This window comes from Giraffa tippelskirchi, chromosome 11, assembly GCF_054371585.1.
Source record: "Giraffa tippelskirchi isolate mGirTip1 chromosome 11, T2T-mGirTip1v1.2.pri, whole genome shotgun sequence".
Taxonomy (NCBI): Eukaryota; Metazoa; Chordata; class Mammalia; order Artiodactyla; family Giraffidae; genus Giraffa; species Giraffa tippelskirchi.
In genome coordinates, this window is record NC_137285.1 from 118,551,550 (window position 1) to 118,654,272 (window position 102,723).

Sequence of the window (102,723 nt, forward strand, 5' to 3'; positions counted from 1 at the left end):
CCCCCCAGACTGCTCAGTCAGGGACCCAGCTCTGATCTACCTCCATGCCGCTGCTGCTGCTGCTAAGTCGCTTCAGTCGTGTCCGACTCTGCGACCCCATAGTCGGCAGCCCACCAGGCTCCGCCGTCCCTGGGATTCTCCAGGCAAGAACACTGGAGTGGATTGCCATTTCCTTCTCTAGTGCATGAAAGGGAAAAGTGAAAGTGAAGTCGCTCAGTCGTGTCCGACTCTTAGCCACCCCATGGACTGTAGCCTACCAGGCTCCTCCGTCCATGGGATTTTCCAGGCAAGAGTACTGGAGTGGGGTGCCATTGCCTTCTCCGATCTACCTCCATGGTAAGACTCCAAATCCCGAGCTCCCTGCCATGGGAGCACAATCCTGAAACTTCTCTTCACCTTCAGGGGGACAGACAGCATTTGCTGTCTCTTCCTTACAGCCTGGGTCTTGGCATTCTGCTCCTCTGGGTGAGAGAGAAAATCCCGTTTCTCTGTAACTCAACTCACGCAGGCTGGCGGTTTTCATTCATTCAGTCGGCAAACTTTAATCCGCTTTGTCTCAGCCCTGTGCTGCAAGTACCAGACACGAAGATGAATCATGGATCGGACACAGTCCATGCCCTTGAGGATGAGGGCGAAAGCCAAGAAAACAAACAGATCACATTGAGGTGAGGACAGATGCCACGGGGAGACCCGGGACAGGCCGGTTCCCTCCAGCAGACACAGGACTGTTTATGATGACTCCAGAGAGTCAGACAGACAAGTCAACACCACACAGACAGATACGTGTGCTGACAAGAAGAAGAGATGGACACACATGTAGGTGGGTGTGTAGGCAGAGATAGGTAGGGACAGCCAGGAAGCTGGCAGGTACTCAGACCAGAAGACAGCCACACAACCAGTGACTGAGTGAGGCTATGGCTATAGCCACAGTGCCAAGCACATGGCCTGGAACTGAAAAGGTATCACTGAGCAGCATTAAGGAGAGTGGCTCCTTGGATCCAAAGCCGGAACAGAGAAGGCTGTATGGATAGGCTTCTCCAACCATCAGGCCACTCACTTCCCCTTCCCCAGGGACTGTTTTTATCCTGGCCACAGACCAGAGCCCAGATGAAGTCAGCCCACAGCTTCAAGCTCTGCCTACTCCTGGACAAGGGACTTGTTGCCTGGATGGAGCGGGGGCTGCACTGTGACTTCACGTCACCTGCTTCTGCCCTGGAGTGACGTGGAAGGACACCTGGGCTCTTGGGGGCACTTGGAGGAGGTTGTGTCTCTAAGATATGATTTTGTGGCCAGTAACCCTGTCCACAGGAAGGTTTCACTACGGCCAAGGATCTTGGGGTAAGAGTTCTCTACTTTGGGGCTCCCACCTTCTGTGAAGGAGCTGCATCCATGTATATGAGAGAGAAGAGAGGCTGCAGCGGGTAATTTTGAGTGAGTCTGGTGAGACCAGCAGCTGTCATCTATATGTGACCTTGTGAGACTGTGAATGGATCTGAGTGCATGAACTGGAAGCTGAAGTCTGTAGTGAGGGATTTTTCTTGCTCAACATGGGCAAGTAAATTATTTCCCTGGACTGCAGCAGAGTCCCCAATGTCAGACCCTCCCTGGGCCCTGAGGTCTAGGATGGCTGTGCCCACCCCCAAGAACCCAACTCCTAACTTCAGAGTTTGCCACAGATAAAGTTGTAATGCAAGTTAATTGCATGGTTATCGAGAGATAACGGAGCCACTCGAATGCAGTTTCTGGGCAATTACAGTTGTTTCCAACAGAGTTACCATATTGCAGCCATGAAATAACGTGTCATTTTGCAGTAATTATGTAATTAACTTGTCTCACACTCTAGGTTGCACAACAATTAATTCATTCACAATGAGATTGTCTCAAAAGTCAGGCAGCTAAGGCTTTGAAAGCCCCCAAGAGCAGAGCCAGCCTTCTAAGATGACCCCAGTCCCACTCTGCCTGATGCAGACCTTGCCAAGGTGCTTCCTCAGCCTAACATGGTGTGGAAAGTTCATGGCTCCACTTACTTCTGTCTCACTGTCCTCATCCAGCAAATGGAGATGATCTGTTTCCTGGGACAGCCACAAGGATGAGATCTACACTGTGAAGTGCTGTGCTTACATGAGCTGGGGTCACCATCCTGAACATCATGAAGTCCTGAGTAGGAGACCCTTTGCCCAGGAAGACCCATAGCAGTTCATAGTTGCCCCCACGAAGAGGCCAAACAAAGCCTTGCCTCTGCAGGTGTCAAACCAATAGATGGGAAGGGGAGCGAGTCAGAGAGGGGTCCAGTCTCTCTGTAGCAGGGCAACCAAGCTAGGGCTGGAATGGCTATTGGGAGCCAGGGATTATGTGCCTGGAGAGGATTTGCAACCCTCCAGGGGAGATGCAGGAAGACCTTGATTTTCTCCACCTCCCTGGTCACTATGTAGGAGAAACTTGGTTAAGTATAGAGCATAAATGGTCCTGACCTGGTTCTCCTTGAGGCTGCCTCCCACCATAGAGGAATGGATTAGAGAAGCCAGGTTGCACTGAACATGAACCAATAGAGGCTATAGTAGCTCAACCCTCAGCCTGGGGCTTGTGGGTGGTGGGGATGAGGAAGGCCTTGCACTGTAGCGATGCTTATCCCCTCTATCCCCAACCAGCCCATGGGACCCCATCTCCCCTCCTGCTTTCCTTAGTGGCTTGGCATCAAAAATACTCTAACAAGAGGCCTGGGGCCCATGGAACATGGCACGTGCGTATGTCCCCACTGCTTGGTCTGAAGCTGGACCAGAGAGTCTGTTTTTGGAAAGAAGTTTGGTTCTAGCCTTGACACTACTACAGGGCCCATCCTGAAATCTCACATGGCCCAGAAACCGTGCCCCACACCATGAGACACATAGGAGCCACGGGTGGAATCCACATGAAATCTCTGCCTGGGAAGTCTAATCTCTGCACAGAGACAGCTGCTCTTTCCCTTAAAACTGTCAGAGATAGTGAAGGGCAGGCTAAATCTGGCACTGAGTGATCCCCAGCATCACCCACCTGGGGATGCTGCCACCAGGTGGGGGTAGGTTCAAGAAAGATGCTTTGTGCTGAGATTGTGTATCACTCTTGGTGAAAACTCCAGTGAGAAAATTCTGTCAGTCTGCAAACCATTATTTCGCTATATGTTGTTGGTGGTTGTTTAGTTACTCAGTCGTGTCCGACTCTGCGACCCCATGGACTGCAGCATGCCAGTCTTCCCTGTCCTTCACTATCTCCTGGAATTTGCTCAAACTCAAGCCATCTCATCCTCTGTTGCCCCCTTCTTCTCCTGCCCTCAGTCTTTCCCAGCATCAGGATCTTTTCCAGTGAGTCGGCTCTTCGCATCAGGTGGCCAAAGTTCGCTATATATTACCTCCCATTCTATAACTGCCTAAAAAATGAAGAGAAGAGATGACGTGAAGGTGAGTTGGTGCAGGAAGACACTTGATCCAGGCTGGTTTATCATGAGAAAATGATCAAATGAACCAAACACACACCCACACACAGAACGAAAATCCAGCAAAAAGTGCCGGTTAATCAGTACCTAGTGAGCAAACCTCGTCTCTGCTCCTGGCCCCTGGGGCAGACTCTCAGGCTACTTTATCCCAGCAAGACTGGGAACCTCCTACTCCCAGATGCAAGGTTTGAGGGGTGTCCAGATTTCTTCAGACTCTTGGTACCTCCAGAGTAGATTGTTCTTGAGCTCCCTTCTATTGGGGCCATTTTTTGTCCCCCACTAAGAGCCCCTCCAGCCAGTGGGTCTACCCCCAGTCTACCAACACCTCTCTGTTCCTGCTACCATGTTGAGCCCCTGAGGACCCAGTAGCCTCCAACACTCACCAAGTCTCCCCTTGGGACTGGATCCAACGCTCACATAATAAGTTTCACAGCAAACTTCTTTCCACCCTGTGCTTTCTCCCTTTCACTGCCTATACCCCTCTTGTTGGATCAGGGGGCCTCCGGTGGTGTGGCTCCTTCTACCTGCGTTACACCCTCACGGCCCTCTCTAGGGTCTCAGGGCTGCACCTAAGGAAAGGGAACGCCATTGCTGCTCCGGCATCCATCAGGGGTGCGGGGCAGAGGTGAGAGGTACTTTACTCTGAAACTGCTGTAGCAGGAAGAAGGAGAGGCTGGACCAGGCCTCAGGTAGGAGGGAACCCTGTAGCTCAGAGAGAGAAGTTAGGTTTAAGAACGTATTTTCAGTGTTGGGGGCAGGGGAAACTTGGATGCAAATATTTTGGACTCTACAAAATGTTTTTTATTCTGGGGCCACATCCTTCTCCTTTCTGAGAACTGATAGAAGCCCTCTGTGCTGCTGGGCTCCTCAAAATACCAATCGCTCCTGCTCTCCAGATGCCCAGGCTGCACAGCTACCCAAGGCTTCCAGTGGATGCTGCTCAGGCACCAATTCTCTGGACTCACATGCTGAGGGCCCAAGACAAGCAGCCCAGTCCCAAGTCCATCCCACCGGTACTGGGCTTTACAGAGACTATACCTTTGGCAGAGAAAGGCTGAGTCCCTAGGGCTGCCTGTAGCTCCCAGTTCGGGGGTCTGCGTACCCACATTCCCCTGCCTTCTCTGCAGGCACAACCAGATCCCAGAGAGAAGCTAAGGCGGGGGCTTCTCCCTCTGCTTGACTTAGACCTGTACCTCCTGGATCTGCTTTGTGAGCGGAATGGAGATTCCTATAGTTGTGGCACATCCATGGTCTGAGATGCTAAGGGACTAAGGCAGTTCCCAGGCCACACCTTTGTTCCACCTGGTCTCCTGCTGCACCTGGGGACATGGGAGCTCGCCCCATAGAGGGTCCTTCCCCCAAAGGACCCAGGCTCCCCTTCTTCCTCCTCCCTCCCCATCTGCCAACACAGATCAGGGATCACTTCCCCAAGATAGAGGGACAGGAAGAGCTGAAGTAGGGAATGAGAGAGAGAGCAGGAAGGGAGGAAAGTTGCAAATGAGGAAAGGGAGGAGGAAGGGGACGTGGGGGAAAGAAACAGATGAAAAGAGATGAGACAGCAGGAGAGAGAATGGGCAAGAGTCTGGGAGGAACCTGCTAACTGCAGGGAAGACTTGGGGTAGGGGCCGCCATGGTGGCAGAGGGCAGTGTGGCATAGTGGTGGCATGTGGCCTGGGAGCCAGTTATGTGGGTTCAGATGCTCCTCCTCTTGGCAGCTTACTGCCTTGGGCAACTTACTTAGCTTACAGATGAGGCATTCCTCATCTTTATAAGGGGCGTGTTGATGGTACCTACTTCTCAGAGCTGCCTTGAGCATTAGCTGAGTCATCACATGGACAACACTTACAACTGCAGCAGGCTCATGGTAAATACCAGAACATGCAGTTCCACCGTTGGAACATTCACTGCATTCAGCCATGTCTAGGTCTGGTTCTGAGGCCTGGAGCCCTCCCGTAGGAGGCTTGGGCTCCCCATGGCAGCCTCTAGCCACACCCCACTGGTTGTTCCTGGGCATCAGTGTGCACTCCCTGGAAAGGGCACTGCACTCTGGGGCTCAGTGGGCTTTCCAAAGCAAAAACATGCCAAACCCAGTTGAGCCATTCTAGAGCTCTATTGTTGTTTGTTGTTGTTTAGTTGTGTCCAACTCTTCGAGGACCCCATGGACTATAGCCCGCCAGCCTCCTCTGTCCATGGGATTTCCCAGGTAAGAATACTGGAGTGGGTTGCCATTTCTTTCTCCAAGGGATCTTCCTGACTCAGGGATTGAACCCACATTTTCTGCATTGCAGGCAGATCCTCTACCACAGAACCACCAGGGAAGCCATAACTCTATTAGGGAGGTGCTATTTTTGTTACCCCCATTGCTATAGGTGCCACTATTATCATTATCCCCATTTTACAGCTGAAGAAACAGGCTCAGAGAGCTGTTCTAGTAAGCAATAGAACCTAGATCTGAATTCAGACCTGGCCTAACCAGATTCCATGCAGGTAATTTCCATATGAGGTGAATAGCTAGAGGCAGCCCCATGCAGTGAAAGGATCTGAGAGTACACAGTAGGTTTTACCTATGACAGAGCCCCTGGACTTCCACCTCCCCAGACTACCCCTGTGTCTCACAACCCATCCTCCAAACGATAACTTATTTCTTGGGTAAGGATGGCCCTTCTGTCCCTTACTGCACATCCTAACTGAGCCTGTCACTGGGCCTGGCCTGTGCTGGGTGCTGGGTTGGAATGGAGCAATTCCAGGTGATGGAGTTAGAGGCAGTGCAAGGTGGAGCAATGGTGAGACTCTAGCAGCTCATCCAACTCCTGGGGCTGGAGGTTTCTCAGTCACCAATCCCAAGGCTGGAGGTTTCTCATTCACCCAATCCCTGGGCTGGAGGTTTCTCAGTGAGACAGTCCTCAATGCATCATCATTCATTCAGTTAGGGAGCCAGCCCATCAGTCAGTCAACAGTCATGAATCAAGTGTCTGCCACATGCCAGGCATGGTTCTGGGTGCAAAGGGATGGAAATGCCAATGGAGAAGGAAGATAGGGTCCTTCTCTGTGTGTCATTTACACCCTAGTGGGGGAGACAAATGATAAACAAATAGATCAATAACAAGCTAAATATAGGGTCAAGTGGCTTGAGGGAGGCTTACTTCAGACAGAGTGGGAAGGAATAGCCTTTTCTTGCCCATTCTTATAGACCATCTTAATCAAAGAGCTCACTTTGGGGAAATTGAGGCCCAGAGAGAAAGCAATGTCTGTAGGCACACTGTAGCCAGACTGGTTTGGAAGCCTGACCTCCTGGGCCTCAGCCTGACTCAGGGATCTGTCTCCTGCATCCTGAGACCTGTATTCCAGGCAAGAATCTTCCTTGGGACACAATGCATGAAGGAGAGAGAGCATCTCTCAGCCCTGACGCCTGCTCGCTGCTTCTCTCCTTTTGTTTTCTAGGTTAATGAGAAATAGTATTCCTTAAAATACCAAGAAACTGGGCTTGGGTTCTTGGCTGCCCTCACCAGTCTCCCTGCACTGTAATACCACTAACTTGGGACACACTGGCTGGATCCACGGCTTCTGGGGATTCTAGTCTGATTGTTCTAAACACTTGGAATTACTGCCCTCCACAGAGGATGCATCAAGAAAGTAGGTTTCTGTGCAGACTCTGCATGACCAGTTTTCCAGGGAAGAAGAGGTGCTTTAAAAGCAGAAATTGGCAGTGCCCAGAGAGCCACAGGACAATGGGGCCTGCATGACCAGTCCTCCTTTACCTCTTCTCCAGACCCTCACCACCCTCAGCTCTGCTGGTCTGTTCTGAGGGTGGAGGTGATCCAGCTTGAGGCTCAGTCTTAGGGCTCCTACTGGACTGACCTGGCCCAGAGAAGGGCCAATGCAGGTGGGTTTCTCTTGACTGTGTGTCACAGAGCTGAGGTTGGGGGCTCCTGCTGCTGCCAACAGTGCACCCCATCAGGCACCCCCTGGAGGAAGGGTGGTTTTTTCTGACCCCTGAGATGCCCCTCCTGCTTCATCCTGGCCTTTAATCCAGGGCTATAGATTTCCAGAATCCCCCTGACAGTAGAGCCCCTTGCTTCTAGATGAGGGACACCAGGCCCCCACCCAGCCCTATTGGCTCACAGTGAAGAAGTGAGGGGAACTTTCATAAAGTAGGGTTGGTGTAGGCACTGGTTCTGTGGGGCTCAGGAAACCCTGGACCCCCTTCTCCGGGGGTGGGGGGGCTGGATGCCCCTCATTCTCAGACCCAGCTGGCCTGGCCTGTCCTTCACCCCCTCTCCTGCACCTGTCTTCTTACTCAGAGCCTATCTGGAAGCTAATCCCTGTGTTCATTAAGTGACCCCTCCTCCTGCCCCTCTGCTTTCATTAGAAACAAGAGAGCTAATTACCAACTGCTCTGAGGCCCCACCACAGGCCATTTTAGAGCTGATGCAGCCCTTAAAATGTGATTTAAAAATCTCATTTCCCTGTAATGAAATGGGCTACCCTTCCCTCCCTGGTAAGGCTAATCACTACTGCTTCCCATCTGAAGAGGGACCTTGCTCCTTGTCCTCTCACCTAGCCTCAGGCTGTGGCTTTTTACAGATGCCTTTCCAGGCTCCTAAGCAGGGAGGCAGTGGGAGCACCATCAGAGGATCCTCTCACTCCAGGCAAATGTCCAAGTGAGTTCAGGAAAGCTGAGCTGGGAGGAGACTGGGCAGGACAAGAGCAAACTGGTAAGGTTGGATGGAGAGAAGGTATTGAGGAGGGATAAAGGGAGAAGCAGGGCTGAATGGTGGTGATCATCTCCTCTGGAGCTTCGAAATTTTCCTGCTTAATCCCAAGGCTTGAACATGCCCTGTAGAAGGGAGAATGGGGTTAGGGCTACAGCGCTCCCTGGAGCTCTCCATGGTTCTGAACTTTTTGAGCATGAGCTCTCTGGTTCTGTCAGCTACCCAGAGTGGAAAAGATGGTGGAAAGCACCTCCAAGTATCAAGATGTAGCTTTTATCTGGAAGATAGGTGCTCGCTGTCTCCAGAAGCAGCTTGAGTCTAAGAAGGGAGACCCCTGTTCAGGCCCCTCTAACTCTGGGAAATGATGGCCAACACTGCCCTTCATAGTGACCCATCTTCTTCTCTGCCTCCTGCCTGGAACCTGCAGGTGTAAAAACCAAACTAAGAAGGGCAATCCTCTTTTTTTGGGAGGGCCACAGTTTGTGGGATTAGTTCCCCAACCAGGGACCTTACCTGCCACCCCACCCCCCCAAAGTGCAGAGTCCACCAGGAAATTCCAAAAGAACAATCTTAATTTTGTCATATTTGTAAGTTTGTTTCATCTCAAAAATGCACTTTTATTTTGCACTTTAGATATTATGTTATTTTAAATAACATAGGGAGATGCCCTAACATTGTTTCTTTAATTTAGGGCCTCTAACTTGGGCTCCCAACTCCATCTGGCTCTGCTTTCCTGCATTCACTGGGGGATTTTCTACATAATCCTAGAGATCCCTCCCCTCCCACAATCTGGGACCCCTTGATTCCCCTCTCAAAGGACATGTGGTGATAGGCTATCACTGAATGCTCTCTTACCAGCCCCAACAGCAATAGATGTCCACCAACGTTCAGCCCATAACCTGTTAAAGTGGGAATATAAGAGGGGGAAAAAAGTAGTATGCTCTGTCCTGTTGGGGACCTCCAGGCCTTCATAGTGCAAGCCCTGGGCCCTCTGTTGATTAAGACCAAAGGGTGCCCTTTATTGGGGAGGACTTTGAGGTATGAGAGACTAGAGGGTTCAACAGGTGGCAGAGTTTAGCACAATGGGGTGATATTTTTAAATACTGCCTCTCCCAAGAGATAATAATACTGACTGCAAGCAGAGAGGCTCACTCTCTTGGCTAAAAATTGGGCATGACATGGCCTAGGTCAGAGTTCTGTATCTGATCACTAGGCACCTCCTATCAAACTACTACATTTGGTGCTTTTGAGGGGCAATTCTTCAAACACCTAAGTGTGTGTGATGTAGGCAGAAAAAAATGAGGTTGTTTTAATTTCTCCATCCATCCCTCCCCAGTTCCATTCCCCCTTCCATCCACTTCTCTATCTAGCCAATGTATGTTGAGCATCTAATATAGGGTAAGACAAGGGAGATACAAAAGAAATGAAGCAAAGTACCTGCCTTCAAAAACTCACAGAAAGGAGGGGAGGCAGGAGCCAGCCAGTGAAAAAGTCATAACTCAGAGTGTCAGTGTCATGATAGAGCTTCAGAAAGAAGAAAGAGAAGGTGACTGACTGAGCCTGGGAGACAAGAGAATTCCTGAGGGAATGACGCTTCAACCATCAAACAAGGGAAGATGATCATGGCAGGCAGTGGGTAAAAGCCCAGAAGTGGGAGAGAATGCGCTTGGGTGGAGGGTGGCCCAGAGCTAGGTATGCCTGCCACACAGAACACAGAGGCCTGAGGGAGAGCAGCCAGGCTACTGGCAGGAGCCCTCACACCAGGCTGAGGAGATGGACCTTTATCCTTGAGGCGACAGGGAAATGTCAGGCCTTTGTAAATGGAATAAGGACATGATCGGATCTGCACTCTTTGAAAGATCATTCTGGAGTGACATAAAGGGTGAATCAGAAGGAGCAGACCCCAGGGCTGGGAACACCTGTGGTTTAAATTGCCCAGGTGAGAAATGAGTTTTGCATGACTTGCTCCTCACGGGCCCCTGCTGGGATTTTTTATGTTTATACCCATTCAAAATACATATACTTGAACTCCCCTGGGGATGCAGAGGTGAGATGCTCTACTTGCCGTACCTGGAAGGCCTTTTCCCTTTTCAGAAAACCCAGCCTCCCAGATCTCCTCCCAAGGACTTTTACCCATGTTCTGCTCCCAGGGCATCTGCAAGCACAGAGAATAAAATGGACAAAGGAACAGTGTTCACATTGCATAAACAATTTTTTGTGAGTTGAGATGGACTGAGGCCAGCTCCTCAGTATCACCCCCTCCATTACCAGGGAAGACATGTGGGGCTCATAGAGAAAGGAATTGAGAATAGTGCCAATATCCCAAATGACTCAAGTGGGAGCATTTTCTGTGAATGGAGGAGCCTGGGAAAGCAGGATCAGAAATGAGTCAAACACTTCCTTAGCACAGTAATTCCAGGTCATAATTATTGGAGAGAAATAAAAATGAGGTTATTAGGAGGGACACGCATTCCTCTGGTGAAAATCAGCTATGTTGCAGTGGCAAATTTCTCTTAGGTAAATCCAGGGAGAAGCCATGTATGTCTGGTTGAGATACTGAAGCAGAACCAGAGCAGCAACATCCTTTTCTCTCTCACAGGAACCAGGGAGCATCTCCCTGGGAAATCCTCTCTGGTGGACATTTGGTTCAACCTCCATTCCACAGATGATCAGTCTAAATCAAAAGGGGCCACCTGACACCAATCATTGGTCCACTCTGAGTAGGTATCAAAGTTGTCCCAAGGAAGATCTGTTTGCCACTGGAAGCATCATATGACCACAAAGGAAACCAGCCTTAGAATGAAGCTGACACCCAGGAAGGTAGAATGAAGGAATGGAAACACCTATGTTCTTGATGACTTCATTAAGTCTACTGGGAGTACATATTGGCTTGGCCAAAAAGTTCATTCAGGTTATTCTGAGCACTGGTATGGCAAACTCAAATGAACTTTTTGACCAACCCAATACTTGGGGTCCCACCCTACTTCTGGTGTCTTTATTCTTTTTGGTTCCTTGTCAGAACAATGAATCTGAACCTTGGAGGACATGTGGTATTGGGGAGAAGAGAGATCCTTGCTAAGAACCTTATTGCTAGCGAGGCTGCATTAACACAGTAGTGTCTATAATGTGGAAGGTGATGAGCTCCCTCTTCTCTCTCCTGGCCAGACCACCTCTGGGCTTTGGACAGCAGCAAGGAGGCCCAGGATGGCAGGAAAAAGGGAGACCTTGCCAGACGAGGAGCATCTGCAGCATTAACTGCTGCCAAGACCTACCTTGGGGCCACAGTGTTCCTGTTTGGGGAGTAGAATGGTCAAAAGTAGGATCTGGAAAAGTGGGGTTTGGTGTCTGATGCTCTTACTTTCATGAGTGACCTTGCCTAGGTAGAATCTTATGTCTGTGCCTCAGAATCCCACTTCCCTCACAGGAATATTAGGAAGACTAAATAAAGTGGTGCATAATAGGTGCCTAGTACTATGTGTGGCAGGCTTCCCAGGGGGCACGGTGGTAAAGAATTGGCCTGCCAATGCAGGAGACACAAGAGACATGGGTTCAATCCCTGGAGAATGAAAGGGCAACCCACTCCAGTATTCTTGCCTGGGAAATCCCATAGGCAGAGGATCCTGGTGGGCTATAGTCCATAGGGTCACAAACGGTTGGACGCAACTGAGTGACTGAGCACACATACATGCGCGCGCGCACACACACACACACACACACACATGGCACATAGTAGTTCCTCAATTAACATTAGATACTATTATTATTATTGTGTTATTAGTTAAATTGTTGTCAAGGGAAGGGGAGACTCTGGGTGGGAGAGATGTTGCAGGGAGGTGCATGCAGACTTCATATAAGAGGACCCTTATTATTAAAGTTTCCCTCCCCTGAAGGTCTTCAAACAGAAGCTGAATGACTCTCCCTCCTCAACTCTAAGGGCCACCTCCAGTTCTTAGTCAGACTTCTGGGTCCCTTCTACAACTTGTGCACCTGGTGGGGATGCCCATGACATCTGTCAGGCTGACCACGGGGACTCTATTCCAGCCCAGAGGAAGGGAAATGGGCAGATGGCATGATCCCAGCCACTGTCTTCAGAGGGGGATGCAAGACCGTCTTCCTGACTCATCTCTTTGCTCAAAAAGCCCTCAGAATTCCTCTTTCTGAACAGAAGCAGCAGGATTAGGGATAGGAACAAGGGCAGGAAGAGGTGGCTTAATAAAAAATCCCAATAAAACTCTGCAGCCCCTGGTGGCCAGGGCCAGGTCCTGGGCACAAGCCTTCCTTAGACCCACCCACCGGGGGCCCCTGACTAATATTCCTGGAGCCTCTGTCTGCCACCAGCTTCATTAATGATGCTGAAGGGGGCTGGGAGGTCCAACGGGCTCCCTGATGCTGCCTGAAAATATTGCTGAGCCTTCCACATGAGCCCCACCCCAGTGCACGTACCCATCTCAGTTGCATACCCTCTGCTGAGGAATGGGTTTGATTTAATCAGCCATTTGCCTGTGGGACCACCCAGGTCAACTTATTATGGGCAGGTGTCAGCTCCAGGGAGTCAGACAGCCCTTGCGTGGAATTCAGAGCAGACTTATTGAAGAACAGCAGAGAGATGCTGGGATGGGGTTCTGTCCCCCTAGAGCAACCAGACCCAGGGAGGTTCGGGTGAGGGAGGGCTGGGCTATGGCAGGTGAGGGCAGGAAACCAGTCAGAGCCCACAAGTGGTGCTGCTCCGCTGGTTAGAGCAGGCCTCCCTCCACTGGGAGTTCTGGGCGGGACAGGCTTGGACCTTGTTCCCTCTCCCTACCCACTAATAGAAAGCACAATGCTTTAAGGAGTTTGGGCTGCAAAAAGCAAAGTCTGGCCAGTTTGAAGACAGCCAGACAAAGGCCTGGTGCGGGACCGCCCGGAGTGCCTCAGCCCTCAGCTGCCTACAAAAGGGAGGAGAGGAGTGCAGAGGCTGCAGTTCAGCTTAAAAAACAAACCTGTGAAACAGAACCCGCTCCCCCCATTTCCCCCTCGCTCCAGCATTAGCAGGAGGGGCTGAAAACATTTGTTCAGAGAGAGAGGAGGGGGCGAAAAACCCTAAGTGCTTCTGCTTCCTTTTTTTTGCCAAATCATGCAGAAGATGCTGGCAGCTGCAAAGATTCAATTATGCACAATGCGAAAAATCATTTACAAAAATAATGGCACTTGAAAAAAAATGGCCTCTCCAGAAATGGCGTGGAACAATAAATCCGTTAATTAGCTAATTAATATTCAATTGGGGTCAGTGGGCTTAATAGAACCTTTCTTGGAGACCCAAGAAATTCTAAACTGCCGTGAGGCGCCTGCCCACTGCCATTATCTCGGACGAGCAGGCCCTTATCGGGCCGCCAGCTGTCCCCGAACAATGCGGGCCCTTATCAGCTGGGGCAGCAGCCCTGGCCGCTCGCTCCGGCTCCCTCCGCCCAGAGGAGCACGCAGCCTCTTGGTAATTGATATATGGCGCAGCTTTGTCTGAAACTGTTTGCTCTGCTGGTATTTAAGGCAGCGCGGGCCCCCTGATTGATTGCCATTGGCCAAGTTTCTGCCGTAGATGACAACCCATCAATGAGGGACCAGCCAATGGCAGTGGCTGACATTTTTGATGCCCCGGCCATCTGGGCCAGGCCAGTGGCTTGACACGTGGCAACATAGCCTACTTGGGTCTGGCTTGAGTTTCCTCAAATGGGAGCCTGAGCCCATTGACAGGTCTTTGCATGGCTGGCCAGCGTCCCCCACCATGTTTTGCTGGGAGGTTGAATCAGGTCTTTGTAACTGTAAGCATGGTCCCTGGACCTGCAGCATCCATCACCCCGGAGCTTGTTAGAAATACAAATTCTTGCTGCCACCTCAGGTCTTGAATCTGAATATCAGAAGAGAAGGCTTGGGAATCTAGGCTTTGATCAAGTTCTCTAGATGTCTCTGATGTTTGTTAAAGTTTGAGAAGCAGTTGACAAGACCAGAGTTCCCACTCCTGGCTGTCTTAGAATTACCTGAGGTGGCAGATAGTTAAATATACAGATTCCCACTGAAGCGTGTGTCCTGAGCAACCTAAGGTACTCTGGGAACACAAGGACTGGCCAGCAAAAAGGCACAGAAACAGGCTGCCATGGTCAAGGCCCTCCAGGGGTAGGGGCGCTGGTTGGAAAGGACTTGTCCAGCATGGAACAAGGCTGCAACAGTGTAGACAAGCTCTGGCTACACAGGGTTTGGGCTCTAGGAACCCACTTGGGAGCCATTAGGTATTCAGAATGCATTCTCTATAGGAATGATGTCCTCATGGGAGAATGTGTCCCCAGACACTTTGAGACCCGTAGTGAGGCTGTCTCAGCACATCTCCTTAGCAGAAGGGGCCATGGGATGGGGAAAAGAAGAGAAGGAAGTAGAGCTAGAGAAGAAAAGGATGGAAAAGAAACTTGTCAGTTCTCTTCTCTGGGCTCACAATATAGAGTTGGGCTTTAGCTGCTCTCCAAGTGGGCAGGTTCCTCCAAGTGCCATCCTGCCCCATCTTCTCTCTTCACCCTACGGGGACATTCTCTATCATCGTACCCTCTCCAATCTGCCTTCGTATGCAGGGCTCAGAGTCCCAGCCTTCTGAGGCCTGCCCTCTCCCCAGCCCAGACACACATGTCCAGAGTCCCAAGTACTCAGGGAGGAACATGGTCATGTCTCTACATATGAAAATGTCTGAGTCATGAGGATAGAAGGGCTTTGGAGGACCTGGACTTGGAGCCCTCCTAGGATGAGGAGGTTGGGAAAATCCCCTGCTCTTATCGCATCCCACCTTCTCTCCAGGGCTGAGTGAGAACTAGCCATGAATTAGCAATAGAAACCAGGAGGCCACAGGGAGGGCCAATCACCAGGCATAACCCAGCTCTGGTTCAATGCCCTGATCCCATGCAGTACAGAAGGGATCTGAGGGTCGAGGAGCTTGGTGGTAGGAATTCACAGCCAGGGCCAGGTGCAAGGAGGACTGAGCATCAGCAGGCAACAGGGCCCCAGCCACAGGGGCTGTGGGCAGGGCTGGTGGGGCAAAGCTGCTCTAAGCAATGAGCAGGGGACCTGGTGGAGCCTCAAGCCTCATGACGTGTTAGGATAAACAGCTCAGCCCGGGGCTGGAGGCTGAGGCCCAGTGAGACCAGAGGGACACCACCTGGGCCTCACTGAGGCCACAGGTGTGGTCAAGTGGCTGATGAAAGGAAGGGAAGCATCGAGCAGCCAATCTGAGCAGTGCCTTCATCTTTCATGCGGCTCAGCAGCAAGGGCTCAACATGTTGTTCCTCCCTGGTCATTTCCAGGGGCCTTTCGACCCCGGGGCCTTCTGGGCCTTGACCTCTGTGTGAGAGGACTAACAGGCATTTCTAGAGCTGCCCCAGGCCTTGGGGGAAGCTCAGACATGTGCTCCGTCTGTGTGGAGGTTACCGGCATGCCCCACTGGAAGGAGCACAGCTGAGATTTGGGTTCCTGACTAAACAATCCTCATCAGTGCCTTCTCTGGGGCTCCTGGTGCATCGAAAGGCAATTGAAGAATCGCAAAGGTAAATACCCATCATCTGTCACTCTGCTAGGTTAAATGACTGCCATTTTGATATTTGTACAAACCCTAATAAGGAAAGTAACTTTCTGTTAAGTAAGCAAACCACTGACTTGAGAACCCATGGATTAACCCAGGCCCTAACCTACTAAGTCAATAGTTGGCTTCTAAAACTGCCCAGTACAACAAAAACAGTGCCTTCCTTCTCCTACACAGGTGCACACACATGACTTTTGCCTTCTCAGTGACTCTTAATCTCTCACTGAGGAAGTTTGCTCCTCTGGGCAGCTTAACTTTGGCCCATCTCATCAGATCTTCAGACTGGAGGCCAAAGGTGGGCTGGGCTCTACACTCCCTTTGGGGAGTGAACACATGATTCCAGGTCAGGGGTGCTGCCTTGCATGAGCTGGTGCAAGAGCAAGACACCTCAATCTTCCTTTCCCAGATCAAATCTGCCCTGGTTTCAAGAGGTCACTGAATGCTGGCCCCCTTTGGAGAGGCCTCCATAGCCAGCTGTTGGTGGGAAAGAATGAGAGACAGTGAGAGACTCAGAGACAGAGGAGAGGGGCAGAGGGAGCTGGTTGGTTTGTGTGAGAGTTGGGGGGAGCACTCATCATTGGTTAAATTATCTGGACTCTCCTTTGGCTGCCCCAGAGACTTGCTGTGTCTATGATGACAGTTGCCAAGGTACAGGTCATAGCAGGCTGGGACCCTGCAGGTTTTCCAAATCTCTATTCTGATCTTGAGTCACTGGCTTCCTTCAAGCCCAAAGTGAGCTCTTTCTTGAGCAGGAAAAGGGCTGAAAAGTGAAAGTGAAAGTCGCTCAGTTGTGTCCAACTCTTTGCCACCCCATGAACTATACAGTCCATGGAATTCTCCAGGCCAGAATACTAGAGTGGGTAGCCTTTCTCTTCTGCAGGGAATCTTCCCAACCAAAGGATCGAACCCAGTTCTCCCACATTACAGGCACATTCTTTACCAGCTGAGCCACCAGGGAAGCCCAAGAATACTGGAGTGGGTAGCCTATCGTTTCTCAACCCAATCTTCCCAACCCAAGAATCAAACCAGGGTCTTCTGCACTGCAGGTGGATTCTTTACCAGCTGGGCTACCAGGGAAGCCCAGGAAAAGGGCTGAACTTACTCCCAATCCCCTTTGCCACTTGTCCTTGAAACACTATACTATTGGGAACCTCAGACCAGCGTTGACCCCAATTTACAGATGAGGAAACTGAGGCTGCCCCAGTACACACTACACACATGGGGTCAGGGCTGGGTTGGGCTGGCACTCTAGGAACTCTCTTTCACCTTTATCCATCTACCTACTGCCCCTCACGGGTCTCCATGGCGGGGGAGTCCAGGCCCCACCAGCAGCTGACAGGAAGTCCCACTCCCCTGAAAACCAGCCAGGGGAGCAGGAGCTCTGAGTGCCCCTGCAGAGTTTGGAGCTCCCTCAACTTCACGACTAATTGCAGAGAGGCGGTGGGCGGGCTCTTGGCAAGCGATTAGCTGTCCCACTGCATGAATAATTTGCATAGAAAATGCTTTATTTTGGCAATCTATTAAAGGGCCCACAGTGCTGTGGCTTATCTCCGTCTCACAGCAAGGAGAAGGCTTGGCTATCTCGTTAAGTTCTGTTGATGCATAACAATTTGAAATGGGCACAAGCTAGTATGACATTTAAAGATGCCTTCACTTAATTATATTACACAAACATGGGGTTGTTTATCCTTGGGAATAAAGTCTTTTTGAAGTCAAAGTTGGCATGTGCATAAAGGAAGGCATTTTAACTGATTTTTTTCAAGAGGGGGCCTCCTCACTTCAAACTTGGGGGGCTGCATTTCCCTAGGGCCTCGTAACACAGAGGGCTCTGTGGCTGAGATGCAGGCTTTGAGATTGGTTCACTCATTCTTCTTCTTCTCTGGGGGTGGCCTACAGTTTGGCACTTAATACAGAATTGTGGAAAGAGAAGCTTATTAGAGCAAGGAGAAGAGATGTGCTGTGTGACCTTGGGCAAGCCCCTCCCCTTCTCTGAGCCTCCAATGTCGCACGTGCAACATGTTGGGGTGGGACTTTCCAGCCCCAGGCAATGACTGGCAAACCGCAGTGCATTTTTGCTTTCTCTCGGCCTCTGCTTGTTGACTCTGTAAATAAAAATACAGCCTCTTTGGTAAAAGTCAAATGAGATTCAGGGTCCACGTCATATTCTAAGGACTAGAAATATGCTGGAGGAGGGAGATGAGGAAAAATAGGAAGGGGCTTGCTGCTGCAGCAGGTGTCGGTATGTTTTTGTTCTGCCAAGCCCGAAAGCCCCAGGAGACTCCAGAGCTAACAGACTTGCCTCACTTCCCTGACAACTAGGAATTGGGCCCTGGCTGCAGGAAATGCAGGGAGAGCCCTAGGACATTGAGAAAATCCCTGAAGTCCTGAGAAGCCTACCTTGCAGAGCTGGGGCTCTGCATCAGAGCAGAGACATGGGAGGAGCCCTGGACATGGGGTTAGGCAGGCTGGTTTCTGGCACTTGTAGGGTCTTTGATGTTCCCAGTGACTGTGCTGCTTTCTCTTGAGTAGGTCACTCAAGAGAAAAAGATGCAGAGAAAGGAGGCCTTTGTCCATGGCCCCGGCTTCCAGGCTCTGTGTTCCTCCTGGATTCAAGCTTTCTGGAAAGCAGACTCTCATCCCACTGTCCACCCGCTTTCTTGCCCCTCCAGGACTGAGGATGGCATTCTTCGCTCACAATGACTTTACTCCTGCTTCTGCTTCTTCTTGGCTTGAAAAAAATACATACTTGTGATTAATGGACATGTTATCTGTGATTAAATGTAGAGACAATTCCCATTCCATTATGATTTCCTGGAAATACAACTCTTAAAATAATTGAGGATATTAATTAGCATTAGCAGTTAACTTTATATTTAACTGTGCACCACTTTGAATAAGACCTAAAGGAATGTCAACTCTGAGGCACAATTAGGTAGCTCCCTGGCTAGTCTTTAGCTGTGGCAGTCGCTGCCTGCTCTAAGGTGATTATCCCCAGTCTTGCATAAAACAAACACACCGAGTGTGTAAACCTTGAGTCAAAACCTTCATAGTGGTGTAGAAAGAGCTTCATCTCCAAGTATCAGCATAGACAAACAGCTGAGGTAAAGGAACTCACTGTTACGCTTGTACCTTCTGGAAAATAAGAAGCAAAGGTACTACTTACTAGCAGTTGTTCTGTACCAAGTCCTGTGCGAAGTGTTTTGTTAGGTTAAAACTGTATGACATTAGTGTTTTTGTGGTTCAAAAGAGCCAGCTGGTGGCAATTTCATACTGTTCAACCTTAGATCTCATTTGATCCTTACTGTGGTTATCACTCTTTACATATTACACGTTAGGTAAACGAGGCACAGAGAAATGAAATAATTTACCCAGATTACGGAGCAAGTCAGTGGGGCCAGGTGCCATCTCTGGATGACCAAGAGCTCTGACTCTGCAGGCATCCAACTCTGATACTTCACCTTTTACCAACATGTTCCCACAAGTAGTTCACATTTCAATTAACAAAAGTGGTCAGAATGAACCTGATGCATATTGTGTGCTCAATACTGCGTATTAAATAAATGGATGAATAAATCCAGGCCTGACTGCAGGGGTGCCTGAGGCTCCAGAATCAGGATGGTGTGCGGGAAAGGGGCTGCTTGGGTCCTGCCGAGCCACTGAGCGCTAGACTGTGATTCCTCACACTCTCTGCTCCCAGTCTGACCCCCAAGACTAGGTTCACTGTGGGAGTTAAATACAGATCAGACATGGCTGGAGGGGTGAAGCTTCCTATCATGGCAGAGCACTAGAACTTAGGTCTTTCTGGAGGAGAGAGTGAGAAGAACCATCATTCCCTGAGACGTGTGCTTCGGCTGAGAGAGGTACCACCTCCCTGGATTTGGATTTGCCCTCCAGATCACCTGCAAAAGACAGTGAAGTGTCCAGAAGACATAGTTGTATGCAACTGAATGGCTTCGAATAACAAGAAATAGACGCACTTAGCATACTATCTAGTTTTTGTTTCCGTGTTAAGTAGTGTTTCAAAAGGGAGTGATTGATTAGCAGATACTGGTGTTGTGCATTGCCCTCCCTTTGGGTCGTCAGCAACATTGTACACAGTGATGATAACAGCAGTCCAGACGAGGCAGCTGGTGAAGAGGGAGGCTTCAGATTCCAGGCTGTTTGCTTGAGGCCCAGATAGATGGCTGCATGGGTGCCAAAGCAGGAACAGCTAATCCCTGGAGGACAGCAGGATGCAGAACCTTGCCTTCTTTGGGCCCCAGACCTCCAGATCTAGGTCACTGTGCCTGTGTATGTGCTAAGTTTCTTCAGTTATGTCCAATTCTTTGCAATACTATGGACTGTAGCCTGCCAGGATCCCTGGGATTTCCCAGGCAAGAATACTGGAGTGGGTTGCCATGCCCTCCTCCAGGGGAATCTTTCTGACCCAGGGATCGAATCTGTGTCTCTTATGTCTCCTGCTTTGGAAGGCGGGTTCTTCACCACTGAGCCACCAGGGAAGCCTCCTAGGTCACTGCTAAGGATATTTTGAAGAAAGAAATTTAGTCTGACTCAATAACTTACTCAGCATCCATGAACTGAAACAAGGGCAGTGGGAAAACAGAGGTCAATGGGGTTAAGTGTGTTGATAAGACAGTGGTAAAAGTGATGGATCACTGGAAAGATCAAGAGATAATAAAACAAGGATATGACTGAAAGACTTCTAGGAAAAGGACTTGAAGAGCTGCCAGGCACAATAAGGACCAAGACAGCAGAAGTAGGGGCAAGGACATGTGAATACCCCAAAATATGAGGTTGTGGTCAGAGACAAATACTAGAGAACAAGGCTGCAATAAGTAAAGCAGTTGGGGTAACAGCAAGGTTAAGAGTGTGCCTATAGAGAAGGAGTGTGTAGGTGAGGGATGGCATGATGGCAGATGAAGGAAGGAGGTGGAGACACCAAGAGGCCAGGGTATTGAGTGGGTCCCCATAGATATTAGAGTTTCTCACCCGACCCCCATGATGGCTAAGCATGTGTTCTCAGGGGCATCAGTTTCAGGGAGCCATTGACAACTATGAGAATTTCATATATATGAACAATAAGAGCAAAGTTGCAGCACTTAGTGAAAAAAAATCTCCTTACTTTTCTTTCCCACCATTGACACCCAGTTAAGCCTATATCTAAAAACACTGGATCTGAATACAAGGTTTAGGAGCAGTTGTATGTGTTTCTGAGCATGGGAGCTCCCTTGGGCTATGCTTAGGTCCCCTTTAGTCACCATTTCTCTGCCTGCAGTGGAACCTCATGGTCAGAGTTGGAATGTGTGGTAGGTTGTAAACATGACTGCACATTCTTCCTCTATTTGCCATTTTGAAATGTGATTTGCAGCACCTCCCACCAAGAGTCTTTTTCCCTAACCCTTGGATCTGAGGTGGTTTTATGACTCGTTGGCCAAAAGAATATGGCAAAAGAGATGTTGTATGAATTCTGAGCCTAGACCAAACCTTGCATGCTTCCACTTGATTTCTTTGAAACTTGAGCAGCCATGTGGACAAGTACCTTACTAACTGATGACAGACATGTAGCCCAGTTGCCACTGTTCCCTCAAATGACAGCCTTCCAATGTCCAGAAGCAGAACTATCAACCATGTGAGTGATGCCGTCCTGGGTTATCCAGCCCATAGCTAAGCCTCTAGCTGAGGGCACATGAAGAAGTTTAGCCTAGATCAATGAAACAAGGTGCAAATCATCACAAACACCCAGCCAACCCAGGAACTCACGAGCAATGACAAGTGGCTGCCATTCTAAATCACTCCTTTGGAGGAGTGTCTGAGTCAGCCTGAGTTGCTATAACAAAAGACCAGAGAATGGATGGCTCAAACTGCAAGTTCATATTTCTCACAGTTCTGGAAGCTGAGTTGTCCAAGATCAAAGTTCTGGCTGACTTGGTTCCTGATGAGATTCTCTTTCTTGTTTGTAGGTGGGTGCCTTTTTGTCGTAACTTCCCACATGAGAGAGAGATCATCTCTTTGTGATTCTTATTATTATGGTACCAATCTCATCATGAGGGCTCCATTCTCATGACCTAATTATCTCTCAAAGGTCTCACCTCCAAATGTTACTACATTGGGCACACTGGGCTTCAACATGTGAATTTGGAAGAGAAACCTTCAGTCCATAGCATGAAGAGTTGGTTTGCTATGCAGCAAAAGCTAGCTGATACAGGGTGGTATGGAGAATAGATAAGAGATGCATTGTCCTAAGTGATAAAAAGATTATGTGCTAATCACAGTATCTGATGGAGCCACTTTTCTTCAGCTGGAGGCTTCTTTCCTCTGGGCTGGTGCAGCCCCATACAAAGCTGTATGGTTTGCTCAAGAGTGCGGATGGAACGTCAGCCCCCGTCTGCCCCTTCAGCCAGGCACTCTTGGGCAGGGCCCCCCTCACCCAGCCATAAGCAGCCTCTTTGCATGCCATCCCAGTGTCTGATATCACCCCCTCTAGGCAGCAAGTATTGTGCTGTGTAATCTCCTGACACAGCCAACTGGACAAGACTGACCAGGAGATGCTTTTGGCCATCTGGATTATAAAATATGGAGAAAATTGCTTTGTAGCAAGAGTAAGAAGGTAAAAAGATATATCCAGAAAGACCTTGCAGTAGAGTGTGGGGTCAGGAGTCCTGAAGGGCCATTGAGGGTTAAGGCAAGTGGAAATTCAGAAAGTACAAGTAAAGCGGAGCTGGAAACTCGGTGGGCATACAGATGGTGTGTGGGAGAGGAGAGGCAGATACACAGGGTTAGTGATGGAGCCTTACAATGAGGAATGTGAAGATCAGCCACGTGGGACCTGACACCTTCCAGGCCAGGCTCCTGACACCTTGCACCACTAGCGTTCTGTCCTTGAGTTGCTGGAAGATAGAGATCCCCTGCTTTTTGGCCTCCCTTATTTGCATGCTCTGTTCCTTGTGCACTAAAGCCCCTGAGTAAGAGAAAAGCTTATCCTCCACCATCTGAGGCCTCAAAGTCAGATGGACTCCACCACTGCTTATCTGTTACCTTCTCTCTGGTCCAGGCTTGGGGGCCAATGCGGGGCTCCAGGGGCAGGACAACAAGAGCCACTGTTTGCTTCTCTGGGCCCATTCTTCAGGGCACGATGGGGGACATACAGATTATGCCTAGGGAAAGGGTTCCTGAGAACAGGCTAAGGGCCCACGACCCACCCATGCTTCAGGACTAGGAGATGGAATGGAGTGGATGGACAGGGAGAAGGAACTTTAATCTGAGGGTTGCAATGCAGCTGCAGCTGCAGAGCTGGTGGTACACAGGGGCAGGCTTCCCCCAAGTGGGGGTGCCATGAAGGCCTTTGGCCAATCCTGACCCCACTCAGGCCCACACTCAGCTAAGCACTGGGCAGGGCAGGGCAGGTGGGGCTGACCCCTGAGAAAGAGAGAAGGGACCTACCATCATCGGGCTCAGCACCCCTGGATAAGCTTCCCCTTAGCAGCTCACCAGGGCAGTTGGTGTCTCTTCAGCAGGATAGAAGACCCCTTAACTGGTTATTCAGCTTTTTGACAAGAGGGACAGTGGTCCTCTTCCTGCCCTCTTGCCTGCAAAATTGCTGGCAGGTGATCCCAGAAACTGTTGCGTTGGTTCCCACACACATAGTGCCATCTGCTGGGAGGACAGAGAAGTGATCCAGGGGCTGCCCTGCGAGTAAGCGCAAGCCAGAAGTCACATCCTAGGAAGGCCCCTCTCTCCTGACAGTCCAGCCAGAAAGTCCCAGCTTCCCTGCCTGCTTCCTCTGGCCTCCCAAACCATCTCTCACACCTGCTCTGGGTACCCACCCCTCTGTCCTGGAGTTCCTCTCTCCCAACTCCTTACTTTATATAGTTGCTGCCTGAGGATGGATTCACACTCAAGCATGGAGTCAGAGGCTCAGAGTAAGAGCTTTGGGGCATGTGGCCCCTCGGGCAGAAGATGATATCTGCCCCCTCTGTCATGCCAAACCAGGCCAGGCAAGGGGCAGGGGCCACAGGGTTCGACCTGTCATAGGTCTGGAGGGAAGCCTACAAGAATGTGCTGCCTCCAGTCAGTCCACAAGCTGCCAGGCCATAGGTCCAGTCCCATTCCAGAGCCAACTGCACCTGAAACTGGGAGGGGTGAAGCAGAGTGTGCCCCCGATTGTGAACTCTGCCAGGAAGCCAGGGGGGTCAGAGCCACACAGTAGAGCAGGGAAGAGAGGGAGGAGACCTCTGAGACTACCCACAACCCCCACTTTATGGATGGGGAAACTGAGGCCCAGAAATAGGGTGCATCACACTAAACTTTTGGATAAGAAGAGCTAGGAAAGCACATTCCTGAAGGATTCAGAGAACATCAAGTCTAACCTTTTCCTTTATGGATGGGAAAGTGAGGCCTGGAGGGGAGCAGAGGAGAGGGTTGCTGACCTACTCCAGGTTGTGACGCTGGTTTGTGTCTGTCCCGGGCTTTTTCTGTGCACCATCCTGCCCCAGTTGGAAGAGGTCAGCTCCTATCATAGGAACTGCTTGAAGACAGGGGGGGCTCTGGGACAGGAGGTGGGAGGCCTCCTAGCCTGCTGGTGAGCAAGAATGCTGAGGCAGCAGCCACCGCCGGCTGCCCTGTCCTGCTGTGAGTTCCTACCAGTTCCCTTGCTGCTCAGAGCAAGGCCAAGGTGGGAGGCTTATTTATTTCTGTGCTTTTATTTATTCATCTTTTATTCATTCCCATCCTGTCAGTGTATATTGTTTACATTATAAATCATATGTATTCTCACACTCCCTCTTAAGGAAAAGGCCCAAGAATACAGATTGTTGAAAAGCTGTGAAAACGGTGGCAGCTGCAGCACTCTGTCTCCATCCCCGTTAGGGGCTCCCTGCAGGGCTGCAGAAAGCCGTCATTATACCAGACTGAGGGCTGAGGCCACCTAGACCTCCGCAAGCACCCACTCAGTGCAGCATGCTCCCAACAGAGAATGCCTGAGAAGGAAGAGGAAAGAGAGCAGATGGCGGTCTGCAGGGAAACCCGAGGATGGCATTGTCCTCACGCCTCCTTCCTGAGCTGGCAGGGCTGGGTTGGGGCACCGGCTGCTTGAAGCCATCTGAAGGAGTGAGCCACATCCAAGGTAGTCTATAGGAAAGCCTCAAGTCACCAGAGACATAGATTGCAAATGCCAAGGCCAAAGGAGAAGAAGCAGATTTGTGAAGACGAGATGGAGCCTAGAACTGGTAACCTGGCAGGGCATGGCATTCAAGCAGAAGCAAGTAGGCACAGAAGCAGCAGACGCGGGAGGGGTCTGCTCGGCTATCACAGTTTGCATTCACGGACTGACTTAAGTGGAGGGAGGACCTAAAGTTCTGGCCAGACTGGGATTTGAAGAACTAGGCTGAGCAGATGTGTCTTGCAGCTGTGAAACTGAGCAAATGGGACATGTATCTCTGAGTAAGAATACATTCAGTATTTTAATTGCATATCAAAACGTTTGAATATGTCTAAAGCTATACTCAGAGGAAGAGTCATAGCCTCAAATACATTTCTAGACAAGATAAGTAACTAAAAGCTAGCACTACAGGCAAACCCCCAAATTGCAGTTGTTAAACACAATAAAGGTTATTTCTTGTTCATGCTACATGCCTGTTTCAGTAACTTAGGGATGCAGGCTTTTTACAGGATCTTTTGCCTTGTTGCTAAGCCATCTAGAATACAAGGCCTACAAGACTGTGATTAAAACATAAGGAAGAGGAGGGAGAAAACATATTGGCACAGTTCAAACAAAACATACATCACTTGTGCTAATAGTCCATTGGCTAGAGCTGCAAATCAAGTGGCTGAAACCAAACTTCAAGAGCTCTGTGATATGCAGGTGAATAGCACATATGTATCCAGTGAGCACTGTCTCAGCCACATGTTTAACAGTAGACAAGAAAAAATTAAAATAAATGACTTAGGTATCCAACTAGACAAACTAGGAAAAAACATCCTAAGAAAAGTTGCAAGAAGAAATTAATAATAAAAGTAGAAATTAATTCATTAAGAACAATTTATTAACTGCCCAATTGACAAAAAGACTAAAATAAAATAGTTAATCAGGTTTAAAAAGAAATACTACACAAAACAGGGAAATAACCACAAATAAATAGAAAATTAAAGTAATTATAATTTTTAAATGTTATAATTACATGCTATTATGTTTTTAAAGTTGTGAAATTACTTCTAGAAACTATTATAAAAATTAACTCAGTTCAGTTCAGTCGCTCAGTCGTGTCCAACTCCTTGTGACCCCATGAACCGCATCATGCCAGGCCTCCCTGTCCATCACCAACTCCCGGAGTCCACCCAAACCCATGTCCATTGTGTCGGTGATGCCATCCAACCATCTCATCCTCTGTCGTCCCCTTCTCCTCCTGCCCTCAATCTTTCTCAGCATCAGGGTCTTTTCAAATGAGTCAGCTCTCTGCATCAGGAGGCCAAAGTATTAGAGTTTCAGCTTCAACATCAGTCCCTCCAATGAATACCTAGGACTGATCACCTTTAGGATGGACTGGTTGGATCTCTTTGCAGTCCAAGGGACTCTCAAGAGTCTTCTCCAACACCACAGTTCAAAAGCATCAATTCTTCAGCACTCAGTTTTCTTTATAGTCCAATTCTCACATCCATACATGACTACTGGAAAAACCATAGCCTTGACTAGATGGACCTTTGTTGGCAAAGTAATGGCTCTGCTTTTTAATATGCTGTCTATGTTGGTCATAACTTTCCTTCCAAGGAGTAAGCATCTTTTAATTTCATGGCTGCAATCACCATCTGCAGTGATTTTGGAACCCAGAAAAATAAAGTCTGCCACTGTTTCCACTGTTTCCCCATCTATTTGCCATGAAGTGATGGGACCAGATGCCATGATCTTAGTTTTCTGAATGTTGAGCTTTAAGCCAACTTTTTCACTCTCCTCTTTCACTTTCATCAAGAGGCTTTTTAGTTCTTCTTCATTTTCTGCCATAAAGGTGGTGTCATCTGCATATCTGAGGTTATTGATATTTCCGCTGGCAATCTTGATTCCAGCTTGTGCTTCTTCCAGCCCAGCGTTTCTCATGATGTACTCTGCATATAAGTTAAATAAGCAGGGTGACGGTATACAGACTTGACGTACTCCTTTTCCTATTTGGAACCAGTCTGTTGTTCCATGTCCAGTTCTAACTGTTGCTTCCTGACCTGCATACAGGTTTCTCAAGAGGCAGGTCAGGTGGTCTGGTATTCCCATCTCTTTCAGAATTTTCTACAGTTTATTGTGATCCACACAGTCCAAGGCTTTGGCATAGTCAATAAAGCAGAAATAGATTTTTTTTGGAACTCTCTTGCTTTTTTGATGATCCAGCAGATGTAATCATAGAAAATATAGAGAAAATTGTCAAAAAAGAGATTCTCCTATATGTATACACATATTTGCATGTACACAAACAGTTTCAGAAGTGAATTTTTCCAACCTCTCAGGAACAAATAATTCTGGAGTTGAACTGTTCCACTGCATAAAAAGAAAAGGAAGCTCCAGGTTATTTGTAACAAAGCTAATAAATTATTGATAGCAAAACAGGACAAGGCACAAAAACAACTATAGATTAATCTCACTTTTGAATAACAAAGCAAAAATCTTAATAAAATATTAGCAAATAGAACTTAGAATATATTACGTGATTATCAAGTGAAATGCATGCCAAAAATGCAAGAGCGATTTTAAATTAGAAAATACAATTTACCATATTAACACATTCAGATACATGTTCTCAAACTAAAAGTTACTATCATTTTTAATGTAGCTTACTGTTTAACAATAGAATAATTTCTATCAAATTAAAAATAAGACCAGAATATACTCTAACACTACTCTTTTTCAACACAGTTGTGCAGTTATTGACTAATATAAACAGATTGCCTATCTCCACTTCACTTAGTGGATCTTCCAGGGTTTTATCTTTTTCCTTCATCTGAAGCATATTCCTCTGCCACCTCATTCTAAGTTGTTATTTGTATTTTTATGCCTGTGGTAGGTCAGTTCTATTTCTCGTCCTTGGAAAACTGGCCCTCTGTAGGAGGCATCCTACGCATCCCAGCAGTGCACTTCCCTCTTATCCCCCAAGCAATATGCTCTTGGGTTCCCCCTAAGAGGGCAATGTGGGTCCTTCTCTCATGCTGGGTTGACTATGTGGGTGGTCTGGTGGGCTTGGTTGACCCCTAGTCTGGTTGGTTGCCAGGCTCTGCCTCCTGTGTATGCGGCTGGCTGCTGTTTAGCAGGGCCTGGCCACAAGGTGGCTGGTTGTGGAAACTTCAGGGATCCTGGGGCTAGTACTGGCTCACTGATAGGCAGAGTCAGGATCCTGAAGACTTTGGGGCTGCTGCCCACTGCTGGCAGGTGAAACCAGGGCCCAGGGCTAGTGCAGGACTACTGGCAGGCAGAGCTGGTTCTTGGAGTCTGGCTACAGACCAGGGATTGTTGTTGTTCAGTTGCTCAGTCGTGTCCGACTTTTTGTGACTCCATGGACTGCAACATGCCAGCCCTCCCTGTCTTTCACCGTCTCCCAGAGTTTGCTCAAACTCATGTCCATCGAGTCAGTGATGCCATCCAACCATCTCATCCTCTGTTGCCCCCTTCTCCTCCTGCTCTCAGTCTTTCCCAGCATCAGGGTCTTTTTCAATGAGCTGGCTCTTTGCATCAGGTGTCCAAAGTATTGGAGCTTCAGCATTAGCATCAATGAATAGCATCAACATTAGCATCAGTATTCATTCAATGAATATTCAAGGTTGATTGCCTTTAGGATTGACTGCTTTGATCTCACTGATGTCTGAGGGACTCTCAAGAGTCTTCTTCAGCACCACAATTCTAATCAGGCCCTGCTGGCCATCAAAGCCATGTGTCCTGGGGGTTCCTCCCCTCCCCCATGCCAGACCCCCAGGCTAGGGAGCATGACATAGGGCTCAGAACTCTTACTTCTACTGGAGAACTTCTGCAATATAATTATTCTCCAGCCTGTGTATTGCCTACCTGGGAGGTATGGGATTTGACCATATTGCAAGTAAACCCCTCCTGCCATCCCACTGTGGTTTCTTCTTTATATTCTTGGGTGCAGAGCATCTTTGGGGGCAGGCTCCAGGCCTTCCATCAGTAGCTGTTCAGCAGTTAGTTGTCTCTCTGGTGTGCTAGTGGGAAAAGTTGAGCCCAAGTTCCCTTAACTCCACCATATTTGGGGGCCAGATTGACCAATACAAATAGCCAAGAGAAATTAATACAAGATAAAATTGGAAAGAATAGGTAAAATTATGGTTATTTTTAAACAATATGAAAAATCCAGACAATTCAATGGAAACAAAAAATGGTAAATGACAATTAGAAAATTGACACATAAAATCAGATTTTTTCCATGTGAAAAACAAGTTAAAGAATAATACTGGGGAGAAGTTCACATTCAAATAACAACAAAGAAATACATTTAAGAGAAAATATTCAGAACTATAAACTTCGCCTAGGAATTAAAAGACTAGAATGAATGATACAACTAGTATACTGGTATTTGGCTGGAAAAATTCAATTTTATAAAGATGATAATCATTAATAAATAAATTGATACATTAATTGTGATACCAATGCTAACAATCAGTTTAGAGAATGATTCTAAAGTTAATCTGGAAAAATATATTTATAAGAATAGGCAGTAAAACTCTGGATAACAAGAGAAAAGAGAATTAATCAGCTCTACCAGAAAATAAAACATACAGCTTTGGTAAATAAAACAGTACACTACTGGCATAATAGATGATCATTGGCCCAGAATGGAGTCCAGAGAGAAGTCAAAACATATATGTACATTTATAATAAAGGTAGCATTTTGAATCAATGATCAAAATATCATGTTATTCAATAAAGTGTGCTCATTCACTAGCTAGTCTTTTCTTGGCAGTGGGTGGGGAAGCAAGATTCCTGTCTTATTCAATCAGCAAAGTAAATTCCAGGTGGATCTAATATAATTGTGGTGCATAGAATCATAAAAGTACCAAGAGGAGACATGGATGGATGCTTTTCAAATTCTTAAAGTGAGGAAAGCTTTCTTAAGCATATAACCCCAAAGCCTTAGATGAAAGTCTAATAAATCAGGCTATTAACAAGGCAAAATCTCTTCTTCAACAAAGTCTGGTTATTTCCAAGTAACATAGTTTGGAGTGGATATTAGCTTTCTTCTCATGCATTGTTTCTTAAAATAGACATGTATTAGTTTTATGAAAACAAAATCCCTATCTTTAAAAAAAGTAAATCATTTAGGTCTTTAATCCATTTTGAGTTATTCTTTGTGTGTGGTGTTAGGAAGCGTTCTAATTTCATTCTTTTACATTAGCTACCCAATTTTCCTAGCACCATTTATTGAAGAGGCTGTCTTTGCCCCATTGTACATTCTTGCCTCCTTTGTCAAAAGTAAGGTACCACAGCTGAATGGGTTTATTTCTGGGCTTTCTATCTTGTGCCATTGGTCTGTATTCTTGTTTTTGTGCCAGTACTATACTACCTTGATGACTACAGTAGTTTAACCTAGAGTAACAGAAATAAAAGCAAAGGTAAACAAGTGGGACTTGATTAAACTTAAAAGCTTTTGCACAGCAGAGGAAATTATAAGCAAGGTGAAAAGACAACCCTCAGAATGGGAGAAAATAATAGCAAATGAAACAACTGACAAAGGATTAATTTCCAAAATATACAAGCAACTCATACAACTCAAAACCAGAAAAACAAACAACCCAATCAAAAAGTGGGGAAAAGACCTAAACAGACATTTCTCCTAAGAAGACATACAGATGGCTAACAAACACATGAAAAGATGCAAACATTTCTCATTATTAGAGAAATGCAAATCAAAGCTACAATGAGATATCACCTCACACTGGTCAGAATGGCCTTCATCAAAAAGTCTACAAACAATAAATGCTGGAGAGGGTGTGGAGAAAAGGGAACGCTCTTGCACTGTTTGGGAATGTAAATTGATACAGCCACTCTGGAAGACAGTATGGAGATTCCTTAAAAAACTAGGAATAAAACCGCCATATGACCCAGCAATCCCACTCCTAGGCATATACCCTGAGGAAACCAAAATTGAAAGAGAAACATTGTTTCCCATTGTTCATTGCAGCACTATTTACGATAGCTAGAACATGGAAGCAACCTAGACGTCCATCAACAAATGAATGGATAAAGAAGTTGTGGTACATATACACAATGGAATATTACTCAGAAATAAAAAGGAACACATTTGAGTCAGTACTAATGAGGTGGATGAACCTAGAACCTGTTATACAGAGTGAAGTGAGTCAGAAAGAGAAAGATAAATACTGTATTCTAATGCATATATACAGAATCTAGAAAAATGTTTACAGGGCAACAATGGAGAAACAGACATAGCGAATAGACTTATAGACATGGGAAAAGGGGAGAAGAGGGTGAGATATATGGAAAGAGTAACATGGAAACTTACATTATCACATATAAAATAGAATGCCAATGGGAATTTGCTGTATGGCCCAGTAAACTCAAACAGGGGCTCTGTATCAATCTAGAGGGGTGAGATGGGGAGGGGATGGGAGGGAGGTTCAAAAGGGAGGGGATATATGTATACCTATGGCTGATTCATGTTGAAGTTTGAGAGAAAACAGCAAAATTCTGTAAAGCAATTATCTTTCAATAAAAAATGAATAAATTTTAAACAATAAAAAGTAAATCAAACAATTAAAACAAATGATCACTTTGAAATGTCAAGAATTAAAAGCAACCATATAAAAAATGAACTCAAAATAGATAATATACATAAACATAAAACTATAAAACATACAGAAGAAAACAAAGGAGAAAATCTGCTTGACCTTGAGTTAGGCAGAGTTCCTGATATAAAATCCAAGGACAACCCAGAAGAGAAAATGTTGATAAGTTGGACCTTATCAAAATTAGAAACTTTTGCTCTGTAAAGGATACTTTTAAAAGAAGAACAATATCAGCTACAGGTTGGCAGAAAATATTTGCAAATCATATACCAGATAAATGGCTTGTATCCAGAATATGAAAAGAATTCTTAAAACTCAACAATAAAAAAGCAATATAATTGTTTAAATGGCAAAAATTTTAGATAGACACTTTACCAAATAATCACATGGAAGGGTGTGCTTTCAATACCACTAGTCATTAGATAAATATAAATTCAAAATTTCATGACACTCTAATATAAACAGATTAGAGTGGATCAAATTAAAAAAGAAAAACCGACAATACCAACTGCTGATGAGGCTGTGGAGCAACTAGAATTTTCATACATTCCTGGTACAAAAGCAAAATAATACAGCCTTCTGGAAAACCTAGTATAGCAGTTTCTCAGAATCCCATTTCTTTGTATTCATCATAGAGAAATGAAAACCATGTTCACACAAAAACTTGTACACAAATGCTTATAGCAACATTTCTGAATCACCAAAAACTGAAAATAACTCAAGTGTCCTTCTATGGGTGGATAGCTAAACTGTGCTATATCCACATAAGAGAATACCACTCAACGACAAAAAGCAATGAGCTATGATTCACACACCAACTTGGATGAATCTCAAATGCATTTTGCTAAGTGAAAGAATTCAGTCTCAAAAGATTACTGCCTGGTTCCATTTATAAGACATTCTGAAAAAGGCAAAAACATAGAAACAGAAAACAAACGAGTAGTTGCCGGGAGAAGGTATAGAGTGAGGGTCTGAAGACAAAGATGCAGCACATGGGAATTCTCTGGAATGCTGGAACTGTATCCTGAGGTGGTGGTTATAAGAATCTACGTTCCCTGGTAGCTCAGGCAGTAAAGAATCCACCTGCAATCTGGGAGACCTGGGTTCGATCCCTGGTTTGGGAAGATTCCCTGGTGAAGGGAATGGCAACCCACTCCAGTATTCTTGCTTGGAGAATCCCATGGACAGAGGAGCTCGGCAGGCTACAGTCCATGAGATCGCAAAGACTCAGATACAGCTGAGTGACTAAACACACACACACACACACACACACACACACACACACACACACCTGTAAAAACTCATAGGAAAAAAGTGAATTTTATATCTGTCAATTTTTAAAAACAAACAAACAAACCCAGTGATTCAGTTTTCCACATTCAAAGCCCTGATGGAAATGGACAGCTGTATCAACCCAGAAAGTGAGGGAGAGTATAAAGATCCATAGAGTGCCAAGACTTTATAAAAACATGAGACTGTATCCTTGTGGTGACAACAGTTTATTCATCCACATAGCTGCAACAGTTTCATAGGAAAGGCGAAAACAAAAGAAGATCACTCAAATAATTACAATTTCAAATAGTATTGAAAGCAAGGGCTATCGAGAATTTCTGCTACTTACCAGTTTTGGCACCCAATTTATTTCTGCTTTTACTTTGATCACGTAGTAGTCAGAACATTCTGATGCTAGAGGAATGTATTGAAAATGACAATATATTTTAAGTTCACCTTGCAACCTCAGGATAATCTTCAATTAACCTGTTTCAGAAGCTTGAAAGTGAACAGTAGAAAACTTTTTTCAACAGAGAATCACCGAAGTTATCTGTTTGCATTCCTTATTGAATAAAGTGTCACAAATGAAGAACTCCAAACTTATCATCTTTTATGAACACATTTATAAGAAATCCAAATATATTTATATCAATGGCAGAAGAATGAAGAATCTTTATCCTCAGGCTATACTTCTTTTGAATGAGTTAACCTGACAGTGCTCATTAACACATCAGAAATTGTCATTGTATTCAAATTTAATATATACTGCATTCAAGTCTGTTCTAGTCTCAAATAGTTAAAAATATATTTAAAAAGAAAATTCAGAACACACATCAAAGGAAGCCCTGCAGCACCTGAATTTCTACAGAACATCATTATAAACCACCCAGCCACAGCACGAGGGCTTCCTAGGTGGCTCAGTGGTAAAGAATCTGCCTGCCAATGCAGGAGACACAGGTTCGATCCCTGGGTCGGGAAGATCCCCTGGAGAAGGAAATGGCAACCCACTCCAGTATTCTTGCCTGGAGAATCCTATGGACAGAGGAGCTTGGCGGGCTACAGTCCATAGGGTTGCAAAGAGTCAGACATGACTGAGCATGCATGCATGCCCCCCACCCCCAACCCCAGCCGCAGTATGATAAACACCATTTAAGTCAAACATGAGAATGTGGATAATCAATCATTCAGTGTAAACCTGTTACCACTTTATTTACTCAGTTGTGGTTTTCAACTGGCATATAATAGGCATATAAACTGATTTCCAGTCAGTTTAGGAGTTTTCCCAAAACACATCTTCATTCATTCATCCAAAGATTACTGAAGTTTACCATGTGCCAGGTACTATTCTAGAAACTGGTTATGCAAAAGCAAGCAAACTCCCTGCCGTCATGCAGCTTGTACTCTAGAGGGGAGGGGCAGGAGACAAATGAAAGTATTTAATAATAAGCTGAAGAATGTGATAAGTTGATGTTATAGGTTGAATGTGCTCAGTGGCTTCAGTCATGTCCGACTCTATGCAATCCTATGGACTGTAGCCCACTGGGCTCCTCTGTCCATGGGATTCTCCAGGCAAGAATACTGGAGTGGGTTGCTGTGCCCTTCTCATAGACTGAATGTGTCCCCCTGAAATTCATATGTTGAAACCTAACCCTCTATGTGCGGAGAAGGCAATGGCACCCCACTCCAGTATTCTTGCCTGGAAAATCCCATGGACGGAAGAGCCTGGTAGGCTGCAGTCCATGGGGTCGCTAAGAGCCAGACACGACTGAGGGACTTCACTTTCACTTTTCCCTTTCATGCCCCAGAGAAGGAAATGGCAACCCACTCCAGTATTCTTGCCCGGAGAATCCCAGGGAAGGGGAGCCTGGTCGGCTGCCGTCTATGGGGTCGCACAGAGTCAGACACGACTGAAGCGACTTAGCAGCAGCAGCAGCAACCCTCTATGTGATGGTATTTAGAGAATACTTTGGGAGGTAATTAAATCATGAGGGTGATGAGCTTCATTAGTGAGATTAGTGCCTTTATAAAAGAGACCCCCAAAGAGCTCCCTTGCCTCTTCCTCCCTGTGAGGACACAGAAAAGACAGATATCCATGAACTAGGAAGCAGGCTCTCACTAGACACCAAATCTGCCAAGGACCTGTTCTCAGAGCTACAATCTCCAGAGCTGTGAGAAATAAAGTTCTGTTGTTTCTAAGTCTTTGGAACTTTCTTACAGCAGCCTGAAAAAACTAAGACATGTGCCATAGAGGAAAATAAAGCAAAACAGGGGCCAAGGAGTGTTTTACTTTAAAAAGATTGGCTAGGGAAAGTCTTACTGATAAAAGTGACATTTGAGCATAGACTTGAAGGAGGTGAGGGGTCAAGTCATGCAGATATCTGGGGCAAGACCATCCCAGCAGGGAACACAGTGCAAGGGCTCAGGGTGACACTGCCCAGGCACACGTGAGTGACAGCAAGGAGGCCAATGTAGCTGGTAGAGACTCTCAGGAGATGTGCTCAGAAAGGTGAGGATATTTATGAACCTGGACTGCTTGGGACCCCTAACCTCATAGCAGGATCCAATCCCTCTCTTTGCCTCTTCTCCTGAGGGATCACCATCTTCCCATGCATTTGGGAGAAACAGAATTTGTCTTAAGTGCATTCTTGACCGGACACACCGTAGCCTGCTTCTCTGCATTCACCTGAGTAGCCTGCAGCCCTCCATTTACATTGCTTCAGGTCACCTTGGCTGTTGTTGTTTAGTCACTAGGTTGTGACCGACTCTTTGCGATCCCATGGACTACAGCCTGCCAGGCTCCTCTGTCCATGAGATTTCTCAGGCAAGAATATTGGAGTGGGTTGTCATTTCCTTTTCCAGGGGATCTTCCAGACCTAGGGATCGAAGCCACATCTCTTGAGTTTCCTGCATTGGCAGGCAGCTTCTTTACCACTGAGCTACCAGGGAAGCCCTTCCTGTCACCTTAGCTGTTGGGATTAGAATTCTCCCCTGATACAATGCTGCTACCTCTGCCCTGGCCTTACAAAATGACAGTCCCTGCTCAAAGTGGGGAACAGCATCAATGACAGAGACATGGTGTGTAATAGACTTTTCTAAAGGCTTGAATAAATCATAAGAGGAATCAGTGGAGGAGGAAAACTAAGATATCACCCTACTAAATCCATGGTCTACCAGGCATCGTCCATCCCAGGAGTTCTTTCCCAGCTAATTCTTTATTAACCCAAGCTCCTCCACAAATCACCAACCTTCAAACATTGTCTTCTCTTACCCAGACCCAAGGCTATCAAATTCCTGTCTCTGGCCCACCAGAAAGAGTCCCAAATTTTACAATATAGCAACCTCTCATTGAAAGAAAACATCACTTGAATTTATTCAGAAAAGCCCCTTGGTCTTCATTGTTTCAACTGAGTTCAAACTACCCTCTGGGCCTTGCCTGTGCCTAACCAAAAGTTTCACAGAAGCATTTTTCCTCTGCCAAGATCAAGTCTTCTGCCATGCCCCAAATAAACATACATCTGCTGGCAACTTTTCTAAAAATGGCAACATTTTACTTCTAGGATGCTTGATACAATTAAAACCTGTTATATGTGATGCAAAACAGAAAAAAGTAGCAGCTATATTACTAAACATTCAGAAAACTAAGATCATGGCATCTGGTCCCATCACTTCATGGCAAATAGATCAGGAAATAGTGGCTGACTTTATTTTTGGGGGCTCCAAAATCACTGCAGATGGTGACTGCAGCCATGAAATTAAAAGATGCTTACTCCTTGGAAGAAAAGTTATGACCAAACTAGACAGCATATTGAAAAGCAGAGACATTACTTTGTCAACAAAGGTCCGTCTAGTCAAGGCTATGGTTTTTCCTGTGGTCATGTATGGATGTGAGAGTTGGACGGTGAAGAAAGCTGAGCACTGAAGAATTGATGCTTTTTGGAGAAGACTCTTGAGAGTCCCATGGACTCTCAAGGAGATCCAATCAGTCCATCTTACTGATGTTGAAGCTGAAGCTCCAATACTTTGGTCACCTGATGTGAAGAGCTGACTCATTTGAAAAGACTCTGATGCTGGGAAAGATTGAAAGCAGGAGGAGAAGGGGACGACAGAGGATGAGATGGTTGGATGGCATCATCGACTCAATGGACATGAGTTTGGGTAAACTCTGGGAGTTGGTGATGGACAGGGAGGTCTGGTGTGCTTCAGTCCATGGGGTCGCAAAGAGTCGGACACGACTGAGCAACTGAACTGAACTGAACTGAACATTACTAAAATGTTTTAATTTCTCTAAGAAGGAAAGAAGAATTTTTAGGTAGAAAGTGTCTTTATATTTGTTTGGATGCACTGCTTGGCATGTAGGATCTTAGCTCGCCAACCAGGGAGCATGGAGTCTTAACCACTGGACTGCCAGGGAAGTTCCCAAAGTGTCTTAATATATAATATTAATATCTTTGTCTTTATAGCAGTGCAATCATAAAACATAGTTACAAATTTTTCTTTGGAGGATGGGGCTTTCAACAGTCCTACTGTGACCATGCAGCCAGTCAGAACTGCCATTACTTGAACCTTAACTGGGCATTCATGCTGAGAAGTTTGTCTAAGCCACTCAGATTTGGTTAACAAAATGACAGCAAAACCAATGTGATCCTTAAAAAATAGAATAATATTTAATTGCTTGTTGTTAGTGATCAATAAGAAGACAGTAAGGCTATAGTTATTGATTACATAAATATCTCCCAGTGAGAGAGAAAGTGGACATCAATCCAATCAAGTTATGAAAAAAGACAAAAGGGAGGGAATGAGCTAGAATTGAACTGACTTCTTTATGACTCCTTTCTAGGCTCTAGGCTGTTGATCCATAGTCATTTCTGGAAGCAGGTTAGACTTTGAATAATAATGATAGGCATTTAATAATAATAGTAGCAATCATGGTAGTAGCATTTAAACTGAAGCAAGTTCTATTCTAAATGTTTTGCATGCAAAGTCACTTGTTGGTTGCAAGAGTCATAATACTTTCAGTTCCAAGAGTTGGAAGTCCAACTCAAGCAAGCTGAACACACACCAAAATATTGGCTGATATGGTGGGAAGGGTTCAGGACAGCTCAAGAAATCAAAGGAGGAGCAGAAGCAAGGAGAGTCCTGAGGTAGAACCAGGCTCAACACCACCAGGTTCATTCTGTATCTACCCCGTTTCTGCTCATTTCCTCTGGTTTCACTCTCCTCCTTCAGACAAGCCTATTCCACACAGTGGAGAATAGTTACCTGGAAACTCCAACCATGCATCTCTCTTAGTTTGGGCTCCCCCAAAGCAGACCCCAAGGCAAGAGTTTGGGTGCACTGCTCTACTGGGGAGATGCCCTCAAGAAGTATCATGAGGGAGTGGGGAAGTGAGACAAAGGAGGAGAGCCCCCACATGGATGCATGGATGAGCAGTTACAGCTGGAGTGGAGCCCAATCCCACTGGGAGCTCTCAGGAGGAATGTGTGGAGAACCCCTCAGACTGTCCACCTGGAGCAAGGAGGCTGAGGTTTGTGTCTACCAGCTCCCTTCCTTCATTGTTTGAGAGTTGCTCTGGGGGTGGGAGCTCTCTAGCAAGCCTAGCTTGCTCCAAGAATGGCCTTATGCAGAGAGACACAGAGATACCCAAATGATGTGTAGGAACTTCATCAGGTAACCTCAAGAGTCACCATATCAAGGGATATGATGGCACACGTGTAACATCCACAACAACTCCTGCCAGTGCCACGGCCCCCAAAGCAGTGTGGAGCTGCTTCTCTTTCAGCTCCAGGTTCAGCAAGCCCTGGAGTAAACCTGATCTAGCTGGCTTAGGCCACATGCCCACGATGGACCAGTCATAGGTTCAGCAGAGGGCTGCTTCCTAGGAAGGTGAGGAGCTTCAAAGGTTGGAATGGGAAAGGTTTCCTTGGTCCTTTCGTCCATCCTCTTCAGTTACCAAAAGCCATTCACTACCCAAGGACCAAGTCGTAAGGAGAAAGTCACTGACAGACACAGAACTGCCTGGTTCTCCAGTTTTCACCAACTTGATCTCCCTGTAGAAAGAAAACAGTCATTATCAAAAAGCCAATTGTCGTTCTGCCTCTTTAGAAAAATTCCTATTAAAGATAAAGCAATTTTTAATTAGATTAAGTATCCAATTACTGTAATTACATTTTTTAAAAATTCACATCATGAAGATGACCCTTTTTAAAAGGGTTACAGGAATAATTAGTGTATTCATATTAACTAAAATGTATTGGATAATATTTATACCCAGAAGACAAAGTACATTACACACATTTCACCTTTGGGGAAAGCCTGCAAATGTTTTGGCAGTGGCATGAATATTTATAGGCAAGAGTGTGCTTTAGCAAGATTATGTGAGGAACCATTTAAATGCTCACCAATTTTTACCCAGGGGTAAAGTATACAGAAAATGTAATGCACAGATTATGGATATGCAAAGTGTGACTTTAGTGGGGGAATTTCTATCAGTTTGCTTAATTAATTGGAGCCAAAGACTATTTCTTCTCATTGAAGGCAGAAAGGCCCAAGGTATCCAACTGTGACCTCTCTCTGCCCTGTGTCACCAGAGGCAGGGGCCAGTGAGGAGCACTGATAGCAAAGCAGTAAGGACATTCTCACCTCGACCCCTCACCACCAGGAAGTCTGGATCTTCATGCCCTTGACCTTTGCCCACACAGTCCCAGTTGGGTAAAGCTTCAGGGTGAAGAATATGGGCCTTCTAGAAGCTTGCTCCCTATACATTTCCCTCCAAAACCGTCTACCCTTTCCTGATTCCAATTTGTTTTCACTGGACTTACTTTGAGCTGTAGCTCCTACTGCTGTTTTTGTCTCACACACAGTTGCCTTCCAGGCTCCATCACATTTGTTAACAGGAGGGAGAAAGAGAAGGGTGGTGACTCTGTTTCATAGGTGAGAAAACTGGGGCTCTGAAGCTTGGAATACCCCCCAGAAGTAGCTGGAAATAACTCCACAGAACTAACCTTGAAAGGGAGCTGCCACTGGCCCCAGACCTGCAGGGCCTCTGCTCTGCCTTTAGGAAGCTACTTAGGGCCTCCACCAACTGCAGGAATATCTGCTTCTGCTACCACCTACAGCCATCAAAAAAAAAAAAAAAAGATAGCCCAGAGACAACTCCAGTGGTCCAGTGGTTAAGAATCTACCTTCCAATGCAGGAGACTCAGGTTCAGTCCCTAGTCAGGAAACTAAAATCAGCCATGGGGCAACGAAGCCCACGTGCAGCAACTACTGAGTGCACGCTCTGGAGCCCTCATGGCACAATGAAAGATGCTGCATGCCACAGCTGAGATCCAAAGCAGCCAAATAAGTAAATATATACATATTTATATTTATACATGCATATACATTTTATACATACATATTTTATACATACATATATACATATATTTATACACATATACACACACACACACATACACACACACACACACACACATATTTTAAAAAGCAGCCCAGGCTGCTGTTGTTGATGTTTCCTCTCATAGATAACTTCCAAACTGAAATCTGGGTTCATCTGACTGGGAAACAGAGTTATGTATCTGCACCCCAACGGCCAGGGAAAATATAGTTTGTTGGATTTGACATTGAGAAAGTGAGGTTCTCAATGTGGATAACATCTGACAAAGAAAGAGTATTCAAAAGGTGTTTATCAAATCTCCTTATCCATGATAGAAATTTCATCCATCTCTCAAGGCCCCGGTCCAATATAGCATCTTGTGTGTGTCCTGTCCCATCTCTTGCCTGCCTCCATTAGCCTTTCCACTCTATGCTTTGGAGTTACATGCCTTGCTCCCTTCTGCTCAGTGTTCTGGATATTTGGGTCTCACTTCCCTGCTCACCACCCTGATTTCTGCTTTTAATAAGGTCTGTGACTCTACAGTGGGGCTGCCATGGTTCCTTATGGGCTCTTTAAAATTGTTTTCAGAGGCCAAGGTACAGCCTTGGCATCTCCCCTGGGACAAAGAAGCCTCAAAAATAGAAGAATTACATTTTCAGAAATAGCCAAAGTCACTGTATTAAAGTTCACCAGAGAAACAGAGCTAATGGTGTACTGCTCAGTACATATTTCACTCTGACTCCATCTCCTATCCTTGACTTCCCAAACTTTCTCCTTACTATGCTTTCTGGATTCAAGATCTGTCATCAGAAAAAAAAAATCAAGTTTGAAAATCACTAACATAAGTCATAGAAGTAAGTCAACAGCTTATTGACAGCAGGCTAAACATTAGGCTATGATCAATGACTATGAATATGACTTAAGGCTGAATGACTTTTTGATGTCCCTCATGGAGGAACAGTTCAGGGTCCCCAGGTGGGCTCAGTTGGAAGCAGTTGCAGTTAAGTGGCTCTAGCTGTAGGGCCTTGAGGGACTCATATCAGGGAGCCTTGCTGGTCATCACAAAGCAGAATGGAAACAGATTCCAAGGAAGAGACAAAGAGCTCCCCTCTTTGGGGGCCTAAGGCTGAGAGAGTCCCTCTTAACCACTTACTGCACATCAGAGGAAGGTAAGTTCTCTTCCCCGGATCTTGTGGCCCATGAGCAGTTTGTTTCTGTTCTGAAATTGGGTGTTAAGAAGGACGAAAGGAGGTAGGTAAATCAGGAGTACTGGGAAGGTAGTTATCACGAAGATAAGAATGCCAGCAACATAGGAGGAGTTGCTAGGGAACAATTTACAAGTTCCTCAGCAGTGAGATTGGAGGTGAAAGAAAAAAGTTTTTTCTGAGTGTAAAACCATAAACAATACAACTAGACCAAGTAGTTACTGATAGTTCTTCCCAGGTGGCTCTAGTGGTAAAGAACCCACCTGCTAATGGAGGAGATTTAAGAGATGTGGGTTCAATCCTTGGGTGGGGAAGATTCCCTGGAGGAGGGCATGATAACCCACATCAGTATTCTTGCCTGGAGAATTCCATGGACAGAGGAGCCTGGGGGGCTACAGTCCAGTGGGTCGCAAAGAGCTGGACACTTCTGAAATGACTTAGCATGCATGCATGCAGTTACTGATAAGAACTGGCATATATTCAGGAAGTTCTGTATAAACATCAATGTATTTTTGTACATAAAGCACTTAGAAGTATGCCTCTGAGTGGTTACTGCAGCTACTGCTTGTTGTTGTTTAGTTGCTAAGTCATGTCCAACTCTTTGTGACCCCATGGACTGTAGCCCACCAGGCCTCTATCTCCATGGGATTTTCCAGACAAGAATACTGGAGTGGTTTGCCACTTCCTTCTCCAGTGGATCGTCCTGACCCAGGGATCGAACCCATGTCTCCTGCATTGCATCCTTTACCACTGAACCACCAGGAGAGCCCACCACCACTGCTACACCTACTCTAAAAACCAACTACAACTCCTTAAAAGAGAAGGTCATCTAACTGCTCATTATACTCTCTATTCCTGTCACTTTCCAGTGTCTTCATTCATTCAAGACTTTAACACCTGAATCATTGTCTTCTTTTCCATCCCACTTTTGTCATAATACTTGGTAACTTCAATAAAATGGTGTAACCCAAGTTTCCATCATGGCTTATTATTTACATGAGCATTCTAGCTGATGTTATCTTCTCCCAGACTTCATTTACAATTGATGGACTGATCATTTCTATTTTTATTTCCAGTCCAAACATCTTTTCTGAGCTTCAGACCCATCTCTCCAACTGGATAGCTACCTCCAGGCTCCTCTGTCCATGGGATTCTCCAGGCAAGGATACTGGAGTGGGTTGCCATGCCCTTCTCCAGAGCATCTTCCTGGTACAGGGATTGGATCCACAAGTCTGCCTGCATTTGCAGGCAGATTGCTTACCACTTGCATCACCTGAGAAGCCCACCTGGACACTTCATGAGCCCTCAAACTCAACTCGTCAAAACTGAACTCATCTTTCTCACAAATCTGATTCTTCTGCTCCCAAAATCTTGTTATATGAAGTCAATGTCTATCCAATCACCCAAGCAAGAATTTGGGGGTAATCTGAGATTCTTCTGTGTCTCTTAGAAGCTATATCCTATCAGTTATCACCTTCCTAAGATGCATCTGCTCTCTGTGAGCCCAGAGCTTCTCTGGTTCTAGAAAGCAAAACTGGTAGTTAAGAGGGCAAGTCCTGGAGTAAGCATGAGTGCTCAGTCATGTCCAATTCTTTGTGACCCCATGGAGTGCAGCCCACTAGGCTTTGTCCGTGGGATTTTCCAGGCAAGAATACTGGAGTGAGTTGCCATTTCTGGGAGTAAGCCTGCCTGGATTCAAATAAAAGCTTCCAATGTATATTGTGCAGTTGTGGCCAAGTTACTTCAGCTTTCTGTTCCTTAGTTTTTCTCATGTGTAAAGTGGGTACATAATAATATTTCTTCATAAAGTTAAGAGAATCTATTGTTATGATATGGAAAATACCTGGACAATAGGAAATGCTCAATAACTTTTAGTACTACTGATGACATCAGTAATGACAATGCCCGAGTGATGCTGGTAGGGACATCCCCCTGGCTACAATAATTGAGGAGTCAGACTTGGAGGATATCAACTGCTTCTTCACAGACTTTCAACCAATCTTTCTTCATTCAATCCCACTCTACATCTTTGCCTTTAAAGGAACTCAGTATTTTCAATTCCTAATATTTATAGGTTCTGAAAGCCAAATTGGTTTGCTTCTTAGAGTCTTTCTGTCTGTAGGCACTCACTTTTTATTCTGTAAACCTGAACTGCTCAATATGGTAGCCTCTAGGCATATGGCTACTAAGTCATTGAAATGTGACTGACTAGTGTTACACATGTGGAAATGATAATATTTGGGACATTTTGGGTTAAATAAATTAATTTCACCTGTTTATTTTCACTTTTTAAATGTGTGGCTACTAGAAAATTTTAAATTATTGGTTGACTGAAAATTTTGTTCAGGTTTTTAATCAAAACAGTGTTTGACCAACCCAAAACATAAGTAATTGGCATTTTATTTCTATTGGATAATGTTTCATCTTATAAAAATTTTGACATTTTTATCTGCTGTCATGTTTTCTCCCATCCTCTTCAGTATTTTAGGTGATACACTTTTTTTCATTTTTGTGAGGTGTCTGCAGAAAGCAAAGATAAATGGGTATGCTCCATCTGCCATGCGTATGTGCACATGGAGTTGTTTCAGCCGTATCCAACTGTTTGTAACCCCACGGACTGTAGGCTCCTCTATCCATGGGATTTTCCAGGCAAGAGTACTGGAGTGGATTGCCATTTCCTATTCCAGGGGATCTTCCTGATCCAGGGACCAAACCCGCATCTTTTATATCTCCTGCATTGGCACAAGCACCATAGTGGAACTCCTGCACCACTAGGAGCACCTGGGAAGCCCTCCATCTGCCATGTTTAACTGGAAATTATATCTAAGCTTCTCATAACCTAGTTCCTGCTTATACTGCCTTACCACTTTATGTCACTAACCCTAAATGAATTACAACCAAATGAATTCTAATAGTGTTCACAGCACATAAGGAAGCTTCAAGCTTTCATGTCTTTGCTTTCTTTGCAACCTTTTCCTGGACTATCCTTCGAACTCCCCTCACCTGTCTGCCTAGTAACTTACTCATTCTTTAAACACTCACTCAAATTTCACCTACTTTCAGAAGCTCTTTACTTATTTCTCCTCCTTTCAGTTGAACTGAGTGATCTAGAGTCCAGAATATTTCCTGCATTTTCTTGTTTCTATGACTATCTACCCTATAGGGAACCTATCTTATACATCAGACTCTGTAGTGCCATTTCTGTGATTGATACAAAGAACCAAAAGAATGTTTGTTAAAGAAATTCGTAAGGACAGCAACAAGAACTGTGGGGACACAGAGGAAGGAGAAGCTGGCTAAAAATGTTTCATGAAGGCAGTACTTTTCAGCTGTTCTTCAAAGAAGTTTTTAGCAGTAGAGATGTGTTAGGAATTTTCCAGGCAGTGTGAGCAGGATAAGCAAAGATTCCTGGAAAGCAAGAAATATGTTAGGGAAATAGCAAATAATCTAGTTTGAATGGTGCATTGGTAAAACCAGATCGGGGCGGGCCTTGAGGTCACAGAAAGCAGTTGGACCTTTCTATGAGGATAAAGGGGAGTTTTTCAAAGATTTGAAGCTATGGAGAGCTTTAAACGCATTACACCTGAGTTTTAGCATTATCACCTTGGGCTGCAGATGGAGAATGGATGTGCAGAGCCTGAGGGGCTGGAAGCTTAACCAGTTAACTGATGGGCAGTTGAGGAGGGGAGTGAGCAGTGTGGTGATGGGGATGAAAGGAAGGGCAAGGCCATCCATAGTTTAGGTGTAGAAAGCCCCTGTGGGCGTGGGTTAGAGGGAGGAGTTTCTAGCTAGTGCGAATAAGAGGGCGCGGGTACAACTCAGCGCACCTGGGGACCGCGCGAGAGGAGCGAGTCAGCCCCACGCGCCGCGCTCGCGTGTCCCTCGCGCGGCGCCGTCCGCGCAGCGCTCGCTGGGGTCGGTGGAGGCCGCGGGCGCTGTGGTTCCGGTTCCGGAGAGAGCCCGCACCTGCTGCGGGGGCGGGCGGTCATGGCGTACTCCACGGTGCAGAGGGTGGCCCTGGCCTCGGGACTCGTCCTGGCTGTGTCGCTGCTGCTGCCCAAGGCCTTCCTGTCCCGCGGAAAGCGGCAGGAGCCGCCGCCGGCGTCCGAAGGTAAGCGCGGGCCGGCTCCCCCACCCCGAGCCGCAGGACGAGCGCGAGCGCCAAGAGCCCTGCTGGGGGGAGGGCGGCTCCGGGGGCGTCTCCGTCCCCGCGGAGTTTGGGAGGTGCCATGCGCCAGGGTTCTCTTGGCCCCAGCGGGCAGCGGCCGGACTGGGTCCCTCCAGGCCTTCCCCCGCAGGAGCGCGCGCAGACGAGCCTGGACACACTCACCGGTTGCTCTCACCTCTTCCCCTCGCTGGCCTAACTCAACTAGTCACCATCTGCCCAAGTGCTTTGAGTCAGGAGGGCTCCCACTTGAATTCCCCTTTTTAGGGTGTCTGTGTGCTTTCTCTCGTGCTTTCGAATGAAATGGTTGGACTGGGTATTGTTAACCTTATTTTGTTGTGTATTTTCAGTTTGGTGTCGAGTGCTCACTGCTTCAGGCTCTTTTTATGCCTTCGTAAATATAACTTGAAGATTTTAATAATCCGAATTTCAGTTACTGATATGAACATGGTTCTGCGTTACCGTTACCTGAACAAATATTTGTTAATCCTTTGTTACTGGTATGATGTATGTGGTGGTTAAAAATCCACCCTGTGGTTTGCATTCTGGGGCTTTTGCATAATGGGTGAGTGTAACAGAGCAGGAATGCCAAAGGCTGGGAGAAGGAACTAGAACAGTTCTCTGTAGATTGTGAAGTTCTGGTAACTTTCTTCTGGAATTTGTCTGTGTAACATCCTTGAGATACGGTTTTACAGTTTTCACGCTTCCGCTAATATTCAACCTGTTGATGTTGGACAGCTCCTTGAACTGAAACTCATTTCCCTCCAATTTGTGCACATTGACTGTAACTCTGCCCTCTTGTACATCATAGATTATAAATGCAAGAAATGCAAAACACCAAGCTCGGAGTGAAGGGCAGATCCAACCCAGAATTCTGTTCATAGACTTTGCTTGATAATCTTTGTTTGTAAAACTATCTCCCTGGGAGAAACTTCTTAAAAAAAAAAAAAAGCAAACTACCTCATTTGTTGGGTTTTCTTTTTTTTTTTTCCATTCTGTCTTATTACAAAACCCCAATGGTTTTACTCACTTTGTCTAATGATGACGAAGAGTAAACTCATGATGACCCTAAACGGTTAAAGATTCGTCTACAATTGTGTCTTACCACGTTAAATTTTCATCATGCTGAATTGTCTTGAATAAGTTCTCTTCAATGCGGGTGGGAGATACTCTTCTAAAGATTGTATAGAGAGACGATCAGAGATGGCTTTTTCTCCTAAGAACTCAAGTAATAATAATCAGTGTTCTTATCTTAGAAACTTTGCAGTTTCTGTTCTCTTCATTCCTGAAGTGTTATTTCCTCAGCTTCCTTCTTATTGCTATTTTCAGCTTAAATGTAATCTCCTCAGAGACTTTCCCTGATGACTAACTAAAGTCACTCTTTACACTCCCATCATTTCCTATTCCATCATGTTTTATTTTCTCAATTGAAGGCGTTATTGTATCATATGACATTTTCTTATATATTTTACTAGGGTTTTTTTGTCTCCACTTTGTGGAGTGTAAGCTTCTGAGGGCAGGCAGTTTGTCTTATTTACCACTATTTCTTTAGCAGTTGGCATATAATGGACAGTCAGTATTTTTAAATGAATAACTCACACTAATAGTGTGAGTTCTCTTTTTGCATTCATTACCGAAGTAGTATAATAATAGGTAAAAGTAAGTTAGTGTTAGTTTTTCGGTTCAGTTCAGTCGCTCATTTGTGTCTGACTCTTTGTGACCCCATGAACCGCATCACACCAGGCCTCCCTGTCCATCACCAACTCCCGGAGTTTACCCAAACCCACGTCCATTGAGTCAGTGATGCCATCCAACCATCTCATCCTCTATCATCCCCTTCTTCTCCTGCCCTCAATCTTTCCCAGCATCAGGGTCTTTTCCAATGAGTCAGCTCTTCACATCAGGTGGCCAAAGTATTGGAGTTTCAGCTTCAACATCAGTGCTTCCAAAGCAAGAGAGTTAGTTTTTCAGTCGTGTCCAATTCTTTGCGACCCCATGGACTGCAGCCTGCAGACAGCCCCTCTGTCCATGAAATTCTCCAGTCAGAAATACTGGAGTAGGTGGCCATTCCCTTCTCCAGGGAATCTTCCCCACCCAGGGATCAAATCCAGGTCTCCTATGTAGCAGGTAGATTCATTACTGTTTGAGCCACCGTAGAAGCGCCCATAATCTATGTAAAAACCTACCTTAACTGATGTATTCCAGTAACTGAAATTTGCTAACTAAAATCCTTGTCTTGGTGCACTGACATTTTAAATACGGTGACTCCTAACCATTATTGGGTTATATACCCCCTGAGAATCTAATGAAAATTATGGATTTTTCCCCCAGGAAAAATGCCCATACTTTCTGTATATACATCGAGAATTTGGGTATCAACTCAGAGAAACCACAGAATCCAGAAAACTCCTGCTCTGAAGAAAGGGATAGCCCTGATTATTTGAAAATTTGTGTCATCCATGTCTTAAAATTCGTGTCATTATAGTTTCCATCTCTGCCCATTGGCATATATGAAATAAGCATTGTCCCTTTTCCACATGACAACCGTTAAGATAGTCTTTAGCAAATATTTATGATGTACCCTTTAACATAGCTTACACACAGTATATAAACACTGTTTAATTCTTAAATAAATAAATAAATAAATAAAGAGCCAAATCCCTGCCTTGAGGAACTCACAGTTTAGTAGAGGGAAAATGACATTAAATAAGTGCAAAAAAGTATCAATTGCAGGTACTCAAATCCTTGCAGGGAAAGGCGGAGACACATGTTAGAGTGGTTAGTTTTATTGGTGGCTCAAGAAAGATGTTATGGAAGAGGAGAGCCTTTTCTTTCTTTTTTTTTTGGTAATAGCTTTCTTCAGATATAATTCACATACCATGCAGTTCATGTATTTAAACTGTGTGACTGCATCAAAAGATACTCAACATTGCTTATTATTAGAGAAATGCAGATCAAAACTACAATGAGGTATTAACTCGCACTCGTCAGAATCAGTTCAGTTCAGTCACTCAGTCGTGTCCGACTCTTTGCAACCCCATGGACTGCAGCACTCCACGCTTCTCTGTCCATCACCAACTCCTGGAGCTTGCTCAACCTCATGTCCATTGAGTCGGTGATGCCATCCAACCATCTCATCCTCTGTCATCCCCTTCTCCTCCTGCCTTCAGTCTTTCCCAGCATCAGGGTCTTTTCCAATGAGTCAGTTCTGGTCAGAATGTCCATCATCAAAAAATCTGCAAACAATAAATGCTGGAGAGGCTGTGGAGAAAAGGGACCCCTCTTGCACTGTTGGTGGGAGTGTAAACTGATACAGTCATTATGGAAAACAGTATAGAGATTCCTTTAAAAACTAGGAATAAAACTACCATATGCACTGACCATACCAAATGCTGATGAGGATGCAAAGCAACTGAAACTCTCATATTGCTGGTAACGATGTAGAATGGTACAACCACGTTGGAAAACAATTTGGTAAATGCATTTTAATACAATTAAACATATAGTTACCACATAAAAAAAAACAACTACCATATTACCCAACAATCCCACTACTGGGTGTATACTCTGATGAAATCATAATTGAAAGAGACGCATGTACCCCAGTGTTCATTGTGGCACTATTTATAATAGCGAGGACATGGAAGCGACCTAGATGTCCATCAACATATGCTTAGGTAAAGAAGCTGTGGTACACATACACAATGGAATATTACTCAGCCATAAAAGGACACACATTTGACTCAGTTCTAATGAGGTGGATGAATCTAGAGCCTATTATACAGAGTGAAGTAAGTCAGAAAGAGAAAAGCAAATATCATATATTAATGCATATATATAGAATCTAGAAGATGGTACTGATGAACCTATTTGCAGGGCAGCATTGGAGACACAGACATAGAGAACAGACTTGTAGTCACAATGGGGGAAGGAGAGGGTGGGACAAATTGAGAGAATAGCATGGAAACATATATACACTACCACCTGTAAAATAGATAGCCAGTGGAAATTTACATATGATGCAGGGAACTCAGCCCTGTGCTCTGTGACAACCTAGAGAGGTGGGATGGGTGGGAGGTGGGAGGAAGGTTCAGGAGGAAGGGGACATATGTATACCTATGACTGATTCATGTTGCTATATGGCAGAAACCAACACAATATTGTAAAGCAATTATCCTCCAATTAAAAATAAATAAATTTTAGAAAAAGCAGTAGCCATTTGCGGCAATATGGATGGACCTAAGAATATTATGCATAGTGAAAAAAGTCAGAGACAGATACTATGTGATATCACTTATATGTGAAATCTAAAAAATAACACAAATGAATGTGTATGCAAAACAGAAACAGAACCACAGATATAGAAAACAAACTTGTGGTTACCAAACAGGAGAGGAAAGAGGGAGGGGTAAATTAAGGGTATGAGATTAACAGATAAAAACTACTATGTATTAAATATAAAATAGATAAGCAACAAGGATATACTATATAGCACAGGGAATTATAGCCATTATCTTGTAAAAAACCTACAATGGAGTATAATCTGCAAAATGTGGAATCATTGTGCTGTACACCTGAAATGAATATAATATTGTAAATCAACTATACATCAGTAAAAAAGTAAGCAAAAAAAAGTGTGGTTTTTAGCATGATCAGAGTTGTGCAACCATCACCACTATCAGTTTTAGAACACTATCAATACCCGCCCCCCCCTAAAACCCACTCTTTAGCCATCACCCATGAACAGTCCCCCAACCCCGAGCTCATTCAGCCTTCAGTTCAGTTGAATCATTCAGTTGTGTCCGACTCTTTGCGATCCCATGAACTGCAGCACACCAGGCTTCCCTGTCCTTCACTCAGAGCAATCTCCCCGAGTTTGCTCAAAGCCGTATCCATCAAGTTGGTGATGATATCCAACCATCTCATCCTCTCTTGTCCCCTCCTCCTCTCGCCTTCAATCTTTCCCAACATCAGGGTCTTTTCTAATGAGTCAGTTCTTCACATCAGGTGGCCAAAGTATTGGAGCTTCCTAGGCAACCATTAATCTACTGTCTATCTTTATAGATTGGCCTGCTATGGGCATTTCATGTAAATGGAATCATACAATATGTGATCTTTTGTGACTGGTTTCTTTCACATACCATGTTTTCAAGTTTCACCCATGTTGTAGCATGTATCAGTGCTTCATTACTTTTTATGGCTAAATAATATTCCATTATGTGGAATATTCCATCTACATTTTGTTCATTTATTAGTTGGGCATTTGAGGTTTTGATGATTATGAGTTATGCTGCTATTAACATCTATGTACACATTTTTGTGTGGATATATGCTTTCATTTCTCTTGAATATATGCATTTGGGAAATGTGAACATTTTAGTGTGGCTGGAACTAAGAGTGGAATTTCACTCATATTATTACTCTATGAGCAGTTTTGAGGAACTGCTAGATTGTTTTCCAAAGTATCTGCATTATTTTACATTCCCACTGTTAATGTGTGCGGGTTCCAATTTCTCCACATATTCTCCAACATTGTTATTGCCAGCCTTTTTATTATAGCCGTCCTAACGGGTGTGAAGTGCTACCTTATTGTGGGTTTTTTGTTTTTTGTATTTCCATGATGACTAACAACTTTAATATATTTTCATGTGTTTATAGGCTGTTTGTGTAACAACTTGGGAGAAATGTCTGTTCAGACTTTTGCCCATTTTTAAATTGGGTTTCTTGTCTTTATTGTTGAATTATAAGAATTCCTTATGTATTTTAGGTACAAGTTCATTATCAGATATGTGATTTGCAAATATTTTCTTCAACTCTTCACTTTCTTGATGGTGTCCTCTTAAGAAAGGTTTTTAATTTTGATGAAGTCTAACTTATTTACATTCTTCTCTTCTGCTTTTGATGTCAGATCTAAAAAAATAATTGCCAGATCCAAGGTCATTAAGATTTATGTCCATGTCTTCAAGTTTTATAGTATTTACTCTTATATTTAATCCTTTGATCCATTTTGAGTTAATTTTTGCTTTTGATATGAGGAAAAGTCCAACTTCATATGGATATACAGTTATCCCAGCATTATTTGTTGAGAAGAATATTCTGTTTACATTGAATTGTTTCAACACCCTTGTTGAAATTCAGTTGACTAAGTGTGAGAGGTTATTTCTGGACTCTCAATTCTGTTCCATTGACAAACATCAAATATAGAATATATACCTGTCCTTATGTCAGTACCACACTGCCTTGATTACTGAAGCTTTGTAGTTAAATTTTGAGATCATGAAGTGTTAAGTCCCCAAACTGTGTTCTTTTATTATCAAGATTGACTTCTAAGTGCTGTGGCTCAGGATTTCCATACACATTTTAAGATTAGTTTGTCAATTTCTGCAAAAAACCAGCTGGGATTTTGATTGTTTGGAATCTGTAAATCATTTTGAAGAGTATTGCCGTCTTAATAACAATAAGTCTTTTAATCTATGAATAGGATTTTTTTTTAATTTATTTAGATCTTTAATTGATTTTGGGCTTCCCTGATAACTCAGTTGGTAAAGAAATCCGTCTGCAACGCAGGAGACCCTGGTTCGATTCCTGGATTGGGAAGATCTGCTGGAGAAGGGATAGGCTACCCATTTCAGTATTCTTGGGCTTCCCTTGTGGCTCAGCTGGTGAAGAAACCGCCTGCAATGTGGGAGACCTGGGTTCAATCCCTGGGTTGGGAAGATCCCCTGGAGAAGGGAAAGGCTACCCACTCCAGTATTCTGACCTAGAGAATTCCATGGACTATATAGTCTATGGGGTCACAAAGAGTCAGACACGACTGAGCGACTTTCAATAGTTTTCAGTGTACAAGTCTTATTTTGTTAAATATATCCCTAAGTATTTTATTCTTTCTGATGTTATTGTAAATTGAATTATTTTATTAATTTTAAGACTATTCATTACTCAGTTTTAGAAACACAGTCTTTGTGTATTAATACTGTATTCTTTAGACTTGCTGAATTGTTTATTGGCTGCAATAAATGATCGTGTTGTCTACAAACAGAGATTGTTTTACTTCTTTCTTTCCAGTCTGCGTGCCTTTTTGTTGCCTAACTGCCTGGACTAGGACCTCTAGTACAGTGTCAAGTAGAAATGGTGAAGAGTGAACATCCTTGATTGGTCCTAATCTTAAGAAAGCTTTCATACCATTAAGGATAGTGCTAGCTATGGATGCATTAATAGAACTAAATAATTTTAAAAAGGGGGTCTGTTGAATATTTTTATTTTGAAGGGATTGAATTGAATTTTTTCAAGTGTTTTTTCTATTAAGTGACCACGGGGGTTTTGTCCTTCATTCTATGGATGTGATACATTACATAATTGATTTTTGGATGTTAAAACCTTGCATTTTTTTTTACTAAATTGAGGAGGTATCTCTAACATGTTTTTATTAGCCAGATTAAGAAGGATATTTCAGGCAGAGGGAACACAGCAAAATCAACACCCAGAGCTTTGAAATAGCTTTAGAGTTGTAAGAGATGAGACTAGGGGCCAAATTGTAAAGATTTTTTTCATGCCATACTTAAGGAGTTTGGATATTATTCTAAAGATAGATGAGGCCATTGTGAGTTTGTTAGTAGAAGAGAAATTTACAATCTGAAAGGACATCTTGGCAACAGTGTAGAGGCTGTATCAGTGAGGGTTTCTTCAGGGAAAATAATGTTGCAGTAGTCCATTTGAGACATCATGAACATCATTAAGCTAGTGTCTTTGGGCTCATCAGTTTAGGATTCTCATGATAAGTAACAGAAAATTCAGCTGAGTTGTCAAGTTGAAAGGAGGATGTGTTGACTAGTGCACATGAAAAGATCTTGTGTTAGAACTGGCCTCCTGTGTGATTCGATCCAGAGATTCACAATCCCATCAGGGCTTCGGTCTGATTTTCTTTGTCCTTTTTACTTCTGGATTCCTTCTCATGTTGGCTCTGTCCTCTGGCTTCTCTCTCAGGGTAGCAATGATAGTTGCAACAGTTCCAGATATCACCTCCTCACATTTAATTGTCCAGAGAAAGAATGTTTCTTTTCTTTTGAATTCTTCTTCACTCCCATCTCATTTTTATCCCCCCACCCCGAGTTCTTTCCCAGTAGTTTCAGCTAACGTATCCACCCATCTTATTGACTTGAGTAAAGTTATTTGCAGTGCTCTGGGCGGAAAGAATATGCTGATCCACTGTGGAATTGACAGTGGTTCCCAGAGGGAAATAGGGATACTGGAGGAAGAAGGAGTAAATGGAGCAGGGGAAGTGTCCACATTGAACAGGAGGGAAAAGAACAATTTTAAGAGACACTTTTAACTAGAAGTAGAATTTGAGACAGAGGGAGGCATCTTGAATTATTCTCAGCTTTATTGGCTTAGGTGACTATATAGATGGTGACACCCTTTACCTTAATAGTAATGAAGCAAAACAGATTAAAGGGGAAATACGAGTTCAGAAATTTGTAGACTAGTATCACATCCCCTTTTTCCATCTTTTTTCCTATGTGACATCCCTAGGTCCCACATCCATTCCTCATGTGACATAGTTACAATATCTAAGTATGGCCCTCTTAGAAGGCAAACAAGAGCAAGTGTAAGGCGGTTAGCTCATGGAAGAGCAGCCTATTGCATTCCCCATCCCTCTTTTTAGGGGCTTCCCTGGTGGCTCAGCAGTTAAGAATCAGGAGACTCGCTTCCTGACCTGGGGATAGATACTGGAGCAGGAGGAAATGGCAGCTTGCTCCAGTATTCTTGCCTGGAGAATCCCACGAGCAGAGGAGCCTGGCAGACTACAGTCCATGGGGTTGCAAAGAGCTGAACTTGACTTAGTGACTAAACGCATATCCCCCTTTTTAAAATTCTTTACTTCTATTAATGCATCCTGGGGATTGCTTTAGATTGTGGGTATTTTACTTGCTGATTTTGCTGTGTATTAGAATTTTAAACTTCTTTTTTTTTTTTAAAAGGAGCTACTCCTATAGGTTTGTCCATTTTGTACATTCACTTGGTGTTTTGGAACCAAATAGAGGAATATAGCCTTCCTTGTTGCATTTTGTCTCAATTTGATCCAGAATTTTAGCCTCCTGACATTTCTTCAGAACATATATGGTTTCATTCATTGTATTTGTTGTTACCGTCTCTCTCAGCTGTATATCATTTTTGATTTTTAAAAAGCCTTTTTTGTTAAAGACATTTTCAAACATAAGAAAAAGTAAATAAAGAGAGTAGTATAATAAGATGAATCCACATCATCCTGCTTCAACAACCATCATCTTGTATCATGGATATCCCCACTTACTTTCCCCCCTATGTAAATAGCAAATCCCACACACTGGGATTTCATTCCATCCTTAAGTATTTTTGTATACACCTCTAAAGCATAAGAAAATAAAAATTATTTTAAAAATGTAGGCGCAATATCATTATCACACCTGAAAGTCAGTAATTCCTTAATGTCATGAAATCAGTATTCAAATTTCTCTCACTGCCTCATAATTTTTTTTTCATGATTTCCCCCTCAATTGTGATTAGCATATCTTCTTGATCATTCACATTATCTAAAGAAAAAAAACTATCAGTCTTTTGAAACTGCTCTTAAGGTCACTCCATTCTGTTCATTGAAACCCATTTGTGTACAGTCATTCAACCAGTTGGTTTGATTGCTTTACTCCATCTCATTCTGTCCAAGATAGGCTTATGGTCTGCATGCTTCCTTTCTTCCCCCTTCATTTTATTCTCAACATAGAATCCATACTAATCCTGTTAAAGCTTAAGTCTCCCTCCACAGAACCCTCCAATGGCTTCCTGACTTACTTAGATGAAAAGAAAAAGTCTGCACATGACCTACAAGGCCTACTTAATCCTCTTCTCTGTTTCCTTCTGTGTTGCCCTCTCTCTCATTTTGCTTTGACTACACTGGCCTCCTTCTCACTGTCGTTTGAACGTTCCAGGTGTGCTCTCACTTCAGGGCCTTTGCACTTGTTTCCTCTGCCTGAAATGCTCTTCCTTAGATAGCTGTGTGCATTTCCTTTATCTTCTTTACGTCTTAACTTAAAAGACATCTCCTGAGCCTTCTCTGGATGCTCTGGCTAAATCTTTACTTTCCTCCAACACATCCTATCCCCTTTGCCTGCTTCATTTTTATTCTTAGTATTTATCATTACCTCGTGTATCATCTCTTTTCTGGTTGAGATAGGAGGCTCCATGACGGTCAGGATTTTTGTTTTGTTCACTGCAGTATCTCCAGCTTTAGATCAGGCCCGCACATAGTAGAAAATCAATTAAAGAATTTAATCAATAAAGAATTAGAGAATTAAGTGAATTAATGAATACTGGCTCCCAAGGATCATGGTTTCCTCTATTAACATTTATAAGCCATTATTGTTTTTTAGTTGCTAAGTCGTGTCTGGTTCTTTTGCAGCCCAATGGACTGTAGCCTGCCTGGTTCATCTGTCCACAGGATTTCCCAGGCAAGAATACTGGAGTGGGTTCCCATTTATTATTATTTATGGCTGCGTAAATTATGGTGCATCCATATGATAGACTGTTTTGATTCCAGTAAGTTATATTAATGAAGTATTTGTGTGTGGAGGGGGGGGGTCAGGTTTGTTTTTCTTTGAAATCAAAGGGGAGAAGATATCGATTTCTCTGGAATCACTAAAGCAGTGGTTCAGTTTAGTTCAGTAGCTCAGTCATGTCTGACTAGTTTGTGACCCCATGGACTGCAGCACGCCAGGCTTCCCTGTCCATCACCAACTGCCAGAGTCCACCCAAACCCATGTCCATTGAGCCGGTGATGCCATCCAACCACCTCATCCTCTGTCGTCCCCTTCTCCTCCTGCCCTCAGTCTTTCCCAGCATCAGGGTCTTTTCAAATGAGTCAGCTCTTCGCATCAGGTGGCCAAAGTATTGGAGTTTCAGCTTCGGCATCAGTCCTTCCAGTGAATATTCAGGACTGATTTCCTTTAGGATGGATTGGTTGAATCTCCTTGCAGTCCAAGGGACCCTCAAGAGTCTTCAACACCACAGTTCAAAGGCATCAATTCTTTGGCGCTCAGCTTTCATTATAGTCCCAACTCTCACATCCATACATGACTACTGGAAAAACCACAGCTTTGACTAGAGGGATCTTTGTTGGCAAAGTAATGTCTCTGATTTTGATATGCTGTCTAGGTTGATCATCGCTTTTCTTCCAAGGAGCAAGCGTCTTTTAATTTCATGTCTGCAGTCACCATCTGCAGTGATTTTGGAGCCTCCCCAAAATAAAGTCTGTCACTGTTTCCACTGTCTCCCCATCTATTTGCCATGAAGTGATGGGACCAGATGCCATGATCTTAGTTTTCTGAATGTTGAGCCTCAAGCGAACTTTTTCACTCTCCTCTTTCACTTTCATCAAGAGGCTCTTTAGTTCTTCACTTTTGCCATAAGGGTGGTGTCATCTGCATATCTGAGGTTATTGATATTTCTCCCAGCAATCTTGATTCCAGCTTGTGCTTCTTCCAGCCCAGCGTTTCTCATGATGTACTCTGCATGTAAGTTAAATAAGCAGGGTGACAATATACAGCCTTGACGGACTCCTTTTCCTATTTGGAACCAGTCTGTTGTTCCATGTCCAGTTCTAACTGTTGCTTCCTGACCTGCATACAGGTTTATCAAGAGGCAGGTCAGGTGGTCTGGTATTCCCATCTCTTTCAGAATTTTCTACAGTTTTTTGTGATCCACACAGTCTGTGAAAAATGTCATGAGTACTTTGATAGGGATAACATTAAATCTGTAGGTTGCTTTGGGTAGTATGGCCATTTTAACAGTATTAATTCTTCCAAGAGCATGGGATATCTTTCTATTTCTTTGAGTCATCTTCAATTTCCTTTATTAATGTTTTATAGTTCTTAGTGTGTAAGTCTTTCACCTTCTTGCTCAGATTTATTCCTAAGTATTTTGGGGAGTGCAATTTTGAAAGTTACTGGGTTTTTTTTAAACATTCCCTTTCTGATATTTCATTGTTAAAAGAAATGCATCTGATTTCTGCATGTTAATCTTATGTCCTGCTACCTTGCTGAGTTTCTCAGTTCTAGTTTTTGTATGGAGTCTTTAGGGTTTTCCATTAGTATATATAATATCATGACAACTGCATATAATGACAATTTTACCTCTTCCCTTCATTCGAATACTTTTTATTTCTTGTCTGATTGCCGTGGCTAGGACTTCCAGTACTGTGTTGAATAGAAGAGATGAAAGTGAGCATCCTTGTCTTGTTCTGGATTTTAGTGGGAAGGCTTTCAGCCTTTCACCGTTGAGCGTTGTATTGGCTGTGGGTTTATCATAAGTAGCTTTCATTATGTTGAGGTATGTTCCCTCTATACCCACTTTGGTAAGAGGTGTTTTTTTTTTTTTTAATCATGAATGGATGTTAAATTTTGTGAAATGCTTTTTCTGTATCTGTTGAGACGATCATGTGGTTTTTGTCTTTTCATATTTATTTGCTGTATCACATTGATTTGTGTATGTTGAACCATCCTTGTGAACTTGGGATGAGTCCCACTTGGTTGTGGTATATGATCTTTTTTATGTGTTGTTGAATTTGGTTTGCTAATATTTTGTTGAACTTTTGCATCTATATTCATCAAAGATATTGGCCTATAATTTTCTTTTTTGGTGATGTCTTTGTCTGGTTTTGGTATAAGGATGATGATAGTGACTTCATAGAATAGAATATCTTTGAGAGTGTTCCTTCCTCTTTAGTTTTTTGGAAGAGTTTGAGAAGGATCAATATAAGTTCTTATTCATATGTTTGGTATTATTTGCCTGTGAAGCCATTTGGTCCCAGACTTTTGTTTTGTACAGAGTTTTTAAAGATTCTATTTTACTTCTAGTGACCAGTCAGCTCAAATTATCTGTTTCTTCTTGATTCAATTTTGGTGAGCTGTTTATTTCCAGAAACTTATTTTTCCTAGGTTGTCAAATTTGTTGGCATATAATTTTTCAAAGTATTCTCTTAAGGATTTTTGTATTTCTTCAGTATTATTTGTTAAGGCTCATTATTTCTTATTTTGTTCTTAGTGAGCCTGGCCAGAGGTTTGTCAGTCATGTTTATACTTTCAAAGAACACACTCTTGGTTTTACTGATTTTTTCTTTTATTTTTTTTTAATCCCTACTTTATTTGTTTCCTCTCTGATCTTTATTTCCTTCCTTTTACTGACTTTAGATTTTGTTAGTTTTTTTTTCTAATTCTCTTTAAGTGAAAGGTTAGGTTGTTTATTTGAGATTGTTTTGCTTCTTGGGGAAGGCATGTATCACTATGAATTTCCTGATTATCACTATGACGTTCCTCTAAGAACTGCTTTTGCTGCATCCCACAGATTTTGTATGGTTGTGTTTTCGTTGTCATTTGTCTCAAGATATTTTTAAATTTCCTCTTTGGTTTCATTATTGGCCCATTGGTTTTTTAGTAGCTTGTTTTTAGTCTCTATGTAATTGTTTATTTTCTCATTTCTCTTTTCTGTAGTTGCTTTCTAGTTTCATGACATTGTGGTCAGAAAAGATGCTTGAGATAATTTCTATACTCTTTTAATTTGTTGAGGCTTGTTTTGTGCCCTAGTATGTGGTCAGTCCTAATGAGTGTTCCATGTGCACTTGGAAAAAATATGTATTCTGGTTTTTTGGATATAATGTTTTGGAAATTTGAACTAAGTCTAACTGCTGTATTGCATAATCTAGAATCTCTGTTGCCTTACTGAATTTTTTGTCTAGAAGATCTATTCATTGATGTGAGTTGTGTTTTAAAACCTCCTACTATTATTGTATTCCTGTTATTTTCTCCCTTTATGTCTGTTAGAATTTGTTTTATGTATTTGGTGCGTATATGTTGACAACTGTAAATTCATCTTTTTGTATCGATCCTTTTATTATTATATAACGTCCTTTATATTCCTCTGTGGCCTTTGTTTTAAAGTCTGTTTTGTCTGATGTGAGTAGTGTAACTCCCACTTTCTTCTCATTTCTGTTTGAATGAAATATCTTTTTGTGTCCCCTCACTTTCATTTTGTCTGTGTCCTTTGCCCTAAAGTGGGTCTCTTATAGGCAGCATATTGTAGCTGTTTTTTTTAATCCAGCCTGCTATGCTGTATCTTTTCATTGGAGCATTTAGTTCATTGACATTTAAGATAATTACTGATAAATATGAATTTATTGCATTTTAACCTGTATTTTCCTGTTGATTTTATATTTATTCTTTTTCTCTTTTTGTTTTTCCTTTTTGTGGTTTGATTTTCTTTTGCATTATACTTAAATTCTCTTTGTTTTTTTGGTTTTTGTGAATGTGTTATATGTTTTTGTAGTTACTTTGTTTTGTTTTTCAAGTATGTTAATTCCATCCTTTATCTGTGTACTTTAGGCTGGTCATATAGGTTCAGACACACTCTAGGAAATGAAAAAAAAAATCTACATTTTCTTACTCTCCTCTCTGATTTTATGATTTTGATATCTTCATGTACATCTTCATGTTCATCCATTTGTTCTTCATTGTGGTTATCATCACTTTCACAGAAATTTTGAATTTTTAAAAATTTGTACACTGGCCTTATTTATTTGTTTATCTATTTTTTTAATTGTAATATTGAGGATTTTTTAATTAAAAAAAATTTTTGACCATACTGCACGGCTTGCAGGACCTTAGTTCCCCAAACAGGAATCAAGCCCAGGTCCCAGGCGTTGGAAGCATGAAGTGCTAACCACTGGACCACCAGGGAGTTCCCCGTGTCCTGGCTTATTTAGGTGATTTGCTTTCCAAATGATGTAAATAAGTGATTTAGGTGATTTTGTCTTTCTTATATGTTTATAACTTCATTTCTATTTAGAGAGGATCTTTCAATATTTTCTTTAGGATAGATGTAGTATTGCTGTGTTCTTTTTATTTTTTGCTTATTCTGAGAAATTCTTTATCTCTCCGATTCTAAATGATAATCTTGCTTGGTAAAGTATCCTAGGTTGCAGATTTTTCCCTTTCAGAACTTTGAATATTTCTTGCCATTCGTTTCTGGCCTGCAACATTTCTGAAGAGAAATCAGCTGATAGCCTTATGGGAGTTCTCTTGTAATTAACTCCTTGTTTTTCTCTTGCTACCTTTAGAATCCTGTTTTTAACTTTTGAAATTTTTATTATTTTCTTCACATCCACTCCAGCGTTTATTGTTTGTAGTTTTATTTTTTTTTAAATCTTTTTATTTTGTATTGGGATATAGCTAGCTAACAATATTGTGATAGTTTCAGGTGAACAGTGAAGGGACTCAGCCATATGTATAGAGGTATCCATTATTCCCCAAACTCCACCTCCATCCAGGCTGCCACATAACACTGATCAGAGTTATATGTGCTGTACAGTAGGTCCTTGTTATCCATTTTAAATATAGCAGTGTGTACATGTCTATCCCAAGCTCCCTATAAACTTTGTATTTTCACTCTAAAAATACCCCTTTTGCTTTTGCTAGCCTTTTGTAAACTTATTTTGAACCTTGGCCTGCTTGTGTGGTTCTTCCAAGTCTTGCTACTCTTTCATTCCGATTTCTTGTGTGTTCTTCTGTTCATCTTCTGTCTGTTCTTTTAGAAGAACTACCAGTGCATGTTTCCCAGGAAAACAGTAGATGTACAGGTAACTCTTCTAAATATCCAAGCAAAAGTGCATTTCAAGAGCTTTCTTCTTAGAGTTTCATGCCATGGAACTACATGGCTTTATTTTTAGGACTTCTTAATTCTGCCTTACTAGAACCTGTGCCACACAACCACTACGTTATTGCCACAAATTCTAAGATGAGATGGTCTCTTTTTCCTATGGTTCTCCTTTCATTTCATCAACCAGTTTCTTCTTTGGCCAGAATAGCCGTTCTCCTACTCATCTTACATACCTGTAGAACATGAAAATGTCAGCATAGTAGGTCAGGGACTTGTCAGTTGTTCCCAGTTAGCTGACTAAGACTTTGCACAGGTGCCAGAGTGTTTGAAGCCTTCCACAATGACAGAGAGCTGCTTCTGTGCTAGAGTTGACCTCAAGAGAGTCCTGCCCTCCATCTCCATTGGCTGGGGCCCATGGTGCTCAACAGTAATGTCAACCTGGCATCTCTCCTGCTGACCCTGCCTGCCTGTTTTCCATTGAGCATCTCACTTTGAATGCCTATAAACAGGGTTTCATACCATCCCCTCCTCAGGAACCCTGTTTCTCTGGAATAGTTCAGACTCCTCTTGTCCCTGTGTTGTCCTCAAGTGAGTCCCACTCACTGACTTTTAATCTCGTGTATACATGTTATGCACATATATAACATTAACATATATGCATAATTGTAAGTGCCTGAAACAAATTATTTTGGCCCTTTACTTATTTGTTCTTCTCCTAAGGAAACATCAGACATCTACTCTGAAAGTGTACACAAAGGAGAGAGGAGACAATTTGAGAGACTGTGAGTGCATGTGAATTAGACATTTTTTCAAATTCAAAAACTCAGAGATGTGTGGGTCTGGAGCACCTTGATCAGTTGCCCTGACTGCTGTTTTCTTTTCTCAAAACTGTGAAGTTGAAAACACTCAGGATAATGAAGTAAACATTTAGCCTTGAGAGTGACTGCGCTGGGTCTTGAGATTCCAGAAAGGGCCAACAGGCCTAGTATAGGTCATTCAGATCAGTTCAACAAAGTGTACAGCATGTGAGACCCAGAGCATGCCCTGTAGGCATAAAGAAAATACTAGACTTTTATTCAAGAAGTTCATAGTTTATCCTCCAGCCAGGGCACCAGGAGTGCACCTGTAGTTGAGTAAATTGGATTTATTACTTGTTCAGCAAAGGAAAATGTATACCATGATGAAGCATGGAGTATCTCAGCGAGAAGGGTGTTAGAAAAGTCTTACAATAGAGCTTGAGGCTTGTGTTAGGTGATTTTGAAGAACTTTCAAGGATGTGGGGCTTTGCTGTGGATTAGGTGCTGTCAGAAAGTGGGGTGAATTCTGTGACTGGGTGTCTTAGTAGAGTTTATGTAAAGAGAGCAGTCTAAAGAAAAGCTATAGCTATAATTAACAAAGTGGCAGCAGTCAGCAGTCACTCATCATCTAGGAATAGGGGCTGTTTGATAGATATATATATATACACATATATATATTTCGTTGGGCAGTGTTCTTTGTGTGTGTTCAGACAGATTACAGAATGTTATTATTTTTGTTGCCTCGATCCATCATGGTCACAGAATGGCCTTGTCTGCTGTTGGTGTCTGAAATTGCCTACGTTTAAGAGAATACCAAGAGCTAACTGTGAGTGCCAGGCCAGCTGGTAGCAACACCAGATCTTTTCCTGTTCTCAGATGTGATTTGTAGGTTTCGATTAGCACTAACTAAAGTTGAGTAGAAATGGTACTTAGTGGGAGTTGTTACCCATTTCTGTTCCAATCCATTCAAGTAGGAGCTATAAGACACAAAATTTCAGTATAACTCTTGAATAAGGCCAGGTGTGATAAGTGTAATTAAAGAAGTTCAGACAGTGTATTCTTAGCAATGGAGATGATAAGAGAAAATGCTTCAGGGACAAGGGCAGCATTTGGCCTGGGCTTAGAATAGGCTGGATTTAGGTGTGTGAAGTTGGAGAGAGAAGCAAAACCATTGGAATAAGCAAAGGCTAAGAGGCGAGAAATCAGAAGGCAGGCTCAAAGCATGGTGAGAAGTCTAGTTTGGCTGAATCAGGGGTATGTAATGGGAAAGAAGTGTGAAGAGGTACTTTTGGGCTAGATTATGGAATTTGGTTGTTTAGGAGTTCAGGCTGTAAGGAGGGAAGATCAGAATTTGTTAAATACCTACTGTGTGTGCTGGGTGCTTTGTATATGTTATCTTATTTAATCTGTAACCCTTGTAACAACTCCAAGAAGTAGGTCTCATGATAGCCATTTTACAGACGATGAAAATGAGCTCTAGAAAGGTTGATTTAACCTCCACTCCTCTGTTGGAGGCACAGTGAGAATCTCTGACTAAAATTGTGGTACTCATTTTACTTCTCCCTGCCTCCTCCCGCATGATGCAGTCTCTAGTCGATAATGGGAACCATTGAAAACTTTTAATCAAAGATATGGCAAGACTAGTTAGCATTACGCTTCAGGAAGATTACTCTGATAACAATCAGTAATAGTTAACATCTATTGAGTATATGGACCAGACCCTGTGCTAAGCAGCTTAGACCCACAAATATCTCCTTTAGTTATATGTAGTATGAATTGGGAATGGAGAGGTTGGTAAGAGATGAAGAAAAAAATCTGATTAAACAGACAGAAAACACTAAGGCAGTAGTCAGCAAAGTAGAGTTAGGTCGGAGGGGAATGTGACAAGATGGGCCCTCTGAGGAGACTGGTGATAAACAGTCAGCTATTGTTGGAGCTGCCACCTTAAGTAATGCTGAATTAAATATGGCCTTGAGAATGTCCTCAGTATTTAGGGAGAAGCTTTCATATCTTAAAGGACTGGCCTTTAAGACCTTTCTTGTATTGTGGTAATCAGAAATATAAACACACCCAGTTCTTTATTGATTTGTTTGCCCTTAGAATGAAATGCTGCAGATGGTTTAATGTTGCTTTCAGAAAGCTCTTCGTTAACAGTGCTAGAGTTTCTGTTTTTGTTTTTAGCAGTGGGGCTGGTTATTAACAAGAGAAAGTAGAGCCTCACTCTGTAAAATCCATTAAGTTTTTAGTCAAGCTTAAATGATTTGCTAAGTGAAATTTTAATAATTAAATAAACCTAAATACGGGGAAAGCTTTCAATAAACAATTGGGATTTAGTCAAGTCCACTTTATAGAATACTTAAGTACATATAGAGATAGGAAACACAGCTGTTTTCTATTTTGGAAGGTCTGCAATCTTAATGTTCAACATCTTTAGTGTTCTGATCTCTCTAGCTGTTTGTTTTAAAGCATTTTTTTTAAAAATCACAAATCCCAGCTTCCTAATTTATTCCTCTCCTCCTCCTTTTCCCCTTTGGCAACCATAAATTTTCCTATGTCTGAGTTTCTGTTTTGTACATAAATTCATTTGTATCTTTTTTTAAGATTTCATATATAACTGATATCATATGATATCTGTCTTTGTCTAGCTTATTTCCCTTAGTGTGATAATCTCTAGGTTTATCCATATTGCTATAAATGGCATTATTTCATTCTTTTTTTATGGCCAAGTAATATTTCATTGTGTATATATTGCCATATATATGAGATTAATATATACACACTACTATATATAAAATAACCAACAAGGACCTACTGTATAGCACAGGGAGCTATACTCAATATTTTGTAATAACCTATAAGGGAAAAATATGAAAGTGTGTGTGTGTGTGTATACACACACACACACACACACACACACACACACACACATAAAACTGATTACCTGTGCTGTATATCTGAAACTAACATGACCTTGTAAACCAACTATACTTTAAAAAGCCACAAATCCTTCTATAATGTAGCTGTAAAGTAATGTTTAATATTTTATAACATTTATAATAGTGGAAAGTTGTGATATAGATATATAAGGAGATGCTATAAAGCAGTTTGAGTGAATGAACTAGAGCTATGTGTATCAATCTGGTTACTTTTCTAGGTCAAAATATTAATCCTCACCCAGAAAGAGCAAAAAACAGAGAGCTGCAGAATCATGAGTACAGTGTGATACTGTAATATAAAGGTTTTTTTTAATTGTTAAAATATACATGACATTTATCATTTCAACCGTTAGGTATACTGTTCAGAGACATTAAGTACATTCACAGTGTTATACAATCACCATCCATTCATCATATAAAGTTTTAAAATATTCAGACAATATTGTATATTATTCATGGATATATACTTGCATAGTGAAGCCTAAAAGCATACATTCTGATAATAAGAACTGAATTCAGAGATGTGGCTACCTCAGCGAGGGTGGGAGGAAGAGACACAAGGGGTTCCGGTTATTTAACATCTGGTGGCAAGTAGTAATACAAGTGCTCATGGATTACCATCTGTAGTTTTTTTGTGTGTACTTGGGGTCTTTTCTTTAAATTGTTTTCTTAAAAAATCATTTCAACCAGATGTCTCCAAGTGTTTGCTTGCCATTGACTTTTTAGGTATCCTGGGCTGTTCACTTCTAAGAAATCTGGTGGTACCAAGATCCAAGAGGTCAGGTTACTCCCTATTGAGAACAGTTAACTTCGTGGAAAAATCTATTCCAGATTCAGCATTCTGAACTTAGCCTGCCATCTCAAGTGTACCCTTTGTTACAGGTGGCAGGGGTTATAGATCCAAAGCCTAACTGACTCTACAAAGAAAAGAAATACAGGAGGAGAGCAGGTTTTGAAAGGTGAAAACGAGTTTCATTTCATAGCTTTGAGTTGATAGACACACCAAAGGACATATACTAATGGGATTCAGAGATAAGAGGTAAGAGCTTGGAGGAAAGGTTAGAACCAGAGCCTGTACATTTTGGAAATTATAATGTATGCTTTGAGAATGAATGAGTTTACCAAAGGAAAAAGAATAAGGAAAGAAGAACAGATGAAACTAAACCTTGTGGAGAGAGGATGAAAGAACAGGTCAAAGAGATGAAAAGAAATAGGTTGATGGACAAGTCAGTGGGCCAAGATCAGGAGAGTGATATGCCACAGATGTCACGGCAAGAAGGTTTGAGAGATTTGTTCAGATTAATCCAGTATTTATTGAATGACTGTGGTGATCGTTTTCTTGTGTAGCAGAGGAATCTTACAAGTGAGAACTGAGTAAAAGCCATTGGACTAGAACCGGAAGCAGCCTGCAGATCTCTTCCCTTCTGTGGCCATCGCTGTAGCTCCAGCGGCCAAAATGAAGTTCAATCCCTTTGTGACTTCTGACCGAAGCAAGAATCGAAAAAGGCATTTCAATGCGCCTTCCCACATTCGCAGGAAAATTATGTCTTCTCCTCTTTCTAAAGAGCTAAGACACAAGTACAACGTTCGATCCATGCCCATCCGAAAGGATGATGAAGTTCAGGTTGTACGAGGGCACTACAAAGGGCAGCAAATTGGCAAAGTAGTCCAGGTTTACAGGAAGAAATACGTCATCTACATTGAACGAGTGCAGCGGGAGAAGGCTAATGGCACAACTGTCCATGTGGGCATTCACCCCAGCAAGGTGGTTATCACCAGACTAAAACTGGACAAAGACCGCAAAAAGATCCTCGAACGTAAAGCCAAATCTCGCCAAGTAGGAAAAGAAAAGGGCAAATACAAGGAAGAAACAATTGAGAAGATGCAGGAATAAAGTCATCTTGTCTACAGCTTTCATTAAAAACTGTTAAAATGAAAAAAAAAAAAAAAGCCATTGGACTTGATAGTTACGGTACGTTACCATGTTGCTGTAACTATACTTTTTGTCTATAATCTCTTTATTTATTTTAATCTCAGTGTCTGGCACAGTGTCTAGCATATTGTTAAGTGTTCAGTAGTAAATATGTAAAATATTACATTGAATATAAGATGCACAGATTTTTCCTAGGGTATAAAACATGTTTTTACCATCTAGCCTATCTCTTCCATTGCTGTCAATTCCCCCTCCTGCCTTTGAAACTAATATTCTCTACTTTTTCAGTGTTTTTTCCTAGGGATCTTAGTTCCCCAGCCAGGGATCAAACCTGTGCCCCTCATAGTGGAAGCAGGGAGTCTTAACCACTGGACCGACAGGGAAGTCCTTTTAGTGCTTCTTTGATTCTAATTGCAATCTCCAATTTGTGCAAGCTAAGTCGCTTCAGTCATGTCCAATTCTGTGTAACACTATGGACTATAGCCCTCCAGCCTCTTCTGTCCATGGGGATTCTCCAGACAAGAATACTGAAATAAGCTGCCATGTCCTCCTCGAGGGGGTCTTCCTGACCCAGGGATCGAATCTACGTCTCTTATGTCTCCTGCATTGGCAGGCAGGTTCTTTACCACTAATGCCCCCTGGAAGGCCCATAATTTCCTTTAAAATCAATTTTATTATGTTTCTCTACTTCTGACAACATCCTTCAGAGTTGCTTTTTAAACCCCTGTGTTACACTTCCTTTTTTCCTCCCATTACTCACCCTTTAACTCACCATAAAGAAGACAAATCTAACAGTCATGGCTGTACAGAGGTGGCATGGGCTTCCTGGAGGCATAGTGAGTTTTCTGTTTGGTATTTGGCAGAGTCAGGACCACCGCTTAAGGGAAGTTGAGGGTATTGAACACAGGTGGTTAGATGGCTCTTTTAAAAAATTTCAGCTTTACTGAGATACAATTCACGTACTATGTTGCACAATCATTGATTTTTAATAATAGTCACAAAGTTGTACAACCATCATCAGAATCAATTATAGAACATTTAAATCATCACCCCTCAAGGAAAAATAAAACCTATACCTGTTAGCAGTCACTTTGTTTTGCTCCCTCTGCACGCTCCTTCCCTCTCTCCACCAAGCAACCATGAATCTACTCTGTCTCTATGGATTTGCCTAATCTGGACATTTCATATTAATGGAATCCTATATGGTCTTGCATGACTGACTTTTTCCTTCACTTAGCATTATGATTTCAAAGTTCATCCATACTGTAGCATGTGTCTGTACTTCTTTCCTTTTATATGGCTGAGTACTATTCCATTGTATGGATATAGTGCATCTATTTATTAATCAGTTGATGCACATTTTACTGTTAGGAATAATGCTGGCTTTAAACATTTGTACATAATTTTTTGTGTAAGCACATTCTCGCAGCATTCTGGCAGCAGCAGCCTGAAGAGGCTGGGTAGAATTGCTGGGTCATAAGGAACCTTTGTTTACCTTTTTGAGGAACTGCCAGACTGTTTTTCAAAGCAGCTGCATTATTTTACATTCCCATCCAGCTGATATGATAGTTCCTTTCTCCACAGCCTCACCAACCCTTTTTATTATCTGTCTTTTTTATTATAACATCCTAGTGGGTATAAAGTTGTATCTGATTGCAGATTTATTTAATTTGCATTTCTTCATCTTATATATTTGTATACTTGACCTTTATGAGATCCAGTGTTTTCTTTCATTTAGTGGATTGTCTTCACTTTTTTTTTTAATGGTGTCCTTTGCAGCACAAAACCATTAAAATTTGGTGAAGTCCACTTTATTTTCCGTTGGTTGCTTGTGCTTTTAGAGGCATATCTAAGGAATTGTTCCCTAATCTAAGGTCACAAAGATTTATGTTTATGTTTTTTTCCTAAGACTTCTATGGTCTTGGCTCTTATATTTAAGTCTCTATTTTGAGTTAATTTTTAGAAAATTAATGTGGTATGAGGCAGTGGGTCCAACTCATTATTTTCTATGGATGTCTTGTCCCCATAGCACTTATTGAAAGACTGGATGGCTTTTAAGTTTCCTTCTGACTTTGAAGTTTCTATGATTCTTTGTATCATGTTGATTTCTGTTGCTGCCATTACTGTCCAAACAGGTGGGCAGTCAAGATTTCATATGCTGGCCATCCTTTTCCCAAGAATACGTTGTGTCTAAAAGCAGGGATAGCTATTAGTCTTTAATCAGTGTGTTCTAGATTTCTCAGTTGCTTTCAAATCTATCCTCCTTTGACTTTTCTGATACTGGTTTGCTTCTGGCCGCCTTTGACCAGCTCAGGATTTTTTTTTCTTCCTCCTTTTGCACATAACTTCACATATCCCTCCACCTTTTTATGGCATGGGGACTGTTCACTCAACTTAATTTTATTTATTAGCTATGTCGTTTAGATAGCTCAGAGTTTCTTCTCACGCTTGCTGCTGCTGCTGCTAAGTCGCTTCAGTCGTGTCCGACTCTGTGCGACCCCATAGACGGCAGCCCACCAGGCTCCCCTGTCCCTGGGATTCTCCAGGCAAGAACACTGGAGTGGGTTTCCATTGCCTTCTCCGAGCCTAACTGCAGTCAAATAAAAATTTCCTCTGGATGTGCCACCAACACCTAGAATTTGACATGTGAAAACAGGTGTTCAGTCTTCCCCTAACCATAAGCCCTCTCAGTTTTCCTCATCATTCTCTCTTGGTATCTTAAACCAACCTTCAAATTTTCTAAACTGCCCTCCTCATTCATTGTTAAATACTGCAGATCATTACAAGGTAAAAGCCCTTGGATCCATCCTTTCCTTTCTATAGGTATAGCTGTCTTCTTGCTGATTTTCTAGACCCTAGTTTCTTTCTGTGTTTGGACTTTACTCAACAGCTAGAATAATCCCCCTCAAACACCTTTCTTGTTAAATCACTTCCCTGATCCTAGACCCACAGTATTAAATTTATGTGACACGAGTTAGCATTTAATCTACCTGCTTTCCTTTGCTTGTCTCTTGTTACTTCCCTAAAAGGATCTGGTGGTTGGCCTTATTTATTTTTTATTTCTTTGTTCTCATCCTTTCCTCATTGCACACGTTCCTCTTCTCCTTGTGTGCTTTTGCTTCTCTTCTCTTCTGAATCTCATTCCCTCCAGTGATTGATCCCATCTGACTCCTTTCCTTTTTTTGGCATTCTTTCAATACTTAGACATTTAGTTTGTCTGGTAATAAGATCCATGCTACTCTGTTCATTTTTTGCTGTTTGTTTTGGGTGTACTACTTTTTAAAAGCCTTGCTTCATGTGGGAACCATTGTTTCTGTTTCATTTATGGCTCTCCTCCTTTCCTACCTACAGTACAGAGTCCAGGACACAATAGCTGTCCAGTACATCTTCTTGGTTGATGGAGCTATAAAAGTTTTGGGGGGAGGGAAATGTGTGATGTTTAGCATCATCATCATTTTTCAATTTTAGAAATGCAAAATAATGCCTTTTGTGCCATTACTTGGTTTAAATTTTTTATATTTTGTTTTATGCCAAGTTTTGAAAATGGTCTTCTCAGTACAGTAAGATGGAATTCAACAACATATTACTACAGATAGTAAATCTACACTAACCACCTGATATATCATATTCACTCAATAAGCTGGCTAGCTTTTTGGATGCTGGCTAAGTATTTGTTCAAAGTGCATGATAGCTTAAAGCTAGTAGTCACCGTTTAAGCTATTAAGATCCTTGACAATTTAGTAGCAAAACAGTCACCAGCACCCAGAATAAACTTCCCAGGTGACTCAGTGGTAAAGACTCTACCTGCCAATGCAGGAGACCTGGGTTTGGTCCCTGGGTTGGGAAGATCCACTGGAGGAGGAAATGGCAAGCCACTCCAGGATTCTTGCCTGGAGAATCCCATGGAGAAGAGGAGCCTGGCAGGCTATAGTCCATAGGGTCTCAAAGAGTTGGACATGACTGAGTGAGTGTGCACATGAGCACAGCACCCAGAGTAAAGGGTAGTGACCTGCTAACTTCCTTCTATTGTCTGAAGCTGTGCTTTTGTTGCTGACCTCCTCTTAAAACGAAGCATTTCTTCTCATAATTTCCATGTCATCTGAAGTCATTAACAGGAGGAGAAAGAGGTTTACTGGGGTGGAGCTTGTCTGAGAGAAGATACAAAGCAGAGGGCAGCTCCTGGCCAGTGGCTAGCTGTCTCACTCTCTGCCTGACCACCCACTGTCTGTCACCTCAGGAGCAGCAAGTTGACTTAAAGATAGTCCTCAGTTCATCACACCTGATTAATGTCATCAGGGCAAGCTTGCTTTCTTATTTCATTATTTTCTTTTTAATCCTTCAGTCTACATGCCTGTTCCTTTCTCCTGTTCATATGCACCCACTCTAATGTGTCTGTTTTATGTTCTTATGCCTACGTATTTGTTTGAAAGACATGTAGTATAACTATGGTGTGTCTTTAGCTTACACGTGGTATTTGCTTATTTATTGTTTAACTCAGTGCTGTGCTTTTAAAAATATGTTCATGCTTCTGTAGGTACATCTAAAGTGTATTTTCTGAAAGCTACATGGAATTCCATGTTTGTATCTACTCCATTTTGATTTTCCATTTTAACAGTTATGGAGACCAAAGTTCCTTCAGGCTCCCTACTACAACATCATCACAGTGAACATTCTTACACAGGTCTGTAAAGCCTATAGTTTGAATTCAGATGTAGACAGCCTTAACTGAGAATTTCTCTGGAACTTATCCATCAGTATGGGATCACTGGATCATAGGATACACCCTTAACATCAGTAAGTACAACCATATCACTTAACAGAATGCCTGCGTCCGTTTACACTCTTACTTGCTTGCTTGCCTCCCACATCTTGCCAGTACCTGCTATTACCCACCATTCTGACTTTTGCTCTTCTGATAGGTATAGTGCTATCTCATTGTTTAAATTAGTATTTTTCTCATTGGTTTTACTTTGATCATCTCTTAATATACTTGCTAACCGTTTGAGCTTCTCTTTCTGTGAGTTCCCTACTCCTATCTGTTGGGCATTTTTCTATTGGGCTTCCTCTGATGTTCATATCAAATTGTAGGAATTTCTTGTCTATTCCAGAGGTTTAATCCCTTTTCAAGTTTAGATACTGCAAAAGCTTTTCCTTGTCTGTCATCTGTCTTAACCCTGTTCATGGTATTCTTTATTGAACAGAAATCCACAATTTTATTGAAATCAAATCCACTAGTTTTTTTTACCATATAGTCTGTATTCTCAGACTATATGAATCAGGAAGTCTTTCTGCTTCTTAGTCTTTTCTGTCAGTGGTTTATCCACAAAAGCTTGTTTACATGGCTTTTGAAGAGATGTCCTTCCTTTCTTTCTCACCTATGACTTGGAGGAGGCTTGACAGTTGGTGTTAATGTTTGGCTGCCCCGATGGAGGAAAACAATGTGAGAAAATTGATGTGCACTCTTTTCTCTAAGCCTTGTTCTTCCACCCACAGAGATGAGCCCCCGTGACCCTGTTTGTACTACATGAAGCCTGTCTGCTCAGCTGCAGCTGATTAGAAAGTGCCACATACCTACCCAAGCTGAGCCCTCAGAATCTTCCTGCAGGGAATTTGGAATTATGACCAATCTCTGCTCACCCCTTGAAAGACATGCAAATTGAAGGGTTTGGGGGTGAACATCTTCATGTTCACAGAGAAGCTAGTAACAAAGTAACAGAGAAAAAACAAAGTAATAGGGAAAAAAGCCTTCTGACCCCATAGAGGGGGAGAATGATTGAGGTACAATGTGAGAGGAGCTGTCTTGAATCCTGATGGCTTTCCAATTTCCAGTTGTGTTCTCTTCTGAGACCAAAATTATGTATATTGCATTTCCTTATTAGTTGGGGGTGGCTAACTGCTCTAACAGATAGACTCCACAGTGTATTATGGCCCTAACACAATAGAAGTTTATTTCTTACTCACATAAACAGGTCTAGATGGTTCTAAGTTGGTGGGATGGCGACAGTGGAAAGCTCTGTGCCACACAGTTATTGAGGAACTTGGGTTGATAGAGGCGCTGCCATTTTCAACACTTGATTCCCAAATGCCTCCCTAGGTGTCAGCATCCAGCCTGAAGAAAGGAAATGGACACAGAATTCAATACATGAGAAGTTGTATAGACCAGGCCTTGAACTGGCACCTGTCATTCACGTTGCTTTGGCTGGGACTCAGTCACACGGCCACATTTAACTGTGTGGGAAGCTGAAAAATGTCATCTACCTGTGGACCAAAAAGGAAGAGAAAATGGGTTTGGTGAACAGCTAGAGATTGCCACATAGTGTTTATTATCTGTGTGATACTCCAGTGATACCTGTATATCCTTATAATCAAGTTCAAGTTTTTTCTTAAACTTGTTTGAGTTGGCTTCTATTATTTGTATCTCAGTATGTGAGGTGTTTCAAAATAGCTGTATTTAAAATAGTAGAAGAAATAAAGACTGATTAATCTATTTTCTCAGGGAAGTTGGGTCGATTTCCACCCATGATGCATCAGCAGCAGACACCCTCGGATGGCCAGACCCCTGGGGCTCGTTTCCAGAGGTCTCACCTCGCAGAAGCCTTTGCAAAGGCCAAGGGATCAGGCGGAGGCGCTGGAGGAGGAAGTGGTGGAAGAGGCCTGATGGGGCAAATTATTCCCATCTATGGTTTTGGAATTTTTTTATATATATTGTACATTCTGTTTAAGGTAAGTGGAATCATCCTGATTGTATTACATCAATGAAAATCTATTATCATCATAATAAAAATCATTGCTGCTTGCTGCTGCTTAAGTCACTTCAGTTGTGTCCGACTCTGTGCGACCCCATAGACAGCAGCCCATCAGGCTCCGCCGTCCCTGGGATTCTCCAGGCAAGAACACTGGAGTGGGTTGCCATTTCCTTCTCCAATGCATGAAAGTGAAAAGTGAAAGTGAAGTCGCTCAGTCATGTCCAACTCCTTGTGACCCCATGGACTGCAGCCTACCAGGCTCCTCCGTCCACGGGATTTTCCAGGCAAGAGTAATGGAGTGGGGTGCCATAAATCATTGTCAGCATTAAAACCCTTTGTATTTCAGGGCCCTTTTTCAAATCTACCATCTCTTTAAATCTTGCCTCTTCTTTAGAAGATACTTAAGATAGCTGTTATCTCAGTTTCATAGATGGGAAAATCTTCACTCAGAACCCAAATAATTTGCCCTAGAATTCACAACTAAAAATGTAGAAGCAGGACTTGAACCTGGATCCTTCTAATTCCTAATCCATTGAGCAATAAAGTTCAAAGCCTACCCTCTTGCTGCCCTACCTGGTTTTTTTCTTGACTGGGCATCTTTTCAAGCTGTAAAGGCATAAAGATGTTCTAAGAAGAACTTAATCATTAGGGTTGGCATTGTGATTTCCAGGTAATCACTGTGAGGCCAAATAGTGACTGTGCCAACACCACTTCTTCATCCTTTTACCAGGAGTGCTGTTTTTAACGTCAGTTATAGTAATTAGCTCAGTCATGTCCGACTCTGTGACTCCATGGACTATAGTCTGCCAGGCTCCTCTGTCCATGGAATTCTCCAGGCCAGAATACTGGAGTGGGTTGCCATTTCCTTCTCCAGGGGATCTTCCTGACCCAGGGATTGAACCCGGGTCTCCTGCACTGTAGGCAGGCCCTTTACCATCTGAGCTACCAGGGAAATCCTAATAGTAGTAATTCTCCTGAAACAGAACTGCCACATCCTGAAACTAAGCCTGATATTTCCTAGTTCTGAGGAGACATGATTTGGGTCCTTTTGAAAGTAGGCTTCTAATTAAGTTCCATGTCTAGGCAGGCCATGGGCCTTAGCAGTGCAAGCAGAGGAAGCAGATTCACTTTGCCCTCCTAACTAGAGTACGAGGTCACTTTTCTCCTGCCCAGGAATTCTACACTACAGGCAGCCCAGGTTGAGTCTTCAATGAGCATGGGCAAAGCACATGACTTGTGGAGAGTGATTTCTTGTGCCTCAATAATTTTTTACTTGGAAACCTTCTGTTGGCTTTTGTTTTTTGAGATGTTTCTCTAATGTTGCTGTTTGATTTGATTTCTCCCAACCTTTTTTTTTTTTCATTTAATATGAGGGGTTCCGTGACTTTGAGGTTCTGAGCTGCTGTTGATGTGCTGTACCTCCTTCACTTCTCAGCTCTCAAGGGGGAAAAGTACTGCAGAGGATCGGAAGTGCTCTACCACCACACCTGGAAACACCCACAGGAAGATTAGTAAGTGCCCTTTCAGTATATTCATAAATTTCATTGAGTCAGACAGCTGTAAAGCAGCCAGAGTGACAATCTGTGGATATGCCTTAAAAGCATTTCTCAAAAGTTGTCCCAGTTTAATCTGATGGCGTTTTTACCTTAGATGGCTTCCCTGGTGGCTCAGATGGTAAAGAATCTGCCTGCAATGGGGGAAACCTGGGTTTGATCCCTGGGTCAGGAAGATCCCCTAGAGGAGGAAATGGCAACCCGCTCCAGTATTCTTGCCTGGAGAATTCCACGGATGGGCTATAGTCCATGGGGTTGCAAAGAGTTGGATATGACTGAGCGACTAACACACTGGGAATTCTCAAAAGTTTCCATGTTGATATTGGGCTTTTAAGGGACAGACAGTTATGAAAAGTACAGAACTATCAGTTCATTTTTTTGTTAACATATATTACGAATTAATATTTTACACTTAGAATGGGTTTCTTCTCATTTCCAGACTTCAGAACATTGGCAGCAAATCTCTTCATTTCACATAGAGGAAAACTGAGGCAGTGAGATCAAGTCAGTTGCCAAAGTCAGTTATTAGATCTAGGGATAGAGTTTAATACTTCTGACTCTTGAAACATGATCATCAAATATTTATGGAACAACTAGCATATTCTATGCTCTCTGGAAAAATGAAATGTATATGGCATGGCTCTTCGCTCTGAGAATTTATAGTCTGAAAATATAACTGGTGAAAAGTTTATTGCCTAGAAAAAAGGGAGTTAGTGAAAGCCTTCTGGGAAATCGTGTCTAGCTGTGGAGGAGGCCTGATAGGGAGCTTGAGTAAGACACAGCCTGAAACGGGACAGCTGTGTGAAAGAAGGCATGAAGAGTAGGTCAGTTAAGCTGTATTGTTGAAGGCCTTGGAGGCCAAACTATCCTGTGAATACTGAAGCCTCATCAGAGGTTTTTTAAAAGAAATATCTCATCAAAATAAAGAAAGGCTGTGCCACTGAAGCATCTGCCCTCAGCCATAGTTGCTGTTTGGATTTATTCTGGATTCACTATGAAAATAGATATCCCAGTGGCTTCTGCATCCTGAAATCTTAAATATTCAGATTTAAGTGACTGCAATCCTTGCTGTATTCTTAATTGCTGCTGCTGCTGCTGCTAAGTCACCTCAGTCGTGTCCGACTCTGTGCAACCCCATAGTTGGCAGCCGAGATAGTGTCTAACCAAAAGTGATGGTAAACACATCATAAAATTTTTAAAAAGTATTTGTGAGCTAAAGAGTAGCAAATTCATAATGTCACATAATGCACTTAAAACAGAAAGAAGTAAATAAAATGAATTCCTAAGAGCAGCTGTCTTATGATGTAGTAGTAGTTGTATCAACTTTTTACACTTTGATTTTGAATCATACAGAAAATAAAAATAACCCAAGCATTTATGTGGCACAGATGTTAATTGGATGCAGAAGAATATGTTATAAAAGTACTAAAAAGCCTTTGAAATGTTACATTTTATAGTGACCCTCTAAATATATCTGTGTAGGGTGACACTCAGATATGAAACAGAATGACTAGATTATCTACATAATGAACAACATTTTATTTTCCTATTGCTTTAAAGTTTATTTCATGTACTGATTGAGTGATTTACTCTTTTGTTTCACTTTTAGGACCTTAACATTAGTTTCAGTAGATGTGCTCCTTTCTGACCTTTTTTGAGAAAACTGCTTCTGGGGGCAGGGTTACACAATTCAGCCACAGATGATTGAAGCAGAAAACCTGGGGCAGGAAGGTGTCAGCCCTGGTTCAAGTCTTCTTCTTTTGAAGAATTAAACTGTTATCTTCCACATGTTTTCAGATCTTAGGTACAGATGAAATAGTGCTCATTTCAAGGCTTTACTACGTTTTCTGAAGACCTTTACCAGATTTGGTACTTCATCCTCAAGTATTATTTGAATTAGAAAGATGATGTTTATTTTCATTTCTTCTTGACTGACTGTGTAGGGCTGTGTTTTTCACTTGTAGGTGTTTCTTTGGCTGGTCCTGCTGTGTTTCTGAGTGTAAGAGAGGATGATTTATTCATCAATTTCTAAACGTGTATCCTTTAGATCTTGGTACCTAGACCTCAGTACCCTTTGTGTCCTGATTGGATTAGCTGCAGAGACTGTCAGTCTCTTCCCTGAGTCTCAGGACCAGCCTGGATTATTGTAGAGTGTCACAGCCAGCTGTGTTTCAGAAAAGAGCTTAAGGAGTTGTATATGATGGTTCTCAGATTGACGCTTATTTTTCAGCCAATTTTGAGCTTGTTCAACTGCAAGAAAAACTGAAGGAAACAGAGGAAGCCATGGAAAAATTAATCAACAGAGTGGGGCCTAATGGTGAGAGGTATGTTTTCACATAACAGGGATCAGACTGTTGCCCATTTGGAGAGTTAATTCAAAATTTTGTTGTTCTTTGATTTCTGGCCCACTTGCTTTCACTTTATATCATTGTTATCATACATTGTTATCATATTAGTCATTTGCATATTATTTTTCATTTAACATTTCCACTTTCACACTTTCAGGTGTCATTTTCAAGAGTATATGTTCTGTGTTGTGCAACGTTATTGTGAGAGTGAGTAAATTTGTGAGTGGATGCCACAAGGTAGAATGATTGGGTTTTAAGGAAGTCATTTTCCTAGCTGTCTAAAAATGGCATTATCGTAAATAAAACTAGATTATTAAATAGTGTGCTTTCTGTTTGAAACAAAATGTGAGGATCACAAGTGTGCTCAGAGTAGGCATTTGTTTTGTGTTGACTGTGCCAGAACAGAACTAGATGTGTAAAGTAGGTGTCAGGAGCCAAACTAGCCCTTTAGGATGCCCCACGACAAAGACACACTCCTCTTGCTACAAGACTGGCTGAGGATCTGAAATAGTGGCTTTGGGGGTTGATGGAAGTGGGCATCAGCTAAGAAAACATGGGTGTAGGAAGGCCAGAGAGGAGAAAGTAGAACGTGAGATTGAGGACAAAGAGGGAGTCGGTTCATGCTTGGCCTTCTGACAAGGATGGAGTAGGAACTGGGGTGAATGGCATGCAGGAGGTCCCATGCACGAGGATGTCTTGGAAGATCCCTCCTGTAGACTCGGGGCTCAGTGTAGAGTCTTCGCCCCAGAAAACTGCTGTGCCTTGGCCCCTTCTCTCTGCCATCCACGGTGCTGCTGGGGCCCCGTGCCCTTTTCCCTGCTTTCTGGCTCCTGCCTTGCCCATCTTTGGCTGGATATGAGAAGAGTAAACATCCTCAAGTTATAGTCCCTTGGTTTGGCTTTTCCCGGCAATGTCTACATTGCTGCTGAAGTGACCTTTTTAAGAGTGATCCCTGCCTATCTGGGCCCAGCACCCTTAACCTTCTTTTGGTCCAGAAAGCAGAGGGACCATCTGACCTTCTCCAGAGCAGTCGAGATAGGTGTACTTATCTATACATGAGTATATCTTTGTGAGTGAGTAATACTATTTGGTGTTATTAACAGTTACTAAGAACCAAGCTCTAAGCTAAATACTATATGTACATTATCTGTTTCAATGTTTCGTATGAGTGTGACTAAACTAGTTTGTACAACTTTGTTTCTGGCCTTTTCTACCCTTTCCCTGTACCACTCAGTCTGGTACCAGACTTTTATAGACTCTTGTGCCTCAGAAAATATCCTACCCTGGCCTGGTCTGTTTGAAGCCCTAGGCAACACCTAAGGGTCAGAAAACTATGGTGAGTATCTGTGGGCAGGGCCTCTCACCTGGGAGACCCAATCACTGGGCCTTGGGGTAAAAAACTACATGAAGGTATTTTCTCACTGTTATTCACTGCTGTTCAGACTCCCTTAGCTCAGATCAAATAATGCTACTATGCATTCCATCTGTCCATTATCCAAGCTAGGGATGCAGTACTGTTACCCCTAATTAGTGTCTATCCTCTTTGTGCTAGCCAGGATTGCATCTCCACATTTCATGTGCAAAAGAAGGGGAGTTGTGTGTCTCCTCCACCACCCTGCCATCACCATTGCATATGGACTTGTGCCATATCACTGCTTCTGGGGCAACAGGCCCTAGCTCAGATTATTTACTCCTTGTCAGATGGTGAAGTGGGGACTCTCTGAGAACACACGGGTTGCACTGCTGCATGGCAACGATTGTATAAAATATTTCCACAGTACCTGTCAGGAACCAGGGATCAGCTCTCCTTTCACTCAAGAGAGCATAGCTTGTGTCTCCCTTTCCCAGATCTCATTTTCCAGTCCACAGGAGGTGACTTTCTCTCTGAAACTCCTTAATATAAAACCTTTTATCCTTATAGGTAGGCCCTGTGGGTCTTACACCTTCAAAATTGCAAGGGCTAGGTAGCTACATGTTTTATATTCTTGTCCTTTTTATACTTAAATCCTTTAACCTTAGTTTCTGTAGCATTTGTTCTTTTACAAGTCTGTGCTTCTAGGGTTATTAGAAGAGCCCAAAATAACCCAGTATTTTTTCTATCAGATCAAGATTTTGTCACATTGCCAGGCTTCTAGGGGTCAAGGAGAGGATTTAAGACAAAGAAGACATGTTCATTTGTAGCCTTCCAAGTCCTTTTATATAATATCACTCCGTAACTGTAAGATTTTGCTTAAAATTCCCAATATATGCCATTTCTAATGCTTTATCTTGGTGCTTATGAAAGAATATGGGAAAAGTTTATAATACTATCCAATAAAACTTTCAGACAGCTTTCACCTGTGAGCAATGTAAGTCTGCACACGTTTTAAAATAATTAGGCCTCCTAGAAGGTTGGTGTTGTGCCATGTTATGTCTGATATTAAGCAAACTCTCTAGTCCTGGGACACAAAGACTAAGGAAAGGATCTAGGAACCAGAATTGAGGTGTCCTTATTTCTGTCCTTGTGATCAGCAGAATTTCCTTCCTGGAGCAGCATGTCCAGCTGTAATTATTTACCTAGAAGCATGGAGTGCCTTAAGAGGAGACATGAGGGTGCAACCTCTGGCAGCAGACACCTTGGCAGGCATGTTGATGTATGTGGGACTACACGTTTCTGGTGGGCGTCATTGGGATATAAACTCTTTGAGGACAGGCTTAGTCTCTTGTTTGTTCACTGTGTTCACATAGTAGGTTCTAAGTAAATACTTGCCATTGAAAGAGTATATAGTCACTTTTGAGGTAAGCATTTATACTTATCATGGTGGAAGAGTAAATCCTACCCATTCCCTGTTGATATCCTTCTCTTCCTTTCCTGATCTTTGTATTCAGAGTTCTACAGGACATGTTGCATAGATAGCTGCTCTTTTCCTCATCAGACAGTAAATGTCCCTTGAGTGAATGAACATCCAAAACAGAGCTAATCATCTACCCACAGATGAGCCTATTCTACCTGTAATGTCCCCACCTCAGCAAACAGCTCCACCAGCTACTTAGTTGCCCAGAACAGAAATTAAATGTCATCTTTGATTCATCTTTTCTTCATTTCTCATATCTCATTAATTACCTGTCCTGTCATTTCTTCCTGGTTAATAAGTGTCTCCTTGCAAAACATTCTAAACTCTACCAAGGCAGGAATTATCCTTCTTATTCCTAGTGCCTAGCACAGGGCAGTAGTAGGCTTTAGAAGAGTAGTAGTTGAAATGGAAGAATGAGTGAGTGAATGGAGAATGCCTTAACTTTTTTTCCTTAAAGAAATTGGTGTCTTTTAATTTTTTTTTTTTTTTTTGATTAATGTTGTGTGGTATATAAGATCTTAGTTCCCTGACCAGGGGTTGAACCTGGGCCCCCTATATTGAGAGTGTGGAGTCTTTGGACTGTCAGGGAAGTCCTGAGAATGCCTTTACTTTTGACATAGGTCAGAACTAACTCATGTGGTTTCTTTTCCTCTAATTTGCCTCCCTTCACTTTCTGCTTTCCAAACCAGTGGATTGCCTCTTTCAACCCTTCAATAGGTCCCTGTTGCTTTTGATTAAGAGTAGAATGTTTTACATGACTTACATGGTCTTGGCTCTGCATACCTCAGTTGCTTTATCTTTCCCCATTACTCTTTCTCCATGTCTGTGATCCAGCCATATTGAGTACTTGCTTATCCTCTGAAGTACCTGTGCATTTTTGCTTCTAGGACTTTGCATATACTTTTTCGCTTCGCTTGGGTGTTGCCCCCAACCCCCTCCCCAAAGACACTTATTTTATTTCTTACTTGTCTTAGAGGTCTCAACTTAGTCATCATTTCCTCTGAGAGCCTTTCCCTGGACCCACAACTTGGTTAGGTGTTCCTCCTATATGCTCCCAGGCCACCTATGTTTACTGGATATTGTAAGCATCATGTTACTTCCTTATCTTCTGTTAACTTTTCTGTCTTCCCTAATGCCTTATAACCTTCTTAAGAACAGGGAATTTTCATTATTCAGACTTGCATTCCTAATGCTGGCACATTTGATAGTGTCTGCACATGTTAAAAGAATGAATGAGGTGGATGTAAAGAAAGTACTTTAAAGCAGACATTTCATCAACAATTAGAATATTTTTGGTACCTATTTTGATTTGCACAACCCTCTGTGGTTGTCAATTGCAAGTATTATTTTCTCTGTAAGGCACTGCATCTCAGAGAGAGAAAAGGTATGCTCTAGGAGTGTGTATTAGTTTTCTGTGACTGCTGTAATGAATTATCCTGACCTTAATGCCTTAAAACAACACACATGGTTATCTTACAGTTCTGTATGTTAGAAGTCCTGCTGCTGCTGCTGCTAAGTCGCTTCAGTCATGTCCGACTCTGTGCGACCCCATAGACGGCAGCCCACCAGGCTCCCCCATCCCTGGGATTCTCCAGGCAAGAACACTGGAGTGGGTTGCCATTTCCTTCTCCAATGCATGAAAGTGAAAAGTGAAAGTGAAGTCACTCAGTCGTGTCTGACGCCTAGCGACCCCATGGACTGCAGCCTACCAGGCTCCTCCATCCATGGGATTTTCCAGGCAAGAGTACTGGAGTGGGTTGCCATTGCCTTCTCCGGTTAGAAGTCCTACATTGGGCTAAAATCAAGGTGTTGGCCAGACTTTTCCCTTCATTCTGGAGGTTTCCTCGCCTTTTTCAGATTTTAGAAGCTGCCCGTATTCCTTGGCTCATGAACTCTTTACTTCACAGCCAGCAACAGTGAGTTGAGACTTTAGCCTCTTCTGCCTCCCCCGTCTACTTTTTAAGGACCTTCATAAATGCATTGTGTCCTCCCAGATAATCCAAAATACAGCCCAAACTGGTAGGAAGATTATGGCATCAACCAAAATAAAGCACAGAAGAATGAAGATAAGGCTTTGCAATATGGGTCATGAGTTCAGCTTTGAGTATGGTTGGAGGAACATCAGAGCATCCGTGTATTGTATATGTACAGCTGAGTCCCTTCACTGTCCACCTGAAATTATCACAACATTGTTAATCGGCTCTACCCCAATACAAAATAATATGTTTGAAAAGAAAAAAAACAACGTAGCAGCAATAGTAAATTGGGGTATTGTGGTCAGAACAAAGGACACAAGTTTGGAAGTGTCCATTTGGCTGGGAGTAAGAGGGGGAAAGATGAGATTACCAAATCCTTGAAGCATGTTATGTCATGTGGCCATTGCCAACAGTCTTCTGCTGGTCTGATTTCTCTTCTCTTTTGAGTGGTGGTGTAAGAAACTGTTTCATTCTGTGTTTAACTCTTGGATTCAGAACTTGATGACTCCTCGGAGTTTTAAAGCATTCAAAAGTCTTGAGTTATCTCCCAACTTGACCTTTTATTTTTCTAATGTCTTGGAATCAGCCATACCCAACCTTACCTAGCTTACCTTTTCATGCAGTTGCTAATGATCCTGGGCCACTAGGACATGGTTTTGAAGGGTGAATTTAAGATTAACTTTAGTATAGTGACAAGGCCTCCAAGTAGAAATGCCTAGGAGGTAACTGGAGTTATGAGACTGGCGTTTGTGTGAGAACTCAAGATTAGAGGTAGAGTCTGAGCATCATGTATGTAGAGGTGATGGTTTAGTCTGTGAATTGGGTCTCCTTCCTGAGGACATGCCTGTAGGAGTGGGTAGACAGGAGCCCTAGGATTGAGCCTTCAGGGAAACCATGTTGTAGGAGGAGGACATCTCAAGGAGAAGATGGACCATAGTACAGAGAAGTCAAGACTAATGAAATGTGATAAAAAGCCTTTTGGACTTAAGAGTAAAGTGGTCACTGGAGAATTCCATAGTGGTCCAGTGGTTAGGACTCCATGCTTCCATTGCAGTGAGTACTGGTTTGATCCCTGGTTGGGGAAATAAGATCCTGCATGCTGTGTGACAAAAGGGGGAAAAAATAAAGTAGTCATTGATTTTCACAAGGTTTGGTAAAATGATGGAGTGGCAGCCAGATTTCAGGGAGGTAGAAGAAAGTGGACAGTGAGGAAGTGGGGACCAGTCAAGCTAACACATTTATTGAGCACCTAAAATGTTCATGGCAGTGTGCCATAGGCACACTATAAGTTCACTATAGTGAACTTATCTCTGACATCCAGGATTATCAAACCAAATTGAGACAATGAGAAATCCATGAAAGTGCTTATTGCAATAAATTCAGAAGATGTAAAGTAGACCGTGATTAATTGCCTAATGCATGATACAGACACTGAGTACACTTAAGGACACTTTAGTTTGGAATTCTCTAAGAAAGCTTCTCTCTTCTGTTTCTGCTTTTCTTAGCCTACCCATATCCCTTTTAATTAAGGGCTCTGATTTTCCATGAATTAGAAAACAAAGTCAAGACTGTTACATTCAGTAAAAATCAGAATGTACTAAGTACAGTCCAGAGAAGTAACCTGTGCAACGTGTTGTGATAATCACATAGGCTCTTTTAGCTAAGGGTGACCCAGCTACCCCAGAAGCCTCCCATAAAATGAATTGTCATAACAATAAGAGTTAGGGGTTATAGAACAGATGAGTAGTTAAGGTGAGTCAGGACTCCTCTGCTGATGAAAAGTATAAAGCAGCTGTTTACATGCATGTAGAACAGACAGGCTTTCCTCAGTTCATAGCTTTGAGACCATTTATTGTAGAAAAAGTGGAGCTCCTGGGGTTTTTATTTTCCTCCCACTGAGAATTGTAAAAATGTTGCACCTCCATTTTCCTCAGTTAACATCTTAATGTTGACAGAAGCAGTTTTTTCTTCCCTGTTAGTCATTCAGGGTAACATGCTGCTGCTGCGTCGCTTCAGTCGTGTCCGACTCTGTACGACCCCATAGACGGCAGCCCACCAGGCTCCCCTGTCCCTGGGATTCTCCAGGCAAGAATACTGGAGTGGGTTGCCATTTCCTTCTCCAATGCATGAAAGTGAAAAGTGAAAGTGAAGTCGCTCAGTCGTGTCCGACTCTTAGCGACCCCATGGACTGCAGCCCACCAGGCTCCTCTGTCCATGGGATCTTCCAGGCAAGAGTACTGGAGTGAGGTGCCATTGCCTTAATGTAGGTTAAATGTGAAAAGAAACATAGGCTTGGGACTAGGAAAAATTGATGACACCTCCATGAGGCTGGTACAGGATATATCATTTCTTTCCTCTTCATGGGTGTTACATTGACTTCGAGTGCGTTGGGGTTTTAAGAGGAGAATAAGTAGCCTCTGTTAAATCCTGCCAGTAGATAAAACTGGTCCCGAAGCAGACAATTCTCAATCTTCTGAGTGGGGCCTTGCCTGCCTGTTGATACGATGCAGTGCTTCCCTCTCAAATAGTCACATATTATCCTTGAGCCTCATCTTACTCATGCAGGCATTTCCCCAGAGCCAACACAGCTGAATGAGGGGGTCACATCCAGGTTTTCTAAACTGTGGAACTTGAGCACTGTACTTCAAGAATTGCACGGAATGCTATTACAAGTTAGGAGACTAGTTTTAGATAGAGTGCTGACATTAACTAACAGTGTGAATAAATATATAATTTCCTCTCCATGGGTCTCAGTTTCCCCAATTCCTCTGGTCTAGATGATTTGTCAGAATGATCCAACTCTCACATTTTAGGATATGTCTTTATTTCTGCACAAGTAGGTTCAGCCTGGCAATTCTAGGGTTGGCCTAGTAGCATATTTTTCCCTCATTGAGGCAAGTGGTCCAGCATATTTTCTTTTGATGACATTACTTCAGAGAAAAGTGGCTTGTAGTAAATGGAGTAATGTAAGTAATGGTGAGGCTGCTTGAGGATAGGGAATCGGGGCAGTGAGGTGCACTGTGAAAGAACCTGAAGGCTGAGACATCTGGGGTCTTGTCCCAGAGTTGACTTTAAATCATTCTGGGACCTCGGACAATCACTTGCTGTGTTCTAGGCCTTAGTTTTCCCATTTATAAAATCAAAACATTGAACTAACATCTCTGGTTCCCATCTGTGCAGTTCCAGAATCAACTCCTAGAGTAATTATCTGTTGCTATTGAACTGCGTATTCTAGAGTCCAGACAGATCATAGTAATGTTTATGTTCACTGCCTAGGAGTATTTACTACTAACTAGCTGGATTGTCTGCTGTTTCTAAGCAGAGCACAGACTGTGACTTCTGACCAAGAAAAACGATTGCTGCATCAGCTCCGAGAAATCACCAGGGTCATGAAAGAAGGAAAATTCATTGATAGATCCACTCCAGAGAAAGAAGCTGAGGAGGCCCCTTATATGGAGGACTGGGAAGGTAAACAGTGTTTTCTTATTTCTTTGTTAACCATCAGCCCAGAAAAGAGATCTTAACAGAATTTTTAAAATCAGCTTTATTACTGAGGTATAAGATATACACAATTCATCAATTTTATGTGTATGGTTGCATAAGTTTTGACAGATATGTAGAGTTGTATAATCATATCACAGTCATGAAATAGTCATGATATTTCCATCATCGCAGAAAGTCCTGGCAACAGCTGAACTGCTTTCTGTCCCTCAAGCTTTACCTTTTCTGTATAAATGGGTCATACTGCACGTGTTCTTTTGTATTCTGGCTTCATTGATTTAGTGTAATGCTTTTGAGCTTGATGTGTTGAGTGTATTAGTAGTTCTTTCTTCTAATTGCAGAGTAGTGTTCTGCTGTCTGAGTGTAGTTTGTTTCTCCATCCACCAGTTTAGGAACTTTTAGGTTGCCAACTTTGAGCTATTATGAATCAAGCTGCTATGAACTTTTGCATACACATTTTTGTTGGAACATATATTTGTATTTATTTTGGTATATCTCTAAGAATGAGATTTTTGGGTTTTATATGTGTATGTTCAACTTTGGAAAGCAGGTTGATTATTCTAACAAATAATTTTACCTCTTCATTTTGTAGTGTATGATAATTGCAGTCACTTCACATCCTTGGTGGAGAAGGAAATGGCAACCCACTCCAGTATTCTTGCCTAGAGAATCCTGTGGACAGAAGAGCCTGGTGGGCTGCTGTCCATAGGGTCGCATAGAGTCGGACACAACTGAAGCGACTTAGCAGCAGCAGCAGCAGCCACTCCTTGGTATCACTTGGCATCATCAGTCTTTTTAATTTTAGCTATTCTAGTGAGTGTGTAGTGGTATCTAGCTTGTGACTGTAGTATGAATTTCCCTAGCAGCTAGTGATGTTGGACATTCTTTCATGTCCTTATTTGTCATCTGTATATCTTTGGTGAAGTGTTTGTTCACATTGTGTGCCACTTTCTTGAGTTGGTTATATTCTTATTGAGTTGCAAGAGTTTCTTCTATATTATGGATATAAGTTGTCAGTTATGAATTTTGCAAATATTTTCTCTTAATTTGTGATTTTCCTTTTAATTTCCTTAGTGGCATCTTTCAAAGACCAGAAGTTTTCTTTTTAATTTTGATGAAGTCCAGTTTATCATTTTCTCTTTTATGATTCACTTTCTTTGTGAGCTTTTAAGAAATCTTTGCCTTACTCAAAGTTACCTAAGTCTTCTGCCTTATTCTAGAATTGTATGGTTTTAGCTCTTACATTTAGGCCTGTGATCTATTTTTAGTTTTTATATATGGTGTGCAGTATCAGGATGAGGTTAATATTTTTCCATATTGATATTCTATTGTTCCAGTTTATTTTGTTATAAGTATCTTGGTGTGTTGGTTGGAAATCAGCCAACCTTTCCCTTTTGGAAAATGGAAAAATCATTTAACCATGTATATGTGGGTGTATTCTGGATTTCCTGTTCTGTTTCATTGATCTTTGTGTCTATACTTATACTAATATCACAATGTCTTTATATTGTCTTGAAATCTGGTAAGGCGAGTTCTTCAACTATATTTTTTTCCAAAATTATTTTTGTAATTCTGGGCCCTTGACATTTTCATATAAATTTAAAATCAGTATGTTCAGTTCAGTCACTCAGTCATGTCCAACTCTTTGCGACCCCATGGACTGCAGCACGCCAGGCCTCCCTGTCCATCTCCAACTCCCGGAGTTTACTCAAACTCATGTCCATTGAGTCAGTGATACCATCCAACCATCTCATCCTCAGTCGTCCCCTTCTTCCCCTGCCTTCAATCTTTCCCAGCATCAGGGTCTTTTCAAATGAGTCAGCTCTTGGCATCAGGTGGCCAAAGTATTGGAGTTTCAGCTTCAACATCAGTCCTTCCAATGAATATTCAGGACTGATTTCCTTTAGGATTGTCTGGTTGGATCTCCTTGCAGTCCAAGGGACTCTCAAGAGTCTTCTCCAACACAATAGTTCAAAAGCATCAATTCTTCGGCGCTCAGCTTTCTTTATAGCCCAACTCTCACATCCATACATGACTACTGGAAAAACCATAGTCTTGACTAGATGGACCTTTGTTGGCAAAGTAATGTCTCTGCTTTTTAATATGCTGTCTAGGTTGGTCATAACTTTTCTCCTAAGGATCAAGCATCTTTTAATATCATGGCTTCAGTCACCATCTGCAGTGATTTTGGAGCCCCCCAAAATAAAGTCTGCCACTGTTTCCACTGTTTCCCCATCTATTTGCCATGAAGTGATGGGACCACATGCCATGATCTTTGTTTTCTGAATGTTGAGCTTTAAGGCAACTTTTTCACTCTCCTCTTCCAGTTTCATCAAGAGGCTCTATGTTACTTTCTACAAAAAAAAGCCTGATGGGATTTTGATTGGCATTGTATTGATTCTTTAGATCAATTTGGAAAAATTGACATCATAACAATATTGAATCTTCCAATTAACATTTTATATCTTTCCATTTATTTAGATCTTTAGTATCTCAGCAATGTTTTATGGTTTTCAGTATTTAGGTGTTGTACATGTTTTGTAAATTTTTCCTTAAAGTTCATATTTTTGATATCATAAGTGATATTTAAAATTTTTTAAATTGTTTATTGCTGTCTGTGTAGAAACACAAATTTATTTTTGTTTTCTGATCTTGTATCCTGTGACTTAAACACACTTACTTCTACTAGCTTCCTTTTTTTTTTCCTTTAGATTTCTTAAGATTAAATTTCTTTAAACTTGCTATGTAGACAGTCTCAAATTATTTGTATAAGACAGTTACACTTCTTTTTAATCTGTAGGTCTTTTCTTTTTCTTGGCTTACTGCACTAGCTAGAACCTCCTTGCACGATATTGAATAGAAGTGGTGAAAGCAAACATCCTTGCTTTCCTGATTTTAGGTAGAAAGTGCTCATACATTCTCCATTAATATGATGTGAGCTCTTGGTTTATCATGGATCTTCTTTTTCAGTTGAGGAAGCTTCCTTCTGGTCTTACTTTGCTGAGAGTTTTTCATCATGTATGGGTATTGAGATTTTATGAATGCTTTTTGTTAATCACATGAACTGATGATATTATTTTTCTGTTTTGGTGACTTAAGTTAGTGAATTATACTGATTTTTTTTGTAAAGAAGAGTTTGTATAGGATTATTTATTTGTTCCTTAAATGTCTGGCAGATTTCTCCAGTGATTCCATCTGGGCCTGGAGTTTTCTTTGTGGCAAGACTTATATGACTGTGAATTTAATTTCTTAACATGAATTGCACTGTATCAGTTTATTTCTTCTTGAGTGAACTTTGATAGTTTGTATCTTTCAATGAGTTTACATATTTTATTCTCATTATCAAATTTATTAATATAAAATTATTTATAATAGTCTCTTATTTATTTAACGTGAAAGATCTATAAGGATGTGTCCTATTCTTCTCCTGATATCGGTAATTGGGCCTTTTTGTAATTTTTTTTTTCCTAATTAGATTGATCAGAGGTTTATCAACACTGTTGAATTTTTCAAGAACTATACTGTGGTTCGGGTTTTTTCTTATTTCCTGTTTCATTGATTTCTATGGCTTACTTAGGGTTTGACATTCTTTTTCTAGTTTCTCAAGGTGGAACCTTAGATCCTTGATCTATTTTTGGCCATTGTTTCATTAGTGAGATAGTTCTGTTGAGCTTCTGTGCTCTCTTGATTCTCCAGTTGCATTTTGTTAGATTTTTTCATGTTGTTCCACAGGTCACATATGGTCTCTTTTTTTTTTTCAGTCTTCTTTATCTACCATGCTTGATTTTTGGATCGTTTCCCTATGTCTTCAGCTTTATTAATCTTTTCTTCCACAGTGTATAATCTGCTCTTAGTCTCATTCAGTGTGTTTTTAATCTCAGATATTGTGTTTTCATCTCTAGGGGTTCTGTTTGGGTTTTTTTATGTCTTTCATCTCTCTCATATATTCATATTTTCTTCTACCTTCTTGAACGTATGAGACATATTTATAACAGCTTTCTTAACAGACTTGACTGCTGATCTTATTTTCTATGTCATTTCTAGATCTCTTTCTAGTGATTGATATTTTCTCCTTGTTACTGGGTCCTCATTTCCTTCTCTTTATGCATGCCTGGTAAATTTTGATTGGATGATGGGTATTGTGAGTTTTACATTGTGGAATGCTAGATTTTGTCTTAGTACTTTAGTGTTGGAAGTTACCAGAAATCAGTTGGATCCTTCAGTGCTTGTTTTTAAGGTTTGTTAGAGTGGGTCCAAAGCAACTTTTATTCTGTGGCTAATTTAGCCCTATTAGTAAAGCAGCATCTTTCTCTGGACTCTGCGTGATGCTTCACAAGGTCTTTCCACTTTGGCTGGTAAGGACATGAACTGTTCCCAGCTATGTGTGAGCTCCAGGAATTTATACGCCTAATGCTTTTAGCATTTCTTTTCCTGGCCCTGGTTAGTTTTATCCCGTATATGCACAGATCTGAGCACAGTTTAAAAACATTAGGAGTTCCCTGTATAGGTCTCTGGCGCTCTCTTTGCAAAGCTCCTTTCCTTCCAGTATTTTTCCCTATATATTCTCACTGCTCCAGTCTCCCTGAACTTTGCCTTCCAAGCTCAATGAGACCACTGGGCCCTGCTTCCCTTTTCTCAGGACCCATGACTACTTTTGTTATATAATGTTTGAAAACTGGCTCCTCGTATCTTTCATTTGATTTTCTAATTGTTTAACAGGGGAATCCTCATGGCTTCATTATTGCCAGAGCAGAAGTAAGAGCGTACATATTAACATCAGAATAACCCTAGGTATATTAAATAGTTAAGGATGAAGGGGAAGAACCTTAAAAACTAGAAAAAAATCGTTGGGAATAGGTATTCGCTCTTAGCAGGAAAAAATTTCTTGAGCATAAAAGCAGTGCAAGATCTGTTCATCATAAAAACAGAAATTAGGGCTAGAGGGGAATTTCTTCAGCTTGATAAAGAGAATCTATGAAACCTACAGTTAATGTTATATTTAATGGTGAACAATGAGTGCTTTCTCCCTAAGATTCGGAACAGGCAAGGTGACTACTTTTATTCAGCATGGTGCTGAAAGTTCTAGGTAGTACAGGAAGAAAAGGAAAGGAAATAAAAGGCCTGCTTGCAGATCACATGATGGTCTGATAGAAAACCCTGAGGAATCTATTTTAAAAGCTAAAACTAACAAATGAGTTCAGCAAGGTAGATAAACATACAGAAATCAATTGTATTTCTGTACACTAGCAATGAACATGCTGGCATCAAAATGAAAACTTTGTGATCATTCAAAAAATGAATGACTTAGGTGTAAATTTCACAAAACATGTACAGGATTTGCATGCTGAAAAACTATACAACACTAATGGAAAAATCAAACATTTATTAATAAATAAATGGGGAGACATACTGTGTTTTTCTCACTTGCATTCATTTCACATGCTAGCAAGGTGATGCTCAAAATCCTTCAAGTTAAGCTTCAACACTACGTGAACCAAGAAATTCCAGAAGTACAAACTGGATTTAGAAAAGGGAGAGAAACCAGAGGTCAAATTGCCAACATCCATTGGATCATAGAAAAAGCAAGAGAATTCCCAGGAAAACACCTACTTCTGCTTCATTGACCACACTAAAGCCTTTGACTGTGTGGATCACAACAAAGTGTGGAAAATTCTTAAAGAGATGGGAATACCAAACCATCTTACCTGTGACTCTTGAGAAACCTGTATGCAGGTCAAGAAACAACAGTTAGAACTGGACATGGAACAACGGATTGGTTCAGAATTGGGAAAGGAGTATGTCAAGGCTGTATATTGTCATCCTGCTTATTTAACTTCTATGCAGAGTACATCATGAAAAATGCCGGGCTGGATGAAGCACAGCTGGAATCAAGATTGCCAGGAGAAGTATCAGTAACCTCAGATATGCAGATAACACCACCCTTATGCCAGAAAGTGAAGAGAAACTAAAGAGCCTCTTGATGAAGGTGGCAGAGGAGAGTGAAAAAGCTGACTTGAAACTCAACATTCAAAAAACTAAGATCATGGCATCCAGTCCTATCACTTTATGGCAAATAGAAGGGGAAACAGTGGAAACAGTGACAGACTTTATCTTCTTAGGGTCTAGAATCTCTGCGGATGGTAACTGCAGGCATGAAATTAAAAGATGCTTGCTCCTTGGAAGAAAAGCTATGACAAACCTAGACAGCATATTAAAAAGCAGAGACATTTCTTTGCTGACAAAAGTCTGTATAGTCAAAGCTATGGTTTTTGCAGTAGTCACTTACAGATGTGAAAGTTGGACCATAAAGAGGGCTGAGCGCTGAAGAATTGATGCCTCTGATCTGGTGTTGGAGAAGATTTTTGTGAGTCCCTTTGGACTGCAGGGCTTCCCTGGTGGATCAGATGGTAAAGCATCTGCCCGCAATGCAGGAGACCCGAGTTCAATCCATGGGCTGGGAAGATCCCCTGGAGAAGGAAATGGCAACCCGCTCCAGTATTCTTGCCTGGAAAATCCCATGACAGAGGAGCTGGTAGGCTACAGTCCATGGGGTCGCAAAGAGTTGGACGCGACTGAGCGGCTTCACTTTCACTTTGGACTGCAAGGAGATCCAACCAGTCCATCCTAAAGGAAATCAGTCCTGAATATTCATTGGAAGGAACTGATGCTGAAGCTGAAACTCCGGTACTTTGGCCACGTGATGCGAAGAGCCAACTCATTGGAAAGACTCTGATGGCTGGGAAAGATTGTAGCAATAAAAAGGAATGGACTACTGATAAATGCAGCAGTTTGGATGAATTTCCAGATTATGTTGAATTAAAAAAAACTAATTGTAAAAGGTTATTATGTAATGTGATTCTATTTATATAACAGTCTTGAAATGGCAAAATTATAGAAATGGAGAACAGACTAGTAGTTGCCAGAGGTTAAGGAGGGAATTAGGGATAGGAGGGAGTAGGTGTGGCCATTAAAGGGCAATATAAGGGATCCTTGTGGTGATAGAAATGTTCCTGTATATTGACTATATCAGTATTAACATGCTGGTTGTGACATTATAGTGTATAGTTTTGTAAGGTGTTATCATTAGAAAAAACTAGATAAAGAGTACATGGGATTTCTGTATTTCTTATAACTACACATGAATCCACAATTAACACAAAATAAAAAAACTAATTTAAAAAAGCAATGCAAGAAATTATAAGGGAGAGGATAGCATAACATAAAACTTTTACTTTCTGTAGATCAGACAAGGTCGAAAAGTTTTCAGAGCCAACACTAAGTTGGAAAAATATTTGTAACAAATATGACTGGTAATCAGCAAAGAAGCTGATATCTTCAATATATAAAAAGTTCTACAACTAATTTAGGAAACACTGATATCCACCTAGCTATGCAGTGCACAAAAGAAAAAAGTTCAACTGGCTACAAAACAGAAGAAAAATTATTTCATTCTCAGTAATAATCAGTGAAATGAAAAATGGAATTACTTCTTTGCTTCCAAATTGTAAATCTTCATTATGTAACCTGTTCCCAAATAAGGTAAAATTATTCTTATTTATTTTCTACCTACTACTTAGATTTTGTTAAAATTATGTAGAGTTTTAGCTCCAAGTGATTTATGTAGCTTTTAAAGATATTAGCCTTTTCTGTTTTAAGTATTTAACAATGTCGTTAAATTTCTAACCACATTATCAATAATTATCTATTTTACATTGATAATTCTTATAGATTTCATTTTTTACCACTTTCTTGTATACAGTATCTTCTTTCTTTAATTTATACTTTTGATTAATTTTTGTATCTGTGAGAATACTTCCTTAAGGCCCTCCCCTAGCTCCTTCAAAATAGAATGGTGTGCTTTCTAAGTATTGGACTTAACCATTTTTCACCTTGATACAAATAATTTTTTGGATGGGTATAAAATTGTATGATCCTGCCGTTTTCCCTTACAAGTCTGAAAACATTGATTCATTTTCTACTTTCAGTTGCTGTTGAAAATGACAACTCTTCAGTTCAGTTCAGTCGCTCAGTCGTGTCCGACTCTTTGCGACCCCATGAATTGCAGCACGCCAGGCCTCCCTGTCCATCACCAACTCCCGGAGTCTGCCCAAACCCATGTCCATCGAGTCGGTTATGCCATCCAACCATCTCATCCTCTGTCGTCCCCTTCTCCTCCGGCCCCCAATCCTACCCAGCATTAGGGTCTTTTCCAATGAGTCAACCCTTCGCATGAGGTGGCCAAAGTATTGGAGTTTCAGCTTCAACATCAGACCTTCCAATGAACACCCAGGATTGGTCTCTTTTAGGATGGATTGATTGGATCTCCTTGCGGTCCAAGGGACTCTCAAGAGTCTTCTCCAACACCACAGTTCAAAAGCATCAATTCTGTGGCGCTCAGCTTTCTTCACCGTCCAACTCTCACATCCATACCTGACCACTGGAAAAACCATAGCCTTGACTAGATGGACTTTTGTTGGCAAAGTAATGTCTCTGCTTTTAAATATGCTATCTAGGTTGGCCATAACCTTCCTTCCAAGGAGTAAGCGTCTTTTAATTTCATGGCTGCAGTCACCATCAGCAGTGATTCTGGAGCCCCAAAAAATCAAGTCTGACACTGTTTCCACTGTTTCCCCATCTATTTCCCATGAAGTGATGGGACCAGATGCCATGATCTTAGTTTTCTGAGCATTGAGCTTTAAGCCAACCTGTTCACTTTCCTCTTTCACCTTCATCAAGAGGCTTTTTAGTTTTTCTTCACTTTCTGCCATAAGGGTGGTGTCATCCACATATCTGAGGTGATTGATATTTCTCCCAGCCATCTTGATTCCAGCTTGTGTTTCTTCCAGCCCAGCGTTTCTCATGATGTACTCTGCATATAAGTTAAATAAGCAGGGTGACAATATACAGCCTTGACGGACTCCTTTTCCTATTTGGAACCAGTCTGTTGTTCCATGTCCAGTTCTAACTGTTGCTTCCTGACCTGCATACAGGTTTCTCAAGAGGGAGGTCAGGTGGTCTGGTAGTCCCATCTCTTTCAGAATTTTCCACAGTTTATTGTGATCCACACAGTCAAAGGCTTTGGCATAGTCAATAAAGCAGAAATAGATGTTTTTCTGGAACTCTCTTGCTTTTTCGATGATCCAGCGGATATTGGCAATTTGATCTCTTGTTCCTCTGCCTTTTCTAAAACCAGCTTGAACATCTGGAAGTTCACGGTTCACATATTGCTGAAGCCTGGCTTGGAGAATTTTGAGCATTACTTTACTAGCATGTGAGGTGAGTGCAATTGTGCGGTAGTTTGAGCATTCTTTGGCATTGCCTTTCTTTGGGATTGGAACGAAAACTGACTTCTTCCAGTCCTGTGGCCACTGCTGAGTTTTCCAAATTTGCTGGCATATCGAGTGCAGCACTTTCACAGCATCACCTTTGAGGATTTGAAATAGCTCAACTGGAATTCCATCCCCTCCACTAGCTTTGTTCGTAGTGATGCTTTCTAAGGCCCACTTGACTTCACGTTCCAAGATGTCTGGCTCTAGGTGAGTGATCACACCATCGTGATTATCTGGGTCGTGAAGATCTTTTTTGTACAGTTCTTCTGTGTCTTCTTGCCACCTCTTCTTAATGTCTTCTGCTTCTGTTAGGTCATGACAACTCTTATCCCAGTCTTATTCTTTTTCTCAATGGGCAACCTGTTTTTGGTTAGATAGTTTCTGTTTTCTGTCTGGAAATTCATATTCTTTTTATACTTAAAAGTTTGAATTTGTACAAGTTCATCAGCATATATCTGAATATGTATTAATGTATGGATTTTTCAAAGTATTTTTACCTAGCATTTATCCATCTGAAGACTTGGGTCTTTTTTTCAACTCAAGAATATTTTCTTATAATTTCTTTGATTATTGCTCCCATTTAACCTACTCTGCCCTCTTGCTGTAGAATTGTAGTAATTCTGAGATTGGATCTTGGATAGGTCTTCTGTGCAGCTTGTCTTTTTTCTCATAATTTCTGTTTCTTTGTCATATTTATCTTTGTCCTAGGAGAATTCTTCACCTTGAACTTCTAATAATATATTACTTTGGTTCTCAGTCATGTCTATTTCAACCTACTCCTTTCTTCCTTATTCAGGTTAATTTTTTTTTTGCAATTAGGATTTTCAGTTTCTGACAACTCTTTCTTATATTCTGTTTGCACCTTTTTTTATATTGAAGCCTGACTGGTTTTATACATACAATAACCAGTTGAATATTACTGGAAATGTCAGTTAAAAGCTGATTGACCTTAACTCCTGTTTCCTGCATTGACTTTTTTAAGGGGCTCTTTACATAGTTTGCTTAGTTTGATTCCCATTTTAAACTGCTGACTTCCTTGTAGGACCAGTGACTTTTTGTTTCTTGCTTATGTTTTTAATGAAGTGCTTGGGCAGTCAGTATGTTGGCTGATATGGGCTACTCAAGTAGTTAAGTGAGTCATTGTTTGATTTTCTTCAGCAGGCTTCCCCATCTTAAACCAAAGCAGATAGTCATGAAATTCCAACATTAAGCTTTGTTCTTGGTGTAGGGAGAAGGCAGAAACATGCCAGAGAACAGACTTCACTCGTAAGCATTCAGTGGCTAGGAGCTAACTAGAAGTGGACTTCCCTAGCCTCTGCCTTTGACCAAAGAGACCGTGAGGACCTTTGGTAGCTAAGCTCCAGTTTACCCAGCATACTGTCCACAGTAAGTTAGGCCTGGGAACTAAGACTGCATTGGCAAGATTCTTGACACACTACTGTAGTGCTGGTGAGGATGTGAGAAGATGGACAGTTTTTTTATATCACTGGTAGGACTAAAAATTTATACCGTTCTTCTGGAAAGTAATTTGGCAGAGTATAAAAAAAGCTTTTAAAATGTCCATCCCGTTTGGTCTAGTTTTCATATTTCTAAAAGTCTATCTTAAAAAAATAGGGAAACGGACATGGATTTATATTCAGCGATCTTAACTAATATGAAACTTATAATGGAAAATTGGAAAGAATCTGAATGTCTTACAGAAGGGGCATGGTAAATCATGTCAGTTATGTAGCTGTATGATGGGATATTTTGCAGCCAACTTTTAAATGCCTAATAATATGGAGAAGTACTCATGATGTTGAAGGAAAAGAATCTGGGTACAATATTTTATGTACAGTATGATCCCTCTTTGTTAAAGAAGAGTAAAATATATGTTATCACTTGCTGTGATAAAAAGGCCAGAGGTAGTACAACACATTGTTATCAGTGATGGGATTGTAAGTGATTTGTGTTCTTTTTTAAAACTTGTCTGGGTTTTTCAGATTTTCTACAATAAGTCTGTGTGACTTTGACTTTTTTTTTCCCCTGATCATAAATGTTGTAAAAATGTGTCTCCACACTCTACATGGCACCAAAAAAGACCCCTACTTTTCAGATTTTGTAGGCAAAAAAAATGGTTTATGTTAGGGTTCCATTTGCCAGTTATCATAATGTGCAAATGGGTTTTGAATTCTCTGGCTTTCACGTTGTACGGTGAGCACGGCTGCTGTTGCCAGCACCGGCATATGAGCTTCAGCTCGGCCCATCTGCTGCTCAGCCTCGGCTTGGCTGACACAGATTTATTTCGTTTCATTCTTTAATTTGGCAACATTTTCTCTTTTCTCATCATCATCGCTGGGATTCATTTTGTTTACCAGTTTGTTGTTTTCTTTTGTTCCCTGTCATGAAGACGAAGAAGCCAGCAATGGGAATTCTGTCTTCTCAAAATGCAGTCCTTGGGGATCTTGGGCATGTCTTGCTAAAGTGCTCTCTATTTCTGACACTTGCAAGCCATTTTAGTTGTTTTGATTAGTAGAAGGCTTTGTGGTGTGGTGTATTTTTCAAAGAGCTCAACATTCCTTTCCTCCTCCCCGCCCCTGGGAAGCTTTGGAAATGGTTCCAGATAGAAATTATAAACATTAGCCTTGAGCTATGCTCTCTCCATCTGGTGTTTGGCACTTTTTTTTTTTTTTTTAACTGAGGATCATGTTGTTTGTTTAATCTTCATTACTGCTGCAGAAGCCTGAGGTGTGAGACTTACACTCTGCCCCAAGCACCCTGCACTTGAGAAGGGATTTTCAACTGAATTGGTTTGTATTTCATAGAGCTGGTGGACAGTCAGCCGGATCGCCAAGAATTTGCTCGAGTGAAACTTGAGAACTGTTAGTCATCTTAGAGATTTCTTGAATGGATTTGTTGGGATAGGATGGCTGCTGCCTGAGAAGCCTCTTTGAGCCTGACACTATTTATTTGGAAGAGACATTCTTTGTAAGACTTTGTGCTACTTTTTTCTCTAGGTTACCCCGAAGAGACTTATCCAATTTATGACCTTTCAGATTGCATCAAGCATAGGCAAGAAACAATCCTGGTGGATTACCCTGACTCAAAAGAGCCCTCTGCTGAAGAAATAGCTGAAAGAATGGGAGTGCTAGAAGAGGAACAATCAGACCGTGTGGGTTGGGCAATGCCTACTGAGCCCAGAGCTCAGGAAGGTAATGCTGTTACCTCATGTGACCCAGAGCCAGAAGCATGTTCCTGCTGGTCTCCTGAAGAAGAGGATCCTGCCGTCTTGGCAGAGAATGCTGGATTTGGTGCAAACAGTTACAGTGAGCAGGAGGAAACCACCAAGGAAGTGTGGCCCTATGACTTGAGAGATGAAGGGTCAGGCATCAGTGCAGATAAAACAGATCCAGGTGGCATGCTGAGGAAGCGGCATCCCCAGGGTGTAGAGTGAGAACAGTCAGTCTAGGACCATTACTGTAGTCCCAAGGTGACCTTTCTCTCCTCTCTGACTTCATCCTTGGCCCTGTGCCCTGTACTTCGTTCTCCATGTTTAAGTATCATAGCCAATCAGGCCACTACCATGGATATCATGTATCCTTCCTGGTGCTTGCACACCTGTCACCTTATAAAACATCATAGAAATTAGTATGAACACAAGACAGCCTCCCTCTTTCTCTTCCTCCTTTGCTCCATCAGAGATTCAATCCACTGAGTAATTTTTGATCTATCATAATTACAGATGGGACCACTCAGGGCAGAGGTCTGACTTTCCGTGTTAGAAGTAGCCGATGGTTTACCTGTGACGAACATCAAGTTACACATGATGAGGACTTAAGGTTGCAAGAGTGAAGATTTCAGAGTCCAAGGTGCCTTATTCTGTGGGCCTTGAGCAGGTTAGTGGTCTGCTGGGTTCAAGAAGAAGAACATTTTGTTTGTGGGGATGGTGGGGCCAGAGCAGGGACTCTTGCCTGAGCTGAAGCCCCTTACAGCGAGGGCCTCCTGAGGTGCCTGTTACAGCGAGGGCCTTTTGCAGAGCCCCAAGGCTGCCTCAAACCTCCAGTTTTCTCCAGCATAGAAGACTCTCACTGACCTGAGAATGAGCCTAGAGGCTGGCTAGTAATAGTAGCAGTAGTGTTAAGTCACTCAGTTGTGTCCAACTCTCTGTGACCCCATGGACTGTTGCCCGCCAGGCTCCTCTGTCCATAGAATTCTCCAGGCAAGAATACTGGAGTGGGTGGCCATTTCCTTCTCCAGGGACAGGCTTGCTGGGAAATGGTTTTTCTCTAATAATGCCTGGATCTCTAGCTTCCTTTATCCTTGTTCTGCTTAACAGAACTGCCAAATGTAGAAGCACCTTCATACCTCTGGTCCTCCGTGGCCAGAGGAAGCTTGAGATAGAGACTTTAGTCCTTGCCCTGTGGAGCCAAGGTTTGAAGCTTCAGGAAAGGCTGCTGAATGGTGGAGGTCCTGCCGTGAGATGCTCACAAGGCCAAGGGGTGGCTGACGGAGAGTAAACCCATGCACTGACAGGCAGTCCTTGCTTAGATGCTGTTTCTGAATGTTGTGCCCTCTGGTAAATTAGTTCTTACAACAAATTAAAACAGAAACGAGGAGGATTGAACTTGTAGACCAAGTGCTGTCCTTGGTCCAAGGGCCTTGGACCCAAGCTATTGGGTCCCTATATTGCAGGGACCCAATATAGCAGTGCCTGGGAGCAGACCATGTGTTCCATATTTGGATATCTGAGTCTATTGAGAAAGTTGGGCAAAGTGGGAGGTAAGTTAGGACAGGGAGGACTGTGACCAAACACAAAGCCTAATTTCTGAGCTGCCATCTGTCATGTGTCTCCTTGAGGTAAGATGTATTCTGTATAATAAGGATGAGTGAATTCAGTTTACAGGTAAGACCTGAGAGTTTCAAGAGAACACATTCCCGAGGACCTCCCAGTCATGAAATGTGGAAGACTTGAAAACTAAGAAATCATGTAAAGGTGGACTTGGCTTTTAGAGTTCCACTATGCCTGGAATGAGTCAGAGGCCAAGAAAATAATTTAATCACTGTTAAAATCACATATAAGCATACACACTGCTGTCACAGGTACAGGATCACATTAAGATGATGTGTCAGCTACAGCTATGCATTTCTTGTTAATGACTACAGAGAAAAGTCAATGAAGACTGAGTCCATAGAAAGCTTATTGTATCTATCCCTGTGTGGAACATTAGATCGCTTGTAAAGAAAGGAGTTTAAAATGTACTGAGAACAATCTAGATGTAATATAATGCTGAAGGTAAAAAATAATGTAGGTGCTCTTTCCTGTTTCGATAAATTATTTGCCATGTTCTTTCTCTTCATCACAGTGAGGGGCTGATTTATGAGGAGAGTTCTGGGACTCTGGTCCAAGTTTCTTTTTTTGCCTTAGGATATGATTCCCTTATTAGAGGTGGATATTTGTTTCCTTCTGCTAATTCTCTCATTTATTCATCTTGCAGACACTGCTCAATTCCTGCCTTTGAAAAAAAACAGTTGACTGTAAGAGCCTTATCCAGTTTATTTTTTAAAATGAACTGTGAACTGTAAAAGGGCTCAAGATGGTGAGTTCTGAGAGAAATGTTAGTCACAGTTCCATCCTTGTCTATTCTAGTTGTAGAATCTGGCCAGCTCCTTAACCCGAGAACTTTGGCTTTCTCATCGCTAAAGCTGGGGAGTCAGAGTCCAGGTCTTCCAGGGGATGAGGATTAAATCCACAGTTACAGAGATAAGTGAAATCATCAGTGCCTATAAAACAGCATTGGTCCTATCTCATAAAGGATAACCACTCAGCAAGCGGTAGCTACTTTATTGTGCAAGCTTTTATGCTATAATTGAGATATGGACCCAAATCCATATGAGCACAAAGGAAGAAAAGGTCACTTTTGCTAAAGTACTTCCAAGAAACTCCACAGAGGAGATGGGTCTTGAGGGACGCTACGAACTTCTCCAGATGTGCAAGGAAGAGAAAGGATACTGTTGGCAGAAAGTGGTGGTAGAGCAGTGGGGTGTGAAAGTGAATGGATGTTCAGGTATTTTGATATTTGAGGCTGGTATGTAAGGTGTCACATAACCAACTCTTTATTTGGAATGTTCATCTCTCGGGGAAATTGGCTTGTAGAAACAGTTCCTGCCCCAAGTACTGAGACCTCATGACGCTTCTTGCTGCCCTGATTCTTGGTGGGCCTACACAACAGGAAAATATTTATATATTTAAAAATTTACTTTTCAGTCATTTCAGATTAGGCAATCCTTTTTGGGTTTTTCAGAATTATGTTATTCTTCAGGGATGAGATTATATTTATATATACAGTCCAGGATGACCAAAACCATAGGCCTGGTTTTTGTCATCTCTTTTCTCCTGGTCTTCATTTCTCCAGAACTAATCTGGGTTGAGAACTTGATCAGTCCCCTGGCACTAGGTCTGCAGTGACTTTTGGGCACCGTGGCAGAGCAGAGTCACACCTCTGGGGTCAGATAGTTGGCCTAGGAAATAAGTGCATCATGTGGGAATATGCTTAGTAACTCAGGTGGGTGATCTGGCCTGGAGATGCCCTTTCCTGGTCAGACCAGGAGCACAAGGAGAGCACCTCCCTAGCTCCAGGACTAGTGCTGTGGGAGTTCGGGAGCCAGGGAGAGAGAGCTGCAGTGAGGCGTGGAGGCCTGTGTGGCCTCCGGAAGAGATGCCTGTGAGCACCCCATGCACCTTCCATGGCCTGGGTCATCCAACGATGTACAGTCCAAACTGGGACACTTTAGGAAAAGGGAGCTTTAATAATAATTACACCAGAATAATAGCTGTCAACCAGGACTCTCCATGGACCCTGTCCAGAGCTGTTGAAGAGATCGTCTTTAACCTGATCACTAAACCACAGAATCCTCTTTCCTTTTTTATCATAGTAGTGTCCTACATATGCTATTTCCCAGAGGCAAAGCCATGGAGAGAGGCCACAGTCCAGGTAGGTTCTTGATCTGGGGTAATAAACCAACACTACTCATTACCACATTAAATTCCCTCAACCAAGGCCATATTCCAGAGGAAAATCTAACACTTCAGCTACCCAGAAATAAGAAAAACAAAGTATTCCAGACTTTGCCTTGATGATTTTCATACAAATCTTCCTAAAATGTACCTAACGTTAGGTTTTTCCTTTCCTATTTTCTTATACAAATTAAATAGGCCAAATTTCTCCTTTTTCTTAGATTACTCCTCAACTTCTGTACCGGTTTCCTCAGTTTTGAATTGGGAAGCTCTCCCCTTGCACAGCTGTTGGGATGAAATGAGATGCTATGTATAGCATCGGTCCAGGATGGAGCCTGTGCTGGGTGCTCAGGCCACTGCCATCAACAGCATAGCACTCACCAAGTTCCTGTGCTGCCGGGCAGTTGGACTTGACACTCCAAGGCTATCCTGACTGCCAGGAATGGCCCAGAGCCCAGGTCCTGCAGTCACTGGGTGACTTCAGTTTTGACCTCCCCACCTAGGACCAGACCTGTAGCTTTCA

The 102,723-nt window shown here is 42.5% G+C and overlaps 1 protein-coding gene and 1 pseudogene across 18 annotated transcripts; both read left to right on the forward strand.

The window, feature by feature from the left end:
* Window positions 1–45,378: 45,378 nt before the first annotated feature.
* On the forward strand, window positions 45,379–100,542 carry RIC3 (RIC3 acetylcholine receptor chaperone). 17 transcript variants are annotated; one of them, XM_081540835.1, is made up of 10 exons: window positions 45,379–45,521; window positions 71,535–71,713; window positions 73,014–73,642; window positions 73,766–73,949; window positions 75,101–75,176; window positions 77,449–77,542; window positions 85,699–85,844; window positions 98,242–98,511; window positions 98,928–99,081; window positions 100,082–100,542. In XM_081540835.1, exons 3-9 carry the CDS (start codon window positions 73,599–73,601, stop codon window positions 99,035–99,037), a joined length of 924 nt encoding a protein of 307 aa, XP_081396961.1. In that variant the 5' UTR covers window positions 45,379–45,521; window positions 71,535–71,713; window positions 73,014–73,598; the 3' UTR covers window positions 99,038–99,081; window positions 100,082–100,542. The 17 variants fall into 17 exon arrangements, 14 of the variants coding, with proteins under 14 accessions (XP_081396961.1, XP_081396949.1, XP_081396954.1 ...); XR_014068673.1 differs by lacking the exons at window positions 71,535–71,713; window positions 73,766–73,949 and having other exon boundaries at window positions 73,416–73,642; window positions 85,696–85,844; window positions 98,203–98,675; XR_014068674.1 differs by lacking the exons at window positions 71,535–71,713; window positions 73,766–73,949 and having other exon boundaries at window positions 73,416–73,642; window positions 98,203–98,675.
* On the forward strand, window positions 66,378–66,936 carry LOC145526081 (large ribosomal subunit protein uL24 pseudogene; annotated as a pseudogene). The gene has a single exon (XR_014068676.1). The product of XR_014068676.1 is annotated as a large ribosomal subunit protein uL24 pseudogene (transcript).
* Window positions 100,543–102,723: the final 2,181 nt, after the last annotated feature.

Coding starts and splice junctions, on each gene's coding strand:
- RIC3 (XM_081540821.1), top strand. CDS start 45,398: ATGGCGTACTCCACGGTGCAGAGGGTGGCCCTGGCCTCGGGACTCGTC. Junction 77,543..85,695: donor GTGGGGCCTAATGGTGAGAG/GTATGTTTTCAC, acceptor GCTGTTTCTAAG/CAGAGCACAGACTGTGACTT. Junction 85,845..98,202: donor TTATATGGAGGACTGGGAAG/GTAAACAGTGTT, acceptor TTTTTTCTCTAG/GTTACCCCGAAGAGACTTAT.